At 43.6% G+C, this 144,179-nt stretch overlaps 2 protein-coding genes, 1 long non-coding RNA gene and 1 pseudogene across 3 annotated transcripts; 3 read left to right on the forward strand and 1 right to left on the reverse strand.

Moving 5' to 3' along the window:
* Window positions 1-7,809: 7,809 nt before the first annotated feature.
* LOC115506545 lies at window positions 7,810-8,600 on the forward strand (annotated as a pseudogene).
* A 12,873-nt stretch (window positions 8,601-21,473) lies between these two features.
* On the forward strand, window positions 21,474-72,671 carry ANXA13 (annexin A13). Its single transcript, XM_030303794.1, has 12 exons — window positions 21,474-21,540; window positions 22,900-23,022; window positions 45,221-45,296; window positions 53,156-53,250; window positions 57,034-57,204; window positions 59,525-59,558; window positions 59,664-59,743; window positions 60,347-60,415; window positions 61,066-61,167; window positions 65,807-65,882; window positions 69,216-69,328; window positions 72,191-72,671. The coding sequence occupies exons 1-12, from the start codon at window positions 21,526-21,528 to the stop codon at window positions 72,308-72,310; spliced, it is 1,074 nt and encodes a 357-aa protein (XP_030159654.1). The 5' UTR covers window positions 21,474-21,525; the 3' UTR covers window positions 72,311-72,671.
* LOC115505971 lies at window positions 54,015-110,156 on the reverse strand. The gene is made up of 3 exons (XR_003966192.1): window positions 110,045-110,156; window positions 73,025-73,172; window positions 54,015-55,188 (listed from the first exon to the last, which is right to left on the reverse strand). It is a non-coding gene; the product is annotated as an uncharacterized LOC115505971 (long non-coding RNA).
* On the forward strand, window positions 94,332-102,570 carry KLHL38 (kelch like family member 38). The gene is made up of 4 exons (XM_030303792.1): window positions 94,332-94,648; window positions 95,063-96,654; window positions 100,444-100,549; window positions 101,454-102,570. The coding sequence occupies exons 2-4, from the start codon at window positions 95,266-95,268 to the stop codon at window positions 101,741-101,743; spliced, it is 1,785 nt and encodes a 594-aa protein (XP_030159652.1). The 5' UTR covers window positions 94,332-94,648; window positions 95,063-95,265; the 3' UTR covers window positions 101,744-102,570.
* Window positions 110,157-144,179: the final 34,023 nt, after the last annotated feature.

Below are 144,179 nucleotides of genomic sequence, written 5' to 3' on the forward strand. Positions count from 1 at the left end.
TGCAAATCATACATCCAATAAAGGGTTAATGTCCAAAATATATAAAGAACTTATACAACTTCGTATTTTTTTAAAAATCTGATTAAAAAATGGGCAGAGGACTTGAATAGACGTTTTTCCAAAGAAGGCATACACATGGCCAACAGGCACATGAAAAAAGGCCCAGTACCACTAATCATCAGGGAAATGCAAATCAAAACCACAATGAGATATCAATGCACATCTATCAGATTGGCTTTTATCAAAAAGGCAATAACAAGTGTTAGTGAGGATGTGGAGGAAAAGGAGCCCTAGCTTGTGGGAATGTAAATTGTTGCGGCCACAGTGGAAAACAATATGGAGGTTCCTCAAAGAATTAAAAACGGAACTACCGTGCAATCCAGCAACTTCGGGGTATTTATCTGAAGAAAATAACAGCACTAATTCAAAGAGATACATACATCCCAATGTTCACTGCAGCATTATTTACAACAGCCCACATATGGAATATTACTCAGCCATAAAAAGAAGGAAATCTTACCATTTGTGACAACATGGATGGAGTTAGAGGGTACTGTAATTACCTAATAATAAGTTAGAGAAAGACAAATGCCATATGATTTCACTTGTATGTGAAATCTAAAAACAAAACAAATGAACAAATAAGACAAAACAGAATCAGACTCATAGGTCCAGGTAACTGTTGTTACCAGAAGGAGGAAGTTGGTGGGGGCAGGCAAATTAGATGAAGGAGATTAAAAGTTAGAAACTTACAGTCAGAAAATAAGTAAATCAGGGATATAATGCACAGCATATGGAATATTGTCAACAATATCGTAATAACTTTGTATTGTGACAATGGTAACTAGATTTATTATCATTTTGTAATGTATAAAAATATTGAATCACTATGTTGTACCCCTGAAACTCATAAGCTATTGTATGTCAATTATGCTTCAATAGAAAACATTTAATCTAATTATAATTACATTAAAACTTCTTAACTTTCTATTCTTACAGTCCACAACCATTGTTAGAAACATGCAAAATAAAGAGAGAGAGAGAGAGAGAGAGAGAAATTACCTACTCTTAAAGTCTTCTAAAATGTCCAGATTTCTTCATGCGCACATTATTGGGAACTCCTCATGGGTACGGCAAGTAATGCTAAACATAAATCCCCATATTCTTTAATTATGAAAATTAAATTATAACATAGCACATGTAATCAATATATTTAAATGCTATAAACTTTAGTTAAGTCTTCTGAGAAATTTGATCTCTTGCAATCAGTGGGAAAATATTTTAAGAAAGCAAGAGTTCAGAAATACAACATTTATTTTGAAACAAACCCAGATCTATTCCCTATTTTAAAATGCAAATGTGAAAAATCCCACAGCATCAGACCCCCTTCTCCCACCAGTCAGTGAAGCTGAGGACAGGTAATCTGGCTCAGAGGGAACATGGACTCTCCCATGGACCACACTCCTGACTCTTTCCTACCACCTCTGTCATGGAGACTATCAGTTGTGAAAATATCCCACTTGCACTGTATTTATTTTGGAGTGGAGAAATATTTCTGTATTATTATGTGTTGAAAGTTGAAAAGACAAGAAAAACACTGAAAGACTCAGCTGTCCATCCTCTCTTGCATTTTACACTTTAGAAACATGAAGACATTTGCCATTGCCTAAATATGCCAAATACGATAACCCCTCTCTTGTGTGCTTCCCCCTACTTTATTTACATTGAAAACTTCTCATCCTGACACTGTTAACAGAGTACTAAAGAATCAAGAGGCAAGGTTGGAGAAGCAGGAAGGGGCAAGAAAAATGTGGGACCATTTTTCTCTATGTTAGGGAGTTTCTAGGATTTTCCTCTGCAAATGTTGGACAGCAACTGGGAGTTACAAGTCTGTTTTAGAGAGAGGCAGAGTCATAGAGCCTGTGAACGATTTATATTCTATATTTATCTATAATATCGGAAATGACACATTTCTGCCATCTGAAGTCAGTCTGCGTTTTGAACATGTCTGGTGTGGAAATGAACATTCCACACAATTAAAACGCTGAACTATTGTAATAGTTAAAGTGCCCACTAGGGGCTGATCTCACACAACATTTCTATACCTAAAACCTGCAAATTCTTCACTTCCTTTTTTATTGACTTTTATCCAAACCAATCTCTCAGGCCTGAAAGTCCTTTAAGTTTTTCATTTACTGGAGCTTTTCTCCCATATCTGATAGCACCAAATGTTGTCAGTTCTTCCTTGGAAATTGATGCAGTGAGGACTGTGGGGCAGTGGTCCAACTGAGGTTTGCACAATCTCAAGGGCACCCCTGAGCCTCAAGTTTTCTGCTTCTTGGTAGGCCAGGGAGACAAGAAAATCCATCAGCTACAAAGCATGGTTTATCCTTAATTGAAAGTATTCTCATGGTATCCATGATGAGGAGTAAAATTACATTTTGAGTGAATGGGATTTGTGAATTCTACCATTGGTATTAAATTATTTTATTTATTTATTTATTTATTTATTTATCATCGATCTATTTTTGAGAGAAAGCACAAGCGCTTGTAAGCTTGGGGAGGGGGGGGCGGTCAGAGAAAGAGGGAGAGAGAGAATCCCAAGCAGGCTCCACGCTGTCAGTGCAGAGCCCAATGCAGGCGCAAACTCACAAACTGTGAGATCATGAGCCGAAATCAAGAGTCTGAGGCTTAACTGACTGAGCCACCCAGATGCCCCTCAACTGTATCTTTTTAAAAAGGTAGCACTCGCTGGAAAAATAAAGAGGTCAAAGGGAGGAAGTTATGAAAGCCTATGAAAGTGAGAAGCCATCTGGAGAGCTCTTCTCATTTTTTGTCCCCTTTACTTCATCAAATAAGTTCATTTATGTATGTGGGTAAGATATGGAATGAAAGTTTTTAATGCCAGATTTTGTGTTTTTTTCAATGAAGGGAAGGGAGTAGTCTTAGGAGCATGAGAATGACCTGAGAAGTGTTTAAAATTACCAATGTCCGGGCCTCACACCAGATCAATCCTATCAGAATTCCTCAGTTGGAGCCCAAATGATTCAACGTACAGCAAAGGTTGGTAACCACTTATCAGGGCTTTTCGGGCTTCGGGTAATCAATAAGCAATTTGTTGAATTTATAAAATGAGGAGATGAACAAAGATGACATCTAACGCGCATTCTAACTCTACAACACAATAATTCCATGACCAGCCAAAATAATTTACTTTGCATATGCAAAAAAAATTCTCCCAGTCTGCCCCAGGCTTTTTTGTAAACAAATACACACAAGCATCTGTTCCACATTCATATAGACTAAGGACATAATTTCTCTTGATAATGTTGGGAGAGCCCTGAGAGAAATAAAGAATTACACACTCTTGGACTAATGGAAATTATCTGGGTTTGTGTTACACCTGGGTCCATCTCAGATAGTTTTAGTTTATTTGGGTGTATTGTCACAGTGGCTTAGAACTTGGCTGAAATGAAGTATTTTTTGTTTCCTTTTACATTATGTCATCCAAATTTTATACCTTTAGCAACGTGTAATCTCTTGACTGTCTAACAAGAAATAAGAGTTTATGTACTAGTGTAAACTGTGATCAGGGATTAAATTCACATATAGCGGAACTGCTTCATGACCCCTATTAGTGAGATTTGAGTGAGAGATAGATACCTTCTTGGGTACATCTACAACTGATCCCAGAACAATGTAAATCATCTATTTCTTGGCCCAGGTCTTTGTAAACATTTGTTCTCTCACTTTGCAGAAATGTGGAATTCTCTTTTCTTTTAGAATTTGTGAAGATATAGTTAAATGTGGTTAGTGACATGTCTTCTTAGACTTGGTATAGATTTAATGCATAGTGATTTTCTTTTTCTTTCTTTCTCTCTCTTTTTTTTTAATAGGAAGCCAACTGAACCATGTACCCGGTAAAAGGTAAAAGGTAGGCCCAAGAAAGCAAACGTCAGGGAAAAAAATCAATTAAAAGGCCAACATCATCCATTTGCCTTTGAGAAGATAAGGATTACTACAAAGAAAGGGAAAGAGAGAGTCAAGGTTCACCATTGGAAATAAAAAGTAGGATTTTTGAGTGAGCAAGACAGTAGTAGTCTTGGAAGCTAGGCTTGGTTGAGAAAGGTTTTTTAAATTATTTTAGTTCCCACTGGCATATCTTGAGGAAAAACAGAAGGGGAAGATGAAATCTTCAAGGTAGAGTATTTCCGGAATAGTCACCCCACCCCCTCCCCCTCCCACCCCAGGGAGATGACTGGACTTCAACAGAAAGAGGTTGATTTAAGAGCATCTTAATTAGTAGATTTAAGGCCCCACTCCCCACCCCTAACACTACCCAGTGGGGTGAGGATGTGAAGATAATAAAATCCATCTTCAAAAATAAAACAGCTACGTTTTCGTTGTCTGTAAAGTCACATGTGAACATTTTCACCTCCCAAACACCTGCCAGCTTTAATCTGAGCCGTGATTTACTTTCTGCACATGGAGGATAAGAAGGAGCAAGGCTGAGCTGGAGGGATTGTCCCTCACTATCTGCCTTCCAAGATAGTATCAGTAGCCACATATTAGGATCCCAGGTAGTAAACAACAGCAGGGTTTGTCAAGAGGGGAAGTATGGCAGGTTCCATGGGCCACTGAGAAAGTGGGATGGCTAAGAAGGCCCAAACTGTGACTTACCAAGGGCCTGTATCTAAGGGAACTATGAGAGTCCTTTGAGGGATTAAGTTCCTGTGGCAGACAGGTTGTCCAGGCAGACAACCCTGACCGGGGCTAAAAGAGTATAGAGGGCAAGATTGCTTCATGGATCCGATCAACGAAATTAACATGAAAGACTGCAATTAATTCCCGAGTGTGAAAGAAACACAGAGCAAACAACAATTGGGACTAAAGAAAATCCCAGAGGAAAATCTCTCACTCTGTACATCAGGGAGAAAGATGGGAAGATTCTCCGCCTGGATCTCACCACCCTCCTGATTCTTGCAGCCCAACAACAGAAATAGAGTTAGTAATTGATTTTTGTCCCACTGCCAAATATTGATTTCCGATTCTGGAGAAGTATTAATTTAACAAAAGGATACATTCTTTCAAGAAAAATTTGCCAAGTGCTTTCTATGTGCGAAGAACTATGGTAACTATTTGGGAATAGAGATGAATAAAGCATGATCCTCTCCCTTAAGTGATTTACAGTTTCGTAGGGTTGAGAATCCAGGTTCTTAATTTGATGAAACCAAAGTAGAATACAATGATGAGTATAAGACAATAAAGGGTCTAGTGGAAGAAAGTGGCTCTTCTGATTAAGGATTCTGGAGGCAATCACAGAGGAGGTAGTGTTTTTGCCTGAAGAGATCCTAAGGGATTGGAGGGGAAGGTGTTTGGGCTGGCAAGAATTGGTATGGAAGATGCCATGGAGGCCAGAACACGCTAAAATAAAAAGGATTGAGTGATGCTCTTGTTACACCCTGGTGACCAGAAAACCTCACTTGAGGGAAGAGCTGTCTTTCTTTAGCTCTTCAGTGTTTTATGCTATATTAATATATCACGATCGTAATATTGATCTTTGTATTGAAAATACTAATAAACAAAAAAAACACAAAAACTCAATAAATAAATAAGTAAAATACTAATAAACAAATGGACCTAGTTTATAATCTGTCCTATTTTTACAGAGAACCCCCCCCCTCAAAGAATTTCTAACACCCAGTCGAAGAAAGAAATGTGTAAAGAGATTGAGATCACTTGTAGTTTCCTGCCAAGTATAATGCCATTGGATTCTAGAAAAATAAGAAGCTGGCTGTTCATTTTGAAGTAAAACACATAGGTTTATCACATACGGCATTAAAAGGATGATAACTGGTACAAGCTGGTACTGCATATTTCTGATATGGGAAGGTAGACACACCTGCAAATAACAAATAATGACATGATATCGTGCAACAACACCCAGGAGAACATACCAGAACTGCTTAGTCACCTCATTTCATCCTATGGGTATTATCTCCTCACTGGGATACCTCAGAATTCTCAAGACCAGAAGTTCTCAACCAGGGGGCAATTTTTGCCCCCAGGGAAGATCTGGCAATTTCTGGTTGTCACAACTGGAGAAGATGCTACTGACATTTGGTGGGTAGAATGCTGGAATGCTTTCCTAAAATCCATAGGTGAGCCCCTCCCCCATACACACACAGAAAGAATTATCTGGCCCCAAATGTCAATAATGTCAACATTGAGAACTGTCCCCTAGACTACAAACCACTTGGAACAAAAACGAGTACTCTAGCGGCACCTGGGTGGCAACGTTTTTTTGTGTTCCACATAAGATCATCTCGTGTGCTCCACTGGGAGACGTTCCATTCTTCGAGAGCCAACCCCTCTCTGGCAGACTTTTATCATTCATTTGACTGTTGAATGTCTAAACATTACGGATCTTACTTGGAGGCAGAGCCCGCCTCCCATCAGAGGAGCTATAAATGCCAAATATTCTCCTTCTCAGCTGCCTTTGCAGCTAAGGTGTGAGCATGAGCCTTCAGCTTCAACATTCAGCAAGTGAATGCCCAGAATTGCAGACTTAAATGCTAGAAGAACTTCAAGACGAATGTGGAAGAGAAACGTGAGCCCAGTCAGGGGGTAGTGAGGACCCTGTCAGCCTGAACATCTGCACTTCACCTAACGAAGGCACCTGCTGATCAGATCCATGTGGGGATACAAACCCTGTGCTATCTGGTCTGATTTTTCAAGGGAAACAGGAATTTAGAGTTTTGTGTGAATCTGATGGGCAACCCATTCAAATTAGACAATAACCCATGGTGTGGGCAATACTGATGGGGACATGCCTATCAGTCAGCTTCATTTGTCAGGCCACCGTATGCAAACTCCGGGATATTCCTAAATGCTCTCACCTCTTACTGTGTCCTCAGTGGAAGATTTAACTGAGAGAGCAGTTAAAGCAGCCTGTCTCTACTCCTGCAAAATTAGTAATAATACTATTAATTATAAACATTATTAAGTAGCAGTAACAATAATAAATAATCAATATTAGTAAGACTTCAGAACTTCCAGATTTTTTTGCTAGCCTTCCAAGGAGAAACTTTAGTCCCTGAATATAACACAATTCCATGTCTCTGTACTTTTGCTCGCGTTGTTTCATCCTCCTTTATTAACCCCACTTTGCCCGATGATACCCTACTTTTCCTTCTAAACTCTGTTCAAGGGTTACCTCCTTCTGGAGGCCTTCCCTGATTTCCTCTCCCTTTCCTTCCTCCCCTACTCGTTCACCTTAGGTTAGGTCCCCCCATAGCACCAAGGGATAGGATAATATTCCAGACCTTTAAAAGACAATGTCTTAGCCCCAATTCTATAGCAAACAGGTGAATACAGTGCATGCTAACACTTTATTGGGAGTACAATCCCAGGGCACTGAGAGTACAAGAGAAACAACATAAGGCAGGAAAGGCCAGAAAGCAAATATAAGGAACTGTGTTCCTTCAACAGGCCCACAGCTTCTCGAGGAAACACAGTGAGTTGCTTAGTCCTGTGTGATGCCTCTCAAGAAGCAATATGAAACGACTGTACCTCAAAACAGTTACTGTGGGGCAAAGCGGTGAAGAATCTGTTGGCTCCTTCCTGTCTTCAGCCTCCCATTGGTCAAAAGCGGAACCAGGAAATAGTGACTCTCCCAAGCCAGGAGTGTTGGAGCTTGCTGGGGCTGGGGCTGGGGCTGGGCGGGGCTGGGGCAGGGCCCGCCCAAGGGCACTGGGGCTGCAGTGAGTGCCTTGCGTGCTGTCCACTTCCTAGCAGGTTGCAGGCACCATGGGCCAGCACAACATCACCTCCTCCAAGACCATGCTGGTGTTTCTCAACCTCATCTTCTGGGGGGGGGGGGGGGGCAGCTGGCATTTTATGCTACACGGGAAGCTATGTCTTCATCACCTCCAAGGACTACAACCGGACCGTTTCTTTGAAGATGTGAACTCTCTCATCCCCGCCGTAGTGATCATAGCTGTAGGAGCCCTGCTCCTCATTATTGGGTTCATTGGCTCGCGGGTCACGATCCGAGAAAGCCATGCGGACTCGCCACGTTTGTCATCAACCTACTCTTGGTTTTGTCACAGAAGTTGTTGTAGTGGTTTGGGGATACGTTTACAGAGCAAAGGTGAAAAATGAGGTTGACTGCAGCATTCAGAAAGTGTATATAAGGCCTACAGTGGAACCAACCCCAGTGACACTAGCCGGGCTGCTGATCACGTACAGAGATAGCTGCACTCTTGTGGAATTCACAACTATTCAGACTGGGACAATCCAGACCGGTTCAAGGAAACCAAAAACCAGAGTGTCCCTCTTAGCTGTGCAGAGAGACCACCAGCAGCTCCAACGGTCTGGCCCACCGATCCGACCTTTACGCCGAGGGATGTGAGGCTCTAGTTGCGAAGGAGCTACGAGAAATCATGATGCGTATCATCTGGGTCGTGCGGGCATTTGCAGCTATTCAGCTGCTGGGCGTGCTGTGTGCATGCGTCAGATTGTGCAGGACGAGTAGAGATCCTGCTTCTGAGCTCCCCATCACCGGCAAAACCTCTGCCTGGTGCAAAGTGCAAGCCTGAGCTTTTAAGTCTTGTTGTTCTGATTTGGAAGGTGAATTGAGCAGGTCTACTGCTGTTGGCCTCCTGAGTTCATTTAGTTAAAGCTCACGCACACAGGTGTTGGACAGATCAGCATGGCTCTACATGTGCCCACCTACCCCCCCCACCACCACCTATGACTTTCTTTCCCCCTATTATAGCTGACTCTCCATGTCCCTAAGTTTTTTTGTTTTTTTTTTGTTTTTTTGCTTTTTTAACCTGAATTTTTTTTTATTATATGAAATTTATTGTCAAATTAGTTTCCATACAACACCCAGTGCTCATCCCAAAAGATGCCCTCTTCAATGCCCATCACCTCCCCTCCCCTCCCCCCCACCCCCCATCAACCCTCAGTTTTTTCTCAGTTTTTAAGAGTCTCTTATGGTTTGGCTCCCTCCCTCTCTAACCTTTTCTTTTTCCTTCCCCTCCCCCATGGTCTTCTGTTAAGTTTCTCAGGATCCACATAAGAGTGAAAACATATGGTATCTGTCTTTCTCTGTATGGCTTATTTCACTTAGCATCACACTCTCCAGTTCCATCCACGTTGCTACAAAGGACCATATTTCATTCTTTCTCATTGCCACATAGTACTCCATTGTGTATATAAACCACAATTTCTTTATCCATTCATCAGTTGATGGTCCATGTCCCAAAGTTTTTAAGTATGGCGGTATATGTTCCAATTTCAGAACCATGTGCAGGTTGCACGGTGTGGGAGAATCAAAGGAGGGCCCGGGCCTGCTTCTGTTACCACCATGCTACCAGAGTATCACTGGGCCCTTTCAGTCTTCACGACGACGGAGAACTCTCGGCCGAAGATTTTTGTGGAGAGGGGGCCCAAGCTGTGGTTGAAGTTAACACTGGATGGTGCCCCTAGTCTGTGTCCTTTTAAAAAAACATATACTGTAGTCCAAAAAGATAGCAACTGGACAAAATGGCTGAAATAGATTTTAGAATCATACAATGTGTATCTTGGTTCATCTTCAAAACCAGACTAATCTTTGAAACTAGAGGTTTTTCATCAAAGCTGGCCTTACAGGAGTATGTAATGTATGTACTACTGTTTTAAGATAATTAGTGAGTGAGTGTTTTTGTATGATTGAGCCCATTCATAGTAAGTCTAAACTCATTAGGATTAACGTACCCATGTAGACAAGCATGTAGATATTAGCTCAGTTGTGAATAGAAAATTCTAATTTGGGGCACCTGGGTGGCTCAGTCGGTTGAACGTCCGTCCGGACAACTTTTGATTTCAGATCAGGTCGTGATCCTAGGTTGCAGGATTGAGCCCCATGTCTGTCTCTGTGCTGAGTGTGGAGCCTGCTTAAGATTCTCTTTCTCTTTCCTTCTGCCCCTCTCTCCCACTCGTGCTCTCTCTCTCTCTCTCAAATAAAAAAAATAAGATTAAAACAAAGAAAAATCTAATTCAATAAACTTGGTGTCACCCCTCAAAAACAAAACAAAACAAAACAAGAATAATGTCCAGATGTACACAGGCCTCACAGCAGGACAGCCTCCACGTAGCACTTTCCACATCGTGTAAAATGATGCTTACGTGTCTCTTCAGCAATTGTGCAGTGACACCAGTAACGTCTTTATCACTTATATCTTTAGCATTTGCTCAGCATATAGTAGGGAGAGAGTTGGGTTTGGCAGACATTTATAAAACATCTTGTGTTGTCAAGTTGAATGAAGCCTAGGGGTGGGTGATAATACCTCTAATTACCAAAACCATGAGTCAACTCAGTACTGTGTGCTTTAACAAAACTCTCTGTAAGAGTTCTCCAGAAACCAAAACAAAACTTTTATTGAGAGTTCTCCAGAAAAACAGAATCAATAGAAAATATACATATCACTGACCTATACACACATACACACTATTATATTATATTATATTATATTATATTATATTAATTATATTAATTGGCTCACACAGTTATGGAGCCCAACATGTCCCACAAGTTGCCCTCTGCAAGCGAAGACTTAGGAAGCCAGTGGTGTAATTCAGGGCAAATCCAAAGGCCTGAGAACGGGGAGCACCACTGTCCAAGGGTGGAAGATGGACAGCCCAGCTCAAGAAAAAAGAGCAGAAATCGGCCCTTCCTTTGCCTTTTCTATGTGGTTGGGGGGGAGGAGGGGAAGCACTCAACTGATGGGATGATGCTGGTACTCACCTCAATGAGGGCAGATCTTTACTCAAGTCTACTGAGTCAAATGCTAATCTCTTCGGGAAACCCCCTTCCAGACCCACCCAGAAATAATGTTTTGCTAGCCATCTGGGCTTCCCTTAGCCCAGTCAAGTTAAAACATAAATTTAACCAGCATACTTTCCAACCCAAAGTACACTGACTTCTGGCCTTCCTCTCCATTCCAGTCCTCTCTGGCCTCGCAGGCACCTAGATTCTCTTCAGCTACCACAGTAGCTGGGGTGGTTGCTGTGGACAAAATTCCACCAAATTAAAAAAAAAATCTGCAACATATACAATATCTATAATTAGCCACCTGGGGTTTCACTATTGTTGACCTTGAGTGATGTCCACATGTGTATACAACGCGGTTGATTTTTCTACAAGGTTTTTGTGTATCTTTTCAGCCAAATAAAAATGTTCCTTTTAATAGTCTTTATTGTGGTAATTAGTTTTAAGCACTTGCCTCAGTAGGGCTCCCTCCAACCACCAGAATTCTCCTGATGACACTGAATCAACAACAAATGAATATTATTACATAGAAAAGAATTAGAAAAAATCCGTATGGGATTTTTATATTTGCTAGCAGGGCGGGGGGTAGGGGGGGCGGGTGCGGGGAGTGTCTTTTTCAATTCTTACCACCATTCATTTTGTGCATCTACTTAGCACATAATCACTTTGTCCATGTGTTGGTTTTCTCAGCTAGCTCTTAAACATCCTTGGGTGATTAGCATCTGGCTAGGTATCTTCCCTCACTGCTAATTTAAAAGGTTTCATGTTTTCTAGCCACTTACCATGCACCGCAGAAATGAAACACAAAATTTCAACTTGCTCTTCTCGGGGCGGGGCGGAGTGGGGGGTGGGGTGGCTGATAAATGTGAGTGGAATGAAAAGGGGGAATTTTAAAAATGAAATTGTGGAAAATAAAATACATCGTTGTACCTAATTACTAACTAAATTCCCCGTAACACTTGATTCCATTGTTACTCTGAGAATTCCATCTCTGTAAGTAGTCTTGACTCTCAGGAAAGGTTAGAAAGACTTAGTTATCCATTAAAAAGTGATGTGTAACCTTTATCACTTCACCCTTGGCAACTATGTTTTCTATGGCATATTGGTCAGCAGGTGATTTATTAGCTTCCTGTTCTATTAATTATTTATCCGCTATTACTACGCATAACTAATATCACAATGTTCTATAGGCTTTATTTAAAGATAGATCTGGAATATTCGAGAGATCTGAAATGCAGGCTGAAAACAATTTTTGTGGCACTGCAGTAGTCTACCTTTTGCCATGTGTACATCATCAAATAAAGTTTATAAAGCTCCTGAGGGGAGCCCACACATGTTGTGGTCCTTGAAAGAGCAAAGGGCCTCGGAACAAATAACTTTCAATATGTACCTTCTTTATAAAAAGTTCAGGTCTTGAAGTCAGCCAGGAAAACAGAGCCAAAATGTGGGTGGGTGGGGGGAGCAAAGACATCTTATCTCAGGTATCTTAGTCACTGTGTACCTTATAAAGCAAAATTTGATTTCTAACATGGAACAGGCTTTAAAAGATGGCATGAAAGTAATAGGAGTCTGCTCCTAATAGGCCACTGCTTGGCCCAGAATCACGAAATGAAAAGTCAGAAATAAAAATATTCTTTTGCACATTAACGCAGGCAACGCTAACAGATTAGCAAATCTTTGGAACAACACCAACAAAAGGTTTTTCATCGATGCTAGTACATTTCAGTAAGAAAGGACTAAATAAATTGTCCTACCTGAAATCTTATAATCAAAGTAGTCTTTGATTATAAGATAGAAGGAACCTTACAAGGTACTGGTCTAACCCCCTTGCTTTACAGTTACAAACACAAAAGGCCATAAAGACAAAAGCTTATTCCAGAGAAGCGACATGGTGCAGAGTGCCTTGAGGGTGAGGTGGCCGGGGACAACTATATGTCCTTCCATGATCTTGTGAGACATTATCTGCTCTACTTGAACCCAGTTAGACCGACTCTGACTGTAATCAAATCTCTTTACACAAATTAAAATAAATTTACTAATCTTTAAAAATTAAATTAATTCAATAAGAATCTATTTATTATTAATTAGTCATTAAAAACTAAAACTGAGGAAAAGATGGCTTCCAGTCAGGTGACAGGCATATTCCTGAAAACCTGTAAGGTGAATTTGTACAATTAAAACGTATTTTAGACACTTTGTTTGCTTCATATTTCTCTCAGGTGCGTTTAGCATCGTTAACTACTTTCCCTCTTGAGACATTCTTGCCTTTTGAGACATCACAGTCTTCCAACTTTGCTCTGCTCTTAGTCTCTGCTCCTTCTGTCTCTGTTCCTCTGATGAACCTTCTGACGTCTTCTCACCACCCTCCAAATGTGCTTCCCAAGTCCTGACCTCAGCTTTCTATTCTCTTTCTGCTTCCTTTGCCCACACACATCTCAAGACACTACCATCCCTCTGTGTGGATGGATCAAACGGCTCCATCCCTGACTTCTCAGCCAAATCCAGTGCTCTTCCTCCTCCTGCCTTCGAAACTCTTGTCTCTGCAGGCTGTCTGGTACCTGGGTGCCCACATTGCCTCCTAGAGCAGCTCCATCCTACACAGTTCCATAACTAAAGATGGCAGCACTGAACATCGGCAACTCGCACTTGAAATCTTGGATTTTCTTCCATAGCTTCCCCTTTGCAGGGAATTCAAGGGCAGGCATTCCCATCTAGATGAACTTCCCGAGCTCCTCAGCTTGCCCTTGCCCCTCAACACAGCCTACTCTGGCCACCTCCTGCTCATTCCCTACTCATTCACCACTGTCAATGCCATCCCCTCCATGCCCTTCCCCTCAAGGCCCTTCCAGCCCTGGCCACTCCACATTCCCAGAGTGAGGCCCATGACCCCATGAAAGCCTCCCTCATTCCTTTGGGTTGCCATTTCTTCTTCCCCAACTCCTGTAACCTACTAGTTACAGACTGGCCTGTATTAGTCTGTATTCGTCTATAAGAGTCTATAATACAGTCTGTAGTAGTCATTTCGTACATCAATGACATCCTGGTCTCCTACTATTTTTTTATATCTTATTCCCTACAGAAAGGTAATGTTAAGTTTTTGGAGGGAAAGCACCTTGTTTTCTACCTTCCTTTCTTCTGCCCCATGGAGCTTAGCACAGCGTTATAATTCTCCCAATGTAGCAAATGATACATGTGCTAATGAATGAAAGTGGAGTTCTGAAATTCTGCAGTGTAGGCCAAACGTGGTGGCTCATCTTCACGGAATGACGGACAGTGGAGCCCTGAAGCAAAACTCACAGGACAAAACCCACAGGAAGGATGGAGCCATTAGAGAGGGGGCATTGCACGGGTGCATGGGCAGCTGTTGAGCATGTCCCTAGCAGTGGCCAACCACAGGCAGGCTGCCCAAGAGGATGCATAAAAAGTTGTACCAGAAGTGACAGCTCCAAGGGAAGGGCACTTTGTTCCTCTTTTTTTTTTTTTTTTTAATTTTTTTTTTAATGTTTATTTATTTTTGAGACAGAGAGAGACAGAGCATGAACGGGGGAGGGGCAGAGAGAGAGGGAGACACAGAATCGGAAGCAGGCTCCAGGCTCTGAGCCGTCAGCCCAGAGCCCGACGCGGGGCTCGAATCCGCGGACCGCGAGATCGTGACCTGGCTGAAGTCGGACGCTTAACCGACTGAGCCACCTAGTCGCCCCTACTTTGTTCCTCTTTTGGAGGCTCCGGTGTCACATCTCAGCCTCTCACTGGGTTCAAAATACTCTGGGCTACTGTTTCCACCTCTCTTCCCATCCTCAGGATCTCTCCTGTTTCTCTTTCATTGTCTCCTCTTACTTCCCTGATGCTGCTCTGTTGGCCCTCTGCAATGGACATCTCTTGCTTTGAGCAGTCTACCATCCATTCACCCTTCTTTCATTAAGAGCACACAAGTTTTCTCTGAGTGCCCACCCCTTCTTCCACTCTCAGACCACATGGTTTAGGTGGGGTTGACTCCTCTCTCAGCTCTAGAGGTGACGTGAAATCCAGTCCTCACTACGTCCCCCCCAGCTATGGTGGCCAGCTCAGAGAGAGTATGAGTACTAATTGGCACCAGGGATTCACATCAGGATGTGTATTTGAATTTGGAGGAAAGGAAAGTTCTCATTTTCTTTTCACTGGATTTGGAATTGTGAGGAAGAAAATGTGGACCCACTGACAGCCATCTTGCCCTTGAGAAGGAGGATCCCTCTGAGAGGGAAGCAAGCAGAACTGAGAAGTGAAGAGAGACCATAGATCCTGGGGATATATATTGAGCAGCTGGATCCTGCTACACCTGAAGCTAACTAACTTTTCCAGTTGTGCGAGCCAATAAATTCCTTGTTTGTTAAGTTATTATGAGCCAAGTTTTGAGTCACTTGTAACCCAAAGAGTCCCAATAGGTCTTCCAAAATCCAAATCGTTCGTAGTATTTTAGGTCTGGAAGGAAATGTAGAGATGAGTTCAATCCTTACATTTATATAACAGTAACCGAAGAACCGGAGAGAGCGTGACTCTAATATGAGCACACTCCTAAGTTGTAACAGAGACCACCCTAGACCCAGGTCTTTGCTCTCCCAGTGCCATGGTGCTTCTGCCACAGAATGCTCTATCAAATCGAGGCATTTTTTTCTTCCATGGATGTTTTATTTCCCCTACTAGAACATAAGACCTATGTCCTACATTGTCCACATGTCCTTAGCTTAGCACAGTATCCTGCCCGTGGCAAATGCGCAAGTACAGGTTAGCCTGTCACTGAGTTAAGAAGGCTTTTTATACCTTGAGATGTTTGTTTTTATGCTTGCCGGACAATGTGTTACTTTCAGGGTCTTTTTTTTTTTAAGTTTTTTTTTTTTTAACATTTATTTATTTTTTGAGAGACAGAGAGAGAGCATGAGTAGGGGAGGGACAGAGAGAGAGAGAGAGGGAGGCACAGAATCCCAAGCAGGCTCCAGGCTCTGAGCTGTCAGCACAGAGCCCCATGTGGGGCTCAAACTCACCAACTGTGAGATCATGACCTGAGCCGAAGTCAGATGCTTAACCGATGGAGCCACCCAGGTGCCCTGCAGGGTCTTTAATACTAGAAAAGTAGAAAAGTGTGGAAATACAGATGTTGTCAGCAGCTGTAATCACTGCCTGCAGATGCCAGTGTTTTTGTCTCAGTCAAGTAGCCATTCTACACAGACAATGCAAAGACTTGTCAAGCAACAGGCCTGTCTCTGCACTTGAAAATGTATGAACTAATGTGGAGGGAAAAACAACTACAGACAAACACGCCAAAAAGACGAACATTTTTTGGCTTTTTTACGTAGAGGAAAATATCAGTCCAAAGATCAACAATAATGTTTGGGTTCTCTCTAAGTGACCAGACGTCCATAAAATACTGCTAATTATCCCTGTAGAAATGTGCCACTTGACTGCTATCTTTAGAAAAGTAGCATCTATGTGCTTTTGTTATTTTAATGAGCACGGTAAGCCTACAAAATAATCTGAAATACTTATGGTCTTTTGCTTACATAATATGAAATTCTCCCAAAGTCTTTCTAAACGGAAATTTTATAAAATACAAATTCTACAGCACAACGTGTTGCGGTAATCGCAGCAGCTGGTGAGTTTGGGTTTTGTTTTTGTTCTTTTGGAGGTTTTATTAGTTTCCCAAGTCTACTATAACGAAGTACCACAAATCGGGTGGCTTAAGATAACAAAAACTTACTGTCTCACAGTTCTGGAGGTTCGAAGTCCAAAATCAAGGGGCTGGTAGGGCCGTGCTCCCTCTGAAACCTGTAGAGAAGAATACTTCCCTGCCTCTTCCTGGCTCCTGATGGTGGCTGGCCGTCTTTGGCGTCCCTCACCTTACACCCTAAATCCCGCCAACCTCTGCCTCCATCATCACATGGCCTTCTCCCTGTGTGTCTGTGTCTTCACGTGGTACGGTCCTCTTCTTTTTTTTTTTTTATTTTTAACATTTATTAATTGAGAGACAGAGAGACATAGAGCATGAGCAGGGGAGGGGTAGAGAGAGGGTAGGGTAGAGAGAGGACACAGAATCTGAAGTAGACCCCAGGCTCTGAGCTGTCAGCACAGAGCCCCACACAGGGCTCGAACCCACAAACCGCGAGATCATGATGTGAGCCGAAGTCAGATGCTTAAAGGACAGAGCCACCCACGTGCCCCTATAAATGACCTTTTTTTAAAAAATGTTCATTTATTTATTTTGAGGGGGGAGGGCAGAGAGAGAGGGAGAGACAGAGAATCCCAAGCAGGCTCCGTCCATGCTGTCAGCATGGAGCCTCACGCGGGGCTCGATTTCATGAACTGTGAGATCATGACCTGAGCTGAAATCACGAGTCAGACACTCAACCGACTGAACCAGCCAGGTGTCCCATAAATGACATTGTTAAGAAGTGTTAGAAGCTTAACCTTGGTGGGTGATACAGAAGGAGAGACTTTCTTTGACAAGACTGATCTATGACTTGCTATGGAGACCCATAAGGTTAGAAGGAGATTAGAACTTTGGCTGACATCACCACTTAGAAAACCACCAAAGTTCGGGGCGCCTGGGTGGCTCAGTGGGTTAAGCGTCCGACTTCGGCTCAGGTCATGATCTCACAGTTCGTGAGTTCAAGCCCCGCGTCGGGCTCTGTGCTGACAGCTCAGAGCCTGGAGCCTGCTTCACATTCTGTGTCTCCCTCTCTCTCTGCCCCTTCCCTGCTCATGCTGTGTCTCTCTCTGTCTCAAAAATAAATAAACATTAAAAAAAAAAAAAAGAAAACCACCAAAGTTCAAGAGATGTCAATGAACAGACCTAGTAGAGGTCTAGTAGAGAAAAATATGAGGCACCTGTAATAATTTGGAATCACTAAATCTGTAAGATGATAGTAAAACAAACAAACAAACAAAAACCCTTCCCTCACTGTTCTGTGCCCTCTCTCCTAAAATGTCTGCTTACTCTTCTTTCCCAGGCAGATCCTCTCCTTTCCCGCTGGGCCCCCAACCATGACGACCTCCCAGAAATGACCTGGGGTCACAGGGAATTCCCTTTCCTTCCTCCTGCTGCTCTTGCTGGGAATTATTCCAGCCAACTTCCTGTGGGCCCATCCAGCTGGGGAAGCAGAAAGAAGATGACACTAGACCAGCTCTGTTCCAGTCAGATCCAAACTTGAGCATGGGCAAAGTGAAATTATCAAGAGGTGGCTATAGTGGTGGCATTCTAGAAAAATAAAAGGGTCTGTCGACTTCTCACTTGGCTTCTAAGCTTTCTATCTCACCTCCCTGGGGCCATAAACTATATCTCTACTGTACCAGTTCCTGTGAGCCCTAAACAGAACTTATCTCCACTTCGATCATTGCACATGAAATTGCCCTGTTCCTCCTGAACTTTGAGCTTTGACAGCCTGGGGTAAGGGAGGAAGGGAGCGAGTGAGACTTCACTGATCAAGCACTCTAGGAAGGGTTAGTGACGCAGAGGGTGGTTCCAAACCAGCAGAGAGACATGGAGCAAGACAACTTGTCCCTGAAAAGTCTGGGGCTGGGAGTCCCAATTTGGGCTACAGAGCCCAAATTAGACACTTCAAGGCCAAAATCATAGAGAATGGTCGAAGTCTAAGTTGCTAATTCATGTCTTCTTGTCATTTCCCTCCCCCCACATTCATTGCAAATTCCTGGAGGAGGGTTTTGTCTTGTTTGCCTCCTGCACCTGTCCTCCCACCTGGCGCATTGTAGAATCCAGCCTCACTCGCCATCTTTCTTTTCCTGCAATTAGCAAAGCTCTTTCTTATTTCTGATCCTCAGCGTAAACTACGAGCATCTGATTTAGAACACTCTCTTTTCAAATGATGGGTTCCTTCTCATCCTTTTGTTCACAGCTTAAATGTTATCTCCTTGAAGAGCCTTACCTCTTTTTAAAGTAAATTACACACACACACACACACACACACACACACACACTATCCTCTATCATAGCATCCTGTTGATTTTCTGCACAGGCTGTACAATATGTTGTAATGGTTTGTTTTTTGAATAGCTCCTCCATTGGACTATATTCTAGGAAGAGAAAATTCAAATCTATCTTGATCCCCGTTATAGTCCTACCAATTAGCACATCCAAGGCACTCAATAGATAAAGGTGAGAACAAAAGTATAAATATATACAATCAGAATTTAATAAACCTACCAGAATTTTTAACACTATATTATATGGGAGTTTAGCATAAAAAAATGGAATCTTGAAAAAAATAAATAAAGATGGAATCTTGGGCTAGATGAGGAACGATGAATTATTTAATAACTATCTAGGCTTTATTGAATAACCAAAACTAAATCTGAATCCATTCTTTCCTTATTCTACATCAAGTCAATTACAATGGATCAAAGATGTAAGCCTTTAAAAAAGAAGCCGTTAAAAAACTTGAAGAAAATGTACAAGAAGTTTTGATCATCTCAATGTAGAGATGTTTTTCTAAGCAAGTCAATACATCCATAAAAACTAACGCTTTTTGCACTCACACATATATACACAAAACACACTCAAACAGAAACAAAAGACGAACAACAAATTGGGGGGAAATAATTGTTACATTTGACAAAGGCCTAGATCTTATTATAAAATGTTGTTATAAATAAATAATGAAAAGACTTATAACTCAAAATAAAAATAAAGGACATAAGCAGACCACAGAAAAATTCATGCAAATGACTTTTAAGGGAAGTGATATATAATATCAAGAATATCAAAAGAATGTAAATGATCAGGGGCGCCTGGGTGGCGCAGTCGGTTAAGCGTCCGACTTCAGCCAGGTCACGATCTCGCGGTCCGGGAGTTCGAGCCCCGCGTCGGGCTCTGGGCTGATGGCTCGGAGCCTGGAGCCTGTTTCCGATTCTGTGTCTCCCTCTCTCTCTGCCCCTCCCCCGTTCGTGCCCTGTGTCTCTCTGTCCCAAAAATAAATAAACGTTGAAAAAAAAAATTTAAAAAAAAAAAAGAATGTAAATGATCAATGACTAAATTCTGCTCCTGAAAACAGTATTACACTATATGCTAGCTAACTAGAATTCAAATAAAAATTTACAGAAAAAAAATTAAAATGATGCTATATAGAAACAAAAAGAATATCAAAAGAAAGGAATGTACATTAAACACTGAGATAACCATTTTTTATCTTGGAAATTGGAAGAAATGAAAAACTCTCATAATATTTAGTGTGGCCAGTATGTAGAAAAATATGGACACAGGCATATTATTTTAGGGGGATATACATTTTGTCTTTAGAAAGTCAGTCTCTGGGGTGCCTGGGTGGCTCAGTCTGTTGAACGTCTGACTTCGGCTCAGGTCATGATCTCACAGCTGGTGAGTTCGAGCCCCGCATTGGGCTCCGTGCTGACAGCTCGGAGCCTGGAGCCTACTTCGGGTTCTGTGTCTCCCTCTCTCTCTGCCCCTAACCCATTCGCATTCTGTGTCTGTCTCTCTCAAAAATAAATAACCATTTAAAAAAAATAAAAATAAAAAAGTCAGTCTCACAAAATAATTAAATCAATTAATTTTAAAAAATGAAGTCAGGCTCATGGGTTAGCTGGACTTTGAGAGTAGTTCAATGTTTCAATACCTGTGCAGAGGACAGCTGGGCAAGATCCGTCAGAATTGTAAATGCATTCACTCTTTGTCCAGCAATTACATCTTTAGATTTTATTCTATAGATAAACACGCACACACAGGCAAAGATGTATAAATGAAAATACTCACACAAAAAACCCAAAATGACCTTGAAGAGTGGACTGATGATGTAAGGTTTGGTTCATATTCATAGTAAACTACTATGTGGTCACTGAAAAAGAAATGTGTCCGTGTCATATTACGTCTTTAGTATATGAAGCATACAAGGCATGGAAAAGAATGCATTGTATAGACCCACGTGTTGACAACAAAGCAAAACAAAACCAAACAAAAAAACACAGTCAAAAGAAAGAAAGAAAGAAAGAAAGAAAGAAAGAAAGAAAGAAAGAAAGAAAGAAAGGTAAATAGACAGGCAGACGTGGCTGTGTATGCAAACAATTTCTGGAAGGACTCAGAAGAAGCCACCGGGAGGAGGACCTGGGAAGTCAGTAGGTTTACTTTTCACAGTACCTTTTCACACTATTAGAAAAAAAACTACCATCTGCACATATTACTTTTTAATTCAAAAACCAGCTAGATTATAAAGATGATGTTAACATAACTCAATGTTGCCCTCAAAAAGATTCTGTGTAAAAGAGATTCTGTGTAATAATAATGGTGATATTAGTAAAACGGTAAGATTTTTCAGTCTTGTTCGGTTAATGCTTTTATTATTACAAGCTATAAAATTTTAAATAAACACCCAAAATAAACAAATTATGACCCTTTCAATAATCCAGAAGTGAAACAGGTTTAGCCCTTTAGTCGAAAAGCAGCTCTCTATTCAACTTAAAAAGCCCATACTTGATGTATTAATAAATATTTTATTTTAAAAAGATGGTCTACAAAGTAGCTTGGGAAGCTTAAGCTCATTTGTAGCTCTCACCACTCCCTACCCATCCCCAATAATGTATTCAAATTCAATGCCAAAAGTTACTTATTAAACACAAGAGATATTACGCCCTGGGAAAACTATTATAAACTTGGCCTGAAGGAGACCTGATCTCTTAATGAAATACAGAACAACTATCTTAGAAAAACGAAAATGGGCAATCGTCATGTAAGTATTGCCTTTGGGAATCAAACAAAGTTTTCATTTTAGTTAGCATGTGGAGAAATTTAAACTATGAAATCATGATTAATAATTTTGCACTATACCATTGTGATTACTCCTTACTGTTGGTTTTCACAACAGCATACCATGCTTTTAAAATGCATTTGGAATATATCTTTTTCTCCATTGGTCAAAAATCTCTTAGGAGAGGCTAAAGAGAAGTATTTAAAACAAGATAGTAAACAGTGCCCCACAGAGAGCAAATGGTTAATACGTGTTTGTGGAATGTATGATTAAAGCTGTTAGTTATAGCAAAGTTGCATAAAATCTGGTAGGCTCTGCCCATAAGGGTTTTGTGGGGAAGACAGGTTCATGTTACAAATATCCGTAAACCAAGGCAAAAGTACTCCTATGAGGCCAAGGCCATATAACTTGGACTGAAAAGTGAAAATATTATTTCTAAGCAGTATTAGTTCTAAGCAGCATCAAATAATCAGATATTTGCAGATATCCAAGGAATGGACTTAACATTTAGGTTTTTATTCTGAAATGTCTACGCTCATGTGAATACTGTGTCTATAAACTATTAATGACTAAAAATTTGAAACCAACGACACACAAGGCAGGTCTGAGTTAAGTTGTGATTTTTTTTTACATTGAAAAATGTATATCTAAAACTGTTGCAATAAAAATTTTAACAAGGTTTTACTGCACCAACTGTAGCTTCCCCTGGCAAGAAATGACTTATTGTATGTAAACTAGAAGCAAAGACAAAAAAAATTCAAAAATGTTCTGTAAACTATCGCTTTGTTTATGAAGGTTTTTTTCCCTTTGCTATAAACTAAATTTGCACTCAATGGTTGCAAGCCTACAAATATCTTCTTTGGGGAGGTGTTATATTTAAAATCTTCTGTAGATAACATTTTCTTGCCGGTCAAGATTATGAGCCTTACATTCAGTATATCTTCCAGAGAAACTGAAGCCTACTTTTTTTTAAGTTTATTTATTTATTTTGAGAGAGGCAAAGACAGCGTGAGTGGGAGAGAGGCAGAGAGAGGGAGACAGAATCCCAAGAAGGCTCTGCACTGTCAGCAGGAGCCCAATGCAGGGCTCGAACTCATGAAACCGTGAGATGGTGGCCTAAGCTGAAACTGGGAGTCGGGCGCTTAACCAACTGAGGTACCCAGCTGCCCCTGAAGCCTACTTTTAAGATGTTGCTGATAGCCACAGAGGGCCTCAGGAATAAGTGGTCCCTGCCATAGCAGTTCAGGAGGACATTTTCATCTTTTGAATGTCAACCCCATGGGGCCTCTGGCTTGTGTGAGTGGTCTAGCATTTTTATGTATCTCTTTTTTGAATCTTCAGAGCCAGTCTTACTCCCTCTCAGAAGGTAGTCAACATTTGCCCAAAGGGGACATCCAACCCTCGGCAGCCGTGAAGCCTCTCAGCCACGCACCAGGGAATGGAGAGCCAGAGGCCCAACAGCCTGTAAGCACTGATTTTCCCTCCAAATCATAGGTATGACTGGGCTCTCTCGTGGGCCCAGTATTATTCACCAATGACTTGTCACAGTGGATCCTCCACAATCCTCTGGCCTGAAAATGTCATCATCGGGCATTACTTCCAAGCAAAGAAATCTTTGCCCACACAAAGAAATGTCTGTTTCAATGTTTGTAGCTAATGTAAAAATGTAATCTAGGAGCTCAGTTTCCATTCCCATTGGTGTCCCCTTAACAGTGCCTTACAATGGAGAGCATGGCCAGTAGGACATTTTAGAAAATACTAATGGAATTTAACATTGCACAAGGAATGAATATGTTCTAAGACTGTGTTTCAAAATAAGTAAATGCAAAACCTTTTTGGACAGAAAACTGTCCTGGTAATGACTTGAATTACTCGTATTAGAAAGTTACTTGAACATGTACAAGCTTCAAACTATAATGCTGGTAGTTTTGAAGCAGTTACATAACCAAAACAAATATATAAAATTAAATACTAGTAAAATACAAGTTGCTAATGTGCAAATAAATGCATGTTATTGATTTAGCATAATAGACCATGTTATTTTGCCGGGATTAAATGACTACACTCAATGTTAAAATGGTCCTGATGGCTATAATGTGGTTTCTTCTGTGTTGCAGCATGTCTAAAATATGACGTGGTACATGATTTCTTAGTTCTACTATTATGTTTCTCTATCCAAAACTGAGCAACTTTTGTTTGTAAGACTCCCTATAAAACAATCGGGCCTTCTCTTGGCTAAAATGTGTGATTTTTGTATTAAACCTCCCTCTGTTCTTTGTTCTTTTATCATTCGCTTGCAACAATTAAAATATGGCTATTCAGCATATACACATTCATAAATAGAAACACAAATGCAGGCGTTGAAATCATGTGCTAGCCTTGGTCATCCTAATGACTCAATATGCTTTATATTTAGTTTTTAAGTTATTACCAGCAGTAAATACATATTTTAAAAGCCTACTAGGAAAGTTACAAAGTCCCAAGGATATGTCCACAGACCAGGATGCACAGACAGATGCTTGACAAACAATACTCCAAAGCCAGTAGGATATTGGCCAGGAAATTACATTTTCCAAGGTGCTGTGATACAGAGGGCTTCCTAGCCAATTCTGAGAATTGAAAATTTACTTTTTTGTTTTGCACTTCCCCCCAATCCCTTTGCCATCATTAATGATTCTTTTCAACTGAAGACATCGTGTTCGTGACTAACCTATTTGGAGCAGTAATAATCGCGATTACTATCATCTGCTAATCAAGCAATATTCAAAGAGTTTGCTTAGCCTAGAGGACATGACCTTGTGCTCAGTGAGCTTTGTGCATAGACAGAAAAATAAGATCCACAGGAAAATCTGCTCAGATTTAGCTAGATGACTCTTCTCTTGTGTGGGTTGTTTTCAGAAGAATCGTTATCTGGAGGAAAATAGAAAATTGAAATCAATAGTGAAATCCCTTCGCCATTGGAGTGTGGCTGTGGCGTATGGGCAGAGCAATAGGGAGGGAGCCATGGACAAACTCAAGAGGACAAATGATTTCTGGAAAATTATTTTCAAGGCACTAGGCACGACTTGCCTTGCTACTCCAAGTGTGGTCTCTGGACTAGTAGTAGCATCTACATGGCCTGGGTGCTTGTTAGAAATGCAGAAAACCAAAGCTCCTGAAGACCTACCGAATCAGATCTGCATTTTAGCAAGATCGTCAAGTGATTCTTACGCACAGTACAGTCTGAGAAGCACTAAACTGGGGAATGAGTGCTCACAGTTGGCCGCACATTGGAATCACCGGGGGAGTTTTAAAAAACACTGAATCCTGAGTTCTACCCCCAGAGAGTCTGAATTACTTGGTCTGGTGGTTGGTCTGGGCACTGGGATTTGCAAATGCTCCCCAGGTGGTTCCAAATGTGCAGCTGTGTTTGAGAAACGCGGAACTGGAGCACACACTATTCTTACAAGAACAGATCAGCATACCGCCAATGAAAGCAGGTGTCATTATAAATGTCCATAAGTGAAAACCGACTTGTAAATGTTAGAACATCTGCTCAGCGATCTGCCACGGTGTTTGTGAGAATGCCACATTTTATGACTTGCTTGTGCCAATATTTAGCCAATGTAAATATTGTCTAAAATGGAAAACAGTTTGGGACTTGGAGCAGATGAACAGGCAAGCTCCGAGGCAGGTGGATTAGGAACACCCAGGAGCCACACATGAGGTGGGAATGGGTCCAGATGCCTGGGAAAAGAAGGTAGGCTCTGGAGGGAAGTAAAAATGTGACTGGGAGTTTGGGATAAAGTAAGTATGGCTTTAACCGAGAGTGTGCATTGAAGTGTGATTCTCAAACCCTAAAGAAACCACGAAAGAAACTAAGACCACATAGTCCTATACCGTGGGTATAGAAGGAAACAAAAAGGGCCTCTGATGTCAAAACAGGACATGCACTAAAGCATACCTTCTTCCTTTAAAAACAAGCCTCCCACTCAAAGTTGGCTGCATTTGAGACACAATCACACACAATGTTGGCTTTAGGGGTTTCTTGTCTCTGGAAGATAAAAAGCAGTCATTTGAAAGTCATTTAAATTTTTTTTAACGTTTATTTATTTTTGAGACAGAGAGAGACAGAGCATGAATGGGGGAGGGGCAGAGAGAGAGGGAGACACAGAATCGGAAACAGGCTCCAGGCTCTGAGCTGTCAGCACAGAGCCCGATGCGGGGCTCGAACTCATGAACTGTGAGATCATGACCTGAGCGGAAGTCGGCCGCTTAACCGAACTGAGCCACCCAGGCGCCCCCATTTTAAAGTCATTTAAAGGTGGGGGGAAAGTTTGCCAAGGACAAATATACCAATGGAAGGAAGAACTTGCAAACTGAAAAACTGACACAAGAGCTTTAACGCTGTAGGAGCCTGGGTGGGGCGGTCGGCCACTTGGTGTAGGGGATGGAATCTGGCAGATGCTTGCCCTGCTGTACAGCACCCAGAACTCAAATTCCCAGTGATGGTGGGCATAACTGGAGGCTTCAAGGGGGCCTTCTGGAAGGATGATGAGGATAACTGACATTTCTCAAGTGCTTGCTAGACTGTGAGCTGCTCTGGGGGCCCGGACTGTGTGCATGAACTCTGAGCCCTTCACTCTACCAAGTCCCCCACGTACACGTGTCCTTTTGGTCCTTTGGTCCACACAACTCTGTGAGGGAGACAGGATTATTATCCCCTTTGCAATCTGGGGAAAGTGAAGCATGGAGAGATGAGGTAATTTGACCAAGGAGAGGTGAAGCATGCATTTGGATTTAGGTAGAAATTCTTCACATTATACCAACTAGATGCTAACCTACTGGGATTTCTAAATCTGTTGAAGTGGACCATTATCTCCTCTTTACCCCCGATCCTGAGCTTCCTCCTCTTCCCCTAGATCTGATGCTCCCCTTTAGTGTTTCCATGCTACTCTGTGTACAATGTCATCACTCCCCTCCCACAGGATTTTAGAACTAGCTGTTCACACATCCTCCCCAGACTGGACTGATGGCTCACTGGGGGTAGGACAGTGTCTTGTTCATCTCTGTATCCCCATTACTGACACAAACCCTGGCACATAGCCAATGCTCAATAAACGTGTGATCAACTCATCAGTTCATTATGTTTCACGGGAAAGTCTTACTCAAACCAATGTTTTACTCATTTGGAGTCCAAATCCCTATGACCAGTTACACCCCCCACCCCGACCAATGTGTGAGTAAGGTTCTCCTGTATCTGTACTTTTTAAAAACTCCACAACTAATTTCTAATGTACCCAAAGTTGAGAACCATGGGTCTTATGTCACGTGTTCCTCTAGTGCAGGGATGTGCCCAAATGTGGCCCCCAGGCCATCACTGGAATAACCTAGGATCCGTTAGGAATGCAAATTATTGGGCCCCACTCCAGATCTATGGAATCAGAACCTCTGGGGCGAAGGCCCAGCAACTGCACCTGAACAAGCCTTCCGGGTGATTCTGATGTACACTCAAGTTTGAAAATCAGTGTTGAGGGGCACCTGGGTGGCTCAATCAGTTAAGCATCTGACTCTTGATTTTGGCTCAGGTCATATCTCACAGCTCATGAGATCGAGCCCCACATTGGGCTCTGTGCTGATAGTGTGGGGCCTGCTTGGGACTCTCTCTCTCTCTCTCTCTCTCTCTGCCCCTCCCCCGCTCCTCGCTCCTTCTCAAAATAAATACATAAACTTTGGGGAAAAAAAGAAAGAAAGAAAATCAACTTTGAAGCAAAAGCCTCTCACAGGCATAGGCTGGAGCTGTGCCCCAGCTTTGACTGAACCATTCCCATCACTCAGCCTGCAGAGATGCCCGGATGATGGCTTTTAAAGCCTACTTAGTCCCACACCCTCCTCCAGGGCCTTTGACACCAAAAGCAGTCCAGGGAACTGCCCCATTCTGCCCCTTCCACTGACCCCAGGCTGCAGTCTCTCCCACAACTCATCCTAGCGCTGCATGGAGAAAAGTAAGCTCGAGTCCCTCTGCCAACAGGGGAAGGAAACCACTCTTCATCCTCGTTATCAGTTCAACACATTTTTTTTAAAGAAACTCCCATGAGCCAGGTGCTGTTTGAGGCACCACTGATAAAAAGAGGAATCAAAGAGCACAGTCCATGCCCTCTGAATGGCTCACAGTCTAGCAAGGGAGGCAAACAAGTAAACAATTACAATGATGTGCAATGAATGCACTAATAGAAACACGTCCAAAACTTAGGGGAGAGAGTGATTCTGTGTGGGAGGAAGGAGTGGGAGAGGCTTCCTAAGGTGCAGAAGGGCAATCTTTACGGTGCCAGAATACGTGCAAAGAGGTACAAGAAGGCTCTTGCCCTGCAGAGCACTGAATCCGTCAAACATCACCTGCCTGTGCAGCTGCTAGCCCCTCCCCCTGGCCGGGAGCTTCAGCAGGGCCCGCACTGCCACCGCTCATCACGGCTCCATCACTGGGGCTTGACACATAACAGGCGCACCACGCATATTTTTGATAGATCACTGATCAGGGAGCAGTGACTCCGGATGCACAGGGGTGTCCTAAAGGCCCTTGTTTGCTATGCAAAGTGTATTGGTATCCTAGGGCTAATATGCAAAGGACCACAAACTGGGTGGCTGAAAGCAATGGAAATGTATTCTTTCAACGTTCTGGTGTCTAGGGATTTAAAATCAAGGTGTTAGCAGGGCCACCGTTTCCTCTGAAGACTGTAGGGAAGAATTCTTTCTTGCCTCTTTCAGCCTCTGGTGGCCCCAGGCATTGCAGTCCTTGGCTCAGGGCAGGAGAGTCCCAATCTCATGTTCCCATGTTCCCATGGCCCTCCCCTCTATTTCTCTTCTTCTAAGGACCCCAGTCACTGGATTTAGGACCCATTCTAAATCCAGGATCATCTCACCCATGATTCTTAACTAATTACCTCAGCAAAAACTCTATTTCCAAGTAAGGTCACGTTCTGAGGTTCCAAGTAGACATGCATTCAGGGAGCATACTATTCAACCTACTACACCAAGGAAATTGGGTTTTTTTGCTTTAGGCCAGTAGTGTTTTCTAAACGACGTACATCAGCTTCCTTTGGAAGGTTTGTTTAAACAGAGAGCTGGGCCCTATCTGCAGAGTGTCTGATTCAGTAGAGCAGGGCCCCAAATTTTACATTTCTCACAAGTTACCTGATGATGCTAATGCCGCTGGTCCAGGGGCTACACTTTGAGAACTAGTATCTTAGGCAGTAGAGGAGCCATAACCAATCTCAGACAAGGGAATGACAAGGTCAGAGATGCACTTTGGATGGACCATGCTAGAAGCTAGTAGAGAAAGTTTTGGAGAGATTCCTGACCAAAGGCAAATAAAACACTTAGGAGGCAGTGGCCCTGGAGAAAGATGATGAGCCTGTGTTCCCAACTTAAACAGTGGCAGTGGGATCAGAGAGAAGAGGACTGATGGGAAGGTCAAATAGATGTAACTGGCTAAGTAGACAGGTAGGTGAGGGACAAGGAGGACCACAGAGTGATTCGGGTACCTGGCTTATGTACCCAGGTGAATGGGGTGCATCCTGGGGATAGAACAAACTGGAAGTTTGCTCAATGCGAGGATGAATTTGGCTTTGGGATCTGCTGAGTTTGAGATATCCATGGGACACCTGGGTTTAACACCTAGCAGGTAGCTGGATCTGAAACTCAAGAGAGAAGGCTGCACTTGAGGTAATTTGAGGAGTACAATTTCATAGTTGTTTTGTTTTCAAGTCAGTATGTGAGTACAAGTAGTAGACTACAAGACCAAGAGTGGCGTAAGTAACAAAGACATTTAATTATTAGCCTTCACACGAAGTCTGAAAGGAGGGGATTCCAGTGTTGGTTGAGTGGTTCAGTCACATCATTAAGGACCCCATGCCATGTCTACCTTTCCATTCTGCCACCCTTGATGTGTTCGCAGCAGCTCCCCCCATTGGGTACAAGATAGTGGTCTGTGTTTAAGTTCATGATCACACGTGATAGGATCACAAGTAAGAGGGAAGGGGACAGAGAAAAAAGTATGTTTCTTCTTACCACTCCCCTATCACTGAGAATAATCTTTTTGGAAAGCCCCCAAGCAGGCATCACATCCCATCTCATTAGTCAGAGTTGGTCAAAAGCCTGTCCCTAGACCAATCACTGGCCAAGGGGAAGAGGACAGCCATGAATCGTGATTCATCCCTGGGGCTGGAGATATCATCTTGTCAACTAGCACATTCTTCCTCAATCTCACTCTCTCGCTCTCTTTCCTTCTTTCTACATGTTGGGCTCATTCTCTCCCACTGAAAATGAACCTTTTCTTTTCCCCAGTGGTGTGGGAGGCAAAAGTTGTTGGTGAGAGGGAGGCATGGCCACAGATAGTTTGGGCACCACAGAGAGGGCCATGGCCTCATGTAGCTCCACGTTAACAACATCAAGGAAAAGAGGTTTTTTTCCCCCCTAAGTTTCTATCACATGTCAGGGAAAAATTCTGATTGACTTGGGTCATGTACCTAATCCTTGAACTGTCACTGTGGCAGAGGTTGGCTTTACCAATCCTTGGGGCTTGGGGATATTGCTTTATCATATTGCTTTCTTATAACTATGATTTTTATTAATATGACTACTGCTGTGTCTGCTGCCGTATTGGATGGACTGAAATAGGGAATGATGACTCAAAGATAAGATAGAAAGGCAGTCAAATAATTCACCCTTCCTGTAATGGGGGTTTGGATGGTTGTGGTGGAAATGAAAAGGAAGATTAAAATGTTTAAAAGAATTTTAAAGAAGTAATTAATAGGATTGGATCCAATGCATATTTAAACTCTTACCAGGGGAAAGAATAACATTCATTGTTTTGATTCTGATGGAGACAGAAATTTGCTCAAAGCAAATTTAGCTATTTTACCTTGTTTCCTTTTTAGCAAATCAAAACTTGTCCACGTACTGTTGGCTATGCCTTTTACACAGCACCATTCAATGCTGTAATGACCCAGCTCAGCCCCCAGTATTTTCTCTTTCCAATTCCGTCTACCCACTTATCATTGACTCTTGAGGACCCCAGAGTACACTTGCTTCTTTTTTTCCTGCAAGCAATGAATCCCAAGTTTATACTCTCATTGAATTGGCAGAAAAACGGCCTTTGGCAATAGAAGAAGGAAATGGATAGTTCTTTTCTAATGAGAAAAGTGCTTCATTTTTCATAACTCTTGAAGGCATGGTTCCTTTCATGGTTGAGGAATGACCATCATCTCCCCACAATCACCTTATCCTCCAAGTTCATTTTCATTGATGCAATACAGCAGTAATTGGATATCTGGAGTTTTAACACTCTTTAGAGATCTCTGACTCCCAAAACAATCTGTGGACAACCTCAAAGCAGTCACTTTCCCCCAGGATGCGATCTTGTTTCCATACAGGGCATGTAATTCCACCTCTAGTAGAAACTCTGAGCTGTCCAGCCCACCACAATACTAAAGGGCCCCTAAGAATGAGTCAGCTGAGGCTGCCTGATGAGGCCCCTGCCAGCTGAGGCTGTGAAGCCTACAACTGTGATGCAGACAAAGAACAGAGGATGATGACAGGATGATGACCAACTTTAAGTCAGATTCTTCCTCCTAGTTACCTAGTTACCTTTCAGATTTGTCATCGAGTTTCTTTGAAATAAAATTAAAGGAAGAAAGACATCATGGTCCACTTCTAATCCTCCCTTTTATGTAACCACAGCAATTTGCTCTTTGTCACTGGGGACCTTGCCTTCGTCAGTACCTATGTGCCATTTGCACCAGAAGCCCAGCCTTCTCAAGACCTTTTAAAGAAACATGTTTATAGCATTGTTGCAGTCATTAGGCCAGGGTGGTAGACACTCATCGTGTTAGATCTTGGCACTATTGATATTGGAACCAGAAAATTCTTCTGTGAGGGGATGTTCTGTGCCTTATATGATGGTTTAGAGGAATCGCTGATCTCTAGGATTAGAGATAAGTAGCACTCCCTTACTTATGACTACAAAAAATGTCTCTAGATACTGCCAAATGTCCCCAGAGAGACAGAATTGCTTCTGAGACACAGACCTTAGGGAAAGCAAGGCAATAGGGCAGGAGATGACCCCATAATGTCTTTATCTGACTGAACTTCTACCAGCAACCATGTATTCCTGCCCCTCTGGCCTAGATATTCCCTCACACTGATTGCCTTTCTTATCACAGGGTAGAGCCAATCCATCTTCAAGATTGACCCTTGTCCTCCTGATAGTGACAACAGCAGGCGAGAGGCAGCGGTTTCCCCCCAAAAGACTGTTAATCCATGAGTAACTCTGATGGCCAGAGTGAGAAAGGCTTCTCTACAGAAATATCCAGCACTGAGGCCGTTGAGCTGAGCTAAGTTTTCCTGCCCAGATGAGCAGTGCTCAATGGAAAGTCACTGATTGAAACAATCATGAGTCCATTTGTTCACCTCTTCTCTGAGTGTAGCCCCTGAAAGGACTGCCCCATATAGTCTCCCTATATCAGAGCTCAGTGCATGGTGGGCCAGTCACATTGTTTGTACTTCTGAATATATTGTCAGTACCTTCAGAAATGATGGTGCCCACCACCTTAGGGCGCTAGATGTTGGAGAGTCTTAAGGTCAGATCTCCTTAAGGTCAGGTCCCCACCTTCTAGTCACCTTTTGATAGGTGACCAACTCAATGTATCACACCAACTCAATGCATAATGCCAACTCAACTCACACCAACTCAATGTATAACGCAGAAAGCATAGCCTGAGAAAGTTTGTCTTTCTGGAAAATGATCTAACAATATCAATCTTCATTAAAAGTGGTCTCAAAATGCCAACATATAGATAATCCCACGTTTAGAAGACAGGTCATTTATTTTAACCTGAAAAGTTTCACTCATTTTTCAAGAATACACAGTCAGCATACATATGTAAATCATATCAAGATCTGATTCAAGTGGATGTTTTTTCTATTTTCAGACTTATTTGCCAAATGATTCAAATATTCCTATCCATTTAGAATGACGGCCAAACACATATTTCATACATGTCACTTTTTAAAAAATTTTTTTAAATGTTTATTTATTTTGAGAGAAAGACAGACAGCGTGAACAGAGGAGGGATAGAGAGACACACAAAATCCAAAGCAGGCTCCAGGCGCTGAGCTGTCAACACAGCCCTGATGTGGGGCTTGAACCCACAAACTATGAGATTATGACCTGAGTTGAAGTCAGACGCTTAACTGACTGAGCCACCAAGGTGCCCCTCGTATGTGTCACTTTAAAATTGCATCTCTGAAAGGATAGATCAATAGTGTAACAGTTCTATGTGTTCTTATCACCTTTTAAGGTTAGCTAGAACTCTCAGGCTTCTTACACACTGACTGGCTATCCTGTCGACCTCCTTGATTAACAGATCTCTGAAAGGGTCCAAGTGGGCAGACGATCTAAGAATGGAGGAATCAGCTTTGCTATGACCATGGAGAATGATAATAGAACAATAAGTACATGGTGAAATACCAAATACTCTTATACGATTGAAACTGTGTTTAAATAGACCCCACAGAGTACAGTGCAATATATATATATATATATATATTTTTTTTTTTCTAATTAGAAGTCTTTTTGCTCTATAAGCATTTAAGTAGATTTTGATTTAAAACAACAAAAAAAGCAAGACTTAAAAAAAAAAGTCAAATGTATTGTTCCAAGGAAACCATGCCTAAGAAACAATCAACTTAATGAAACAATATGCCACTATCACCCAAGATTCATGTTTAAAGATGTGAATGGCCCCTCTGTTGTGTTTCAAATTGCCCATCAATGTCTACTAAACATGCCCATGGAAATGTTGCCAGAATCTTTCTGTTTCTGAATTCATGAATAGTACAATACTTTGCATTCATGCTAATTAGTTTCAAAGTACAAATGAGTAACCAGTGAGAGGTAAAAGAACATTGTCCTGAGAGGGAGGGCTCCAGATTTTTCCATAAGCAAGTAAGTGACCCTGTGCAGATGACTCAACAATTAGGCCTCAGTTTACCTGTAAAATGAGGGGACTGGATATACATTCAATGTTTCCCAAACTTCAGATTTAAATATGACTTTCATGAATGTTGCCAAACACATATGCTGTCTATGCTGCTAATAGCTCTATTATCTCTTTTCTTTAAATTCACTCATTTTTTGACATAAAAATTAATCTTAAAAAGAAACTTTATGTTAGTATCATAAATGGAAAATCAATTATCAGTTGATATAAATGTGGATAACTAAATGAAGGCAAAAAGACTATATTAAATTCTAACTAAATACTACTGCCAGCTGAAGGCTCAGATTCTGTCATCTGTTTTCTGATTAAAAAAATCTATTTGCATAAAGAAGAGAAGGGGTTGGGAAAATAATTATCTCAGCCTTTGTGTGCCACACAACCTCTGTTACAACTATTCAACTCTGCCACTGAAGTGTGAAAGCAGCCTTTGACTAAATGTATATGAGTAGGTTGGCTATGTTCCAGTAAAACTTTATTTATAAAAACAGATGATGGGCCAGAATTTGACCATAGCCCATAGTTTGCCAATCTCTGGGTTGAAAGAGTGTGAAAGACATACTATCACGAGGCAAAGAATGACTCAATATGATGAACTGAGAGAGAATTTTAAAAAGAATTCCTTTTTCAGTTGAAAGTCCGACAGGCTTTAATACATTCAGTGTTCCATGTCACCCATTTCGAAAACCCTGGGTTGAATTTCTACCCTCAGAATCTATGATAAACCTCTTCCCTTTATCTTTTGCTCCTTTAATAAAGTCTAGGATTTCTTATTTGTGTAAAGCCTCAGCACATTTTTAAGTTGTCTTTCTGATTCATTGGGATGTCAATGGGAAAGTTTCTAATTTCTGTCAGACCAGTGGGTCTTAACCCTGGCTTCACGTTGGAATTACCTGGTAAGTTTTGCAAATACTTATATCAGAGATTCTGATTTAATAGGATCAGGTTGGGACTCAGTCATTTGTCTATTTTAAAACATCTCAGGGCGCCTGGGTAGCTCAGTCTGTTGAGTGTCTGACTCTTGATTTCAGCTCAGGTTATGATCCTAGGGTCATGGAATTGAACCCCACATCAGGTTCCACACTGAACATGGAACCTGCTTAAGATTCTCTCTCTCTCTCTCTCTCTCTCTCTCTCTCTGCCCCCTCCCCTGCTTTCTCTCTCTCTCTCAAATAATTAAAAAAAAAAAAAAACTATCTCAAATGATTCTGATGTGTATCCAGGGTTGAAAAGCTATCCATCTGTGTTCAGGGCATCTTCCTCAGAGTCCACTATTTCCTCCATAGGTCTTTTTTTTTTTTTTAATTTTTTTTTTCAACGTTTATTTATTTTTGGGACAGAGAGAGACAGAGCATGAACGGGGGAGGGGCAGAGAGAGAGGGAGACACAGAATCGGAAACAGGCTCCAGGCTCTGAGCCATCAGCCCAGAGCCCGACGCGGGGCTCGAACTCACGGACCGCGAGATCGTGACCTGGCTGAAGTCGGACGCTTAACCGACTGCGCCACCCAGGCGCCCCTCCTCCATAGGTCTTAAGTCTAAGAGCATCAAATTCTATTTAGCTCAAACTATTCCAGACCTAAAAGCGTTAGGCATTCACTTTCATTTGTGTTTCTTGTTAAGCCTCCAAGTGAGGTCCAGTTGAGCTCTCCCAGGTGTCCTGATTAAGTTTACTGTTCCTTTTATCATACTCTCTGCTTCATTACCCTAGGAGGCTTGACATCATTATCAGTTCAAGATGTCTAACTGGATAACTCCACTCTCCCCTTCTTCTGTCTCCACTCTTGCCACTGACCCCACATTGATACAAACTAGAGTAAGGCCAGGATGCAAAGGAAAAGAGATGTGGCATATTCTGTAACATACAAAGGAAGAAGATTCTTCTGCCTCTAGAAGGGAAGAGAAATACCCTATAGCTGCAGAGAATTCAAATGAACTTCTATCAATATGTAAACACTTACCAAGTGCCTATAATGTGCCAGGCATTATGATAGGTGCTGGATATGACAAGGAATATGACATGGTTCTTGCTTCCAAGAGGTTTACAATCTAGGGAGGGAGATAAATTAGTGAATAAATATAATAATGTATCTTAAGAAGATCTGATAGAAGTCTCTAGAATGGAGTATAAGCACAAAAAAGAAACTGGTGTGCCAGAAAATGTTTCACAACCAGCTCTTGGGGCGGGGGAGGACAAAAACCCAATTTGTGCCATGAGCCAATTTCCATAGTATAAATATGAAATCACAGCTGATTTCAAGTTACCAACATGGCCTCACTGAACACAGAGTTGGGAAGAGATGCACACAATTGTCTCTTGAAAGCTTGCAAAGTCAGCTCCAGCTTGGGTGACCAACCATCCTGATTAGCCTGGAAACATCACAGTCTTAGCACTGAAAATCTCACATCCTAGGAAACCCTGAGTCTTGGGCAATCAGTTGGCCACCTTGGGCCCAACTGGCAGAAAGTCCTCAATCCTTCCCAAGAGGGTCATAAGTGGTTTCAGAGAGGAGATACAGCTTCAGCAAATTCCCTTAAGTAGATACATTCTCCACTGTTGCCAGTGGACTCAACAGTGGGCAAGCAGGTGTTCAAGAAATGGAGGAACATGAGGCCCGTGCTGTCAACCCCCAAACCCCTTGGCCCTCTGAGGACTCGGGAAGTTACAGTGAGGAGCCTGCTTGTAGTACCCCTCCTCTTCCTCCCCCACTGAACATTCATGGACCCTTCCTAATAAGGTAAATCTGCAGTCAGTTTGCCCAGATTCCGGCAGGTAGGGAGAAATGAAATTTTACCTATGAAAACATGTGACAGTTTATCAGGCTGGAAAGCAGTCACCCCTAAGAATAAACATGCCGGAAACCTTGATCATCCTTCTGGCCTCATGCTTTTCTGTCTTCAGACTGCCTCTGCTAAATTTCAACCCCTTGGCACACCACAGTCCCTTAGCTATGATCTCTCCACTACTCAAAGGGCAAGATGTTTTAGTAAACAGGGAACAGGAAGGTTTGAGGTAAGATGGGGAAGGAGGAGGAAAAGGGGGAGGTGTCCTGACAGCCTGCTAGAGAAGGGCAGAAAAGCCAATTTCTCCCCTGCCAGCTCTGGATCATCATAATGAAATCTCCCTGCCCAGAACCCTCACAATATCTTTTCATATGGCTTTGTTGAGATATAATTGACATACAACATCACATAAATATAAGGTAAACAGTGTGTTGATGTGAGACACTTATATATTGCAAAATGATTACCACTATAACCTTAGCTAACGCCTGCATTATGCATAACTACCATTTCTTTTTGCGGTAAGAACATTTAAGATCTACTCTCTTAGTAATTTTCAAGTATATAGTACAGTATTATTACTATAATCACTATGCTGTACATTAGGCTCCCAGAATGTATTCATTTTATAACTGGAAATTTGTACACTTTGATCAACATCTCCCCTCTCCCCCACCCCCATTCTAGTCTCTGTTTCTGTAAGTTGGCTTGATATTCATTTTGTGTGTAAGTGTGTGTGTGTGTGTGTGTGTGTGCGCACGCGCGCACCATGTCTTCTTTATCCATTCATCTGTTGATGGACACTTAGGTTATTTCCCTGTATTGGCTATTGTGAATAATGCTGTAATGAATCACATTGTCTTATTTCATCTTCCCAAGATTTTGCTACATAGGTATTAGTCTTAGTTCACAGACGAAAAGCAGAACACATGATTCCATTTGACTCAAAAAGATACTGAGAGCAGAATTTGACAACAGTGCCTTTCCTGCACATATGCTCTGCTCACAGGGAGAGGCTATCCATTTTGCCTTGCAAATAGTGGTAGCTGGCCTTCATTTTCCACTTCACTTCCTATTGTCTTATCAAGAACATTTCCTGATCTCACAGCTATGCAAGGGGTCCTTGGCTTCCCTGATCAGTGGACAAATCACAGGTCTTAGCCAGTGTATCTATAAAATACTAGCATTCTGAGGGTTGGACTGAGATTTCCTACCATTAAATTTAAAAATAATAATTTTGAAAGAGACAAAAAAATTAGTTAATGAGAAGCCAATGGTGGAATTTCTGGATCCAGATTGTGTAGGTTTGAATTCCATCAGTTAGTAACTGTGTGATTCAGATAACTTATTAACCTTTCTGTTTCTTGGTTTTCTCAACTGCAAAATAGGAGGTAATAATACTTACCTCATAGGGTTTTTGTGAGGATTAAGTTGTTTGGGCCAGTGCCTGGCACATAGTAAGTGCTTTGTATTTTGCTGTCATTCTCAATTTTAAGTGTTAATCCCTTAAATTTCTCTTCAACGCTTGGCCCAGCTTACTACTTATCTGTTAAGTACAAAATGGTTTCTGATTTAGGACAAAATTGTGTAATCAGTTATTTTAATTTTTTTTTTCAACGTTTTATTTTATTTTTGGGACAGAGAGAGACAGAGCATGAACGGGGGAGGGGCAGAGAGAGAGGGAGACACAGAATCGGAAACAGGCTCCAGGCTCCGAGCCGTCAGCCCAGAGCCCGACGCGGGGCTCGAACTCACGGACCGCGAGATCGTGACCTGGCTGAAGTCGGACGCTTAACCGACTGCGCCACCCAGGCGCCCCGTGTAATCAGTTATTTTAAAGGTGCCACACAAAGCAACATGTCAGGGGCTCATTCAACACTCCATAGGAATCAGGTCAAGATGGAAGGAAGTAATAAAAATAACACTGAACACTCACCATGTGCCCAGCTTCCTGCCAAGTATGTTTGATGCATATCCTTGTAACAACCCCCAAGACCTTGTTATCTTTCAGATGGAAAAGAGACGCTTAGAAAGGGTAAGGAGAGAAAAATAGCATCATGCCAGGTTCAAGGGTAGACATCTTTGGGGGGATGGATACCAACGTGACCATGAAGAAGTCTCTTTCCCGAACTGGACCTCAGTTTCCCTAACTCTCTAATGACTAAAATCTATGCAGGTTTAGCCCAAATCACCAGCACTGGCTCAAGGTACCATTAACTAGCAGGGGCAACGGTCACTGCTTATGTTGGGGAGAATTCAGGCATGTCTGAGGCTCTCCCTGGCACAACCCTTGCCTGCCTCCACCTTGCTCCTGTTTAAAATGCCCAGGCCACCACCTGGTTCTAATCCTGGCTCTCATTTTTAATCTCCTCAGCCTCCTCCTGATTTCATGTTGGCTCCAAAAGCAACACCATTGAGATCAGTGTAACAATGAGCCCTCTGCTCTCCAGCGCTTCCTGAGAGCTCTCCTGTCTCAGAGCCTGGATACCAAGCAACCACTTTCAAATATTTACCGAGCAAATTGCAGCAAGCCAGGGCTTTTGGGGAACTGCACTGGAAAGAGCAAACAAAATGCCACTCCCGTTACATTTTGATAATACTTCAGGGCTTACAAATGACCCCTACACCCTTACGTCACTGAGCACCTCCTACGTGCCACCAACCAAGTGCTCACTGTAACCTGGCACTACATCCCCAACACGACTGCATCCAAACCTCACGCTGCCCATGCACAGGTGCACCTCGACTTTAAACCTGAGACAACAAAGGCTCAGAGAGATGGGTCAGCTTGCCTGGGGTGGGGGCCGTACAACCAGTAAGGAGCAAAGCATAACTGAACGCTGTAGGTCCCACTCCCAAGTCCACATTACATCGTTGTGTATTGTTTAGATCAATCATGTCATTCTGCAGTAGTTCAGTGGCAGGTCACCCCTCCTTATTTGTGTACGTATGTATGTACGTATATATGTGTGTATGTACATACGTATGTATTATGCTTGCCTAACTCATATTTCATAAACGAGCACAGATGTCAACCTCTCCCTAAAAATTCCCCTTCTTCCTCTCAGCGATTTGCACCCAACATCCATGCCCCATTATAAACGGAATTGTCATTGATCTGCTTGCATGTTTACTTCCCTGGGGACAAGACCTGCGCTTCATTGATCAAGTCCCCCTCACCAGGGCAGTGCTGGCCCCACAGCAGACCCTCACTACTTGTCTGTTGAAGGAAGGGGAGGGAGGAAAAAAAGAGGAGGAAAGAAGAAGGAAGCGGGCAGAGAAGAGGAACCATTCAGAGGAGATTCTAATTTGCCTGTGGCGTATTGCTTTTTAATTAATTCCCATGTCTCTCATGAGAAGTATATTCTTATTTCCCAGTCTTGATGCTCTCCAAATACATCAGGTCACCAGGACTGATGAGTGGGAGTGGCCTTAAATAGGAGTGCGCTTAAGGCTGGGTCCTGGAACATCCTGGTTACCACATAATACATAGCAACAGTCTGCCAATCATATCCCTCAGCTAAATTTGCACAAACTCCATCCCCAGAGTTTGCTGCAAGCTGGAGGAAGATTTTCTTAAAATGTTCCCTTTGATCCCAAGAGTTAAGCTTTCCTTGACCTGGACCGGGAGAGAAGCCTTTGGTCAGCTGTCTGTGTCACCACTCTGGCCCTTGTGGCTGGTGGGGCAGGGTAGGGGATGTGGTATCTGAATTGGTACAACAGCCAACCTCCCTCCTAGGCACTCGATGTGCTGAAGTTGGCCTGTCTCTGAGTCATTTCACAGAGTGGGTGTTTTCGGCATTCATTCTGCTTCCAGGCTCATAGCATCTCAGTTCATTTTGTATAACTCCTCCTTCCAGAAAAACGGATCATTCATTTCCTTGTTTAAGATGCAGGAACATGGAGACACAGAGAAGTGACGTGTAGACATGCTGGAAGGAAGGAAGGAAGCAAAAACAAGACTGAAAGTCCCCAGCTCATTTTTGCACCAGGCAGTGCCTCTTGTAGAGTTCATGGTATTCGCTCCCGTTGTGAGCCTGACTGGTACATTGGCAAGTGACCCACCCGGGCTGCATCTCAGTGACATCCTCACACTCCATGAGGTGCCAATTATCACACTAATCAAATGAGGCAGTTAATAAAATGTGGTGTTGGGTGTCATCCCAGGTCACCTGACTCCGTGCAGCCTGAATTGTGAACCACTTCACTGCCTGGTGTGAAATATGTGTCTGGAGCTTTAGATCCAAACTGCAGGTGATCAATGAAAAACCGATCCTTAGAGTGCCATTTACAAGGTAGAAACCCTGTGAGCAGGAGACGGTTTCAAATATTCTAGAAGGTTCTTTGCTGATCTGCCTTCCATTATTAATCCTTTACATTTTTTTAAGCACATGCTCTCTGCTAGGCTTCATTTAGATGTTTGGTATGAATGACTTCATTTAAATTCTCGTAAGAGACCTATGAGTGGACACTATTATTGGCCACATTTTGCCATGACAAAACCACAGCACAGAGGGGCTCCCAAACTTGCCGAAGGTCACATGAGTAATAGCAATTATTCTGGGATTTAAATACAGTTTGGAGCACTGGAGATAGATCTACCTCTTACAATTTCAAGTTTGGAAGACATCTCTCAGATATAGATAGATAGATAGATAGATAGATGATAGATAGATAGATAGATGTAAATCTTTCAAACTTGTCAAGTGGAAATATGCAGAATTGAAAACCTAACCTCACTGTAAGGCAAAAAAAAACAAGAGATGGCCCAAAGAAGCAGAGGGAAAAATTAGCAGTTCTGTGGCTCCTTATCTATCTGGCCTTTGAAATGTTATCTCGCATAAGCCTCAAATCTTACAAGGCAGACATTGTCCCCATTTCACAGGTGAGGAAATGATCACTTAGAGGTTATTGGCTCAAGTTCACATGGCTGCTAAGGGATAGAACCACATTCAAACTTGGATTCATGTGGGCTCAAAGCCCAGACTTCTATAATCATTTTTATTAACATCTGACATCTTGTCTTTTTAATGTGTCCCTTGAGTGTCAGTGTAAATGCTGTTAAACAACAAATCAAAAGAAAACAAAAAAGGAATGTTGTTCTGCCTCTATTTTGCTTAAAGTTGAAAGCAAGTGGAACATTGTGTATTTGCTCAAATCATCACAGTCCTATCTGTCCTCATACTGGAGTCCCCTGTACCCCCACTTTGTGCCTGACTCATATTCCTGCAGACCTGCTTTATGTGGAAGTTCTGCTCCGTGGCCTCAGGTTTCAAAAATGAAATCTGAGGGGCAAATGGGCCTGAGGTCCCAAAGTCAGCTGCCTGGATCGCTAACAATGAACAATGAACGGTGGAATGTCCGCTCCGTATACATTCCAGAGAAGATGGTTACCCAGCTCATTAGAACAAGCCAAGGACACCCCTTGCATCAACACTGGGTGGCACTGATGAATAATATGTCCTTTGTGGAGGCAGTCCCAGCCACGCAGAGGGGGAAATTCCTAACAGCCTATTTTCTTGCCTCCCTCCCTGCCTTTAAATAAGTCCCATCATGTGATCTCTTTATTCTGACATCAAATAGCCTGCTGTTATGAGGAACAAGACTCTTTGGATTAGGAAAGATAACCAACATGGCTAAGAGTGGTCCTTAGAAGGAACCTGGGAACTCCTAACTTCCACCTGCCTTGATGGCAGATTGAAGTGTGTCGGATGCAAACTTGTACACTGAATTTTTTAAAGATGACATAAACGTATTGTCTTATAGTTCTATAGGTTGGAAGTCCAACAGGGTCTCACTAGCTCAATGCTGCGTGTTCAGTTAAGCAAAAAAGAAAAAGTTGTCTCCACGTCATCTTTGCACCTAACGTGTAGTTCAACATTCTCCCACTGCCCTCCCCACCCCCACCCCCACCCCCCGATATCACTGTTACTTGGGGACTAAATGACACTTCATCTTTTGGCCTTGGATAAACTAGATATGTTCAGAGGGTCCCCCCCCCTTTATTTTTGGCTCCTTTAACTCTATTTTTGTATCAAGGACCCACCTCACTAAAATAGTAAGGGGACGAAGGACGGAAGTGTCTCTTCATACTTGACAGAACGAGTCTACCCCTGGCTCCCCCGCAGCCATCACCTGGCCAGGGGATCTTAAGCAAGTCTCCACAGGGCTTCTGCAAGTCCTGGCTGCATCTCTGTGCAACTGAGGAAAAAATGTGTCTCTCTGGGGGAGAAGCAGCCCTGCTGGCTTAGCAAATGTAATCCCAGCTGGACTCCAGCCCCCCTGCCCCTCAGCCAGGGCACAACCTCCCTAGCTATTCACAGAGCCCTGTGCCTCTGTTTCAATTTATGTGAGGTGGGGCAAATATAAGTGTCCCACCAGATTCTTTGCCCTGATGAGGCTCAAATGACATCAGAACGGTTTATGAACAGCTTATTAAGAGGAGATGTGTGCTGCTCTGGTCCAATGGCACCTCACTCCCCGAACCTTCCACAAAATCCTTCTAATGAAAAGCAAAGACCCCATTCACTCTTCTGAGATTGCCATTTGCCACTCTCCCACACTCAGAGAACTTGATCAACAGGAAGGACGGGCTCCATAGTGTCAGCCTGTGCAGGTGCACAGACCCAGCACTCAGAAAGGCCTCGAGCTTGCTTTAACGCTCTGATGTCACCATCTTGAAGTTCTAAATCCATTTGGAACAAGGACCCTACATTTTTATTTTGCATTGAGCCCTGAAAATTCTGTCGATGGTCCTGCCAGCAAGCCTTCAGCGGCACCAGATAGCTTTCTCACACCACACAAGAGATTTGGAAAGAAAAAAATGCTGAACATAAAGGCCCCCATCCTACTTAGAGCACGAGGCAGGATGGTGCATGGGACTGAGAGCATGGGCTTTAGGAGGCAAACCATGCTGGGCTTGCCTGTATCCGCAAGTGTTCAGACACCTTCCTTACTTAACCTGCCTGATGTCCTTCTCTGTAAGTTTAGACTCCTAATGGCTACTCTTCTGGGTTAATAATGAAGAAAGGTCTGTAAACGAAGAAATTGTCTGGCATGTGGCAGGTGCTCAAGAGATGTAAGTCCCCTTCCCAGCATGCTTCAGAAAGAGATACTTCAAGATGGGCTGTGTAATGGAGGGATCCCAGAAGGCAGAGAGATAGATGACTGGCGGCCCTAGAAGATCCCTTTGGCTCTAGGATTACATGAATCTCTATTAAGAAAGGGCTAGAAGTCAGCCCTCCTCTATTCTGTGGATATTACTCAGAACACTTTTGGTTGCAAGGGCAGAAACCCAACTTACTAACTTCGAGAAAGTCGTAGTCTATTAATGAAAATGGGAAGAGCTAGGAAACAGGCATTGCTGCGTCCGAGGATTTATACAGTGGCATTCAGTCTCTCTTTCTCTCTCCATATTTCCACTCTTTTTGTCTCTGCCTTGCTTCACTCTAAACTCATGTCCCTTCATGCAGAGGATAAAATGGCAACCAGCAGGCCTAGACTCACTCTTTCAGCTGAACAAGCCCAGTCAGAAGACATCTCTTTCTCTATCTCAATATCAACCAAAGAAAAGACTCTGATACTGCTTGGATTATACTCCTACTCCTGAACCAGTCACAGTTGCCAGAGTGGCAGGGTTTGTGCCCACCCAAGGGCGGGGCAAGGAGGCTCAAGCCTCATGACTGACAGCCCCCATGAAAACATATAAAATGGGGGAAAGGGAAGCCCCCCACCAAAGGAATAGCAATGCCAGACATTGTGCATAAGTGCAATATGTCTACTGTGCTTTATGTGGTTTATTATGCCTTCCCAATGGGGGCCAAGGAAAACGAAAGGCGGGAGAGGGGAATTGGGTAGGTGGTGTAGACAGTAGCATGATCACTCCTTCATTGAAGGGTGGGAAATAAGTGACACGTGTCATCAAAGATAATCTCTGTGAGGAAAGGCAAAGAATTGCAAAAACACAGGGTAGGTTCAAAGCTAATAGTTGTGTCACTGCAATTAACCTCACATCTTTAAATTTTTAATAGTGATGCATTTATTTTGATGTTGCTTTTGTTTAGGCAACGAATATTGTTTTTCCATTTTAGTGCTAATAGAAAATTTCCTTTTAAAAATAACTTTAAGTAAAACCCAGCTAAGTCAGCTGAAAGGAAAAATTGTAAGCAGATAATAATAACATAGACTTAGGTAGCTGTGGACAAATTAGTGCATCTATTATACCAATGACTGAAGTAAAAGGAGAAGCCCTAACTTAGTATACGAACAGAACTTTCTCTCCCCGAGGAACAGTAAAAACCAGTAACTCTGCTATTTCTGGTCGGTAGGTGTCTCTGGCAAACTAAATGTTATGTCTCTCGTTGTGTGGATGGCAAAGCTTTAGCCCAGGTCACCAAATGGATGGATCTGTCATAAAATCTTAGAACCCTCAGCTTCTGCCTGGCAACACTTACTCCCTAGACACACTTGTGTCTCATGACAAGAGGGTAGAACCAGCATTCCAGGACATTGGCCCACTGTATTATTCTCTGTTTCAGGGGCAGTCACACAAAGGTAGGCTTGATGTCAAAATGTCTCAACCCAGAGATGGCCAGGCTGATTGTCCTTACGAACAGAGAGGCCCATTCTCAGTGGTCATCCAAGGCCGGCTGGCTCCAAGGAGTACCAGTCGTCTCTCTGGGGCCAGAGTTTCCCAAGCTGATTTCCGCAGGTACCTATGTATAAAGTGGCAGCTGGTCCCTCATTTGGATGACTTCTTCAACTTCTAAATAGCTGCCGACATCAGCCAGAGATAATTCAAGAATGCCCATATTGTCCGCTCACCTTTTCAATTATTTTCTCCAGGCCAAAGCGAGAAGTCATCAAGGTTTTGATGTGAATCAGGATGCCAAAATGCTGAACGAAGCCTGCAAAGGAATGGGTATGGAATCTATTTTGTTTTTAAATTTACTTTTGAAGTTGATTGTATTTGATCTCTTGTCCAACTTCCCCATGATCTTAGGACGATGACCTCCCACTGGTCTTGTACATTCCGAACTAACCCAAGTTAATTACCTCTAGGGTTCTCTTTGTAAAAGATACCCAAACTATAATCAGATCCTAACGCTTTTCAAGGTCCAATAGGATACTTAAAAACTGGATACTATGACATTGCATCTGACCTTAAGGTGGAAGAAACTTCATGAGAAGTGTAGTTATGCAATCCTAATGTCATCCAAGTCTCTCTGGTCCCTCTCATGAGAGGTGGTAGGGAATTAGGTCTGATGAAAGCTGGATTAGGGATCTGGAATGGCATCTAGAAGTAGATCGAGTAAACATAAAACAGTGGCCGAGGTCAAGAATCAAGGGTCAAGGCCAGGGAAACTATTTACATCAATGCCTCAGGTAAGTGCATAGCCAAGAACAGGAGACTGAGAAAGAGATCAGGAATAAGGTAACCCCAGTAACAAGGTAAGATGAAGGGAAGAGCATCTAGGAATAAGACCATGAAGAGAGGCCCTGAGACCCAAGGAGATGACTGATGAAAAATTTCCTAGTCCCAGAAATCTGGGCTTTAGTATATTCACAGGATCGATAAAAATCATTATTACTTCCAGAACATTTTCACTGCCCCCAAACGAAACCCTATTTCTATTAGCATCCACTCCCCACTCCCCCCTCCCTTCAGGCCCAGGCAATCATAATCTACTTTCTGTCTCTATGGATTTGCCTATTCTGGACATTTCATCTAAAGGGAATCATGCAGTATGTGACCTTCTGTGTCTGGCTTCTTTCACTTGGCATATTGTTTTGCAAAAACAAGTGCTAGATTTTTACTTAGAAGTAAATCAGTGAAGATTTACTTTCCTAAGAATGGGTACTTGTGGTAGAACAAATATGACCATAAATTCTTTGAGACTCCACAGAAAGAACTAAGTTCTAAGAAGACATATTTCGCTTCAACATAAGGAGCTATCTGAATATAGAATAGTCTGTCTTGCCCAAGAAATGTTGGAGAAGTCCCAAGGGAGCTGGGGCTGGAGACGACCCTGTAGGAGAGTGGTAAAAGGGATTTCTATATAGTAAGTGTTTTGGAATAAATCAGAGGGAGAGGGAGCTGGAAATGAAGGATGACAACTAGCTTGCTTGGTTTGGGGGGACATCAGAGAAAAGCTCAGCAGAGAGAAGCTGCTTCTTGCTCATATCCTGACCTGGCTCATGTTGTATTTGGACAACAGCTGCCGGGAGCCATGTTTGCCTGGAAGTGGCAGGATGTTTATAGTTCTGAGTTTTACTGAGTGGCTGAGCCAGCCTCACAGGTGCTTCCCTGCTGCCTCTCAAGTGAGGTCCTGACACCTGGATGTGGGTTGGAGACAGGAGCAAAGCGGGTGTGGGAATAACTCAGCTGCAGTTAATGATACATCCCTGTGCTTTCAGCCACTCAGTGCATTCAACATAGAGTACCTACTGAATGCCAAAGCCACCCAGTGTTTTCTTCTCCCTTTTGGATGTGGCTTGAAGGTGGGACCACTGTTGTGCTGATTACTGCTGTAGAGCACCTTCTATGTGCCAAGTGCTAAGCTGGGCACTGCATACACATCACCTCGTGTAACCCTTTCAACAACCCTATAAAGTTGTATTGTAACAACTTAACAGAGAGAATGCTGAAGCTCAGAGGTTATTCTCTGAAGAGAATGCCTTACACCTGACAGCGTATGGACCCAACACCCATTATCCTTTCTGAAATGTAAAAGGATGCTTGTCATTCTCCCTCATAGAAACACAGAAACAGTCTCTCTGAAGGAAAAGTTGCCATGAAGATTACCTCAGTTCTAGTTCATGACTTCCTAAAATGTAGCGTGCTTTTGAGTCTCCAGGATGTTAACACGCAGATTCTCACTGGTAGCTCCGAGTGGTTTCTGAGATCCTACATTTCCAGTAAGCTCCCAGGTGATGCTGATGCTGTAGATCCTGAGACCATGCTTTGGGTGCAAGGTCTAGTCCATCTGAGAGCACAGAGGTTAATGCTTCTCAAGCCACACCGGAGTGGAACCAGACCTAGAACTGGGATCTGGTAACCCTGAGCCCAGTTCCCTTTCCCCTCACCAGGCATGGGAATGAACTTCAGACCTGGGTTTGAGCCCCTGCTCTGCTACCTACTGGTGCCCCATTTCAAATGCAGAATGGGCTAATTAATGCCTCCTTGCAGACAGGTGCTGAGGCAGAAGGCAGCACTGTCTCAGCACGACTCTGGCCCTCATTACACGCTAATCTGCTCCTTTTAAAGGATAAGCTCAGATCCAAAATCCCCACAAAGCCAATTTAGATCAGTATGGGCAGCAAAGAGCACCCCCACCCCCGGAGTGGCCTTTGCTCTTTATTACTGAGAGTGTACCAGGGTGAATGGTGCTCCCCCCAAAGATATATCCACCCAGAACCTGTGAATGTGACCTTAACTGAGAAAAGGATCTTGGCAGATGTAATTAAGTCAAGGACTTGAGAAAGGATGAAGCTGGATTACCTGGGTGGGCCCTAAATCCATTGACTAATGTCCTTAAAGGAGACAGGAGAGGGGCACCTGGCTGGCTCAGTCAGTGGAGCCCGAGACTCTTGATCTCGGGGTTCTGAGTTCAAGCCCCACACAGGGTACAGAGATTACTTAAATAAATAAATAAAAATTTTAAAAGGAGAGAGAGCAAGAGAGGCAGAAGCAAACACTCAGGAAGAGGCCGCGTGAAGCAGAAGCAGAGAGTGGAGCAATGTTCCAGACGCCGAGCAAAGGACTGTCTGCAGCCTCCGGATGTTAGAACAGGCAAGGCACAGATTTGACCCCGGAGCCTCTGGTGGGAGTGTGGCTGACATGATTTCACACGTTTGGCCTCCGAATTGTGAGGGAGTATATTGCTGTTTTAAGTCACAGGGTTTGTGGTAATTATTATAGGAGCCTCAGGAAACACAGTAGACAAGTACCCTCCTTGCCACGCAAGATTCTCCCCCACTCGTTGCTTCCCCTGCCTTCCCTGCACTCCCATTTTCAAAGGAGACACTGAGGGACTGGGAAGCCCACAGCCTGCCCCCCTCCTCAGCTCAGCCAGGCCCCTGGGGCTGGCATGAGGGGCCTGTGGGGAAAGCGGAGACCCCCACCGCCGCCCGCACACCACTCAGATCACTCATGTGGCACATGGGCCCCCGGTGTGAAGCGGAGGGCGTTTCACACCCAGCGGCCTCCATCCTGCTGAAACTCAGCTCTGTCTCCTCCCAGAAAATTGCTGGGAGAGCAAAAGCGAGGAGGCCCTCTGGCACCCCCAAGGCTAATTATCACCCTGGGCCTGACCTCTACTGTATAATTACTCTGCAGTGTCCAATGTACAGTTGGGGCAGAGGTTCCTTCTTGTTTTCTAAAAAGTCTTTCCCAGAACTACTGGGGACTGGCCCCAGTGTCTCAAACCATTGTAAGTGTTTACAGGAAACCATTCAGCAGCACAGACTGCTTATATGACACACATATTGTGAAATGTAAAATGAGGTCATTGTTCAGTAAATCGCTTCTTGGTCGGGTAGTGGGAAAGGCTCCCAGCATAAACCTGAGACCAGATTCAAAGAGCTTGAGGGAAATCTAGTCATTTCCAGGCTCTCCCCCCAACCTCCAGGGTGATGCTAAGCCATCCCAGGACGGCGTTGGTCTCCGGTCTCACTTTCTAATGCATTCCAGGAAGGAAAATCTAAAAAACATTATTTTTAAAATTTTAATTCAATTTTCCTGAATTATCCTGCTATGGGTTGACTCTGGCATCAGAGTAGATTTCCTATTGGTCCGAGCAGCAAGCGCAGCTTACACGAATGCAGAGACAAGGTTCCGTCATGATGCTATGCAAACGTCTCCACTCATTCACATTTATATGCATGGATTTAAATATCCATTCATTCAACAAGTCATCTGATGAATTTTGAGAGGCTTCTATGTGGATACAGCGGTGATCAAATCCCCCCTCTGTCCCATGGGACTTGCAGTGTGGCATGGCAGAAATGGGACGGAGAACAGACCATGTGAGGGACATAGAAGGTGGAGTGACTCCTCCGTTCCAGAAAAGTCCAGTGAGTTGAGTCCTGAACGAGGAATGGAGTGAAGGTGAGGATCAAAGATAAAGGTGTTCCAGGTAGAAGGAAGAGCCAGAGGTGAGAAAGAAAAGTGTTGCCTGTTCTATGAGCTGCACGTGCTTTATGGAGAACCCAAAAGAGCATGAGTGGGAGGGACATGACTTTGAGAGGCAAGTAGGAGCTACTCTAAAAGGCCTCATACGCCCCACTGAAGAGTTGAGACTCTATTCTGGATTTGTAGGGCCCTTTATTACAAGCTTTGATACAGGTGAGCTGCCCATAAGCAAGCACATTCTAGGGACAGTGCATGCCGGCTGGAAAGGTGTGTATAATGCAGGAACCCCATTTGGGTATCAGTAGTTCTGCTGAGCAATGTGACAGAGGTGAGGGTGGAGAGAAAAGGGTGGATATGAGAGATATCAAGGAAGTAGAATAGTGAGGTCTTAGTGGTAACTAATTGGAGTGGGGTGAGGGGAAAGAGCGAGCCAGGGATGAGCCCCAGATTCTGGCTGGCACAATATAGCGAATGGGCCACCTGGGAAGCAGGAAGGCTCCTTTTAGGGATGACACCTGTAAGAATCCAGACCTGAGATGCAGAGGCCCTGCAGAGATGCAGGAGCAGCCCTCACAGAAAGAAAGGGACCGATTCAAGAGATTTTTGCCAGAAAAAGAAACCCCTTCTGAGGTGAGATTTCTGGCACTCAAAAGTTTAAAAAAAAAAAATGTCACAGAGGAAGTAATTGGATACCCCTTGTAAAGCTGAAACAGCAGGAAAAAATTAAGAGGAACAACATAAATAACAGTGCTGGAAATGAACCAGAACGAGGCAGGCAATTAATCACTGCTGTTCTTATAGGTGAGCTCATCCTAGAATTTTCTATTTCTCCATTTGGAATCAAACAGCTAGGTCTTCCCAGAATTATAAAGGTGGAACTAATCCCTGAGACTAAGTGAATAGTCTGAGGACACAAAGTTCATGGCTGTGCCAGGACAAGCACGCAGCTCTCTTATCCCTGTCTCCCCAAATACTGCCGTGAGGACTGATACCAGGGTCGAGGCAGGGGTAGAACACCTCAAGCCTTCACCAGCAAAGAAATAAGGGGAGTCTCTTTGTTCCCGTCCCTCTGTCTGTAGTTATGTCCCCCTTCCACAGTTTCCCCACACCCATGACCCAGATTTTTCTTCCTCCCAACTCTTCTATGAAATGCATCTACCATCTCTTGTTTCTTGGGGATTCTGAGCTCTCAGCTGGGTAGGAGCGATCACGCAAGTTCAACTAAGTCAGTTCCAATCAAAAATGACCAAGCACATGCTAGTTAGTCACAGGGAGCGGCCATTAGGAGTAGGGCTGGGAAAAGGCCAATGCAGGATTCTCCAGACTTGGGCTGTGAAGACCTTCTTGAAGTCTTGAGACACTGCTGAGGATAATGGGTACATTAGTTTCCTAGGGCTGCCGTAATGAAGTACCACATACCAGGTGGCTAAAAACAGCAGAAATTTATTGTCTCCCAGTTCTGAAAGCCAGAGTTTCAAGTCAAGAAGTCAGTAGGCTATACTCCCCCCTGAAGGCACTAGGAAGGACCTGTTCCAGGCTTCTACCCTGCTTCTGGTGGCCTCAGGAGTTCCTTGGTTTATGGATGCATCTCTCCAGTCCTCCGCCCTCACATGGCACTCTCCCTGTGCCTTTGTTGCCAAAGGTCTACATTCTGTAGCAGGCTTTCAAACCCCAATCATTCAGCTACCACCTTCCATGATTTTTGTCAACCTGAGCACTACTGAGTTAATCTATTCATTCAACCCCTGTCCTTTACAAAATATCAGCAAAATCATGGGTTTAATGACTCAGTGATATCTATATATAGTTGACCTTTGAACAAAACAGGTTTGACCCTTGAACAACACAGGTCCACTTATATGCAGAATTTTACAGTACAGTACTGTAAATGTATTTTCCTTATGATTTTCTCAGTAACACTTGCTTTTCTCTAGTTTACTATAATAATATATGATACACAAAACATACAAATATGTGTTAATTGACTTTATGTTATCACTAAGGCTTCTGGTTAATAGTAGACTATTACTTGAGTACTAAAGTTCTGGGGGACTCAAAAGTTATACATGAATATTCTACTTCAAGGAGACTTGGCACCCCAATCCTTGTATTATTCAAGGGTCAATGGTATATACAGTCAATGCCATATAGTCCATAAGGGTAGAAGAATTACTTGAATCCAGGCTGAAGAATCGAATTCAGGGTTTGCTGGCTAAGTAGACTTTCTCATTCCCACACCTGCAATCCCTGAATCAGCTTTCCAATCCTGTCTCCATGTTCTTAAAAAGGATATTCTCCCCTTATTTCTTATTCATTATAGTTTTTGATACTGATCAAATTGCCTACAATGAGCATGTGGTACTTTTGGAACATCAGAGGAAAAACTTTTTAGAAAGAGTGTAATCTAAAAATGTAAGAGTCAGGGAGCACCTGGGTGGCTCAGTTGGTTGAGTGTCTGACTTTGGCTCAGGTCATGATCTTGTGGTTCATGGGTTCGAGTCTTACATGGGGCTCTGTGCTGATGATGTGGAGTCTGCTTCAGATTCTCTCTCTCTCTCTCTCTCTCTCTCTCTCTCTCTTTCTCTCTCTCTCTCTCTCTCTCTCTCTCTCTCCCCCTCTCTCCCCACCTCTGTTCATGCTCTCTCTCTCTCAAAAATAAATAAATATAAAAAAAATTTTAATGTAACAGTCAGGAGCTTAAAGAGACAATTACCCATCATGGTCCCAATTTGGACTTCTCTCTTGACATTGACAAGTTTAAGGGTGGGCTTCATATTGTAGCAATGTGGGCCTATATTTTATTCTCTTCTACTCAGCTTTAAGTACCTGGAGGCCAAGGAACAGACCATACTTTTTTTTTTCAGATTTTTTCAGTTTTATTGAGGTGTAAATTCACATCCCATACAATTCACCCATTTAAAATGTACAATTCAATGGTTTTTAATATACTCACAGATACGCAAAATCATCATTGCAGTCAACTTTGAACATTTTCATCACCTCAAAAAAGAAACCTCCTACTCTTTAGCTGTCACCTCCCTACCCAGCCCATCCCCAGACACTAATCTCCTTTCTATCTTTATAGATTTCCCTATTCTTGACTTTCATATGAATGGAATAATATATATATGTGTTCTTCTGTGACTGGATTCTTTCACTTAGCATAATGTTTCAAGGTTCATTCAAACTGTAGCATGTATCAGGACTTCATTCATTTTTCTGGCCAAGTAATAGTCCATTGTATGGATATACCACATTTGTTTATCTGTTTGTTCACTGATGGACATTCAGGTTGTTAGAAACCTTTCAGCTATTATGAATTATGAAGCAACAAACATTTGTGTGCAAGTTTTGTGTGGCCATTGTTTTCATTTCTCTTGAATACTGGGAGTGAAATTAAGGCCATACTCGTTTCTCTTTCCACTGCAATGTCTAGCACTGTGCTTCATGCCATGTGAGGCCTCCATGGATATTTGTCAAGTGAGTGAAAAGAACACACTTCTCCATGAGATATTAAAGCTAAGGGATGCATCTAGGCTCCACTGAAGCCTCTAACCAATGCCCCAGCTTCCTTGGAATTGAGTAAAATCAACCTCCATCTTCTTTATTGTTCACTCTTGGCCTTGTCTCTTTCTCCTGCACTTTAGGAACCGATGAAGCAGCCATCATTGAAATCTTATCAAGCAGGACATCGGATGAGAGGCAACAAATAAAGCAAAAGTACAAGGCAACGTATGGCAAGGTGATTCCAAGCGTCCCTGAAAACGGGCACACAGCCTTGGCCTTGGAGGTCTCTGCTTTCTCTACCTTCCCAAGGCAGCAGAGAATATCTTTAAAGCTTTAATCAGTTAGCTCAAGAGCAAACAAAAGTAAACTACTCTTTACAATTTTAATTGATTTCAGAAAAACTGAAATTGCCTTGTTAACTTCATAGCCTATATAATCAATATTCTTTAACTCCTTTTGAAAACTGACTTCCTTTTCCTAGTAATCCCTCTGTCATTTTCCCATTGATAATTCTACATACTAACTTACAGATAGGCCAATAACTTGAAAATCAGTTTTCACAGGTGGGTCTTTATATAAGAATTTTTCATTTATCCATCTGTCTTCAAGAATGATATGTTCTTCATAAGTGATTGTTATAGAACACTGAAAAAACCCTCCATTTCGTTAAGCATGACCACTTTTTTCTTTCTTTATGTGTCTTTTCTTTCATTTGTTTTGTTGTTGTTGATGTTGTTATGTATTGATTTTTTTTAAGTATGCAGTAGGCTTTCTATTTTCTTTATTAATATAAGATGAATACAATTTAACCTTTTCTTTTTTTTTTTAGGTTTTTTTTTTTTTTTTTTTTTGAGACACAGAGAGAGGGAGAGAGAGCAGGGGAGGGGCAGAAAGAGAGGGAGAGAGAGATCCCAAGCAGGCTCTGCACTGTCAGCACAGAGCCTGATGGGAGGCTTGAACTCATGAACTGTGAGATCATGACCTGAGCTGAAATCAAGAGTCAGATGCTTAACCGACTGAGCCACCCAGGTGCCCCTACAATTTAACCACTTTTTACTGTCATTAGAATTATCAGCGTGCAAAATGAATATTAATTATCATGCTGTATTTTAATACATGTTTATAAAACCTTTACAGTTTCAATCCCTCCATGTATAAATAGATATAGAGATGGGTTTTCTTACTTATTTGACGTTGGGCAGACAATAATCTCTTTAGGCCTTGGTGTCCTCACATACAGAATGAAATGTAATTCTCAGGTTGCTGAGAGAATCAAACAGGCTAACAGCAGCACGTATCAGTAAAGGGAAGCTATCCTAGGTACGATTGTTTCCATTTTATAGAGAAGAAACCTGGAGCTCCTCTGTTTCCGTGACTCAAGCAAAATCACACACTTAGTAAGAAAAAGAACCGACACTCCCATCCCAGTCTTCTGACTCCAGGGCCAATGTCCACTCCTGAAGAACTCATTGCCACGAGAGGAGCTATTTATTTCTACACTAAATGGCCCACAAGGCTACACTTTTATAGTTTTTCTGCTTCTCTCTTCAGAATCAGGCTTGTCAGTGTCATTCCTTGATGACATTGATGAAAGTCCGTGAATCTTCAGCTCAGCTGCATGGAATTGAATTGAATGACGTTGAACTTTTATGCTTGTCGGCACGCCTAACTGTAGCAGCCTCTCAAGTGCTATGTGTACCCCCACCCTACTGACATGGAAAGTCAGATACAGGCTTCTTAAACTTGAGTGTAAAGCAGAGTAAATGAGTTCGAGGTGAGGACTTAGGCGCTCTGCTAAAGATAAAGTAGGCATGCTCTAGCACCAAACTTTGCAATACCAACACGTGCCAATCTTTGCTTACTTTCCAGTTCGTGGCTGTTTCAGACAGTTGAGACTGCCAAGGAGGTGGTCTAGAATCACATCTGAAGCTCAAAGATGTTAGAAACAGACAAATCAAAGTCCCCATGGCAACCAAGCTCCAAAGAGAACTCGCATCCCAAGGTGACACCGCAAGTGAGCCGGAAAACCAGGATTAGAGCTGAGATATCCTGAGCCGGCTTCCGTGTCCAAACAGAATGTAAACACACAAGGATCTGTTTTCATGCTTGTGGCTTGTAAGAGTAGGCAGCTGGGGTTTCTCTTCTCTGAAGTTCTACGCAATGCCCATCTGACCTGAAAAAAAAAAACATTTCCAGTCTTTGGATGGGTCCACACTGTAGAGTACTGACCAAAGGCCTGCCTTTAGAGGATGCAGCGTTAGATGGAGCAGCTGCCTGAAGACAGAGGCAGTGATACCACGGCCCCCACATAAGACTGCAAACCCCACTCATTAGGCAAAATCTTCCGGGTTTTTTCCCCAGGCTCAGAGCTCAGAGGTTCATAAAAGAAACAGTTGATTAGCCTTCTCTTAGAAAGTTCCTTTCAGGGTGGAATAATAGTAATACCCACTTACTGAACATTTAAAGTGTTCCAGGCTTGGGCTTTACGTGGATGGTCTCAGTTAATTCTCCCAACAACCCTGAGTTGAGTCTATTGGGGGTGCCGGGGTGGCTCAGTCGGTTGAGCGTTGGACTTCCCCTCAGGTCATGATCTCACGGTTTGTCAGTTGAAGCCCAGAGTTGGGCTCTGTGCTGACAGCTCAGAGCCTGGAGCCTGCTTGGGATTCTGTGTCTCCCTCTCTCTCTGCCTCTCCTCTGCTGGTTCTCTCTCTCTCTCTCTCTCTCTCTCTCAAAAACTAAACATTAAAAAAAAAAGAGGTGAGTCTCATCAGACCCCCATTTTTCAGAGAAGGAAACTGACAATTGGTTAAAGTACATTTCCAAGGTCACACGGCTGCTGTGATCGTGTCATTAGCCATCATGCCACATTGCTGAGTGGCCACACCTACTCCGTGATGTAATTTGAGTTCCTAAGCTGCTAACCGCTCCACGAGTTCCCAGTCTGATCCACACCCGGACACGAGGTTCCCTCTTCAAGGTCCTTCACTAAAGTTGGGACGTTGGCGACACTAGTTAGACTGAACACCAATTTTTGTCCCTTTTGTCACGAACCCATCATGTCAGAGATACACAGGTAGGAGCAGGCAGTTCACCTATAAGACCGCACCTCCCAAAAAACATCCTTGAAGATGGACACTTGCTAAAAACAGACGCCAGTGGGCATTTCATATACTTCATTTCTTCCTTAATGTATTTCATTTCTTCTCCCTACCTGAGTGCTTTCCCACGTGTGTCCCTGTCCAGATTTAACAAGTTAACCAAAGTGACTACACATCTGGTGTGCCCAGGGTGGCCCTCATTTATTCGTGTTATGCCGTTGTAATTACCGCTAGCTTATTATTTCCCCCATTCACTCTCAAAACCACCTCAGGGGGGCCTGGGTGGCTCAGTCAGTTGAACGTCTCACTCTTGATTTTGGCTCGGGTCATGATCCCAGGGTGTGGGATCAAGCCCTACGTTGGGCTCCATGCTGAGCGTGGAGCCTGCTTGAGATTCTCCTTCTGCCCCTCTCCTCCACTCACTCTCTCTCTAAAACAAAACAAGAACCATTTAAATTTGGATGACAAATGATCTGATCCCCCAGAGACAACAAACTCATGTTTCAGGCCTTTCTAGTCATGCAAGTGTTTGCGGGGAAGTCCTTCATTTTTTTGAGGTCAGTAAATAGAAATGATGCCAATACCTCTCCCCTCTCCTGCCAGGGCTATTCTGGAGATCAGCGAGAAGGCTCTCTGAACCCTAAACTATCCAGCAAATGCCGTTTGTTATTGTGATTCATCTTTGGGGTCTCCAGCCCCGAGCAAGGGATCTTCTCTGCCTCTCTGCCAGTCCCAGAGGAAGTCACAGTGACGACTGTCCTCCACAGCAGGTCACTCGTGTCACTAGAGCTCTGCCCAGCTCACTCTCCTTCCCCATGTGTCCTTGGCAATCTTCCTGTTGACCCTGAGGCCATGCAGCGGGAAGCCTGTCCTCTGCTTTGGGCCATTTCCCAGTCAGAGCTCCTGCTATCTTCCTCCAGGACCTGGAGGAGGTGTTCAAGAGCGAAATGAGTGGAAGCTTTGAGAAGACAGCCTTGGCCCTCCTGGACCGCCCCAGTGAGTACGATGCCCGCCAGCTGCAAAAGGCCATGAAGGGTCTGGGCACAGATGAGGCAGTGATCATCGAGGTCCTGTGCACAAGAACCAATAAGGTGAGTGCCAGCCAAGCCCTCAGCCCCAGCCCCTGAAGGAGCGTCCAGATGCCCATCAGAGAGGGTGGCAGCAGCCAGAAGGAAACCTACACCTCACATTCCATTCGTGAGGTGAGCAAGTGTCTGGACAGAAACATGTCCGTTTGGCACGTGCAGGAGAGATCCCTCTTCCAATCTTCCAGCTGTCAGTCTTCGTGTTTCCGCCTCTGGCTTGACAGAAGAGATCCTTCCAGAACAGCTGTGTCAACGCAGGTTTTGTATTTCTGAGAGGAATGCATAGTTTTATATGCAGGAGGCAAGATTCTGCTTTCCTCCACCCAGCCTGGCTTTGCAGGTCTTCGGCACAAATAATGCAATAAATGGGCTAAGCGTGTTTGTGCAGCTGCCTTGTCCATGGCTGTCATCTAGCATAGAGTACAAAAAGGACCATAAAGAGGCAGGGAAGCAGTTGGTGCAGAGGGGATCCCCGTGAACACCTCTCGTGGCTGCCAGCACCTTCCTGGAGGTTTCCATCTACTTCTATCAGCAGACCTCTCCCCCTGTCCCTGGGCACATGCTGCCATTTCAGGAGCTGAAAAGAGCCTTTGTTAAGGCTTTAGTCGAAGCTCATTCATCTTTGGTTCCAGAAGCCACGAGGGCCAAGGAATTCATCACGAGTAGAGAGGGTCCACAAATCATTATTTGGAGACCCCCACTCTCTGCTGCAACCACTCATCATGTAGAATGGGGGAAGTCCAGCAAGGAAAAAGCCAGAAAGTCCCCAACATCCTTGAGGCCTCCAGGTAGGAAACAGAAGCAGTGTTTGGAGCCAACAGCAAGGAAAAACTTCAACAGATCTCTGATGCTAAAACAATACTTTAAAAGACTTGCATGTAGATGACCTTGGGTTGGTTCCTTCTGCTCAGTCTGTGGGGTCCAGCACATTTCTCCAAACCCCTGAACCCCTTTCCTCAGCATCCCTGGACTTCTTTTCTTTCCACAAGATAATAAAAACCCTCCATTTCAAGGAGTTTTTGTTCAGGAAGGGTCAGCGAAGGAGGATGGTATCAGTCTGGTCCTGCAGTTATACGGTGTTCCCGGTCGAGGTCCCCCACCTTCCAGAAGCTCCACAGTCCCAGCCAGGAGGCGTCCAATATTAGGGTAATCGGCAGGCTGCCTTGGCAAGAAGGTTCTGATCATTATTTTTCTAATCTCACTTGACCACATGTGGTTCCCCCTCAGCCTAGTTTCTTGCAAGCCCTGCTCTCGAACAACAAACAAGCTCTTTTTCTCCCCCACAATCAAATCGATCTGACAATAAAAAGAAAAGTAGGGAGAGAGCAGGTCTTGGGTTCAGGCACATCCTGGAAGTGGGTTAGAAGGAGAAGAAAAGAAAGAGCTTCATGGACACAAGTGATCAGCTCCCACCAACTCTCACATCCTCCGGCCCCCCAGGCTCCCCCCGTCCCACTGTCCCCACTGCCTTTTCCCTGGCCTGCTGCTAACTCTTAAACAGTTTGCCAGTGAACATCTGGGGAATGCCTGCTCCTAGACACTGCTGGCCTAAATGTAAACTGAGGCAGCTCCTGACGGGGCCACTTAGCCTGAGTCATTGAAACACAAAGCACATCTTCCCAGTACACACCCCAGAGAGAAACTTGCAGCCCTGCACGCAGCACATTGTTTACTGCATGAAGCCTTGTGTCCAGTAGGGAAAAAATTGGAAGCAACCTGAATGTACATCCATCCGAGGCTCGCTAAATAAACCGTGGCTTGCTGTAGGCCGAGACGTTTTGTATCCACCTAAAAAACACTAGGTGACTACGGACAAGCGTAGCTGGATCCCCAAGACACATTACTGGGTGAAAAAATAAGTCCAAGAACAACACATACAGTATTCCACTTTGGAAACACATACACAAAACAATTCTATATGTTTTCAGTAGCACACCTATCTGTATACAAATGCAAGGACAAATGCTTGGGAAGATACCCACTGTGTGACACTAGCCACCTGAGTAGAGATGGGAGCGTGAGACGGAGTGAGGAGGCAGCAAAGTAAGACATTAGCTTAGCTGGGGTAGTTTTGCTTTTAACTAAGGAGAATGTATGCATGTGTTTGGTGTGTGGTTTGAGATGTTTGCACCCAGGGGCTTCTTCACACCTCCAGGGACCCGCCCCAGGCCTAGGCCCTGAGCCATAGGATGGCTCTCTTTGGAGGAAGTCATGGAGGCATCCTGTGCCTGGAGACAGGTTCTGGCCATTTCCTTGTGTATCTCTGTGTCTCCTACTGATCAACCCCACCTTGGAGTATTGATTTTTGTTTTATTACCCTTCCTAGGAGATCATGGCCATTAAAGAAGCCTACCAAAGGTGTAAGTGACCTTTTGTTCTGACTTTGGATAAAGAATGTTCCTTTCAAAATACTTCTGGGAAATGAAATCATCTGCTTTCTCTCCTCCCTTTTTCTTCTTCGAAAGTGTTTGACAGGAGCCTTGAATCAGATGTCAAAGCTGATACAAGTGGAACCCTAAAGAAAATTCTGGTGTCCCTGCTACAGGTAAGATCAGGCCCACCAAGGGGAATATCTCCTTTGATCAACGCAACTAATTACAGACCTTAATTGCACCGGTAAAATCTCCTTTTTATATTAACATAACATCGTGGGAGTGACAGCTTATATTCACAGGTCTTAGCCGCACTCAAGGGAAGGGGGTCATATAAGGGTTGGACCACTCAGGATTCCGCTGGCCACACAGGGCTCAGGTTAGAATTCAGAACCTTCCATGACCAAGTTTCAGGGTTCTTCAGCACTGGGAACCCCCAAGAGGTGAAGTAAGATATTTTGAAAGGATCACTATTAGCTTTCCAATGGAGTCACTCCAGGGAACATCACGAGGTTGCTTTCAGCCTGCTTAGAGGTCAGTGGGGTTTGTGAGCCACCCTGGTTTCTACGAGAAAAACTCAAGTGTTGTTTCAGAAGCTAGCCTGCTTATCAGTTGTGCCTAAAGATGGCAGCAAAGAGCAACACTGCCACTTTGCCAGGTTCCATCTCCTCCAGACCACCCTTCTGCAATCACCCCCAGCTTTCCAGGACTTTCTCTTTTTGTTTTCTGTGGTCAAGTGGGAACTCAAGTTAATAACAACGTGTCAATTTTTCTAGGCTAATCGTGATGAAGGAGATGAAGTGGACAGAGATCTAGCTGGTCGGGATGCCAAGGATCTGTATGATGTAAGTGTGCAGATGCACCAGTCCCCGCCAATTCTTTGTCCTTTTTAAAGTTTCTTAGCACTATTTTCAACAAATATTCCTCTGTTTCATGCAAATGGGAGTTTCTTGAGAAATAAGTATGATCTTTAAAATATTTTCAATATATACAGTCTTTGTGAACCTGTAAGAATTGTTCCTATTCTTGGGGCGCCTGGGTGGCTCAGTCGGTTAAGTGTCCAACTTCGGCTCAGGTCATGATCTCACGGTTTGTGGGTTCGAGCCCCGCGTCGGGCTCTGTGCTGACAGCTCAGAGCCTGGAGCCTGCTCCGGGTTCTGTCTACCTCTCTCTCTGCCCCTCCCTGGCTCACAGTCTGTCTCTCTCTCTCCCTCTCTCTCTCTCAAAAATAAATAAAAATTAAAGAAAAAAAAAGAATTGTTCCTATTCTTGCGTTTCAGAGTTAACTGCTTCAGGTCCATTTTGGAACAAGGAAGGTATAAATATTATAAATAGATGTGTGAAGTAAACTCTCAGGTATAGTGCTTAGTTGATCAATTTGACTTCTATTCAGTGCATATTTTCTAACTGCCTGTAAGCAAGGCCTGGTCATAGAACAGTATATTCAGTCTTTTACGCAAAAGGCTTTTCCAAAATGTTTGCATTTGTCCTGCAGGCAGGGGAGGACCGCTGGGGCACTGATGAGCTTGCCTTCAATGAAGTCTTGGCCAAGAGGAGCCACAAGCAATTACGGGCCACCTTTCAAGCCTACCAGATTGTAAGTAAACAAGCACCAGGGCAATGGAGTTCACACCAAAACTACTATTTCCAAAAGAAGTCCAGATCAGGGATAAGGAACTGTGGGGGTGTTTTACAATAGCAGCTCTTAATCAGAGATGATTTTGCTTCTTCCCCACCTCAAGGAATAATTGGTAATGTCTGGAAACATTTGGGTTGTCACCTTGGGTGTTGGGGAGGCAACGCTAAGAGCATCTAGTAGGTCAAGGCTATTATACATCCTACAATGCACAGGACAGCCCCACAACAAAGGCTTATCCAGCTCCAAATGTAGTGCCAAGGTTGGGAACCCCTGCTTAACAGCAGAGGCTAGGAAAGCAGAGGAGTGTCAAGCTGAAGAGCAAAGCCCTAGAGTCAACATCCAGGTTCAAATCCATGTCCTATCACTGGCAGACTCTCTGTCCTCATTTGTAAAATGGGACAATAATCTTCATCGTCACACCCTCTTGGGCTTCTTTCAAGAGTTAAATAATATAGAGGAGCCCCAATGGCTCAGTCGGTTAAGCGTCTGACTTGAGCTCAGGTCATGATTTCACTGTTCATGATGAGTTCGGGGCCCCGCGTCGGGCTCTGTGCTGACAGCTCAGAGACTGGAGCCTGCTTAGGATTCTGTGTCTCCCTCTCTCTCCGCCCCTCCCCTACTCATGCTCTGTCTCTCTCTGTCTTTCTCTCAAAAATAAACATTAAAAAAAAGTTAAATAATAAATGTAAAAGGCTCAGAATAGTACCTGGCGTGTGGTAAGCACACAAATGTTCTCTCTTACTATTATTCCAGTTTATAGTTGGGTTAACAGAGTGCCTACCACTCCCAAGACAGATGAGATATACCTCAGAGATACTCCTGAAAAGACGTGTATAAATTGCTGTTTACAATTATTTTTTATCTGATGATAATCTTAAGCCAACAAGATGAGTTAGTTACTTCAAAGCATTTAGTGCTGAGTCCTTCCTTGAAAATCAGTCTTTCATTGCAAGAAGCCTTTTGTGGAGTATCAGATTTTTTTGGTCTCCTATTTTATATTTGTAGAGTGCTTTTAACTATTCAAAGCACTTCTGTGCCCTGTATCTCATTCCAATTTCACAACAATCCTGTAACGGTAATGTCGGCTAAGCAGCCATTGTTACCTACAACTGCTGGACAAGGAAAGTCTGTTATGAGTAAGGCGCCATCTGTAACTTATCAGGACCACACAGCAAGCCGGTAGCAGAAAGTGGATGAGAACAGCAAGATTCCCCAGCCCGAGCTTCTACCTCGGCGGGAGCTGGCCACTCCTCACTCGAAATAGCATTTCCTATGTGTTGCCAGCAGATGAAAAGACAATAAAGCTTGGGAATTTTATCATTACTGTATATAAGCCTGGAGGGCCTTTTGCTTTCAAATCATGCCCAGAGTCATGATCAAAGCCAGCTGACCCTGCGTTCCTCTGGCCTCTGCTCCTGGAACGGGGTAGACTCTGAGCTGGAAGACTTCTCCATGACCTACACCCTCTTTCCACGTGGCTGGGGCCATGGATGGAGTTTCTGGGGATGGCTGCCATTGGTGATCACCGTGGAAACACACATACATGTTAGCGTGCATGTGTGCGTGTGTGTGTGTGTGTATACATGAACTGCTAACGACCTACAAGGATATTCTCCAGGCCAGTTGTTCTCAAAATTAATCCCCAAATAGCATCAGTATCACTTGCGAACATGTTAAAAATGAGAATTCTCTTATTTTAAGAGAGAGAGAGAGAGAGAGAGAGGCACCTGGGTGGTTCAGTTGGTTAAGAATCCAACTCTTGATTTCGGCTCAGGTCATGATATCACAGTTGGTAGGTTCGACCCCTGCATTAGGCTCCATGCTAACAGTGCAGAGTCTGTTTGGGATTCTCTCTTTCAGCCTCTCATTCTGCCCCTCCCCTGCTGTCTCTCCCTCAAAATAAATAAACTTAAAAAAAAAGAGAGAGGGAATTCTCAGCCCCCCACCCTGGACCTACTGAATCAGAGGGAGTCCTAGAGTGTATGTTTCAACAAGTCTTTCCGGTGATTCTGGTGCCTGTTAAAATCACAAAGGTCTGCTCTAGAGCGATAGCTCTATGAGCCAGAGCAAGTCATTAAGGATTCCGGACCTCAGTTTCCCCAACTGTCAAACAGGGATAACGATGGTACTGACTTCATAGGGTTAGTAAAGATTAATGAATTAATAGAAATAAAGTGCTAAAAATAAAGTGCTGGCATGCCATAGGCGTTCAGTAAACACCAGCAACTGTTAGTTGTCTCCTTATGTGAACCAACAAAGCCCAAATGGACAATAAAATAATTTACTGATTTAGTGATTCTTTACATGAAACTAGCTCTAAAATGCTACCTGTTCCTCTATTCCCAAAACTTCCCCAGAACACCATCTGTTTTGATTCTTATCACTGATTTTTGTGAGTTCACCCTGATCTCATGACCCTAGTTCATAAGTTTTCACAAGGGTCTCTGGCTAAAAGCAATAAACCGCTAGCATGAGATCATGGGAGTCTATTACGTTGCGTAGCTTGCCCTGGCATAGAGATGAATTTTTATTTTTGGCATGAAAACGTTAGGGTTTTGCCCTCTAAGCTTGAGTCTTAACTACTAACGCTCCCAGAAATCCTCACCAAGAAACTGCGTTTGCGGCCCTGCTACACCAGGCAGGAATATCACCGTCCCGAAGGTGACCAAACATGAAAGGCTTGTGCAGCTATAAAGCTGAAGGAAGTTCCCTACGCAGGCCTTAGTATGAATTGTAGGTACACATACCCACAGCGCGGGCACACTGCGTCCCCACCGCATCAGTCACCACTTCTCTCCTGTCCTCGATGTGTTCCTGAGCTTGTTCCAGAGCCTCTAGTCCTGTACCTTCTGTGGCCAAACCCAGAGGGCATAGGATTCTGCTATGAGAATGTTGTCACTATGGGTGAATAGGTTTTGAAAGAAAGAAATGTCTCCCCTATTCTTCTAGTAATCTCCCTATGGTCAACACTACCTGGTAACGAGAGGCCTTTGAGGCTTGTGTGGAATCTACCCCAGTGATGTTTTTTGTACTAAGATCAGAAAACCTGATCTGTCTAAAGAGCCCCCTAAGAATTAAGTGTTCCGGGAAATGAAGTGAAAAGCCTGCCATTTTCAAAGGAGATTCACTTGGGCCAGTTGATTGTTTTCCATTTGTGTTCTCTGGAGCCCCTGGAGGTGCCTTGGTAGCTACCAGGAGGGGAATGTGGGCAGGAGGTTGATAGAGAAGAGGGGGCAATGTGAACAGTGCCCCCTGGAGTTGTGTGGCAAAAAGACTGAGAAAGCAGAAACCTGGCAATGCTGTCCCAGCACTAACAATAGAAACAGAAAGCGGTTTAAAGTGAGGATTATTTTTTTAGTAAATGCAGACCCGTGTGAACAAGATGTCCTCTTGAAATGCAATCTCAGCCTACAGAACAAGAACGCTGTTCATGGGAAAGTGGTACCAGTCCCTTTCGAAACACCAGCTCCCACATCAAACCCAAGAGACGCCAGGAGCAACTAAGGAAGGGACAGAACTGAAAGCCCCCAGCCAATCCCCACCGTCTACGTCCCTTACCCACACCAGACCTCTAGGTGTCAAACCACGACAAGGAGACCGAGAAACCTCATTACATCTCGACCTCTCCCCCCCCCCCCCCGCCACATCAATTGTGTGTGCATCACAAAGGCTATTTTGTTTACTAGTGTTTTCAGAATAAACTACATACACTCTGACTGGTGTGTCCTCAAAGGCCCCAACTATTTATGGAACCACCGTTGTGTCATAGCCTCAAAAAATAACTTCTAAGAAAGAAGTTTCTGTATTCTTAATGCTTAACTGCACTTCCCCAAACCCAACAAAGAGTTCTCCTTTCTTTTATTTGTCTGCCCTGAGTTTGGCCCAGGTGGTACTTGCATTAAGCATTGTCACAATACACTCTGAACTTCAGCTTCTGTAAATATTTGGAAAGAAACCCAGCGTGTAATGCTGTGCAGAGTGATATGTGAGCCGGTGGTGAACATAGGATCATTTAGAATCACCCCCAGAGTGAAGGAAAGTGACGTTTTGACATGGTCAGCCCCCTGGCTTCCAGCCCACGCAGCCCCGTTCTATCAAAAACGTTGGACCAAGTCCTTACTGTGAACTTCACAGCCTGTACTACTTATGTCACCCAAACTGTGGGTGGCTGAGTCCCCAGTCCCAGGACGTGGGAGATAAGAAAAGTGTGGGTAAGATGATTAATAACCACAACCTCCTAGAGAATTGGAAATGAAAAGAATTTTAAGAACATATTGGAAACTAAACTATTATAGAGATGTAAAGAATTATTTTACAATATATATTCATTGTTCTTCCACTCCCAATTTTACAGGTGAGGAAACTGAGGCCAAGGGAATTGTCCTGATCCAAGGAAGGGATCAAATCCATTAGGGGTCAAAAGTCATCAGCCATAAGAGCCCCCACTCAAATGTAAGGCACGGAGCAGGATAGGTTCCTTTAAATCACGTGACCAAATCTGGAAGAGTTTAGTGCTTTTTGTAGAGAAATGACCCCAGGAGTGCCAAAGCCAAGAGCAAGACCTGTGATAATGGCTGGCCTTTGATTGTCCTTCCAGCTCATCAACAAAGACATCGAAGAGGCCATTGAAGCAGAAACGTCGGGAGACGTGCAGAAGGCCTACTTAACTCTTGGTAAAGTAAACCTAGCAGAGTCCCTGACTTAGGGTGGGCTCCCTGGAATCAGGCTCGGAGTCGGAGGTTTGCATGTGGGAAGACTTTAGGGAATAGTTCGGGAACAACACACCTCAGCAGCATTGGGTAAGGGAGAGAGTAAGCATGATGCAGCTGTAACGGGGGGCGGGGGCTTTGCTGGTCCCCCATGGAGCCCTGGAGCCAGGAGGCAAGGGGGCAAGGTGTTTAAACCACACACCAAGCAACCGGTGGATGCTGGCCGCAACCCCGGAGCATTTGCAATGGTGGGTAAGGCAGGGCCTTGGAGGGCCATTCCTGGGGAGGGACTCAGCTGTGAGCAGCCAGTAGGCCGCAGATGGAATGAGTGCATTGGTCCCAAAGAGGGCCTCTGGGCGATGCATCATGGCATCCACTACAGTCTCATTAAGATCGTGGGTCGACGAGAAGAGCATCTGTCAACAGGCTGCAGCATTGTCTAGTCTCAGGGAGCCATATGTGGTTCAGCCAGGTTTCCAACCTATGAACAAGTTTTTGCATATGCCTGATGGCTCGAGGGTGTTCTTTTCCACTTGGTTCCCTTCAACATTTAGAATGAATGAGGTCTCTTGAGAAAGAGTGGGGAGGGAGACCAGATCTTTATTGTGCCAAGCGAGCACACCAGCACCTTCTCTCCAGGTGTTGCCCATAGGCAGGAAAGAGCGGAGAGACGGGCATGGGGCTGTGTCTGGCAGGCTCCTTTCTTCCTTTCTGCAAGCCCTGGAATGAAGCCATTGTCCATTGTCCATACTCTCCTGTGGCGAGGAGTCGAGGGCACCATCTCAAATAGCACAAGAAACGGAAAGACGGATCCCCGGAAGAGGAAGAATTGAAAAAGTAGTCCTGGAAGTTAAAAAATGTGCTCTATCTGCCAAACTTTTTGTTTTGCTTTTTGTGGGGGCTTTAAAAAATTTTTTTAAACAATGTCAGCAATTGATTTTTTTTAGTCCGTCCTCATTTTGCATTCAAATTAGCAGGGCCTCTACTAATTTGACCTCTACCATGATGTACAGAGGCCTAAACATCCCTAGTGTCACTCCTGACCCCAACTGGACATACATGAACGACTGTGCTTGGGGCTTAAAAGATGAGTCTCTTAAGTAAATGGAGGGATCCACCAACAGCCTGATTCAAAGGCTCCAAATTCTTCCTTTCTGTGCTGGCAGTGCAAAGAATCAGGAAAATACCAGAATTCAGTCAGATTATACCAATGATGATAAACCACTATCAATATTATTAACAGTAACAAAACCATTCAATTGTTTAACATTTAGTTAGCACCTACCCGGGCCGGGGGTTGCGCTTGGTGAGGGGATCAGAGGTAAATAGGTCCAGTTCTTGCTCTTAGGAAGTTTCAAGTACATGGTGGAAACAAACAAATCAGCAGATTAGGTTACAGTAAAGATAAAAACAAAAACAACCAGAGTGAGGAGGGTACAGAGGAAGGAAGGGCCACATCCCTGGAGACGGGGAACATAAAATGCAGGACTTAGGTATGCTCCGGTGGTAGGAAACTTCAAAGTGATTAGAAACGACCTTAAGTATAAACCACACAAGCTGTAGAGCATGACTTTACAGTTGTATTTTCGAGGCACTTCCCACCCCCACTCATACCTGACTCATAAAGATGCCGGTTTACGGTTAAATTTGAGACCAAATGACTCCTACCACTTGGATGCTCTGGGGCAGCACTTTTCCAGTGGGCTCCAGGGCCCACCTGCACCAGAATCACCTATAGAGAGGTGTGTGAAAATACAGATTCCTGGGCCCCATCTCAGGCTCCCTATTAGAATCTCCAAGAATGAGCCCAGAAGCCGCACTTTTACAAGCTCCCCAAGGGATTGTCTTCTCCTCATGATGGCTGGCTATCCTGCCTTCCAGATACCACAGGGTATATGCCCACATTTTCCCTGGCTAGCCCCATCCAGACTCTTGAGGGATTCCTTCGGCAGCTAACAACAGACCTTATTCACCAGGCATAGATTGCATACAATAGAAAAGCTGAGAATTCTCTTCCCAGGACATCAGGAAGAAGGAATGTCAGGGGAGAAGACACCTATGAAGGGTTGGAACACACGGACATTAGGCATTTCAGCATCAATGTGTCCTGCCTTGGAGGGGGTCTTAAGTGAGTCTCAAGTATGCCACTCCCCAAATTGACAGGCTCCCCCCACCAACCACCACCAATCCAGCAGCTTTTTTGGATTGTTCTCAGGATAAAGAGGTCAGACACCTGGGGCTGGGCTTTTCTGTTCTCCTGAAACTCTGGTGGCTTCCACATGGCCTATAAAAGAGACAGACCCCCAACCTAGATGCTACTTCCCTAATTCTGTTCCCTTCCAATTCTCGGAAGCATCAATCATATAGGCAATTACATAGAAAACAAGAGTTCCCATCCCAGGACATATCAAGGATGCACCTCCCACACTTACGCTCAATGTATTACTTGCTATCAATCACTAACATCAAAAATGTTAAGTGTTCTAGGTAAATGCCAACACCTAAAGAGTAAGTGGTTCGTTTCCCCAAAGTGTTTGTCCTGATGGCCCCCCCTAAGCATGGGAGGAGGGGAGAGGAACAACGATTTCTCCCCAGGAGTAGAGAGGCACTGTGCTTCACTAATCTGTGGATTAGATCAAAGCTGGCAGGCAAGGGGAGGACCAGAAAAGAGCAGCTAGCAAGAACACAGGAAGGTGGCCTGTAGACAGCATCAAACATTTCATGAGGCCGCATCCCAGATGGAGAGCTCAGACTGTGGGGCACTTGGAAAAGATTCCAAGATGAAACTCACCGAGCAAACCCAGTGAGGAAAAACAAAGGGCGGGAAAGATGTTTAGCACATCCTGGCGGCAGTCCAGCTGAGTGAGTCTTCGAGATTCTGAAGTTTTATTACAGCAGAGTCCCCAGCCAATCTGTATTTCCCCTCTGAACCCAACGCCAGCATCAGAGATTTCATTCAGATAAGAAAAGTTACTCCTGCTGGTAAGAACCATGAACTTGGCAGGGAAAGCCTGAGGGTGGCCGCAGCGTTCCTCCTCCCCTGAAGGGTCTTCAGGGACCAGCAGAGGGGTTTTGACTCAGTTCTTGGTTGAAGAGCCCAGGTGCCCTGACCCGGGGGAATCTTCCAGATCCCACTAGAGTGTGAAGTCTGCTCCTTTCAAACACCTGTCTCACAACTGAGTCAGCTCCAAGGACAGCCAGGTGATACGGGGGGCCAGCTCTGTTCCTTCGGAGGGTCTCCATGTTCTTCAACAACATGTAAAAGCCTCACCTTCTCTTGTCCCTCGTCCTGCCCAGTGAGGTGTGCCCGGGACCAGGAGGGCTATTTTGCTGACCGTCTGTACAAGTCCATGAAGGGTGCAGGCACCGATGAGGAGACACTAATTCACATCATCGTGACCAGGGCTGAGGTAAGACACACTCCACTCCCAGCACGTGGGCCACCACTTCTCTTTTGGCCACCGCTGATGTCATCAACAAAGTTTTTCTTAAGGGTTTATTTACAGACAAAGTGAAACAGAGACAGCCCTCGCCTTCCCAGACTTTGTGGAAGACCTTGTGCCATGCTTCAATCTGTTTCTTTTTATAAAAATACAATAATGATAGTTGCTTCTATTTTTGCCATGTGTGGCTCCAGAGAGCTCGGGGCCTGTGCACGGGGACCTGGGGGAGTGCAGCCCACGCTCGGCTCCACTGTAAGGAAGACGAACCAGAGACACTGAAAGGATGGGGACGGACGAGGTCACCCAGCAGCAGAGACAATGAGCAAATGACTGCCTCGCTCCCCAGCCAGGCCTTTAATTAAACACACCACAGAAGCACAGCTTTGCACAAAAGACACATCAGTACAAGACAGTATTTCTCAACCTTTTTAAAAAATTTTTTTAATGTTTATTTACTTTTGAGAGAGAGAGACAAAGCACGAGCAGGGGAGGGGCAGAGAGAGAGAGAGAGAGAGAGAGAGAGAGATCCTGAAACAGGCCTCAGGTTCCGAGCTGTCAGCACAGAGCCCGATGCGGGGCTCAAACTCAGGAATCGCAACATCACGACCTGAGCGGAAGTCTGACGCTTAACCGACTGAGCCACCCAGGCGTCCCTCAACCTTTTTTAAAATTATTAGTAGTAATCGTCCCACTAAGGAGCCTTTTGGGGCCCAGTTTTTTCCTAATTGCCACTCCCCCAAAACATGAACACCACAGAGGGACTTTGTATCTGTTTATGTTCCGTTTACACATATTCTGTATGTATATATTGTGTTCTGTAAACACATCTATAGATTCTGTTCTGTATGTATGTGCGCGCGCGTGCGCGCGCGTGTGTGTGTGTGCACGCGCGCGCTTTGACATAAAAAGATTAAGGTTCTTTTCACCCTCTAAGAATGCATTTTTGCCCTGTTGGGAGCGATATCGCCCACCTTTGCGAATGCATGACTGTAAGAAAGAGGGAGATGAGCACCCACGGCCTGTGAGCAGCTGTTGAGATTCAGCACCGATGCTCTGGCACACGGGTCACAGAGGGAAGGAGGGACAAGTGAAGGGGAAATGGCATCTCGACCGCAGTGGGAGAAGCCTTGGAGAATGAAGTGTAACTGAGCACTTGAAAAACCACAGACATCTTCCCTCAAAAAAAAAAAAAAATTGTTAAATGAAGGGGGACAGATCCCAACCCAAATCCTGGCCCATGGCTTTGACAAATAATACTTAACATCTGACACCATTTTTAAATATAACTTAGCAACAAGACCGTTCTTTCGTTTTTATTTCTATTCCAGGAATTTCTCCTCCCCCTCCACTGTTCATAGTTTTCTTCTGGCTTACTGTCTGTTTCTCTTGCTCTCCCTTCCTTCCCTTCCCCATCTCTCTGCCACTCTCCTGAGTTCTCTCCTCCACTGTCTCTCCAGATCTCCACGGTCTCTGTCTCTCTGTCTCTTAGCAAACCATCCCCATCCCCCCATGCTCCTGCCAAAGTCTCAAGAGATTCTGAGGCTCATAGAAGCATGTGCAACACGGAGCAGGGTGGGGATTCTGAAAGACCCCAGAGGGTTGGAACATTCTGGAGGGCCCACCAGAGCTCTGTCCCATCTTAGTATTGGCCACATGTCCTGGGATAGTTTAGGAGACTCTAAGCATCTCCTTGGAATGCTTCAGGCCCAGCCAGATATATTGGCCATACCCTAATCTCCCCAAAGCCCCATAATACTAGAACAGAACCCCGGTGTGCCCCATCCCACCCCCGCACTGACCCACACCGTCCTGCCCCCTCCCCCAGCCAAGTAGCGGACAAGTCGGGGGACGGGGAGGGGGCACAGGCAACATCCTGCCGGAGTCTCCCTCCTGCTCAGCATCCGCTTGGCACAATCCTTCATTCCCCTGCCTTCTGCTCTCATCTTCTTTCTTAGTTCATCCCTCCAACTGGGGCAGGAGGAAAAAGAACCAGAAGGCTGAATGACGGGTTGTGGATCTGTCTGGAATGCACGATAGAGTCTAAAGTTTTAAAAATTATAAAAAGAACACAACTCCTGGTTAAAGAGAGCTCTCTGCTTCTTTTACGAGACACACTGTGTTCTCTCTGTACTTACATCTTTTCTGTTGCCAGTATTGTCTCCCTCACTAGGTTCTAAGAATATCTGGAGCGGAACAATCTTCTTATTTGTTTTTCTTCTGAGTCCTCTGCCCATTTCCAGCACCCAGGTTTTTCAAGCTTTCAATGAATTAGGTTGAAAATAAGTCCTACAAATTGGTATTGATTTGAATTGTATTGATTGGCATTAATGGTCTTGCTGATCAGGGTACAAGAAGGAAAAAAAAAGCTTCATTTCAGATCTCTGTGTTGATAATTTTCTTAACCCTATACCAAGAGTCAGCAAATTGTGACCTGCAGGCGGGCCTGTTTTTACATAGGCTTGCTACCTAAGAATGATTCGTTTTTAAATGACTGTATAAAACTCAAGGGAAAAATATTTTGTAATACATAAAAATCATCTGAAACTCAAGTTTTTGTGTCCATAAATAAATTTATACTGGGATATATATATATATATATATATATATATATATTTATTTATTCACCTCTGTAACCGGAGCTGGACTCGGTTTTCCTTTTCCCATCCATAAAATAATAGTAATAATAGTGATAGCCCCTACCTCCAAGGGTTGTGTTGAGGCATACATGAGCAAATGAGTGTAATGTATTCAGAACAGTGCCCACCTGCATTCATAGTGAACACCCTATAGATGTCCTTGTCCTCACTGCTGTCGTCATTTCTCCTACAGGTGGACCTTCAGGGGATAAAGGCAAAGTTCCAAGAGAAGTATCAGAAGTCTCTGTCTGACATGGTTTGCTCAGACACGTCTGGGGACTTCCAGAAACTGCTGGTGGCCCTCTTGCACTGAAGCGAGCCAGAGCAGTGGAAGGACAGGGAGGAGCCACCTTTGTCAAGAGCCCATTTCAAACCAGATTTGCAAATGTGACTCCAGCACAAAAACTACTGAAGAGTTCTGGCTTATTTTCTTGCCAGCTTGAATACTGTAGCCAGGCCAAGCTGTTTAGGTGAAGGGCAGCAGCCTCAAGACACTTGTGCAGGTCACCCTGAATGCTGGCTTAGCAAGTATCTGAGCTGCCTTTCAGCTTTCCTTTAGCGTGGCAACCTAAATGCTTTCTGAGCACAAATTCGCAGTTGATGAAAACACTATACTTGTAATAAAACATTCAGAAGAGTATGTATCAAATAGAGACGGGTAAAGACTGAATGGTTAAGGTACAGGGAAGACAAAATTAACCAATTCATCAGTGTTCCTTCTGTGCGTTCAATCTCAAATGCTCAATGTTAATTAAAGTGGATTATGCCCCCATCAGCTGCTTTTCCAAAGACTGGGTTGATTGGTTTTGGCTCTTGTCCTGGAAGTATAGGACTTGTGAAATTCAAACATATGTGGGAAAGGCATATAACAACTTTAATTAATAACCACCAAAGATAACAATCAAGGCTAGCAGTAAGGAAACAATTGAGGTGCCCGTGTGGAATGTAACTAGGGGTAAGATTCACGGCTACCTTGTATAAATGGTTCTTCTTATTTCTCTAGACATTTGACCCACTTGAGCCTTACCTCTGATCTTCAAATACAATTAGGCTGGGCATGGTGCCAACAGGATCAAGGTCAATGGTCTGACTCTCAAATGGATTGGTTCCACACCAATAGAATCTCTGTTCAAGATGTTTGTCTCACAGCCATGAGTTACTAGACGTAGAGGGGTCTGTCAAGAGAACATGGACACTTTGATCCAATAATTACAGTTATCATTCATTGGGCGATTATTTGTGTCTGGCACTGCTCAGTAGCACACTTTCATGTCTAATCCTCTCAACAGCCCTATAAGGTTACTATTACTCCCATGTATCAGTTGAAGAAACTGGAGAGTTCATTCCCAGGCCAGTAATGTAGACCGATGCCTCTGTATTCAACAGAATGCTGTAAGTAAGTTAATATAGGCAGGCAAAGCTCTCTTCCCATTAGCAAAAAGACGGTACACACAGGTCTGCCTGAAGGAATTGGGAAATAATTCACAGAGATGTATTTATGCTGGATGTTGAAGAATGTGGAAGAATGTTCTCCAAAGAAACAAAATGAGAAGGGTAAAAGCAGAGGCTCAGAAGCATGAGGGAGCAGGATATGCTCAGGAAGTGGTGAAATCCATTCTCCTGGGCATAGATGCGGTGAAGGGAGGGAGAGGGTTGGGGAGGCAGGCCATGAAGCTGCTGAAAAGTTTGTTTGGATCACATTAGCAATGGTTTTGCCTGCCAAGCGTGGGCCCGGTCCTTTGGGCAATGGGGGGTCACTGGAGATGTTTAAGGAGTGAGAAACATGATCAGTTTGGGGCCTTAGCCATTGACTTGGTGTGCAATCAACATATAGCAAATAGCCCAAACTCTCAGTATAAAAGTATATATCATGGTGTGCCTTTCTAGTGGCTATAAAATGGTGACTGACACATTAAGAAGTTATGATAACATCTGTGTCCTCCACATGCTGCTTTATCAGTCTAGCAGTCATTGTTGTCATTATGAGCTTTAACACATAAAAAGGTTTTCTAGAGCCAAGCTCAGTGATAGAACATACTCATGTTTACTTATTTGTTGCCAAAGCTGCTTTTAAAAACAGAAACAAGACAACCAGTTCTTGGGTTCTGAACTCACGGTAAGGATAGAAAAACAAACCAACAGAGTGAAAGGAGATCTATTAAAAACAGCCACTGTTGGAGATTGTTGAAGGCCATCACTCACACACAAAGGAGAGGAAGGTATTTCACAGGCGAGGAAACAGGCTGAGCAAGGCTGAGGGGAAATGTCGTTTACTTGCTTAAGTTCTCGCACAGGAAATGCCGGAATTCAAACCTGCGTTCTTCTGACTCTAATGCCTGAGCCCTTTGCCACACTAGCTCAGGTCCACAAGTGCTCTCTCCAAAATTTTGCTGAGCAAGGCACTGGGTACCTCTTTCTGTAGCTGCTGAAAGCTGCTCACTGTTCACAGCAGAAGACCATTTCTGTGTGCTTGCTGGGGGCTGCCTCAGGAGAAGTCTGAGCTGGTCTGTCCCAAGAATGCCCCACCCCATGGCAGACCAGGAATTTCCTGCTTCTCCTCTCCACACACCCTTGCCCTGCACAAGTCCCACCTCACCGTTACCCAAGACCCCTGTTCCCAGAGCTGTCAGAAGGCAGGGCTTGCCTGTGGAGGGGGTTCAGGGGAGAAAGAAAGGACAAAGTTAGGAGAGAGAGAGGGTGAGAGCAACATTACCTGGTCACCCTCCCACTGAGTGACACTGTCCCCCACCCGTCATCCTTCTCCTGAGCCACAGCTCCTCCCCAGATATTTGGATAGATGGGGAGGAGTCTGAACACCACCTGTGGAGCTGCATCAGAAGGGAGCAGGTCCCATGGGTTCTTGTGGTAACCTGCCACACTTTTCCCCATGAAATTCTGTTCCAGTCCCCATTGGGCTCCATAACACTGCTCACCCAGCCTGAGTCACCCGGACATGGTAACATAGACCTTGGGGGCGCTTGCTTGAGTGAACCACTGCAGAAGCTAATGTTCCTTTGAGGAGCAAAGGAAGTCCCCGACCAACCAACATGGGAGATCCAGCCTCCCAGTTCCTCTCAGGATCTCTGGGAGTCCCAAGTGGTTCTCGTCCTGTAGGCCCACCCCTAACATTTGTGGGTCCCAGCCCATCTCCCTGCTTTTCCCTTTTCTGGGGGAGTGGGAGCTGATTTGCTTTTTTTTGTGGCCACCACGGTCAATTTCAAGCTATTGACATGATGTCACTGAACAGAGTCAGGAGATGAGTGGTAGCACACCAGTATGTACTATCTCCACCATACAGATACGATAGATGTAAATAACTTCAAGAGCATAGATGATAGTAAAATATAGCAAATAATTAGGAAGTAATAAATTTTGGGTTTTCACTACATTTGTATCAATATAATTTAATTGTAAGTTTGTATACTTTAATTTTTAATAATCACTAGGCTTAATAACTAACTCATAAAACTCCTGAAAAGTTAATAATTAAACCTCATGAACCAATAGGAGCCAAGTCCAGCACTCCACTTGGCATGGGTCTTAACCCCTTTCTTCCAGAGGACTCCCAAGACAATTTGAACCCTGATTCCAGGTACTCACATAAGAAGTGGTTATCCTGAACACTCTTCCCTGCAATGGATTATTACCTACCATACATTCAGGGTCATAATGAATAGTTGTTTATGTTGTCTACTGCACAAGGCTGACTGGCTGAGGAGACGTTTGGGACCTGAAATCCAGTCCTAATTTCCCCATCAGATTTTGCCTGCAGGGCTGAAACTAGAGAGGTAGCTAGCTGCTGCCTAGAGAGGGTACTTCCTGCTAATTTGCAGAGCTACCATATGGAGTGGTCCTGGAATGGTAGGTAACCCCTTTTACCTAAGGGGACATTCAAGAGATCTTCCCTAGACAGAATGCCTTGTTATCAGCTTCTAATTCTAAACACTTTAAGTTCTGCCCCTCTTGGTACCTTATACCGCCATATAATCAATCCTCGCAAATCTATTCTTTTTTTAAATATTTTTTAAACATTTTTTTATGTTTATTTTTGAGAGAGAGGGAGACAGAGTGTGAGCAGGCGAGGAGCAGAGAGAGAGGGAGACACAGAATCGAAGCAGGCTCCAGGCTCTGAGCTGTCAGCACACAGCCCGACACGGGGCTTGAACCCACAAACTGTGAGATCACGACCTGAGTCGGACACGCAACCAACTGAGTCACCCAGGCGCCCCATCGCAAATCTATTCTTAGGAGAATACTTGAAAGCAAAGATTAAGAGGAAAAAGGAGATGGGAATAATGCTCCAGAAGATGAAACAGAGGTTTTATCACATTCAAGGAGATAGATGGTGAAGAAGCACAAGGAAGCAGAAGAGGGCTACCCAGGCTGCCTTCAGAAAGATGTCGGCGTCATCAGAATTAGATGTGACAGCCCCGGAAGATTCTGCCATCCTCACGTGGAGGGCAATGTGTCCCTGACCTAGGAATGCAGTCTGTCTCCTCCAGCAGCAAGAGACAACGCACAAGTCTCCACTAAGCTGCAAACAAACTATTTCTCAGACATATTATAGCCAATAAAAATGCCTCAGATAAGCCCCGAGAAACTAGATAAGCCAAGAAACAAGGGTGCTGGAAAACCAGAAGTGGTATTCAACTCTTCATGCCAACAAGCAAGAGCTACCACATTGAATTCAGAGAGATGTGAAGGCTGCCTGTTAGTGTCACTGCAATTTATTGCATGACCAAGGCACAGGATGCAGACTAATATGTTGGTAAACATAGGGTCAGGAGAAAAGAAGTGGCAACAGGGGTTGGGGCGATTTCTCAAAATAAACTTTTTATTTTATTTTTATTTCTGTACATTTTAGACTTACAGAAAAAGGTATGAGTATATTACAGAGTTCCCATATACCCCACTCCCAGTGTCTCATAGTGCTAACATTAATATGGAACATTTGTCATGACTGATGAACTAACATGGATACATTATAATTGAATGAAGCTTTATTCACATTTCTGTAGTTTTTACCTAATGTCATTTTTCTGTACTAGATTGCCATGAGACTATCACATTGCATTTAGTCTTCATGCCCCTTAAGCTCCTCTAGACTGCGACAGTTCCCCAGACTTCCCTTGTTTTTGTTGAGCTTGACAGTTTAGGGGGAGTACTGGGCAGGCAGAATGTTCCTCAGTTTCGGTTTGTCTGGGTTTTTTTTCTCATGAATAGACTGGGAATTTGGGGAGGAAGATCACAGAGGGAAAGTGCCATTCCTACCACATCATATCAAAGGTACATGCTATCAACATGACTTATCACTGTTGACGTTGACGTTGACCATCTGGCTCAGGCAGTTTGTCAGGTATCTCCACTGTGCTCATTAAAAGAAAGTCTCTGTGATGGCCCACACTTAAGGGGTAGGAAATTATGCTCCACCTCTTTGAGTGAGAAGTATCTACATAAATTATTTGGGATTCTTCTGTTCAGGAGGTTTGTCTGTTCTCTCCCTTTATTTATTTATTCAATAATTTATTTATATCAGTATAGGCTTAGGAATATTTATTTTGTACCTTGGGTACAAATCCAATACTATATTATTTATTTTGTTACTCAAAATGTTCCAGCGTTTTCTATTGGGAGTTGTTTCAGTTGGTTCCTGTGTCCCTTTGACATACCCCTCACTTTGCCTTTTTAGTACTTCTTGAACTTTTGGCACTGCTAGGTGCTCCACATTCACCTTGCATATTCCCTTTCCCAGCCCTAGAATCTGCTATTTCTCCAAGGAGCTCTGGTTCTGTTTGTGGGAGAATGGTTTTAGAAACCAAGATCTGAGCACTAGGTGTGCTCATTGCTACTGGGGTGTCATTACTTCTAAGCCCGCTCAGTGGACAGAGCTAGGAAATATAAATGTGTATACACACATATCTATATTTGTACCATATATGTAGACATATGACATAGATATAGATTTAGATACAGACATAGATCCATCTGTATCTATACTAAATTACACACAAGTTCATACTGTGTCAATTTTCATCCATGACCATATAGTTCATACTAAAAAAGGGGATTTTGACACCTTAAAAACAGCACAAGGAGGCAAGATAGTGGGAGGGAAGCTCCTAGAGAAAGGATCCATGGGGAGAATCAAAGCAAACCATACAGTGCCCCTGCATGTGCCGCTGGTTGTATCTCCATTCTGAATGGCCAAGTTTGGCCCAGGTCTGGGAAGAAAGGGTAGACCATGGCTGAGTGGTCCTCTGACCTCCTCCACTACCAGGCACCCATGGAATTGTCCTTAGGTTTTGAAGAGAATGCTCCGTGACTCTTTTGTGACTAAGTCAGAAATACCGATGTGTTCTGTTCCTAAGGTAACAAACTTTCAATGAATCCAAAATGTGTTCAACCAATACTGATACCATGAAGGGGAAATGGAGAGCAAGACAACCACCTTCAGTGTCAAAATCAAGAAATAGCGGGTTCTTATGCCATTCTCTTCCTGTTAATGATTTTTGGTCCCCAATAAGTGTCACTTCAGGATTGCTTAGAACAAGGATGTCTTACGACAAAAAAGGCCTGAGGCATTTTTAGACTCTTAGCTAGAAGACAAAAAGCACTGATTCTGAATCATTCCTCACTGTAATGTGGGCCAGGATAATATGACTCACAAACCAAAATGGACACACGAATTGACTGAACTCTGAACCCAAGTATTGATTTTTTTTTTTTATTGAACTGAAAACAAAATCAAAGGTATTGTTTTTGAAATCCTACTGGACCAGTTGAAACTGGAACCAGTCTTTGCAAAAGGTTGAGCCAGAAGATAAAAGAAAAGCATAATCACTTCCATAAAAGTATTTCATTCACATGTCTGCACAAAAAATATGCACTGTATATGTATTTCTACCAGTAGCAGCTCTTTTAACTGAATCTCATTTAAACTATTTGCCAGATTAACCAACGTGCCCCATGCTCTCTATGGAATTTATTTTGTGGATGTCCTGGAGACTCTGAAGGCTGGTGGCTGGCACAGGATTGAGTAGGAAGTCCTTTGTCTTATGGTAGATCATGCATTTGGCAAGAGTGCCCTGTATTTGTTCCCAAATTTGTTCATATCTATTGTTCTCACTATGGTAATTACATAATTTAATTAGATAGTAAAAAAAAAAAGGACTTCTTGTTTCTATAAACATTAAATTGAAAGCTTTGGAAAGACTAAATAAAGGTGTGTTGCGATTAAAATAAAAAGAATCAATGACAACTCTGAAGGTCCATCTTGCAAAAGGTGCACACATCTTTTCCTCCTTCTGAAACACTGATTTGTCTATGATAATCACACAGGCTTTTTTTTTAGGTCAAAGACCTCTAAGTCACTGTCATCACCTCCCACATATCCCAATACCTAACCCTCCACACAGTGATTAATAGGAGAAGGAAAGACCAGGGAGAGGCTTCAGGCAGCTCCACTCATAGGCCGTGTCACTTTGGAAAACCACTTTGCTCTCCTGAGACCCAGCTTCTTCATCTTTAAATGGGCATGGTGATAGTTCAGAAGCTCCCACACTTAAGGACCAAAAGCAAAAAAGCCTTCATACATGAGAACAATACCACCTCCAGGACAAACAGGGAAGCTCTCCCTGCTAACAAGAGATGTTTTTAGAGGTCACTTATTCAGTCATTTTGAGCTTATGAAAAACAACAGCATGATAACTACATTAACAAATAAGTGGAGGAGCCATACCTACCTTATAGGATCTTGGTGCACATTAAATGAAATAAAGTATCAGAAGCCCTTAGCACAGACATGAACCCATGCCAAGAGCTCCCTACACTCCTGCTGTTTGGTTGTCTAACCAAGTCACCCCATCTGTGCTGGGGTAGCCAACCCTGAAATGGAATCACGAAGCAGTCTCTTGCACGATGAGGCAAATCCAAGGTGTGGATGCCAAATAGATTCATGCCTCCCACCCTTTCCCACCTGGACTAACATGACAGACACCCCCCACTACCTCCCATCACATCCTCCTCCGGGCTATTTCCCACCCCACAGCTGGCACTGCTTTCCCTAACGATAGCTCTCTCCCACACTGTCCCCAGTGAAGGTTTGGCCACTCAGACCACAAGCCTTTATCAGGGCTGCTTCTCCTCCACTGGGATGTCCAATTAGCATCTAAGACTAAATGCATCCAAAGAAAAATCTTCATTTCCCCCACAAAACCAGTTCCTTTCTTGCATTTCCCTCAGTAACCACCCCCAGCCAGTCAGCTGGTCAAACCACAGTCATCTTTGATTCCTTCTATTCCTCAATCCTCAAGGACCATTTATCAGAAGTTCTGCTAGCTCTCTGTCTCCAAATGTCTTAAAGTTTCCATGACTCACCACCTCTATAGATGTCAATCCAGGTCAAGCCTCCATCCTCTCCAGCCTAGACCCCTACAATATAGCTTCATAACTGGTCTCCTACTTCCCCAGTTGCTTCACCTCTGAGTCCTTCAGGCATACACCTCCCTCCCCACTTACCAGTCACTGACTGTGCTGGGCTTTTTCTGTTCCTCAAACTTGTCACCCTTATTCCAGACTCAAGACTTCTGCACCATAGTTCCCTCTGCCTAGAACTCCCCTTCTCCCAGACCACTCCATGATCCAACATCATCACACATGTCACTCCCTCAGGAGGCTTACACTGGTCAACCTATCAAGCCCCATCTCCACCACACCCCTCAGAACATGCCCCAAATCTCCCTTTAACTTTATCCTGTATTATCTTCATAGCAATTGTCACCATCTGAAAGTATCTTATCTCTTTACTTATTCATTGTCTACCCCCACTGCCCCCACCATCAGAAGATAAATTCTAGGGCATCAGGGACTGTCTATCTGTTGTTTACCATGTAATCCCAGCACCTAGAACAATGCCTGACACATAGTAGATGCTCAATAAAAGTGGTTGAATTGGTGAACTACCAACACAATTTCCTTCCTCCCTTTCTCCAGTCTATTTTCTCTTTCAGCTGTGGCTCAAGCATCACCCCTTGCCCTGCTTGCCCCTCTCCCCATGCAGTTAGCTACTCTCTCCAAGCTCTCCCTTTCACACAGTTCCATCAGAGCACATTCTGCATTATTCTTTATCATTCTCTTTACCCATATCTCCAGCTGAGACCAAGGGCCACATCTTACCTAGTTTTCCAGTCCAACACACATAGTAATTCTCTATACCTCTAACCACCTTGCCTGCCCTGACCACTAAATGTGAAATAGTCTTTCCCTTCTCAGTCATGTTGCCACCTTTATAGCACTTATCGTTATCTCAAATCATCTCATCTCTATTGACTTATTTGTTCTGCATTATCTATTGTCTGCCTTCTACCTATAACCTTAGTGACTAGAACAGTGGTTGACACATAGTAGGTGCTTAATAAAGATTTGTTTACAAATGACTCATTTGACATGTTTATTAAATGAAGGCCTAATTAATGTATTAGCCACCACAAGCACTATAAATCTCAGGGTACTCAAATGTAGGGAGATGCAATGCTATGTTTACAGCAGTTACTCATAGTTTCCAAAACAAGACACATGGATGTGATTCATGAAAATTATATCACACTAGGAAGCAAATGTTGAAGAGGAGAGGGGAAAGAGGGCAACAGAGATTTGGCTAATGAGGAAAATGGGTCTTGAACGGCCCGAGGCATCCACCATCCGAATTACTACTTGGTTGCTTCTTTTGTTTGGCATTTAGAGGTCCAGACAGGAGCAGCGGGTCTCTCTGCAGCTCTAGTAATTCTATTCCAATTAGTCCAATTAGAAACACGTCCAGAGATAATTGCCCAGATGTTTGATTTCATCAGAGGTTGCATTGCATATGGAGCCCAAGAAGATTATCGTAGATACTGGCATACAGAGATGGGGGAAGAGATGACACCCAGCAAAACAGGTCTCAAATGCAAGTTCCAAAAGTAAACGAGTTTCACAAGTCCCTTTCCAAGAGGAAGACCTTCTACAGGCCCTTGACCTGGGCCAGCTGGGGAGCAGGAGCATGAGACTTGCTGGTGACGTCAGCTTGGCATCTCCGTGTGACATGTAAATAATACCAACCACGTTAAGTCACTGTAGGTCCACAGGATTGCTGAGGACATGGGTGATGTGACAACCATAAGGGCAGTGAAAGTGGATGCTGGGAATGAGCCTGCTGATGGGGCCAGCAGAACAGAGGCCAGCTCAGGCCTGCCAACAACCAACCCCGAAATAAGGTTTCATCAGGATGGCATGGAGATCTGCCCAGAACTGGTCCACCCCAGTGCAGGGAAATGTCTGGCTAATTCCAAACAGGTCATCAAATATAGAAATGCACCCAAGAACTCAGCTGGCTGCACTTTACCATGAGGCAGGGTGCCTCTGAGGAAGAAAAGCTATTGATTCCTACTTTATTTTCACTATGAATAAGATACGCCAGTTAATCACGTCTGAAGTCCATAAGAGATGTGAGCATTGTCTGGCATAGTGGTTCCCACCCTTGGCTGTGCAGTGGAATCTGGCAAGCTTACAGAATCCCGATGCCTGGACTCCACCCCTGAAGATTTGGATTTTATTGGACTTAGGCTGGGGTGCAGCCTGGGAATTGGGCACTTAAAAATTTTCCCAGGGACTCTAATGTGAAGCCAAGTGAGCACCACTGCCTAACACAGGTTGAGGAAGCTCTGAAACCCAGCCTCCATTTTCATCCACGGACACTCCTAGACACGCCCATCACCCTCTGGACTCCTTTTAAGCAAAGAGGAAAGAGAAGAACCATTCACTGATTCTTGTCACAAAAGGGTCCTTCCGGGACATACAGAATACTGCTATAGGTTTTATTGAACCTCATCATTTTCTATGAAATTCTAATTCCTAAGGTTAGCACTCTGAGGTCTCCATCTACCTGCTCATATATTCCTCCAACAAATACTTATTGGGCACCTTCTACACAGGCCCAATGTTCTTGTTGTCATGACGCTTTCATTCTGTTAAGGGAGACAGAGAATAAACAATGAAACATTACAAATAGAATAACTCCATAAAGCAAAAAGTGTAATAAAACAAATAAAACAGGGTGATGACCTAGAGAGACAGGTAAGGAAATGCAGGCTACTTCAGGTGGTCAGAGAAGGGTCTGGAATAATATCCAAGCCGGATCCTGGACGTTGAGCAGCCAGCACAATACTTGAGGGAAAAATATTCCAGCAGAGGGAACAGCAAGTACAAAGGCCCCAGCCCCAGTCTCCTGGTAGCTCCAATTCAGCTCCACTGCTGTCCTGCTGGGTGTCACCATCTCCTCTGCCTCTGCCCTTTGGATTTGTGCCATCAGAGATGCCATCTTTCCACCCAAACCTATTACTTCTTCAAGAAGCTCCTCCTCCTAGAAGGTTCCTGCACCCATCCCCTCCTCATTCTGGCCAGTCTTCAGCTCACCTCAAATGTCTGTAAATGCCCTTGATAAACTGAAGTCAGTATAAAAGCACAAGACATTACTGGTGCTATTCATGCCTCCTTAGCATCCAGCCTGAATCTGCACTGAATCATCACACCCTTGATTTTATTGTCTTGTTGTTTCACCTGGGTACAACTGGTCTCCTCCTATGGGATCACTGGCTCTTCGGGGCATCAATCCGGTTTTCTGCAACTATCCTTCATTGCTCTTAGAACAGAGCTAGGCATTCATTCATAGCCCTTAATCAGAATTGTTGATACGAGGAGTTGACTAGGTGGTCAATTAAGTGTTCGTGTGAATGAAAGAATTAATCAGTAATCCTTGCCTCAAAACCACACAGCCTTAATTCTGTTTTGCACTAGCATTATCTCCAATTTATAGATGAGGAAACCAAGGCACACAGAGATCTAGCTGCTTACCCCAGGTCACACAGCTAGTAAGTGGCAGAGCTGGGATTTAAACCCAGGCCTATCTGGTATCAGATGCTGTATGACATGTCCTGAAGAATGACGGTCGGCAGTCCCAATCTCAATTTTCAATAAGGAAACTAAAACTCACAAAAGAATTGACAGAGGTGGTCTGGTTCATAAGCTGAGTCTGTGCCAAAGCCAGGGCAGGTATTCACAGCCTTGGATGCCAAGGCCTCTGGGCTCTCTGCTCTGCCCTGCCCCTTTCACAAAGGTCAAATTTCTGGTCAGGATTCAGCCAAAGTATCAGATCATCACTGTGCCCTCTACTGAATTTAGTGCTGCCGGGGAGCTTCTGATAAGAGCTGAAAATGTCTAATGGAATGGCAAATGGGCAGAAAGCCGGAGTATATTCATTCACTTTAAATAATATTTTCTTTCTTTCCTCTTCCTCTTTCAACTGCTTGAATAGTGGAGATAGGAAAGGACAGGAGCAAGAAGTTAACACTTATCAAAGCACCCTGAGCAGGTCACATAACCTTACCTGTAGTGTGTAATGGAGGGTTGCCAGCTTTAGCAAATAAAAAATACAGGATCCAGGGGCGCCTGGGTGGCTCAGTCGGTTAAGAGTCCGACTTCAACTCAGGTCGAGATCTCACGGTTCACGGGTTCAAGCCCTGCATTGGGCTCTGTGCTGACAGCTCAGAACCTGGAGCCTGCTTCAGATTCTGTGTCTCCCTCTCTTTCTGCCCTTCCCCAGTTTATTCTCTCTCTCTCCCTCTCTCAAAAATAAATAAACATTAAAAAATTGTAATAAAAAATACAGGATGCATTAAAAACAGAAACAAAAATAAGAAGCAACAAAAAGATAAATAGAAATATAGGATACATACTTAAATTTGAATTTCATAGAACAAGAAAATATTTTAGCACAAGTATGTCTTTTGAATATTTGGGCCATACCCGTGCTGAAAATTTGGCTTGATGAAACCCGCCTCACAGGATTATCCTGAGGGTTAATAACACACCAAATGAAAAGTGCTCATAGGTCCCTAACTCGAGAGTTGGCAGCACTTGGTTGAAGGGGTAGTGCTAGGTCTGTTCAAAGACTGCTTTTCTCCCTTTATCTAACAGCCAAAAAGAAACAATTCTGCCCCCTTACACAGGTTAGAAAAATGGCCATGGTGGATTACTGACTCAGTTCCATAAGAAAATGGGCCCAGAAAAACCATACCCCCCGCGCAGCATATGGGGCTCTCTGCTCTCTCCTTGTCCCCAAAGAAAGAAAGGAGACAGGCTGGAATCTGGTGGCTAAACCAGTGAAGTCCAGATACATTTCTCATGAGCTATGACAACAGAAGAGATAACAAGATAGTGGTTTTGCAAACAAAAATGACTCCGCTGAACAATAGGAGAAAATGAGATGTGGAGATAGTGAGGGGGAAAGTTGAGGGAAATAGGGCCTTTGGAAACCACATGAAGACAGCTTGTGGGAAAACGCCAAGTGGGAAAGGTCTGTTCCTCCTATATCAGAACATCTGAGCACCTTGCATGATGCACGGGCGGGAGGACCTTTTCAAAGTTTCTCGAATAACCTCAGGCACAGCCGGGAAGCAAACAAGTTCCCTCTGTCCTTTCAGTGTTTAACCCCAAGTCTGAGTAGCTCTCTGTCAAGAAATCCCCCAACATCTCAGAAACATCATTCCAAGGAAAGCACCACCTTAATACATCACCATATCCCATGTCTGTCACTGTTCTATTTACCTGTCCAAGGTGCCCCTTCTCAGACCCCAACCCGCTTATCTGACAAACTAATCACAGGACTGGAACATTCTTTCTAGGGATAATTCAAATTTCGATAACACCTTCCAGAACAACCTTTTTTTCTTCTCCCCTTCATTTTCCTTCTAATTGTTGTCTCATGAGAGGGAATGTTTTTCAAGCAGAAGAGAGGGCAAGTGTATGGTCTGGTAAAAATGAGATCTTTGTGTGTCTCTCCAAATGCATTCCATGAGCAGGGGATACAGTAGGTGTGTAGTAGGTGTTCAATAGTTTTGTGTTGGAATGAAAGAATCAATTAGCATGCCCTGGTAGCTCTCCTGATATCAGAAAAGGTCATCCTTAGTGCTGTTCTTACACAAGCATTTCTGGAGGAACATCCATAACAATTGGGAATCTCAGTCACGTCACCAGTTACCGTCCCCCACATCCATTGTATGATCTACTTTGGGAGCCACAAGGAGAGAAAGTTCCCCTTCCGGCATTTGTGTTGAAGAGAATTCTGGAGAGGACAATAGGAATAATGTGCACATCTCCCAAGTGGAATGGCAGGTTTCTGATTGCTATTATTACTACCAATATTGTGCAATGTTTTTGGACAACTGACAATGCACTAGGTGTTATAAGGAGTTTAAATAGCCGACTCCCCAACCTCCAACTCATGTCTGAGACTCCATGGCCTGTGCTGGCCTGCCCATTGGAATGGAAAACACAAGATACTCTCTACTTCCTTACTCAAAGCCTTGGGGACATGGGCAAGCTTTCCTAGGAATGGGGGTTGCCAAATCAACCATGTTTGTCTTTGCCTACACTTTTTTTCTACCATTTGATTATTCAGGTGTAGAAGAAAGTAAAGAGGTGACAGGGAAGCCTCTACTTCAGGGGCTCCCGAACCTCTGGTAGGCTCTGAGGACTGAAACCTCAAGAACAATGTATAAAGTTAATAGAAAACGGTATCTCTCCTATAGCCTCTGTTTCCCATCAAAAATGATTTACAAGGAATGGTGAACATTTACCACATCTTGGAAGACTAGGATTGCTTACAACCCAGTATTAGAACCAACCTGATATCAGAAGCAGGTGCAGTTGACTTGAGAGAAATAGTGATTGATCTATTCATGCTTTATCCTGTGGAAGAGAAGAAACCTAATTCTCTGAAAGTCAGCAAGAAGATATTTCTTCCACATTCCTGCTCCTTGACTCATAGACACTGAGACATACATTGATCTAAAACTCTCTTCTAGTTTTAAAACTAGCTGGTTATCCTCTACTGTTGGGGTGATATTTTTTTTTTACAACAGCCAGTGTACAGTTTTATACACACATGTGCATTTGTTTGTGCACACACACACACACCACAAAATCTTTCCATATCTGTACACAGATGGCAACTCTCAAACAAGCAACAGGGTAAGAGGTGGAAAATGGTGGGGAGTGTCCTTGCCAGAAGTCCCTTTGGATCCTGAAGGTGGAATGGAGTCAGTATAAATAAAGTTTTAAAAGCTGTGGGGATGACTGGAAGAGCCTACTGCAGATATTTTTTAGACAGTTGAGGGTTACAGTTTCTCATACAGTAGAGATATAAAATCACACCCCAATCCAGCAGTGCCAAACTACATGGATGCCACTAGATTCTTCAGAATGGAGTGAGGGAGTGGGAAGAACAATCAGCCATCCCTCCAACTGGTAGTATAAGAAGGATATTCTGGTAGCACCCAAAGGGATGGATAGTGGTTCCAGGAGCAAGCTACATATAGCCTGTTGGTTGGCCATCACTGAGTCTGGATAAATCTTCTCGTTCAAAGATGAATTAGTAGGTAAAACTCCTTACTTCTAAACACCAAGTAATTGAAACCTATTTGTATTTTCCCATAGTACATGAAAATAATATTAACACTTACTTTTTGAAGTAAAACTTAATCTTTGGGAATATACGATGTAAATAGGATTTAAGAGTAATATGGGGCGCCTGGGTGGCGCAGTCGGTAAAGCATCCGACTTTAGCCAGGTCACGATCTCGCGGTCCGTGAGTTCGAGCCCCGTGTCAGGCTCTGGGCTGATGGTTCAGAGCCTGGAGCCTGGTTCCGATTCTGTGCACAATAGCCATCATTTCCATTGTATTACCACATTGATCATGTGCCTTGATAAAATGGCTGACTAGACAAGATGTTGATTTGCCTATAAAATATGGCCATTGGTTTGTATACTTTGGCCATCACTCAGCCCAGGAAATTTTTCTTCAATTGTTCTTCAAGCGGCATTCTTCAATTCCCCTTTCTAGTCTTCCATTTATGTAATGTTAATTTCTTTTATTGCAATATAAAATAAAAGAATTATGTCTTTTTAACTAAAAAAAAATGAATAAATAAAGAAAAGAGGCAAACTATGGAAAAACACTGCAGAACAAAGGAAAACAACACCATTCTGAAGACCCAAGTATATATCCAGAAGAAGTGTTTTCAAAAACTTCAGCATCAATAGAAAGAAAAATGACATTCTTCTGTAAAATAGGCAGAAATCCATAAAGATCAAAGTTAACCACAAAGAAAGCTAGAAGAGCCATGAGATTATTTTGGAGCAATAAAAATGCAATAACATATTTCAAATCTGCATTAGGACGAGTAAAGAGAAAAAGTAACCCTGTGAAAAGCACACCAACAGTACAAAGGGTAAATCTGGGATGTGTTCTAGAATGTAAGGGAAAAGAACAAGCAAGTAAATATTTAAAGAGATACAAATTTACATGAGGAAGCCACGTTTAAAAATATATAGGTACATGAAGAAACCAAAATGCAATTGAAGTAATAATCAATGATATAATTAAAGAAAATTTTCCTATGCTGAGTGAAGGCCAAAGTATACAAATCAATGCCTATGATTTATAGGCAAATCAACAGCTATATTTTATATGCTTTAAAAAGGACATATACCTGGGCACATCCCGGCAACATTTTTTAACTAAAAGGATGAAGAAAAGAGTTTAAAAAACAAAAAAAGATATAAATTAGTCAATTATCAAGTTTCTACTCCCTAGCTCTGTAGCCTTCCCAGAATAAAATGGGTGGTTTTCAGAAATTTTTGAAGAAAAAAATATTTGATCCTAAACTATGATACACCTAGCCAAGTTGTTGCTTGTAGATGATAGGAAATGAAAAGAGAATCTTTGATAAGGAAGGATTTGGAAAAATGCACCTCTCTCATATTCTCTCTAAAAAACTATTGCAAGTTAATGAACTCAAGTTGATCAAAATATGAGTCAGAATTAAACATTTAAAAATGGGGAAACTGGCAGTGAAAATGTAAACCAGCCAAACACAGAGCTAAGTCTAAATAATTGTTATAAATAGGATGCAAAAGCAAATAGTAAAGCCATTCATAAAAAATAAGATATAGAATATAAAGTAATTTGGTGATAATAATCAGGGCCTTAAATTCCAGGTCATCTTTACAAAAACCAGGAAGAAAGAAGTAAATGGGTTTCAGATTCTTTTTCCTACCTAGCAGGGAGTCAACAAGCATTATTTTGTTTTTACTTATGATCACCAGAAAAACATATGTTAAAAAATGTTTTTGGAAAAAATTAAAAGAAAGCCACTAGTAAAAATATAAATAGTCTGAAAAAGTCAAAAGTAAGCAAAAAGTCTCCAGCGTCAGTCTCTGTCAACCAATTCCATTATACTTCTCTACCTTTCCTAAAAAGCAGGCAGGGAGTTAAGACTTATCCTTGCCCCCGAGGAGGTACAGGAGAGAGATGGAAACCCATTTTGCCTGATATGAGAGCTTTTCAAAGATATATGTTTAATTTCTCCATTTATGGGGTCTTAGAATTCATGGTGGGTGGTGCGTGAGGTGGGAAGGAGGAAGGCTGGGTAAGGCTTTCCTTCAGAACACTTAGAACATTTAAATTACTTATTCATCTGTCTTCTATACTGACTCAAGCTCCACAAAGGCAGGGACTTGTTTGTCTCCCTAGTGTCTTACTAGATAGATTGTTGGATGGATGGATGTTGGATGGATTGATGGATTTTGGATGGATGGATGGATGGATGGATGGATAAATGGACAGACAGATGGATGGATAAATGGACAGACAGATAGATGAATGGACCTTCAGTTAATTAGACCCTTACCTTGCTCAATTTACATTTCCCTTAGGGATCCTAATTAATCCTACCTCTAAGGGAATAAAGTTCACCCTCCCTCTGCAGGTCACCCACCTTCTTCTATACCACAGCAGCAAATCAAAACCGTGGCTGAGGAGCCTGGAGGGAGTAATGTTCCTGCCTAAATGCCTCTCTTACCATCAGGGGGCACCTGCCCTGGGGAGCAGAGAGGCCAAGGCAGTGTATTATTCTTTGTGACTCACAGTGCTAAAATGGGAGAGTAAGAATGCATCCTTGATCACATTTCTTTCTTCCCAATTTGACTTAGAGCCCAGAAAGCTGATCTGTGGCATAAATGTTGTGTGAGGTCAGACTTTAGTTTGTGGGGAAAAGGCAGGGTAGACAGTTGGGTTATATACCAATAAGCCACCAACAGCCCTGACTTCGTCTCTGCCCTCCCAGGGGGAAAAAAGATATTTTCTGGTGGTAGGGCAGGGTGGAGGAAGAGTTGTGGATGCAGTCATTTGCACTGCTGGCCTAGTAAAAGTAGTGTTGCACTTGTAGCTCTCAAAGGGCAGTCGTCATGGCAACCTTGGGATCAGGGAGCAGATCCTCTTCTGACCATTGTCTGGAGTACAAAGTCCCTGTTCAGCTTTCCACAAGCTGGTTTAAAAAAACACATCCAGCCAGATAGATACAGACACTGATAGACAGGCACTCACATTCACAGAAAAGTTTTTAATCATATAGCAAGAGTCAAGTTCCTTCCTACAGCTTTTAATGATCCAGTTCACCGAAACCTCATTTTGCTCTTCATCTGCAGACTGTGGCAACAGGAAATATTCTGGTGCCAGCAAAGACAGCCTTCCAGTCACCAAGAAGCTGTCACAAAGCCTTTAAATGCACGTTTGTGCATTCTTGCAGCCCAGCTCCTGGGCACTGCCACAGCGAGTGTTTGCTGGTAAAAGTGATGCCCGACCCCAGAGGGTGTTAGGAGGCCTGGGCATGATGGAGCACATTTTGTGGCCTCCTAGACTGTAGTTGTCAGATCTGTGGCTGACTCGAATCAGCCTGCCTCTCCACAGGAATCCGGGCCCAGGGCACCCAGACAGGAGAGAGGCCTCCTGAGGCGAAGCGCCCTGTATTGTCAATGCAAAACTCTATGAGGAAACTGAAGGCTTTATGAATTTACTTAAAAAGGCAAAATAATAAAGAATACCAGCTGGCAGCCCGACTGGCGTTGAGGCCAGAGCTTCTGGCTTCAGGCCAGAGATGTACGGAAGCTCAGAGGAGGTCTCTTTGCTGAGGCACAGCCTCTAACAGTTTCTTCTCTGGCAACATCAGGACACAAACCACAGGGTGAACTGGAAAAGGCAGGGTTCAGATGTCACCTGGCCCATACCGTCAGAGCCAGGTGAGAAAGTAAGTACAGAGAGGTTAAGTGACTTGTCCAAAGACACACAGTCAGTTCATGCCAGAACCTGGACTGGAACAAATCCAGGATTCCTGAAGGCTGAGTAGATAATGAGGAGCATAGCAAACTGTTCAAGGCAAAGGAAAGAGGTAGAGTGAAAGGAGATCAAATTAGATGTTGAAAAATAGGCACCAAGACCTATAGGAATCTAATGAGATTATTTTCTGAGTAACAATATAATACTAAGCATAATTTACTGTGAACCTACACACTATGCCAGCCACTTTACTGGATGCTTCCCATACATTATTTCTTTGTGACAAGGTTGGTTATCCCCATTTAACAGATGATAAACTAAGGCTGGAAGACTATAAATCACTTGCCCAAGACCATACGGATGCTGAGAAGAAATGTTGATTCTCCTGAGTCTTTCTGCCCCCAAAGCCTGCATCTTGACTCGTTATGGTACTGACTTCCATCAAAAGGAGGGGCAAGGAGCTGAATGTCCTCATTTATTTTAGGTTTCCATATGTTCAGACCCTAAACTAAGATGTGTTCCAGAGGAAGTCAAGACACAAAGTTAAGACAAAAAGTATAGAACTCTCAGAGACAAATAGACTCATGAATTGAAAGTGGGTTGGTTGGGGTTACATGCGGGTGGTAGATATGCTTTTTGGATTGGACTTGGGTTATTTGTGTGTGTTTGCTATGAGGTTAATACCAAGACTCAATCTGACTTTTCCAGACGTTTAATGCAGAGTCAGAATTCTCTTAGTAGGCCAGGGCAATGGAATGGGCCTATTTTTTTCTAAACCTTAGGATCCAAAGGATTTATTAAAGTTGGTCAGACCTTGATTCGGCACACCAGGGCTCATTTGAACTCTTGACAGGGCTGGATTCCAGAAATTCTAATTAATTAGGGAACATAGAGGAAGCTCCAAGATGCTTGCCATGGATGGCGCCGTATTTGTTCACTCCCAGAAATCCCTACCTATTGCCCTCACAACAAACCCTTGGCTTGATCACTAGCTGGAAGAGAAATAATGCAGGTATTTCAGAGCAATAAAAAGTTATTTTTCCCTTGTGCTGACTCTGAGGCCAAGGACTAAAGCACTAGCACGGGGTTGGGAAGATCAGCTCCCAACCTTGAGCTTCATAATTCTTGCTCTGTGGTATAAAGCAGTTATTTTATTTTTCTCTTTATCAAGTTATTGGATTTTATTGAAATGAGGGACATCCAGATGGCTCCAGAGCACTGTTTACATTGCCGTCTAATGGACATGTGCCAAGCTGCACGTGGAAGGCCCTGCTACACCTGTATGGTGAGGGGGGAGGGGTATGAAGCCCACCTAACAGTGCTCCCCCTCTTTCCCTAGTCTCCATTCTGCTATGCTCAATTCAAGAACTATACATAAGTTACCCACTATGTGTCAGCCACCGTGCTAGGCACTAGGGATAGAGAGACGACTGAGACAAGGTTCTTGCTGTCCAGACACTGCCACTCTAAGACGGGGGGCACAGTCAGGTAAACGTGACTGCACTGAGGAAATGAGGCATGTAATGTTAGAAGTATGCAATAGGAATGGAAATAACACAGAAGGCTGGGGAATTAATGATGTGAGAGGGTCAAGGAAGACTTTCAGAGAGGCTGATCTACAAATCAAATTTTGAAGGATGACTAGGAGTTCAGAGGTGAAAGTGGAAGAGATGGCAAAGGGAAGAGCAAGCAAAGGCACAGAAGCACAAAACAGAGGGGACTCGGACCTTTTAAGGAATTTGGCTACTCGCCTGTCATATTGCCAGCTTGGCTCAGAAGTGCAGAAATAATCACCAGCTCTGATAGCTATTAAACCACTCTTCTCTACGGCTCCCTGCATGTACCCTGATGGGTCTCTGACCCCCTTGGCTCAGGTGTTCTTCTCCTAGTTCTGGCCTCTGGGCGTCTGGCCCTAATGACATGTTATGGTTTTACTTGCCTGACCTTGATATTCTAGACTCTTTGGGGTAGGATCCACTCTGTGATCTGCAACTAACAAGGAGAGATACCTCTCCTTCCACCATGCTCTGTGGTACCCTAAAGGCCAGGCCCGCCCAGCCTCCCCAACAGAGACCGGGCACATATAAAGATCTGCACTTCGTCTACTAGAGCTAGAATAAAAAATGTACGTGGGAGAGAGACGCAGCAGGAGATGGTTCTCCAGGGAGGCAGGAGACCAATCTGATTCCTGCTAAAGTCTGGGCTTCATCCTGCCAACACGGGGAGCCACTGAAAGGCATGATGCAGGGGACTGGCAGATTCCAGTTTGCCTTCCTCGGGGTTACTCTGCTGGTTATTCAAGGTGATTCAAGAGAGACTGGGAGCAAAGGAAAAAGTCAATATGGAGAGGCTGTTGCCACAGTGTGAGCAAGACTGAGAAAACCAGGCTCCCCTGCCACTCACTGCTGGTGCAGTCAAATCAGCATCTCCCTGGGGGCAGAGGCAGGACAGAGCTGGCATCAACCTTGTGGTTCCTTAGCTGTCCATTGTAGCTCTGATTCTTACATTTGGGGGCTGCCTCCTCCTCTCTTTCTTTTTTCTTCTCCCTCCCTCCCTTTCTCCCCCTTCTCTGCCTCCTTCCTTCTCTTCTTGCTTATTCCTTTTCCTCCCTCCTCCCTTCCCCTCCCTCTCTGGCACATCCTGGAGAGATGTGCCTTGCCTCCTGCGTCCAGCTCAAGACTCCCTGATGGGAGAAAACAGAAAACCAACAAAGTTTTGTGTTTTCCAGAGTCTGGAGACTCTGGGGTGCCCCACAAATATTAAAAATAACTTTTGTCACAGATTCCATCACCTCAGAGCCTGCAGGAGGAAATCATAGCCCTCTCCAACAATCCTGCTAACAGACAATGGGAAATAAGAAACCCACCGACCAGTACTCTTGGGCCCATGTTCCAGCTTCCTTAAGGCCATCCACCACCTTCAGCTTGCCCCAGACTATCTCCAGTGACTCTCCCCAGGTCACAGCAACCTGTTTACAAACATCTAGAATTCCCAGGCACTTTTAGGACAAGGGACTCAGGATGTGTCCAAGTGGGCAGCAAAGTCTTCTCTAAGAGAAGCTGTTCCTCCAGATCTATTTATGACGACGTAAACACTTGCCAAGGAAACAAGGCATGTGGGCATGCGCCGGCCCCACAGTCCCTCGGGTTGCTGCAAAAGGCAACTGAAAAGTCACATGTCATAACAGTGGAAAGTACATATGCAACTATTCTTAGCCCTGGAATGTATACACTGTCTCCCTGCCCAGTGCTTCTTTCCCGAAGTTCTAGAAAACTGTGAAAGTACCGTTAGCATAAACAAATCCAGAACTCTCCCAGGACAAATCATCTGCCAACTGAAGGAAAGGCTTGGGTTTATGGTCTCACTTGGATCCAGAGGTGGAAGCTCTCCGGAGGGACCAGCCGGACCAGGCATCATCAGTGGATGTCACTGCAGCAAATGAAGGTAAATATCTCTAATGTTTAATTCTTCTGTGGGTAGACTGCCAGATGTCATCCAGTAAACCCTGCCCAGGGTACTGTTTGGTCTCTGCTTTCTGTTTATCACATGTTTAAAACAAAACCCCAAAGACTGTGTGAAATCATGTTTTAAAAAATAAGTTGCAAAGGCCCATTTTCATCCTTTAGTACTGTCTAGTTACCCAAGGGCCACGCCCCCAGAATGACATCCTTGGGGAATGACTAACACCCAGAAAGATGCTTAGATGGGTTTACTAAATAACACATATGCTGAGAAGCTCACAGAATTCGGCTGGTCAAATGCATGGACTGTCACTTTGCTTCAGGCTCACATTTAATTAAGCCCCTGACAATCAAGTAACTTCCAACAACATTGGTGGTTCTTTTTCATTTTTCTCAGATTATCTGAAGATGCTATTTGCCTATTACCTTTGAGAGTAATCACAACCAAAAAGAGAGGTGTTGGCTGTGAGGTCTTGGGTGTAGGTGGCCTCTCTTTCCAATCTTCACTAAGCAACATTCTTGGCGTTATCCACAAGCATCTTGGTGAATAGACATAGATGCTATAAGTCTTGGAGCCAACACAGTTAAACACTTCAGCACATGCTTCCCCTTGGGACCTCTTCCCCACCTTGTAGAATGGATGAGGAGTTGCCAGATGAGTTGCTCTTCAAAGACCATGACTTCTCCTCTGACTTACTGAGGCAGCTCAATGGCTTAAGGCAAAACAGGATGCTGACTGATGTGAGCATCTGTACTGGGACCTGGGAGGTCCCCTGCCACCGAAGTGTGCTGGCCTCCAGCAGCCCCTACTTCAGGGCCATGTTCTGCAGCAACTTCCGGGAGAGAAGTGAGCCCAAAGTCCAGCTGAGGGGCATCGACCCCCCAACTCTGGACCAGATCATCTCGTATGTGTACACTGGGGAGGTGCACATCACGGCTGAGAACGTCCTGCCCTTGATGGAGGCAGCCTCCATGCTACAGTATCCCAAGCTTCTGGAGGCCTGCTCCTCCTACCTCCAGAGCCAGCTGACCCCCGGCAACTGCCTGGGCATGATCAGACTCTCTGAAATCTTAAGTTGTGAGAGCCTCAAGAAGAAAGCCAGGGAGGTGGCCCTGACGTGTTTTCCAGAGGTGGCTGCATCGGCAGACCTGAAGGAGCTCTGTGTCTTGGAATTGAGAGACTATCTGGGGGACGACGGGCTCTGTGCAGAGGAGGAAAAGGTGTTTGAGGCCCTCATGGTTTGGGTCAAGCATGACCTCCAGGCCCGGAAACGACACGTGCAGGAGCTGTTCAAGCAAGTCAGGCTTCAGTACATCCACCCGGCCTTCTTCCACCATTTCATCGCCAACAATGCCCTCCTTCAGTCCTTGCCCTCATGTCAGACCATCCTGGAGACAGCCAAGAGGCAGATGTTTGCTTTGCACAGTGCCACCAGTGCCCCAGACCTCCAACCTCCATGGCATGTCCCCCCAAGAACCTCTTACCAAGATTTCCTCATCCTCTTGGGTGGAAGGAAGGACAGCCAGCAGACCACCAGGGACGTTCTGCTGTACAACAGACAGACCGGCCAGTGGCAGAACCTTGCCAAACTCCCGACCCGGCTGTACAAGGCCTCAGCTGTCACTTTGCACCGCAGCATCTATGTGCTGGGAGGCATGGCTGTCGGCACAGGGAAGAACATGCCCAGCCACAACGTCTACATCTACTCCCTGAAGCTCAATCAGTGGAGGCTGGGGCAGCCCATGCTGGTCGCCCGCTACTCGCATAAAAGCACTACCCATAAGAACTTCATCTTTTCCATTGGGGGGATTGGAGAAGGGCAGGAGGTCATGGGCTCCATGGAGAGATACAACAGCATCTTGAACATCTGGGAGAGTATGGCCAGCATGCCAGTGGGGGTTCTCCACCCTGCAGTCGCTGTGAAAGACCAAAGACTCTACCTTTTTGGGGGAGAGGACATCATGCAGAATCCTGTGCGCCTTATCCAGGTAAATGACTGGTCCTTCCCATCATGTAAGTGCATGAGTGTATACCCACACATACACACAAGTGCATGCACACACATACTTATACACATATGCATATATACGCATACATACACACATGTATATACATGCATGCATATACACGTGTGTATACATGCATGCATGAGTACATGCATGCATACATATAATACATATATACACACTATCATTTGCAGGGGAAGCGTAAAGGAGGGAGGAAAGGAAGGATGGAAGGGAGGAAGGAAAGAAGAAAGTTTAAATTCAGCAAGATTTCATCCATTTATGAATTCTTGTTGTATAAGATTAACACATACAAAGGAACATCAAATACAATCCCTGTACACAAAGAGTTTATCTTCATTGGAGGAAAAGTCCAAGCTAGAACACACTGAATGTCTGATAGTGAAATTCTATAGGAATTTTGCAGACGCTTCTAACAATTCAGCAAGGCCCTGTAAGATTCCCAAGCATTGGTCCACAGTCCATTACCAAATCCCTGGGAACCCAACCTCAAATCGGCGGAATCAAAATCTCTTTGTGTGGGGTCCTGACATTTACACATCAGAGACATCTCCAGGAGATTCTCAGTTGCAGCCACGTTGGGGAACCTTGCCTTAAATGATAAGTAGATGTTAATATCACTAGCAAGCTCTCTTAGAAGTATTATTAACAGAGGCCAAAATGTCAGAATATGAAGTGTTTCATGCAAGTTCTAATCTCTGCAGTTTACCTAATGATATGAAAAACTTGAATAATGAGCCTATCTTTAAAGATACGGAAATTCCTAGTATTTATTTTATTCAAGAGCTATATTGAGCCCCAGCCATGGTAAGAGCCCTGGGGATGTGGGCATGAGGAATAAAGTGCACTTACACTCCAGGAGCTTGCTGGACAATTGCAATTCAGGTGCAAAATGGAGGGGTGCTTTAAGAGCATGGGGAGTGCCTTAAACCAGTCTAGAAGGAATCGGGGATGGTGTGACTTTCGAGGTTGGTCTGCTGACTTGAACAGAGAGGCAAGAGAGAAGGGGAGTAAATGAAGAGGGAGAACCACTGGGTGGATAGAAGGATCTGACATGGAGGGAGACGGGAAGCTTCTCTAAGCAGAGGCAGAGTCCTCTTTTGAGGGCAAGGTGGTGAAGCTGGGCAAGGGAGCAGCTGCTCAAAGGCCCTGAAGCAGAAAGGGGCACAGCCCATGGCCTGGAGACACTGAAAGCCTGAGAATGTAGCTGCAACACAGAGCAGGAGGAGAAAGGTGGTATGCCAGGCAGGGCTGGGGGGTTAGTCCCCATGTGCTCTCCACCCAGACTGCTGCCCCTGAGCCCCTACTATAGAAATTCTGGAACATTCTTAGGGGATAGGTGTTTGTGCAGATGAGGCTGACCTGGCCAGCTTTCTGGACCTTGTCAAGGAATTGGGGTTGTAGCCTGAGAGTAACAGTGTGGCTGAAGTAATCAAATTTACATTTTTAGAAGTTCCCTTTAGATGGCTTGGGGAGACAGGACTGGTCTAAGTGGACAACAGCAGGAGAGCTGGAGACTGTTCTAGAGGTCCAGGCCAGGGTGACTGGTGGCTTGGGCTAAGTTGCTGCAGTGGAGATGGAGAAAAGGGAAAAGCTCCAATTTAATTTCTGTTTTTTCTTGCCTTCACTTCTCCAGCCCATATTTTCAGCTCCTCCCTGACCATCTAGGCAGATTCTGAGTCTGTTCCAAATCCCAATGATTTATTTGAGCCAGGAGAGACATGTTTTGCTCTCCACCAAGCTCTGGCCACACAATTCAGATGTAACAAAGTGCTTCTATGTAAAGCTAGAGCCCCTCCCTCTTTTAAAAAATATTTTTCAAAATAAAGTCAACAACTATGCTAAGTATTTCACATTGCAAAATTGTTATTGATTTCCTAAGAATAAATACAAGGCTCAGAAAAGCTTTTAAGCTGGCACGTCAAAAAATGCATAGTACCATCAAGCAAGACTCTTGCAAAGGCAGAAAAAAATCCACTAACAAATGAGTGATCCTTTTATACTGCAGTAGTGAGAAGGGGGAAAGGGGAAAAGTATTCATGGAAACCTTTATTGTCTACCTAGCATTAACTTTGATACGAAATTTTTATTCATTCAAATAGAGTGTAAAACCAATGCTGGGGGTTGCTTGATGGAATAGGTTGGATTTTCTGGCACAGGTTCAGAGTTTTCTTTAATGGATGGTTCTTCTGCGGGCATGCATTCTTTGAGGAACTATACCGCAATGGGGTTACTGTGCACTTTGTGTGTGTATGTGAACCTTTCTCCCTGGCCTTCTTTCTACCTCTGTTTCTGGAGGGCATTAAGCAAATCCTTCACCATAACATCACTTCCTCCACAGGTCAAAGACCATCTTTTGTTATCCTTGCCCCAGCCTCTCTAGGGGTATTATGAGGATTATGAGCAACTGTTTAATCTATCTTTGAAACCATACCCCAAGCTGACAGAGAACAGAAAGTCAGGAGGCAATTACTCATTCAGTGTTTGCTTTTGCTCCAAGGATCCTACTTTCCAAAGTGTCACCTACGTATTTTCAGATGAAACCATGAGGCTTAACAGCCATCAAGACTGCCTCTGTCTTTAGCACATGGCCTCCTCTATGCTTCACCAACTTCAAGAACCGACAGAGACCTTAAGAGGTCTCCAGTCTCAAAGGCTCCATCAAGAAAGGCAACACTTACATGGCCCCAGGCAGAGCCATGAGTGTGGTGGTTAAGAACATGGACTCCGGGTGGGGTCAACCAGACCAGCTGTTCGACTCACTCTAGCTGTGTGACTTTGGACATGTCACTTAACCCCTCTAAGCCTCAATCTAATCTGAAAAAAATGGAGGCAAGTAATGATACCTACTTCACAGGATGATTGTGAAGACCAAATTTGGTAAACTAACAAAACATAGAGTCTTTCATATGGTGGCAATTATATTTTATATAGAAAGAATTGCCAGCAAAGAATTATACTTCATATAGAAAGCATTGCCATTTTCTTCTGTAGGTAAATGTTTTGCTTCTTTTCTTATATGAGTCCATCCTAAATCTCTTGTGTTAAATTTTGCTAACATTGAATTAATTTATATTTGATATTTGAACTTTATTTAAACTGAGGGGAACATGTTCTGGAAATCATGATTTGTGACTCTATTTCAGAGCATGGCCAAGGAGTCCTGCCCCACCTCTATGCTCTTTTTTTCTTTTCTCATACTTCCTCTCTGATTCTAAGGACTTTCAGGCACAAACTGTTCGAAAGCCTTCCTCTCCTAGCCCCAAATGTATTCTTGGCTCTAAGGCCCTCTCTGATACACTGGAACATTTAGAAACCTAAACATGAGCCGGAAATAGAAATGACTGAAAAATCATTGGTTTTATGAATACCCAAGTTGCTTCATTTCCCATTAAAAGAAAAAAAATGTTCCAAGCAAGGTAAGAAAACACATACTACAATGCCTAACTCTTGGTCCACTCTATAGACACATAGCCAAGGATCTCATGGGCTCACATAAAGACCAATTTCTAGTAATATATTCTTTCTGTTATTTAATTATATCTTATTGATAGCAATATATCAGTATTGCTTAGTATATACCAATATATCAATATTGCTTGGTATAATAGGTATTATACCTACCTATATTTCAAAAACTAGGAAAAAGTGAAAAAAAATCACTCCTATTTCACTCTCTTAACTACTACTTCTATCTTTTTAAAAATATATATCCCTTTACAATGCAGCACCATGATTATATTTCTCCCTCAGGTTTACCACATTTCCAGAAACACATGGTTCAAAATGGAGACAAGAATGATCAAGAATGTGTGCGCCCCTGCAGTGGTGCTGGGGGAACGTATTGTCATCGTGGGAGGTGAGTTTGAACAGAGGATCGTGAGGCTGGACACAAACTTGGCATCTCCCGTGGAAAACGGGTCACTAATAGACAGATGTTGTTCTACAAAACAGTGCTGTTAAAAGCATATCCATCCAACTAGGGGAGTGTGGACGACTTGGCAAAGTTTTTTTCTCATCCAGAAGTTTTTCCCTGTCTTTATCTATAAACAGGGAATGAAATAATACCTATTTCACAGAATTGTTGTGATAATAAAATGTGTTCATATATCTAAAGCACTTAGCACTCTCCCGGGTACATGGCAAATACTAAAATAATGTTTGCTACTGTTCATAATATCAGCCATTAAGAGATAATTTCTCTGCAATTGCAGTATAGTGTCTTGGTTAAGACGACTGGTTTTAGGGTCAGACCTGGGTTCAAATCCTGACTCTGCCACTGGCTGTATACTCTCTGGCAATTTATTAATCTTTTTTTTTCTGTACCTCCATTTGCACATCTGTAAAATGGGGATCTTAAAAGTGGGGACTGGTAGGGACCAGGTAGGGCTGTCATGGAAATCATTCCTGAATTCCCAAAGGCTCCTTCTCTGGATTGTTAAGGCTCTTGGGGAAGGTGGGGAGTGTGTAAAAGAAACGAAAATGACACTGAGGCTGAGAAAGCCACTGGAATCAGGAGGCTGCTTCTAATATAATGCTGCCTTAACTTGAGGCTAAGGATTCAGGGGCCAGAATCAGACAGATTGGAGTCCAAACCCCAGCTGTGCCCACACCTTGGGCAGGTTACCAAAGCATACTACACCTTAGTTCAGAGTGCAGCCTTGATAGTGGGCAATGGCAGAGATCAGCCATGTTTCCCGACTGCAGCCTTCCATTCCCAACTGAGCAACACTGAGCTTGCCGATATGCCATTTGGTTTTCAGGTTACACGAGGAGGATTCTTGCTTATGACCCTCAATCCAACAAATTTGTCAAGTGTGCGGACATGAAAGACCGCAGGATGCACCATGGGGCCACGGTGATGGGGAACAAGATCTATGTAACGGGTGGGCGGCGGCTGACCACAGATTGCAACATCGAGGACTTGGCCTCCTTTGACTGCTACGACCCTGAGACAGATACCTGGACATCCCAGGGACAGCTTCCTCACAAACTCTTTGATCACGCCTGCCTCACTCTCCAGTGCGTACCCCACACTCCCACCTTCTCATGAAGTCGGCGAGAAACTATTGGTCTTAGTCAAGATGCTTTCTGTTGCAAGGGACAGAAACCCAATTCCAAGGAGCTTAACCCTAAAAGGATGCAGGAAGTGCCCACAGGACTGAAAGTTCCAGAGCCCGGAGGCCTGAAACCAGACATATTGTTGCCAGAACTCTCTGTCCACACCACAACTCTCTCTCTCTCTCTCTCTCTCTCTCTCTCTCCCCCTTTCTCTTTCTCCTCACTTTCCCTCCTTCTCTACCTCATCTCTACTAGATTTCATTCTACAAACAAGTTTCTTGATCCACAAATTATGAAGACAATGGCAACTGATAAACTCAGACTCACATTTTCTAACTTTGCATCTTCAAGACAGAACTTGACCATCATCCATATATTAATCCTGAAAATAATCCTAATTGGACGTTTTTTAATTCCATGGCTTCCTCTTGAGTCAATCACTGTTTCCAGGGCTTGTGCTACTGTGTAATCCCAGATCATGTCCCTACAGGCTGAGGTCATGTTAACTGTTATCACTGACAGTCTATCCACTGCACATGATGAGATAGAGGCAGTTTCCCCAAAGGAAGAACTGCTGGGCTGACCAAAACCACATCTGCCCAGATCATCATGGAAATCCAGAACTAAAGGGCTGAGAGACCTGGAAGAGTCCCTAGAAGCAGGTGGTCCAGGTGGCAGTGTGAGACATTGACCGTGACCCTGTTTCTTTGCATTCTATGGATGTAGTACAATGGGATTCCAGGGAAATATGTCAATTCAGTTTCTAGGGTTTGCAAAATTATCTATGCTGCCAGAATAAAGTTTGTTTCTAGTGCCAAAGGATGTTTTCCTCCAGCCTCTGGGGAGCTATAAACCTGCAGAATTAATCAGGATTTTCATTTTGGTAAATGTTATGAGAATTGCTCTTCCGAGGCAAGCCAACAAATTCCTTCACAGATTCCAGCAATTATTGCCCTCTCCATGCCAGGGCTGAATATCCCCTAGCCCTCTTTATCTCAAAGTTCTTCCCAAGCTGGCTCAATCCCAAGCTCAAGAATAAACTGAAGATGGTGACACATTATAATCACCTGGGAAGCTGTTTGAAAATGGGGCTGAGCCGCATTCCGGAGGGACAGACAGGGATTCTCAGGTGGAGCCTAGATCATTGAAATGTGCAGTCAGGATTAAGAACCACCATCCTGGGCACTTGGGTGGCTTAGTCCGTGAAGTGACCAACTCTTGGTTTCGGCTCAGGTCATGATCTCACAGTTTGTGGGATCGAGCCCCTTGTCAGGCTCTGTGCTGACAGTGTGGAGCCTGCTTGGGATTCTCTCTCTCTGCCCCTCCCCTGCTCTCTCTCGCTTTCTCTCTCTTAAAAATAAATAAATAAATAAATAAATAAATAAATAAATAAATAAATAAATAAGCAAGCTTTTTAAAAATTAAACAAATAAAAAAACAAGAAACACTGTCCTGCTCGGCTGCAGGTACTGAAACATTCGTGTGCTGACCCGCTTCCCAGCATGTTCTGGCCAGCCCTGTCGCCACCCAATAGCATAAGTAAAGTCTTCTCTCTAGCAATGGAAGCATCTGGAATGGGTCTCACTGCCCTGAACCTGGCACCAGAGTGACCCCAAGCTGGAGCCTTCCTCCTACCCTGCTCTTCAGGCTCATGTTCTGGACTTACCCTTTCTTCATAATTTGTATTTTTTGCCCTTCAGTTTCTCCTGCTGGGGTCTGAAGCTCTGCTCTGCTCTGCTCCCCAGACCACTTGGCTGTGGTCCAGACACCTGGCCCAGATTATCAGCCCCTACTCTTGATCATGATCACTGTCACCTTAGCAGTTGGCTGGCCTCTTACTATAACCTATTCTCTTTGAACCTCTCTATTCAGGCTCTCAATCCCACCTCTTCCAGTGATGCCTCCAGTGCCTAAATGGAGGTCCATTTTGATTTCTCATCTGACTTGACCATTCAACACAGATGACTCTCTCTCCATCTAGAAATGTCTTCCTCACTCCACCTCTGGGACACCATTCACTGTCTCTTCCTACTGCGTGCAGTTCATTCTTCTCTCTTTCTTTCCCAACTAATAAATGGAGGTGCACTCCAGTGCTCAGCCCTTACACCTTTTGTGCATCTACCCTCACTCCCAAGGTAAGAGACATCCCCCCCCCCGCCCCAGTGTAGGGCTTATCATTCCAGCTATGTGCTGCTGACTTCCCAGTGTTCTCCAGTTCCAGACTCTACAGCTTGCTCCATGTTTCCACTTGGATGTTAAATACCTCAATGTAAACATGTTCAAGAACACTTTTTCCTCCCGTGATAGGCTTCCCCATCCTGGGAGAGGGAAACACCTGCGTCCCAGTTTCTCAGGCCCAAAGCCTTGGATGCTACTCTTGGCTCTTGTCTCTCACACCCAACTCCATCTGTTTCAGGTGTGACAGAGCCCAGTCGCCTCAGCAGCCACAGCTCTTACTATGGTCCAAGCTGCCATCTTCTCTCATCTGAACTCATCACTGGTGTCTCTGCTTCCACCTTTGCCCCCAAATCTCCCTCAACCCATCAGCTTGGAGCATCTTTCACAAATTTATAAGTAAGAATAGATCCTTCCCTTGTTTAAAATTCTGCAAAGCTTATACTGGAATTAAAGTAGAAAAGTTGGGGCACCTGGGTGGCTCAGTTGGTTAAGCATCCGACTTTGGCTCAGGTCATGGTCTCATGGCTCGTGAGTTCAATCCCCTATGCTATTGGGTGGCATCAGGTCCCGCATCAGGCTCTGTGCTGACAGCTCAGAGCTTGGAGCCTGCTTTGGGTTCTGGGTCTCCCTCTCTCTCTGCTCCTCCCCCACTAGCACTCTGTCTCTCTCTGTCTCTCAACAATAAATAAAAGTTAGAAAAAAATTTTAAGTAGAAAACTTAATTTAAAAAATGTCTTTAATTAAAAAAAAAAACAACCTCTCCAAAGCCGTCCCAGCTTTCTCAGACAACTTTCAGACACCTGCAAGATTGCTCTGCGACCCCACACTGCTGCCCCCCTACTCTCACTCTGCACCGTGTCCCCCAACTCAGCATCAGCCACACTGGCCTCCAGGCTCACACATCGTTTCCACTGTCTGTGTTCACACTTGCTGTGCTCTCCACCCAAACACGCTTGGCCCAGATACCACACCCACAGGGTCCCCTCCAAACAACAGCCAGGTTAATCTTTTAAAAACACAAACTGTTCATGTTCCTCTCCTGCTTAAATGACTTTACAGCTTCCCAGAGACCTTTGAACAGAGCCCCCCATCCTTTATCTAGCCTCTAGGGCTTTCTGCTGCCCAGCACCCATCCATGTCTCTGACCTTGCCTTTTGCTGCTCCCCACGGTGCCCACCACTGCCTCTGCCTTTATTATTCCCCCTCCTCTCTCTTGCCTCTGGGTCTTTGCTCTGGTCTAATACACACCTCTCTCACCTCTTCACCTGACATAATTTCAAGTCATACCTTACCAGCCAGATTAAAATTCACTGCATCAGAGGACTTCCATGTACCCCACCCTTGCCTGGGTCAGCTCTCTCTCCTATTAAATGTCTCCATTGTCTCTATACATCCTCTTTGAGACCCTCATCCTACTTGTAATTACTTGATCACTATCTTCCCCTCCAGGCTCATATCTGTCTAATCTCTTCCGCATTTCCAGGGCTGGGCTTGGCATTGCCTACATGTATTGTAGGTCCTCAATAAATATAGCATGAATGGATAAAAGAATGAGGCTGCTGAATCTACACTGTCTCTAAAATCCATCTCAAACTCAGAGGTCAGTGTGGATAGGCCCTAGTTCAAGCATCTCAGATCCTCTGCTAAGGGATCACTGTGTCCTTCCTTTATCCTCTTTCTCTCTCCCACCCCGGGGAAGATGTAGCATGGCCTACCTATGTCAGGCCTAGAGGATGAGAGCTTCTCCTAGAGGGTCCTGTTTGTCTGGAATTGGAAGTGAGAGTCTTGCCATCTGTAAACTCCTGCAGCCTCCAAAATTCCTTCTGTCAGAGACTTGCTAATGCCTCAGCTTTCTCTCCCTTCATCTTAATCCAAAATTTAATAAGCTGCTGGCATCTGTGGCTACTTGGAGCTTGTATGAGTCTCACTGGGGCACAGAAGCACTAAGTAAGTTGTCCCCTGGAATGTATAAAGAAAGATGGCACCAGGGCCAAACACATTGGGACACACACGGCAGGCCGCTTTGTGCGTCCAGTAAGAGGTCTCTGTGGCAGGTGCATTTACATACCTGGGGGTCCGCCTGGCCAAACCCCATATCTGAGCTGAGTTAGGAAATGCCCTTCTGCCATAAGGGACCCTTTGCAATCTGCTAAGGAAATCACAGTCCAAAAAGAAAGAGGTTTTAGCATGAGGCTTGTGCATCTCACTGGCTAAGGAGAGAGTCACAATCCAGAGCTGAAGTCAAAATGTATTTAGCCAGCAGCAGTTAAACTAAAACATTGTAAGTAAAAAATGTCAGATAGCCTGACTAATCACTGCAACAGGCAACAAGGGAGGGGGATGGAAATGAAGTGGACAGAACAAGGGCCATGCAAGAAAACGCTAACAAAAATATCAAACACCCTGTCCCAACATAAATCAGTGAGCTGGAGAGGAGCCAGCAGAGAAAACAGTGTTGGCAGGAAGAAAGTGGCTGAATTTACCTTCGCCACCTATAACAAAAATCTGCGATGTCCCAGAGGACAAGGACTATGACTGGTTTTACTCCCTTTATCCTTCTCAGGATGTCTGACACAATGCTGCCCCCCTCCAACATGCCATGCTTGTCCATGTCTCTGTGCCTCTGCACACGTCATTCCCTCTGCCATGACGCCTTCCCCTGCCCTGCCTCGTGAACTCTTACTCAGCCTTCACCTCCTCTGTGGAGCCTTCTCCAGCCTTTCTACCCACCTCTGCACTCCCCCTCCCTTTATTCCAGCTCCTTCTACATCATAGCACCGTAGAGACTTGTTAAAGGAACTGGAAGGAAAGCTCTTCATAGGAGCAGACAGAGTCTTGGTCCCTATGAACCTCTAGGTTCAGGCAGTACTTGGCACACAAACAGTGATGACATGCCTGCAGAATGAATGAGCAGGTGCACAAGTGACAGGGCCCTAAACATCACTGGAGTATATGGGCTGCTCTGGGTGGAAAGAAGGGGTTAATTATCAGGCAAACTGCCATTCCCTAGTTTTTAGCCGCATTGCACCCCAGTCTCTGCTTCCAGCATCACATGGCTTCCTTCTGTGTAAGTCCTCCTCTGTCTCTTATTGGATTTAGGGCGCACTCTAAACTAGTTTGATCTCATCTTGATCCCTTCCTTCATTACATCTTGAAAGACCCTATTTCCAAATAAGGTCACGTTCTGGGTTCCAGGTGGTCATGCATTTGTGGGGAGACACAATTCAGCCTGTTTCAGATACCATCTCCCACAAGAAGGCATCCTTGATGAGCCCTCACCACCACCACCCCCTCACCCCAGGTGGAGCCATGTGGCACGGACTCCTCCTCTCCCCATCTCATCAGAAGCACCTCCTGGGAAGGGACTGTGTCTTTCATCTCTCTATCCCCCACTCCAGCCCCACAGGGCCTGGCACTGCAAAGACACTCAGTGAACATGCATAAGCTAAATCCAACCATTTCCCAGGGACTAGCAAACATTGTATGGACTCTGAGACTAATGTGCACAAGACACAGCTTCTGAGCAGCTTCCCAAGAGTACAGGGTGAACAATACCTGCCAAATGCCAATCAAGAAGGAATTGGTTGATTGGGGTGGGGGAGGGGGGGTTGCAGGGGAGCTCAGTCAGCTAAGCAGCCAATTCTTGATTTCGGCACAGGTCCTGATCTCACGATTCATGAGATCAAGCCCCACATCAAGTTCCACACTGACAGCACAGAGCCTGTTTGGGATTCTCCAGCCTTTCTACCCCTTTCTGCTCCTCTTCTGCTCTCCCTCTCAAAATAAATAAGTAAACAGTAAAAGAAAAAAGAAGGAATTAGGGTCGGGCATAAGAAGTTATCTGAGAGAACTAATCTGTTAGCACAGTGTCACCCATAATGTCCTATTTTTGATCTTGCCAACATAAGCCTTTGGGGTGATGTCATGAGAGTGAATCCGATGCTAAGGATGCTGGGGAGAAGGAAGTCTGTTTTCTGAAATGTCAGCTTTCACGCAATCTTATAGGAATTCTAGGCTCCTGTTCAAATGCCACGTTATTCTCTTCATGTGGGGAATTTGGTTTTTTGCTTTCCCTAAAGACATCCAGGAGTCTCTCTTCCTCCTGATTTCACTTATTTGATTTAATTAGAATTCCAGGGCATGCAATCCAGAATTCCCCAGTAATGCTCCCATAACAAGCCAGCTGTCCAGGAAAATGGTGCTTTGAGGACACAGACAGGGATTCAATAATGTGAGGTGTTTCTAAGTTAGAAAGATACAGACAGGAAATTCTGTCCTATTCAGAATCAGAGGCTGTCTTTGTAGTTTCCCCAACAGTCCCATTAGCACTGCGCACATTCAGAGACAAGAGGGCCACCTCAGGACAACTGCAAAATCAGAACCTTCCAAAAGGGGTTGGGAGGGAAGCAATGCAGAGACATCTATGCTCAAGATAAGACCAAGGAGAAAAATAGCAGAATTCATTAGCAGAGTCTCTGAGACATTTATCTTTTGTCGAGTATTTGAGAAAAAAAGAAAAAACAGAATTAATCCCCACTTGGAGTATAGATTGATTTGGCTTACTTATCTGAAGAGTAAACTAAAGCTGTTAATGGATTTGCCCATTTACTAAGCACTGAACCTGCATTACCCAGCTCAGTTAACACAAGAAGCTTCTCGCACCTCCTCAGCACCCTTCCTGACCACCCTAACCTAGCCCCCATCCCACCCACTGCATTGTCCTCTTGCACTCCTTATTTCTTCCCTTCACACCTTTTAATCATAATTATTTATTGTCTTACTTGCTTTCCTGAGTTTATTTAGTTGACATCCCCACCCAAATGGAAGATCCCTGAGAATGGAGAATGGCTGCCCTGTTCACATCTGTTTCCCTGTACCTGACACAGAGAAGGCAATCAACAAAGATTTGTTGAATGAATGAATGAATGAATGAATGAATGAATTGAATGAATGGCAATCCAGGCATTTAGGATGAGCGTAAAAGATAGAGAAGGTAAGTTTGGGGAATGACACAGGAGAAGGGGAGAAATATGGGGAAGTGGTTGACTGGCATGGGAGGGCACAGTGGTCTTTATCCAGGTGAGTGTTGTAAGAAGATCACTCTGCTGGCAACCAGTGGAAGCATGGAGAAGTCCAGAAAGTTTAGATGGCAGGCTATTCCCATCGCCAGGAAGGATGATGAGGTATGGCGACTAATGTAACAGTTTACAAGTCTTCACATGTCTGTGCCCGTCACAGAGGACAGTGGGCATTTGCCCGTAACCCATCTCCTCCCTGGACATAATGATGAGACACAAAATCCTAAGCGGTCACCCTCTAAATCCTCCCACGTGAAAGAAGACCCCAGGCAAACCACTTACCCCACTAGGACACAGTTGCCAAATTATATTTTAGGCATTATGATATTTTCCTCATTCTCAGGGCTTGATGAGGGGGAAGCACCTGAGATGACCTTATAAATGTCTAAAGCAACAGTAGCCACTATGAACGCTGGGGGTAATAACAGATGTAGAAGTAAAGTGTACAGTGACATTTTGAATGTCAGTGACACTTAAAATTTAAATTTACAATGACATTGTAAATAACAATGGTAGCAGAAAGGATGGGGGGGGGGAAGGTGGCAAAGCTTTAAGGGTGTATTGCATAGGGATACAATGATCTCTCACCAGACTATACAACAGGCCCCCTAACCACTCTTCCTGGCTCCAAAGTCTCCTCTTCTAGCTCCCCGTCCCCTGCTAGGGGCAATCCTAGCGGGCTTGGGGAAAATCAATAGATCCATTTGTCTTTCTGAAAGATAAACCTGGCCAGATCTCTTTCTTGCTTAAACCCCTTCAATGGTCTCCCACCTCAAAAAATTCAAGCTTCACTTCCATACCTATGAGGTCCTTGTATGTGGAAGAATAAATAGCCTCCACCAGAATAGGTAACAAATAAAATGATAGTGGAGGACCCACCCAATAGGCACTCAGTAAGTGCTATTCTCCTTGCTGCCCCACAGTCCCAGTTCAACTGGCCAAAAAGAAAACTCTTACTTGCCTATTAACAAAGAATGTTTACCTATTAGCTATAGCTGTAGATACATAGAAAAAGAGACTAAATAGATCTCAGATACCTGGCCACCAGCTCCTCATCCAATGGGGACACCGTGACCTGCTCTTCCATGCCAAAGGCACAGTACACTTATCCCAGAAGGGCTCAGTCCTGATGAATGTGGTCAAGGCCTTAGTTTCTCAAAATGTCTTCAGGGAAATATTTTTTTGCCCTCAAAATTGCCTCCTTTTCATCTAGAATGATGATTCATTTCATTATTCAGTGACTGAAAATTCATGAAATTTTGTGGTTAAAGCAAAAATGTGTCACACACAATTCCATATGTCCGTGCAGTGGGGCTGAGAAAATCTAATGATGAAAACCATCATTTCTTCCCCCAAAGTTTAACAGATCTCTCCACCTCTTTTTTTTTAACTTATAATATTTTTATCTCCTTAATTAAAAACATTGCTTTGAAAAATAATTAGATATAAGACTCCATAAATAAACATAATGGTCGAAGCACTGTACTTTCTTAGATTAGTTTCAAGATTCAAATTCTCAAATGCAAATGTAACATTTCTGAGTCAGAGAGTTGGAAGGAGGCCTGGGTGACCAGTTGGTCCAATCCAGAGAGACAACATGGAGAAACAGAAACAGCAGTGGGCTTCATGAAAAAACATCTGAGGACCTGGATTTGAGGTTTGGCTCTCCCTGTAGAGAGATGGATTCCTCAGGCAGGTCAATAAGCTACAATGTCCTTGCCTGTAAAATGAATGAATCTCATCTGCCAAACACTCTTGAGAAAATCACAACTGTTGGGGCATCGGGGTGGCTCTGTCAATTAAGTATCTGACTCTTGATTTCAGCTCAGTCATGATCTAACTGTGAGATTGAGCCTCGTGTTGGATTCTACACTGACAGCCCAGAAGGTGCTTGGGATTCTCTCTTCCTCTCCCCCTACTTGATTGATCGCACACTAGCACTCTCTCTCTCAAAATAAATAAATAAACATTTTTTAAAAAGAAGAAAATCACATCGGGGCACCTGGGTGTCCGACTTCCACTGAGGTCATGATCTCACAGTTTGTGGGTTCAAGCCCCATGTCGGGCTCTGTGCTGACAGCTCAGAGCATGGAGCCTGCTTTGGATTCTGTGTGTGTGTCTCTCTCTCTGCCCCTCCCCACCCCCCCTCTCATGTGCACACTCTCTCTCTCTCTCAAAAATAAATAAACATTAAAAAAATTAATAAAAAAAAATCACAGGGCACCTGGGTGGCTCAGTCGGTTGAGTGTCCAACTTCAGCTCAGGTCATGATCTCACAGCTGATGAGTTCGACCCCTCATTGGGCTCTATGCTGACAGCTCAGAGCCTGAAGCCTGCTTCAGATTCTGTGTCTACCTCTCTGCCCCTCCCCTGCTCGCACTCTGTCTCTGTCTCTCAAAAATAAACATTTAAAAAAAATAATAAGAAGAAAATCGCAACTGTAAAGGGAAAAGAAGACATTGCTCTATGATGGCCAGCAAAAAAATACCCTCCCACATTCTTCACTCCACCCCTCTAGGCTCAACATCCTTTTAGTCTGGGGAAGCAAGAATAAAGGGATGACTAGAGAAAGCCACCAAACATACTCATATAACCAGCTTCCAGGTCAGGAAACAGGACATTACAGCACCCCAAAAGGCCCCTTCACAACTCTATCAGTCATTAGACTCTCCAAAAAGAACTACTATTTGGACTTCTAACACAGATTAATTGTGCCTGTTTAAGAAGTTTATATAAATGGGAATAGATAGTTTGAACTCTTCAGTACAGCTTCTTTTGCTCAACATTAACTTTGTGATATTCATCCATGTGGTTATGTGTAGTTATAGCTTGTTCATTCTTGTTGCTTATAGTACTCGACCATACAACGATATTACAATTCACGTTTCTGTTTTACTCTTGATGGGCATTTATGTAGTTTCCCATTTGAAGCTATTATAAACTTTCTTGTACATACCTTTTGGTGAACATATGTTTACCTACCTGTTGAGTATGTAACTAGGAATGAAATTGCTGGGTCATGGGGTGTACATATGTTCAGCTTTATAGATATGGCCAGCTTCCAAACTTGTCATACCAGTCTCTGCTTCCACCAGCAGGGTATGAGAATTCCAGCTGCTACACATCTTTAACAATACTTGATATTGTCTTTTTCATGTTAGCCATTCTGGTGGGTGGGAACTGGTATCACATTGCAGAATGATATTTTTAAAGTGTAAATCAGGTTATGTCACTCTGCCAATGGTTCCCTTAGCATTCAGAATAAAACCTTCAAGACCCTGGTTACCTTGGCTTTCTTGCTGACTTCATAGTGACACTCTACTCACTATGTTTCAGCCCCACCTCTTTCTTTCTAGTCTTCAAATATGCCAAGGTCATTCTCAACTCAGGATGTTTACCATTGACTGTTTCCTCTGCCTGGAACGTTTTTCCTCCAAATATTCCCATGACTATCTCCTTCTTGTTCATTCATACATTCAACAAATACTATCGAGTGATAATCAGGTTCCTTCTCAAATCTCAGCTCCCTCTAAGAATCCTTCCCTGACCACTGCCTAGTGTAGTCATGGGTACTCCCTCACACCACACCACGTTCACTCTCTAGTCTCTTGCTTTATTTTACTTGTAGCACTTATCACAACCTCTACTTTTTCTTTTAAGATTTATGTGTTTTCTGCCTTATCATATTAGGATATAAATTAGCAGCCGAGACAGTATATCTTCAATGCCTAGAATAAAACATACCATAAGTATTTAGCAAATATTTGTGGGATGAATGGAGAGTTCACATAAGGGATTCACACATAGATTCCCAAAGATAATTGTAGAATATTAAAGTTAATAGAGCCCCTTCCTTTTCCCCCCTACTTGATTGATAAAAATGAAGCTCAGGAAGATAAAATGACTTGGCCAAGTTCATGGTCAGCAGCAGAAATGGGGTTTGAACCCAAGCTCATGACTTCTAGTTCTAGTACATTATTCTACCTATGAGAACTAGGGAATAAGTCTTAATTGAATGAGTCTCTAATTATTGAATGTTGGACATTAGGAATTGATTCAGCACAGTGAAGTCCTCCTCCAATACCACTCATAGACGTGTTTTGAAGACAACACTTCAAGAAGATATGACAAGGGAATTGTTTCTGGTTCTCCAAAATCACCCCTGGCCTTGCCTCAGAGAAAGAGGACGATGTTGAGAGGGTTAAAATGGACAGGGCTGACTCTCAGTCCATCTTCCATTCTCTACAGAGAGGAAAGAGAACTATCTTGGCAGGAACAATCTCCCTGGACTCCCAGGGCCTGGGATCTACCAGGAAATCATGCCCTACCAGGTGAGGGCCCTGTCTCATGCTTAGTTTGGGTGAGAATCAGGTTGTACCACAATGTGAGCCTCAGGACTAGTTACATAATTGGATGTGTAATCAGTACCTTCCAGATCTTCAGCCAAAAGCACTCCTGATACCACTTCAATCTTGCTGAATCATCTCTAAACCCCATGACTGGATGATTCACTGATCTCCTCTGGGGTCATGACTATCAGGTGTTCACCCAGAAATGAGAACTAAATTCATAAGGGGAGAGATGCTCTTGTTGGAACTCTGGTTTTTCCAGTGCTTCAACCTACCACCCTTTGTATTTCCAAAGAGTGATGGAAGCCACCTTGGTCTCTTCCTCATTAATCTAAATAAATGGGTGAAAAATAACCAGAGACCAACTATGTAAGATAGGGAGCTAGTGTTTGGAAAGAAATCAACCTAGATGATAAAAAACATAGAAATCCACAGTCTGCTACCACATTCCTGAAATCCAAAAAGCTCTGAAAACCAATTCTGCTTCTTTGTTCTTTTTTGTATATTGGCAGTGAATTCATTTGGCAGCAAATCCTGACAGGAAAAACTGACATGAGACTATTTTTAGTCTTTATTTCTCCATTTCAGGTGCATACTCATACATTTTCATGCCAGAATATCACTGTTGGATTATGAGGTGTTGAATCAGACCCCAATAGGTTGTTTCAGAATATAGTATATAATGCATCTTGGGGTGCCTGGGTAGCTCAGTCGGTTGAGTGACTGACTTTGGCTCAGGTCATGACCTTGCAGTTTGTGGGTTCGAGCCCCGTATGGGGCTCTGTGCTGACAGCTCAGAGCCTGGAGCCTGCTTCAGATTCTGTGTCTCCCTCTCTCTCTGCCCCTCCCCCACACATGTGTGGGTGTGCTCTCTCTCTGTCTCAGAAATAAACATTAAAAAAAATTTAAAAATAATGCATCTTATCACTTTAATAAAAGCTGAAAAATTCTTAATACCCAAACATATCTTGTTCCTAAGATTTCAGATAATAATGGTAGACCTGTAATTCTTCACTAATCATATTTGTTCTGCACAAAAAGCTAGGACAGGCAGTATTGTCCCCATTTATCAAATGAATTAACTGAGGCTCGGGGAAGTTAAATGACCTGTTATTTATTGCTGTATAACAAATTGCTCCAAAACTTAGTAGCTTGGAACAACAATAAACGTTTGTTACTTCACAGCCAGGGATTTGAGAGTAGCTCAGTTGAGTGGTTCTGGCTAGAGGTCTCTTGTGAAATTGCCATCAAGATGTCAACCAGTTATCCGGCATGTTTTATCTGAAGGTTTCATCAAGACTGAAGGATCCACTTCCAAGATGGCTCACTCACATGGCTTTTGGCAGGAGGCCTCAGTTCCTTGTCACACGGACCTTTCCAGAGGTCTGCTTAAGTGCCCTCCCAACATGGCAACTCAATTTCTCCAGAGCAAGTAATCCAAAACAGAGCAAGATGGAAGCCACATGTCTTTTATGGCCTGGACTCAGAAACCATATTCTGTCATTTTCACAATACCTTACTGGTTACACAGGTCAGCCTCTCCAATGTGAGAAGGAACTACGGAAGGACATGAATACCAGGAAGCAGTTATCAACGGGGACCATCTTGGAAGGCTGGCAACCACAATTAGATAAAATCATTTGTTTACATTTTACAGATAAAAATCTAAGCAATTGGTCCAAGGTTGCACAGCTGGTCAGATGCAGAATAGGACTTAAATCCAGGTTGACCAACTCCAGAGTCCATACTTTTTAAATTATTACATAATATCACCTCCTTCATTTACTTAACCATCCTCCTAATATATTGAATTTAAGTAAATTCCTATTTCTTGTTACTATAAACAACACTGAACACTTTCTACATAAATCTGTACCTTCATATCTTGTTCTTTTATTGGCACAAGTGCCTAGAGGCAGAATTGCCAGGTCAAAAGACATGAACTTTTTCAATTCTCTTGACACATATTATAAAAAAATAATTGCCAGAAAGGAAACACCAATTAACAATCTCAGAGAAAGTTTGCATGAACATGTATCTCACTACATCCTTGATACAATTGTTTGAATCTCTGTTAATTTTATAGGCTATAAAGACTTATTTCGATTTGCATTTATTGGAACATTTCTTTTTCTCATATGATTTTTATTATTTGTCTATTTGTATCATTTAGGGTCTTTGGTTGTAAGAAACAGAATTTGACTAATTTTAATTAGACAGGGAAGTGTTGAAAGAATACAGGTGGTTCACAGAATTAAAGGAAAGCTTGGTAAATCTGGCAGGGACCAGAGCATCCCCAGAACCCTAGGCAACAGAAAGAGAAGGATGTCTTGTAGGCCACCATTACTAGCATGCATCAATTTCAACATTCTGTTCATCTTTGGGTCAAAGAGCCCTAGCTTGAGTCATATATCTAACTTTGGGTAGGGTAAGGTGAGGTACTTTGATTCAACCAAGACAGCACTTAGTGGAAAGAGATAATTACCCAGAAGTCAATAAGTTGCTATTGGGGTGCCTGGGTGGCTCAGTTGGTTAAGCATCCAACTTCAGCCTAGGTCATGATCTCGCCATTCCTGAGGTCAAGCCCTGCGTCAGGCTCTGCGCTGACAGCTCAGAGCCTGAAGCCTGCTTCGGATTCTGTGTCTCCCTCTCTCTCTCTCTGCCCCTCCCTCTCTCTCTTTTTCTCTCTCAAAAATAAATAAACTCTAAAAAAAAATAAAAATAAAAAAAATAAGTTGCTATTACCCAAAGAAAGGAGAAATGCAACCTAGACAACCAAAGAACAATAAATGTCTATTACAGGGTTTAATTGGATGGGTCCCAAACCCATTCTCTTAAGTTAAAAGTCTTCTGCTCCTTATGCTGGTTTATGATCTACCCTTATTAATTGTCCAAGTAAAGCAATTTTTTAAAATCCCATTACTTTGTTTTTACCTAAAAGTTCAGCATTACTAGAGACCCCACCATGGACAAGCTGGAGAAGAGTTCTTTTTGGCTGGGAAAAAAAAAGTCTGGAAATGTGAAATGTGGAGATAAGACTCCTTCAAAGTTGCCAAGTAAAATAACCAAAATCAAAGGGTCATGAAGAGCCCTAGAATGGTCTGAATGTTTGTCCCCACCCCCACCTGCAAAATTTACATGTTGAAATCCTAATGCCCAATGTGATAATATTAGAAGGTGAGGCATTTGGGAGGTAATTAGGTCCTAAGGGTGGAGCCCTTATGAATGGGATTGTCTTATAAAAGAGACCCCATATCACTGCCTAGCCCAGTTTTCATCTTATGTGGATACAGTAAGAATCTACGACCTGGAAGACAGCCCTAAACCAACTACACTGTCACCCTAATCTCAGACTTCCAGCCTCCAGAAAGTGAAAAATAAATGTTTGTTGCTTATTAGTCACCCAGTTTATGGCATTTTTCTCATGACACCAAATGGAGTAAAACAAGCCCTGATCAGAGGTTAGCAAACTTTTTCTGTGAAAGGCCAGATAGTAAATATTTTAGGCTTTGAGAGAATACATAGTTTGCCACAACTACTCAACTCTTCTGCTGAAGCACAAAAGTAGTCATAGACAATAAGGAAACAAATGGGCATGGCTGTATTTCAATAAAACTTTACTTACAAAAGCAAGTGGCAAGCAGGATTTGGCCCAGGGTGGGTGGGGGGTACAGTTTGCTGACTTTCCTTTAAATTAAACAACAACAAAGCACATAATGCTTTTGTTTATGGCTGTTTCAACCCTGGCTCCAAAATGATAAGTTTTTCCCTATGATTTTAAAGAATTTAGCTTCAGTTGCCAATATTTAGGACGGTGTTCACTTGATTTATCACCTACATTTTAACCATAAATTACTTCAGATGATTTTTGCTTAAAAAAAATATGGGAGCAATAATGAACTATTAGATAGGAACTCAATATCCACATCAAACTCAAACTCAACTCTGTCTATGTAGATGGGGAAAGTAAATGTTTTTATTCATTCAAGAACATTCAACATGCATATACTTAGCACTTACTGTATTCCAGGGACTGAGGCTGTATATATAAAATACACAGGCCCAGGCCTTAAAGAGTTTAAGCCTGATGGAGAAACTTGCAGTCTAAAAAAACAATCCACAGTTGAGTGTTATTCTAATGGATAATAGATGGGTATTACAGAGAACCAGAATCAGGTTTAAATAGCTATAACTGTCTGAAAATGGAACAGGGTGCCTTATGGAAAGGATAGCCAATGCCTAAGGGCAGTTCCTAATTTGAGTAAATGCTCAAGCTAGATAATCTATAAGATTCTATAATCATCAGACATCCCTTAGAGTGCCTGTTTTAATGGGTGCCCTCCTCAGTATGCCAGGTTGAGCCCCCAGTGACTAAATCTGTATCATGTCCCCATCCCTGTGTCCATGATTGATTGGTGCAGGAGCCAACAACTGAGCCAAGCAAGGTATAGTAGAAAAATCTTCAAAGATGCGCACCCTTGATTTCTTTCCTCTCTCTATGCACATGCTATTCTTCACATCATCGTGGGGGAGGTGTGTTTCATTCTATGCTTGAATCTGGGCTGGGAGTAGTTAATTTCTTGACTTACAGTATATGGTAGAGTGACGCTGTCTGACATCTAACACTATGTCAGAAGAAGCTGGCAGCTTCCATCTTAGTCCCTCAAAGCATTTGCTCTTAGAACCCAGCGACTGTATTGTGGGGAAGCCAAACAGCCCCATGGAGAGACCCATATGAAAGAGACTGAGGTCTCTCCATTGGTGATCTGGCTGAAAGCCCAGCTAACAAGTAGGAACAACCTGCTGGTCATGGGAATGCACTGTCTGGAAGTGGATCCTTCAGCCTGCTATCAGCCCCACCAGCTGAGCCCTGCCTAAATTCCTTACCCATACATCATGAGATAGAATTGTTTTTTAAACAATTTGGGGGTAATTTGTTGTTCAGCAAAAGATCATTGGAACATGAAACCAATCATGGTTTTTCTCTCCCAAGAATTTGAAATTTAGGTTGTAAACAGGTATTAAAATTTTTAGGAGTTGGATCTTATAAAAGCAACCCTTGATGTGCGTTAGATTCACATGGAGAAATTATATAAAAAGTAAAGTTCCAGGCTGTCACCTTTCCCCCAAATTTCTGAACCAGTCAGATTGGGTACAGCCTGGTAATATTTTAAGCAAACATTTTAAGCAAGCATCCAGGTGATTCTGATATCATGGACTAAAACGATGATTTGGATACACAACTCAGAGAGCTAACAGACATATATACTTAGACTTTCCCTCACCCTGTGTCCCCAAACTGGCCTTGACTTGAGCCCCTGACAATCCAGTGTTAGCTATTTGTAGCCTGAAGTCTGGTTGGACCCCAAGGTTAAGAAAAGCCCACATCAATAAAAAACCCGGTAGAGGAGATGGTACTTGAATCCTCACTAACCCCCAGTTCACTTCTAAATTGAGCTTGAAGACAATCACCTGCCTAATTTTAGAAACCTGAAATATCTAGGGCTGCAAGACTAAAGACGTCTTTAAACTACAATGTTAAATGCAATATAGTCCTTGTTATATTTTTTTCCTCCAAAAGGCAAATCTCATCAGCCACCTTGGGGATTCTTCTGGATTATATCGCAGCCAACACGATTCTCTCAATAAGACAGGCCGGCTGTAACTGCCATTATCTGCAGACAGAATTTCAAAGGGCTGGTCGGTGTGTGTGAAGTCCGGCATGAGGCGACTGCCTTGGGGAAGATTTTCTTTGAGGAGTTCAGAGAGGGAAGCTGATTTATAGGCACTGGACTCCCACAGTCCTGCTTTGGTGAGACATGAATCGGGTCAAGGTCTGTGTGTTCTTTCTTGCTTGAAGGTTTATTTGGGAACAAGGAAAAGAGGGAAAAATCTCTGCAAGTTAAGTTGGTGTACTATTCATCTCTTCCCACCGCCAGCCCCCAAAACAAATACTATGGAAGGGGGCATTTGACGGGTCTCAGAGGGAGGAGCCTGGAGCTTTCAACCATGGAGGCAATGCCAGCAAACTCAGGAAGTGGGTGAAATTCACTTTGGCTGCCTTCTCTCAACTTTGTTCTTAGTAAGACCTCTCTCTTCCTTGGCCTTTGTTCTTCATACTGCCCTTCCATTCCTCGCTTGTTCCGCAAACTAAGGTTCCCCACCCACAAGTGGCTTATTCAGGAAATAACTTAAGTTCTAGAAGTGTTTTCTCCTTTCCCTTCTTTCTTTTTTTAACCAACCCATCCCTTCCATCAAAACCTACCCTTCCCATCTCCCATGCCCTAGGGACCCTTCCCACTGCCTCACCACTGCACTAATAGGTGATGATTTTATTATTAGCCTTCAGCAAAGATGCAATCCCTTGGGGCACCAAGTGATTGAAGCTTTAGGCTCACTGGCAGTGAGTTGAGAGGGTTTAAAGCAATGCATGGCCCCCTCTCGGTGCCAGGCACACATAGAGGCTCAGAGGAGTCACAGGTACCACAGTGGAGCCCCTGAGAAAAACTTAGTTACTGGGGAGGGGAGATTTCATTCTTAATGAGGGTGTAATTCAATATGTCTAGATTTTGGAATAAAAATGACCTTTCCGGTAACTTAGAATCTATTTATTTTTCCCTGTGCAAATGAATAAAAGTTGTTTTCTTTTTTAATCCAGAAAATAAAACCACCTCAAAAATTAAATTAAAAAATGGAAGTCTGACACTCATCCCTCCAAGCTGTTACTGGCTGATTCTTGGCAAAGTTTTGGTGGGTGGTTCAAGTTCAAGGCACATCACAGCCCTTGGCCCTCGCTCATCAAGAAGGAGGTACTACATCAGCCCAGCTGACCAAAGTTCTTTTCCCAGCTCACCTACCTTGGAACCAAAGATTCCCATAGTGACTCTGTTCTCGCAGGAAGAAATCTGGACTAGAAATCAGAAAACCTGACTTCTGACCCACATTCTGCTGTTAACTGTGGGGTCTTGACCTTCACAGGAAAATGAGGAGTACAAACCTGGAGAAGTCTCTAATCCTAAAATAACTAGGAACCCAAGATTAAAGGCCTCTGTTTAAAATACAAGTAAATACCCTGAAAACAAAATCAACATATTAATCAACAATTACCCACTACCGTTTAGCTCAAATGAGCCTCGTGGCTTAGCTTACCCATTTTCTCATAGGTCCTAGAGGATACTGCAAAAGACCAGTAATTTAAGTAGGGTGATAAGAAGGGAATGATCTAGGAGATGGGGGTTTCTTAAGGAAGGAGAGGAATCTGGTGGGAGGCCCCTGCTGGACCAAAGGAAAGCATAAGACTCCAGACCCCCAGGCTGGAGGCACCACAAGGAAAGAAAGTCAGGAACAAGGCACAAAAAACTAATTTTCCCCATTTCCCGTTATTTCCCTTGGCTGGGCCTAAAGAAAAACTGCAAGACGTTGGTCCTGGTGAGAGCCTTTTAGACCCCCGTAGACGCTTATTAAGTGGTAAATAACTCCAATAATGATGAACCTAAGGAATTCTAGCCCGGTCACTACCCTGACACAAGTCAAAATAGCTGTTCTCCTTCCTGTTTGAGAAATGAGACTCAGCTGATGTGGGGGCTGTGGGGAGAGGAAGGAAGAAAATAACAAGCAATTACCTTTATTAAGCATCCACTCTGCACTAAGCACTGCGCTGGGTTCTCTTGTTAGATATGACCTATTTGCAAGGAAGACATTATTCCTATTCCATATGGGAGACACTGAGACTCAGAGAAGTGTCACTTGCCCAAGGTCATCTAGCCAGTGATGGGCACAGCCAGGATTTAAATCCATACCTCAGTGACAGCAAAACATTCTTTCCACAATGGCCATGGAAAATAAGTTTTAGCAAATGGGTTTTAACTTTCCACTTAAGTGATAAGCAAAGTAATGATAACAATTAACGTTTGACGAGGGCCTATTATTTGCCAACCACTGTGCTAAATGCCATCGTTTATCATGACATTTAATCCTTACTGTGACACTGTGAAAGAACTAATATCACCCAATTTCACTTCTAAGGAACCTGAAGTTAAGCAGTTGGTTCAGGGACACATGGTGAGATGTCAAAGAAAAGAGTTAAGCCAGACAATCAAACACCAAAGACCATAATCTTACGGCTACACAGAGCACACTTATTTTAGTCCAATTCCCTATAAATAAAAGCTTGTTATTGCTCAATGTATTAGCAGGGATGAAGATAGAGGGAATTTTAACTACCATCCAGGCTGTTGACAGATCCAGAAATCACTCTTTGACAGCAGCTGGGAGTGACTGAGGGGTGAATGTTTTCAGAGTGGCAGGCCTGCCCTCAAAGCTATTCAGGCCCTAAACAAGACCTTCTCTGTGTCCCTGATGTTCTTCAAACACACACACACACACACACACACACACACACACACGCACGCGCGTGCGCACCAATTTCAACTGTCCTGGGACAAATGGCTGCCACTGTACCCCATCCTGCAGGAACAGCACCCTGACCTTCTCCCCTGAGGGTCTGGAAAATGTTTCTGGCATCTTTGCAGAGATGGGAAATCGGAGCGAGGAGGAGACGGAGGGGAGAGGTTAGAAGAGGGGGAAAACCCAGTGTCTATGTATGCAAAGTGCAGAGGGAGGCTGAGCTAGTGAAAGAACATATTTCCGCAAACGGAACCAAAACATATTTCACAAACGCTGTTGGCCTTGCAAAGGATTAGCTGCTAAAGGACATGACCGTGGGTACCAATCTCTGTTTACAAGCTTCTCCTCTGCCCTGCCTGGAGACGTGACTTTCCATGTCCTCGATAAAGGGCTCATTAGCTGGTTACCTCAGCTGCAGAAACCCAAGCAATTCCTGGAGTCTCCAGGACAGGACTAAGGAGCAAGACCTGGAGGGCCTCTGGCCGTGGACACATTTTCACCGTCAGCAGGGACACGTGTGTCTTCAAGGGTCTCCCCACCACAAACAACTGCCTGTATACTTCTAAAAAGTCAGTGTTGTGAAAGATAAAAAAAAGAGCTGAGGAGCTCTTCCAGATTAGAGAGGATTAAAGAGGCATGACCACTAAATGCAACGCATCATCTTCTGTTGCATTTTGGACTAGGAGGGGAAATCGCCAGTAAGGATATGACTAGGGCAACTGAGAAAATTTGAATACGGAGTGTATTCTACTTTTCATCTCTTGGTAGTATTTTTCTTGACCTTTATGTTAAAGGATAACATATATACAGAAAACATGGCAACGCATACATACTGATCATCAACGTACAACTTAATGAAATTTCATCAAGTGAATGATACTTTTGTTAATCAGCATGCTGATTAAGAAATTGAACATCGAGATTTCCCATGAAAACTCCATAATTCTCCCTTCTTGTCACCATTTACTTCCAATTCCACTCTTGCCATCCAAGATAACAATCACCCTGAATTTTAGCATTCAATGTTCACATTGAATTTTAGATTCAATTTGCCTGGTTATGCCTGTACGTGTACATGTGCCTGTGTAATTCTTACTTTGATATAATTTTAAACTTACAAAAAGTTGTAAGAAAAGTAGAAAGAACTCCCGTGCACTCTTTATCCAGATTCACTTTTGATTACATTTTGATGTATTATCAGCTTTCTCTCATGCTGTCCTATCTGAACCATTCATGACTTAATTGAGATGTCAGGCCCCTCCACCTGTAAACACTTCATTGTGTACATCCAAAATGTCCAAAAAACAGGACATTCCCTTATGGAATTACTTTCTATTATCTAATTACACTACAGTTATCAGAATGAAGAAATTCTACAGTATCTTGTAGATTTTGCTTTATTTTAAAATATGCTAGGTATGAATATTTGTTAATGGATTAAACACAGATTTACAACTAAATGGCCATAATTAGGACCACTCTTTCTTTGTGGAACTTATTGGCATATTGGAGTGTATTCTAGATAACAGTGTTTTACCCAAAGTTAAATCTGAAGCTAATCATTATATTGTGAGATTGAATATACAAATGGACAGTGTCCAGACTGTATGTAAAAATAGAACTCCGAGGGGCGCCTGGGTGGCTCAGTTGGTTAAGCGTCCGACTTCAGCTCAGGTCATGATCTCGCGGTTCGTGAGTTCAAGCCCCGCGTCGGGCTCTGTGCTGACAGCTCAGAGCCTGGAGCCTGTTTCAGATTCTGTGTCTCCCTCTCTCTCTCTGACCCTCCCCCGTTCATGCTCTGTCTCTCTGTGTCTCAAAAATAAATAAACGTTAAAAAATAAAAAAAATAATAAAAACAGAACTCCGATTGACAACCTGCAGCCACCTGCCTGGGAAACCAGCCCCTTATCTTCAGCAAACAGCCCTAGAAGCCAGACTTGCAGGAAGCCAGATTGCCATCTCCAGTGACAATCCAGAAAACCCAACAATAACTTCTGTAACCATTGGCCCCCAAAGGGTGAGGACTTGATTCATACCTGACAGCTTCCCTGATTTTTGTCCCTGCTTCCAACGTAGGACCAAGCAGGGAAAGTCAAACATGCACCGCTGACCAACCACACGGATCCTGCACGTCTCGTTAGCCCATCTCCACCTTCCTCGTGCCCACACCCTCCAGTCAGGGCACACCTGAAGCCTTCTGCTGTGTCTCCGATAAAGCTTTCCCATTCCTCTGCCTACCTTTGAGTCTCTGCCAAAATTCAAGTGATGGTGGCCAACTCCCTTGCTATAGCCAGAATAAAGAGCCTTTGCTTTTCTCATTTGGTGGGTCTTCCTTTATTTCCACAGTTCTGTGGTTATAATGAGAAAATGTCCTTGTTCGTAGGAAACATGTGCTGAAGTGTTTAGGGGCAAAGGTTCAGAAAAATATGTGTGCATCTAGACAGAGAGGGGGAGTGATAAAGTAAATGTGGTTATAAGTTAACAAGCAGTGAATCTGAGCTGAAGGTCGGGGGTGGGGGGTGGTTCTTTAGAGGAGAATCTTGCAACTCTTTTGTACCTTTGAAATTATGTCAAAATAAAACATCTTTTAAAAGTGTCCCTGGGTGATTGCTTACATCCTGACCAAACGGACTATACCTGTTCACTAGGGCCTTGGATGATAGACTTGTGCCTTGTCTGTGTCCCTTGATCCGTCTGCCAGTGCTCTCTCAGCCATACCCTCCCCACCCCACAGCACTTTCCCAACCCTCTGACAGTTATCCATTTGGGTGACTGGCTGCATAAAGAATCAGAATGATCTTGAAGTCCCCTCGCCCCTCTCCCCAGGGCCAAGGGGCACAGAAGAAGTGAGGTGTTGCTCTCATCATCAGCCGTCACATGTACCCCAGGCCTCGTGATGCAAATGACTCGTGACCTGGGGGTTGCAAGGATGGTTGGAGATGGGCCATCAGTTTCTTAAGACTAAGCTGAGTTCTTGGAGCTGGCTGGACTTAACTATTACATTCCAAAGCTGCAGTATGTGACTATTCTCTAACCTTGACTTCTTACTCTTCTTTCTTCCTTGCAACTCACAGGGGCACCCTCTTATTCGTTAAACCTCTCTTATCCCTTCACACAGTGCTTCTTAACCCTGGCTGTACATTGAAATCATCTGAGGCTTTAAAAAAATATTGATGTCAGCTCCTATGTCCCAGAAACCCTTATTCAATTATTCCAGGGTACAGCCTGGGGTTTGGGCTTTTTGTTGTCTTTGTTTTTGCTTTTAAACCCCCTGGAAGATTCTGACATACGGCCAAGATTGAGGACAACTGCCTTCATGCATTGTCAAAGACATTGACAAAGCTCTTCTCTCCCAGCTCTTCCATCTTTCTCATTGCTCTGGGAGGATTTCTGACCATTCCCTCAGACCTCACTGAAGCTGCCACATAGGGAATTTTCTCTAAAGTAGTTAGAATTTACTTGACCTTTACAAAAGTGATTTATTTGAAAGTCTTGTCCCAACAACAAATTAAGGACAGATGAGATACATGAAAACCTTCTCTGGCCAATAACAATCAAAGGTAATCTTCGTAATTTCCTATAAATAAACTCACCCGGTCTATATTTACAGGGCAAAAGCCCCAGCACACATCCCCTTGTGACTGCACAAGCTGCTACAAGGCAGAAAACAACAGATTATCCATCCAGATGTAGTTATGAGATACTGAAAATACATGGGGCAAAGAGATGATGAAATTGCACCAGATTTACAGCAACAGGTGGTGGCCTCTCCTTGTAGGCACACACGTGGTCATCTGACCTCGCAGTCACACGAAAGGGAGAACAAGGAGGCCCAGCACCAAGAAGTCTGTTGAAAGATCTGTGGCTTGGATTCAAAGCAGGGAGAGCCCAGGAGATGCTAAGAAGCATGCATTTGCCCACTTCTCAGTCCAGATATTCATCAGAATCTCAAAGGAGACGTCTAGAAACTACTGGTCTATCTCCAATCCCCCACTTGGCCCAATTAAATCAGTCTCTTCAGGCAGGGCCCAGGCATTGGTATTTTTAAAAGTTCCCAAGATATTCTAGTGTGCTGCCACTTGACTTTGAACATCACCATCGCTCATAGAATCCTCTTATCTCACCATCCAGGCAGGACACTGAGTTCCCTGTGCCCTCTGAACCAGGTGCTAGAGCCACATCACTTCCCCTCCCCCATAGTGCTGCCTTCTCTTCCCGCACCCTTTCTCCCATTACACACACACGTGCACACTCACACATAGCCTCACACACATGGGCCCACAGAACAAAACTCCCAGCAATCCCATGTGAGTTATTACAGTTTCTTGCAAATGAGTTATTTCCTTAATTACCCTGTATCTGAGAGAAAGTAATTCTTCGTACCCTGTGGGGGCCCCACCGCATGTAGCAGAGCCTCAGGATCGATTAAATGTAAGTGTCAAATGGCTGAAAGTTCAGTTGACCCATTCAGCCAGAACTATCAGGAGGGAGTTGACCTCGCTGAGCCCAAGACTTGGTATCCTGCAGGAGAGTCAAACAGCTACTAAACATTATGTACCATGGGCTGGATTTAAATTCTCACTCCAATATCTATGAGCTGTGTGACCTTAAACAAGTGACTCAATGTTTTCTCCAAACCTCAGTTCCTATATCAACCAAATGAGAAAATATCAATATCCAGCTCCTAGCATTGTTAGGTAACACATGTGAAGCACTTTCCAACTGCATAGTGGCTGACAGTGAACAATAAATGGTCATAGCTAATTTCTTTTTTTTTTTTAATTTTTTTTCAACATTTATTTATTTTTGGGACAGAGAGAGACAGAGCATGAACGGGGGAGGGGCAGAGAGAGAGGGAGACACAGAATCGGAAACAGGCTCCAGGCTCTGAGCCATCAGCCCAGAGCCTGACGCGGGGCTCGAACTCACGGACCGCGAGATCATGACCTGGCTGAAGTCGGATGCTTAACCGACTGCGCCACCCAGGCGCCCCTGGTCATAGCTAATTTCAATAGCCACATTCTTCTGGGCTCCATAGCACCTGGTGTTTATCTATTATAGTTTTTTATAACCATATATGTAATAGGCACAGACTTTTTTTTATTCAGATAGTAACTTCTTTCTTTCACACTGCTGTGCCACAGCTAACCCTACACATTTACCTTCTCCTGAGAATGGGTTTGTGTCTCAACCTCTTGCTGCTCCCAAAGACAAACCCACAGCTTCACTAAGCAACAGACAACAATACAGATAATCTTCTAAAATATACAAAATTTCACCCAATTTTGACTCCTCCTTGGGATAGTCCCTGAAAGTCCCTGGAAACTCTGGATCTCTGTTTTCATTCCTGAGGGTGGTGTTCACCAAACCTCCCCATCTCCTGAGCTCCTCCTTTGGGTGGGCCTGGTGTTCCCTTCCCACATGAAAGCCCCTCTTCTCAGTCAGAGAGCATTGGGGTCAGACCATTGGTGTGTATTACTGGCCTCCAGTTGGTGCCCAACTGTCTCAAGTGAGTGACTTATATCTTTGAGGAGCACAGGCTAAGGAAACACTCACCTCTTTGGGCCCTGGCCTCTGGGGACTTTCCCTTACGTGAAAGGGTAATGGGCAGTGAGTCAACAATATTACCAAACATCCAGACTCCAACATGCATGTCACTCATATTTGCCCAGCCAATCTGCCTTGAGAGTGCAACAGGGTTCCAATGACGACAACAGTAACACAAAATTTGGGGGGGAAATTTGTGACTCCTTGAAACTGCCACCTCCACCCAGCTCTTTCCCAGACTGCCCTCAAGAACGTGCTCATGTGAGCTAGAGAACATTGTCTTCTGGGCTCTCCTATGGGGTCTGTCTCCTGACAAAGTAATGGCCCTGAAACTCCTTCTCCATCCAGATGCAGGCTGGTCTGGCCCTCTGTTCAGGCCACTCTCCTCCTGTTGATTCTCAGATGCATAGCGTCCTCTCACCCACACCACTTCCGTGCCCCACTGAGTTCTGCTTCACAGTCTTTGTGCTCACTGCTTTTCACGGGGTCAGATTCTGACTCTGTCATATAACAATCTCCCTCCCCCTGGTCAAAGAGCCAGGAGAGAGAGAAAGCTCTTGAACCACATACTTCCTGCTGAGCTCAGAAGCCTCCTTCCTTCCAACACCAACCCGTGGCCTTTGAGTCAACTGTTAGGCCACCTCCACCTCCCTCTCTCTCATTCCCAAAGGGCCCCTCAATCCCTCCTATTCACCGACCCATGGAAGATGGGCCTTACTGGCCTCTGGACAAGCCTAGACATGCCTGCAGTCAACAGAAGACATGCTTAACCTTCAAGTTAGGACCACCAACAGCCAGAGTTTTCTGAGAGACACAGGGAAATAATAGATCATGCAAGATATAGTCCTTGGTGGGTTTAAAACCTAAAACCTAAAGAAGTACCACAGAATTGTAAGATGACAACGTTAGGGGAAACTGAAACTGGGTAAGAGGTACATGGGGATTCTCTGTACTATCTTTGCAACTTTCCTATAAATCTAAAATTATGCCAAAATAAAAGGTCTGTTTGAAATAAATAATTGAAGGAAGGAAGAAAAGAAGGGAGAGAAGAAAGTAAGAAAGGAGGGAGGGAGGGAAAGCTGAAAATATTGTGTAAGTTCAGATGAGGAACGGCCATGATGAGGAAATTGAAGTCAGGTGTATTGTTTAGCATTGGTACAAAAATATAACATAGTAAGAAACTGTAAAATCTTTAAAAAGTAAAAATTAAAAAAGGAGACAAGCCTCCCTTTCCCCTCACATACACTTGCGCACTGTATCTTCTCGACACACACAAACCTTCCACCATTACCACCCCACCAACAGAGAAGGAATTTCAGGCCCATGATCCTACCCTCTTGTAATCCAGGGTAAACATTAGTGCTGCTTACTGGATATTTTTGGCTCTCCACCTTCTGGGTTCATGAGGAATGTACTTCCTGGCCCCCTTGTGGGCAGTAGAGTCATTTGACCAGTTCCAGACAAGCAGTTGCAACATGAAGTGACATATTCCAGGAGACATTACCAGATGACACTCTCCAAAGTTCACTTTCCTTCTGCCTCATTGATTACCTACACCCAAATTGGTGACTTCTCTGGCATCCTGAGTTGACAGGATGCCAAGCCTCCAAGTGATCCACAGTAGATATACATATAATATGGGTGAGAAATAAACCTTTGTTATTATAAGCCACTAAGATTTGGGGTTGTTTGTTACTACAGCATAACTTAGCCTATCTTGACTGATACACCCTCTTTTCCTGACAGATATTCCAGTCTTTCTCCCAACTGGTCTATTAGTTATCTGGTTACAGCATTCTGCCACCTGCCTTTCATTCTTCCTAGATACACTTTAAATACCTCTGAATAATAATATCTTCACGTCTTTGCTTGGCCATTTTCTTGCCTGAAATGCCTTTCCTCACCACATGTTGAAATTAGGTTCATCCTATAATGCCCTATTCAAAATAACCCTGGAGGCTTCCATAAGTCCCAGGTGGAAATAAATTGCCCCTGTTGTATTCCATAATATTTAATTTGATTTATTACTATAGATCTTATCATACTTTAGTAGGGAGAGTCTGTGTCAAGAAGAACTAAAGCTTGTTCACCTCTCTATTCTCCGTAGGACCTACAAGCACCCGGCACACAGGTGGCACACTCCTGTTATTCTCCCCAGCCTTAAAATGCATTGGCTTTAAATCTGCAAAAATCAAGCTAACATTTATTAATTACTCTTAGTCCTACAAACATTTATTTAGTGCCTACTGAGGGGCAAGAACCATACTGGGTGCTGGGATTCAGAGATGTAAATGACATGATTCCTGCCTTCCCAAAGTCTTAGCCTAGTGGAGGAAGAAGACACCGATGCAGGTAATTATAAATATGTACATCTCTATTCAGTACAACTTGCTTCATCAACTTAGGGTTGTGAAATGCTCGCATGTACTTTTGTTTTCCCAGTTAGTAACTCAGCCCCCACATGCCAATATTGGCAGAAAATGTGGTATCTCCTTCAGGACATGACTTAGTCTAAAGAGGTTGGGGGGAAGAGGCAGAATCTTGCAGGCAGAATCCATCCTTTTCCATATCAAGCAGAGAAGAACTGAAGCCATCCCTCCACTTCCCACTCCTTCCGGTGTTGCTGTGGACCACGGAGCCCACACAGCTGAACAGATGGTGCTTGTCTGCTGTCACAGTACTGCACTCATGGATCCTGCCCACCCCACAGGGCTGCCCTCTGAGCAGGTGCCTCTCTATGGTTTCCATACCTCTGCTAAGCCACTATTCTCCAAAGCCTAGGCCCAGGGCTAGCCCAGGTTGCTTGGTCTAGAGAACCTGCCAGCATCAGCTGGAAGACAGTGCTGGTCCACCTCTCCCACACCAACCCTCAGATCCTGCATGTAGCTGGAGGCCCAGCCTAGATGCCCCCTTGCTTGAGGTAATTTTATTTTAAGAGCTACATTGCCCCTTCCATTTTCTGTTGCAAGCTTTGATCAGAGCAATCCCAGTCTATTCTGTGAGAGCTCCCTAACTTCCAGTCTCAAGACTTCAGAAGTTGAGATATCAGCCCCTTCCCTCCCTGAAGGTCCCACTCATTACTCAAGTGGGTGTCTCACCTCTTCCCCCAGAACTTTGTGTCTTAGGAAAAAGACGGCTTTTGCTAAAGCATCCTCCTACACTCTGCTCTTTGGACCCAGGGTGTCCACTAGCTTTACATTCACATAAATTAGAGGACAACTTTCATGATTCTTCACGAAACAAAAAAGGGGGCAGTCATTCCAAATTTAAAAAATGAATCAGTCACGGAGATGTAACATAAAGCATGGCGACTATCGTTAACAATACTGTGTCGCATATTTGAAAGTTGCTAACAGAGTGGAGCTTAGAAGTTCTCATCACAAGGGAAAAAAAAAAACTGTGTAACTATTATGTAAGGTGATAGATGTTAACTACATTTATTGTGGTGATCATTTCACAATGTATACAAATATCGAATCATTATGCTGTACACCTAAACTAATACAATGTTATATATCAGTTACTATCTGAATAAAAAAAAGTCTGTGCCTATTACATATATGGTTATAAAACACTATAATAGATAAGCACCAGGTGCTATGGAGCCCAGAAAAAAAAATATCTGATCCAGACTGGTTTCATGGAAAAACAAAGAAGGAAGTCAGGGAAGGCTTCCTGTATCATGTATCTGCATTATGATGTCCCAGGTCATGTTCATCCTATATCCTGAGTGTCTGCAGCCAAAGGGGGCTTGTCTGTATGAACTCAAGTCCTCAGGTTAATGGCAGCTCAAGAACAGAGTCTCCGCAGAAGTGAAGCATATATACCAGAGTAGAGGAGGAGATGGGGGGTCACAGTCAGGCCAAGATATGACCAGACAGGATTTTAGGGAGTCAGGCATCTGAGTCCCAGCATCAGCAATCAGAGATACGCACACAAAGGTTTCAAATATGGAACAAACTCTTACTGTCCAGGCCACATTTTAGGAGCTGGGAATGTCACGATGAATAAGACAGACACAGGAGTACAGGCCAAATCATTCAACTTCCTAAAGACTCCAATCCAGGAATGAGCAAGAAGAGAAGTATCCTCTGCCTGACAGTCAGGGAAGGCTCAGTGAAGGGGGACAATGTCGGAGGTCAATCTATAGGGCCTCAGCTGGTCTGAACAAATTTGGGAAAGGGAGACAAATTAGAAAAGAGGCTCCTACTTATGGGTTGACACAGAGTCAACTCTTGGTGAGAGGAACATGGGCCAGATTTCAGGCGCCACTCACCCTCTGGGCCAGGTGCCTTGGCAGAGTGTGCAAAAAGCAAATGCATTTGGCCTTAAAGGATGAATAGGAGAGCACCTCCAAATAGGGGAAAGACACTCTAGGCAGAGGAACAACATGGACAAAGGCCAAGGGCTACATTAAGGCTTGAGCCTAGAGAATCTTTTAAACCTCCTGTTGAGGCAGGAAGTGGTCCCAGAATACAGGTGACCTGGGATGCAAAATACAGATAATCTGGGGTTCGGGGTACAGCTGACCTGGGATTAAGAGTACAGGCAACCTGGGGTTCAGGGTGCAGGTGATCTGGGATTCATAGGTGTGAATTTTAAAACAAACACCCCCAGTCAGAGAGCAAAGAAAAAATAATTGCTACTGGAGATCAGTTCCAAATCTAAGGAAGGTAAGGAAGCCTCTAAACTAAAATGACAGGGTGGCTCTGTCAGCAGCAGAGAAATTATTTAGTGAGTTTCAAAAATGTGGAAAACACCTGGGACCAATTCAGTCTTTAAAAATAAATAAATAAGGGATTTCTCTTCCTTGTGAACTAGGATTCAGAGACTGGTTCTCCTGAAATAATTGTCCCTAGCTTTTCATTTCCCTTTGTGAGTTTGGAAAGGAACAAATACATCTGACTTGGCTGGATTTGACCTTCCCCATGGTAGACATATCATTCCCCCCCACCCCCCCCCCCCCCACCAACCAAGACTGAATCACTAGGAAGAACATTTCGATCAGACCACCACCATCCACAGACAATTCAAGGGGATAAAACACATGTGAGTATGGACTTTAAAAGCCAATTTTTAAATAAAATAAAATGGGCTATTTGCTTATGCTAAGTTCTCCCAGAATTAGCCTGATGAAAAGGTGGGGGAGGCCACCCTACCATAACAAATGGTGTGAGCTGAAGGAGACAAAACGTATTCCGACTTCAAAATAGCTCTTCCCCAAGTTCAGCAAGTGCTGTGAAAATTACTCCCTTGGAATATGGCACTGCCTCCTGAAGGTCCTATGAGGACCTTAAGAGGACTCATCTACACAGTAGCCATGTTCCCCTTCCCTGAACACAGTAGCTGATTTCCAGGTATCTGCCCCCAGATGGCCAGGGGCGGGGGGCAGGCCCAAGCTAGGAGTCAGGATTGGTCCAAGCATGTCAGGGGGATCTTACTGCCCTTGCCAGTCTTGGTTTAGCCATGGGCACATGCCATAATTCTGACCAATGAGATATAGGGAGAAGTAACTTATGGAAAAAAATATCTTAGCTCCTAGAAAGACACACTGGAAGGAAGAGAAGAGGAAGAGACACTGGATTTCTGATTCTGACTATTGGTGTATATGGATGTGTTTTCTGAAAGTGGTGTCTATCTTGTAACGTGGCTGTCAGTCGGATTGAGTGATATGCACTAAGGGTAGCAAAGCCAAAAGACAGGCAAAATCTGGGTCAACAATAATAATATGGAGCCATAGAATTAACCAATCCAGAAATGGCCCCTTTTTTAGGACTTTTGTTATAGGAGTTAATAAGTATCCCTAATTTTTAAAGGCACTTTAAGTAAGGTTCTCCTGATACAGACATTTTGATGTCTTCCTTACCTTGATACCCATTTACCCCTAAACACACTGCAGTTTGGATTGTGCATGCCCCAAATGCCACTGAATCCATTCTTTCTTCAATCCCCAGTGTCCCCCTAAAAAAGAGATCCACTGGTAAATCTTTAGACCTTAGCTGACTCAACTTCCCTCTCATATTTGACTCGTGCTCATAGCCTCCTCCTAGAAACTCTCCATTCCCTTAATTTTAATGACACTAAAATCTCCTGGTTCTCCTCCTACCTGTCTGACCACTTCTTCTCTGTCTCCTTCTTCCAATCATTTCAAAGAGGTCCTTGGCCAACAGATACATTTTGTTTGACCTGGGTAGTGTTTTTAAAATTTTGTAAATTCATTTCCAACATTAAAAATTGAGAAATTTCACTCAAATATAAGGCTTCTAGCTTCCTGGAATAATTGGAAGACTGGACAATACTAGCCTGGCATTCCCACGTGAGACTTTACAGGTTGGGAGCAGGACATTAGTCCAGCAAATAGGCAAAAGAATCATCCAGAGTCCAGGTGAAGGATGTGTTTGTGTCAAAAGCTGCTAATAGGTCAAGATGAAGACTCAGAATAGATTTGGCAATGTGGAGGCAGCTGGTGACCCTGAAAAGAGTGTTTTAAGATTGAAAATACTCTAGGGGCACTTGGGTGGCTCAGTTGGTTAAGCTACCAATTCTTGATTTCAGCTCAGGTCACAATCTCGTGGTTGTGAGATGGAGGCCTGCATGGTACTCCATGCTTGGGATTCTCTCTCTCTCTCTCTCTCTCTCTCTCTCTCTCTCACCCTCCCCCACTCATGCTTGCTCTCTCTCTCAAAATAAATAAATAAACATTTAAAAAAAGATAGAAAATACTCTTAAAAGAGTAGTTTCAAGACAGAAAGAATGGGGGAAAGTTGGCACTACTAGCTAAGCTGTGGATTCTCATAACACATAATCCAGCAATTTCATTTCTAAGATCTACCACAGAGGAAATGTAGTACACATGTACCACAAAACATATATAAGAATGTTCATAATGGCCCCAAACTGAAAACAACCCAGTGTTCATCAATAGTAGAATAGATAACAGACTGGAGTATATTGATACAATGGGATAATGGGCAGCAATGAAAATGAATAGACTATCAGAGACAACATGGAAAAACACCATGATCATAATGCTAAACATTTAAAATAAATAAGATACAGGGGTGCCTGAGTGACTCAGTTGGTTAAGTGTCTGACTTCGGCTCGGGTCATGATCTCATGGCTTGTGAGTTTGAGCCCCACATTGGGCTCTGTGCTGATAGCTCAGAGCCTGGAGCCTGCTTGGGATTCTGTGTCTCCCTCTCTCTCTGCCCATCCCCTGTTCATGCTCTGTCTCTCTCTCCTTCAAAAAAAAATAAACATTAAAAAAACAAAATAAAATAAAAATAAATGAGATAAAAAGAATGCAACTCAACTCATAGAAAGTTTTAAAACAGGAAAAACCGAACTGTATTGTTTAAAGTGTTCATGACTAAGTGATATAACTCAGAAAGAAAATCAAGGAAGTTATTATATATATAAAAAAAAAAAACAAAAACAGATAGTTATCAGCCCTAGAAGGGAAGGAGTATATTGCAAGTGTATGGGGTGACTCAGAGATGCTGGCAATGTCTTATTTTTTTACCTGGCCTTTGGTTACATAAAGGGTGGCTTTATATTATTATTATTTGAATTGTGTGTGCATGTGTGTGTATGTCGTATATAGATTTTAAGGACTCATGCATGCTATTCTTACCATTTAAAAAAGAAATGAGGAAGAGCAATTAAAAACCCTTCTTAAGCATGGTTATGACTGGCCACACATCCTATGCCGTCACTGGCTGGGACACAGTCAGAAGTCACTGCCTCATGAGACCTCTGGAACCACTCAGGCTAAACTAGCCCAAGTTCATCACTTCTATTCCTCTGTAGTTTTTCTCACTATATTAAAGCATCATGATCATTCACCTTTTACTTGGCAATAGCCTGTCTTCCCCATGGAGGAAAAAGGAGAATGGGAAGAGCAGAAATGGAGCCAGTGGAGGTAAACACCTATTCCCATGATTTTTGTTCAGGGAAGAATAGAAACGTAGCAGGAGACAGATGATGAGTCAAGGGAGATAGTTTTTTTCTTTTTTAAGATGGTATATGTTATGGTGTATATATGTGGTGAAGGAAATCATCTGGAAGGGAGAGGGAAATGTGGTGATCTAGCAGGAAGAGAAAATGATTGGAAAGGCTACATTCTGGAGAAGGTGATGGGAGCAGGTGTCAATGCATGACTGCAAGGCTGCACCTGGGCCAAGAAGCAAGGACCATAGGGAGCAAAGGCAGAGCACATGGGGACAATGGCCAGGAGGTCATAGGTTTGGTAATGGAAGGAAGAGGAAGTTCTCTTGCAATTGTTCTATTTTCTCAGAGAGTGAGAAAGGGGGTGTTTGAGATTGGAGGGGGAAGTGGCAAAATAGCCCTCTGGGTGAATGGGATGGAAAGTGACCAGAGAAATACAGTAGAATGGCTATGGATGCCTGAGGGGCCCCTTAAAAATTAGGGTCCCCAATTTAAGTTGAGGTTGGTCAACATACTGAGTGCTTTCCTCCAGGCTTGTTCAGCTATTTGATGCAGGTAAAGAACCAGAGGAGAGCTGGAGCTTAATCAGCTGAATTTAACAGGGGGTGAAGGTGCAAGGGGGTGGCCGCCACAGCAGACCATGGGCTCTGAGCTGTGCAAGGAGGGGAGCACAGAGAGTAGCAACCTTCACATTCACTGTTATCACCATTTTCAACTACCAATGCAATTATTCTTTTCATTTGTGTTTTAAGGCATAGCAATAGAGTTTGCCTCAATAAGGCATAGTATTTTATCTTCTTTTGAATATATTTTCTAATGTCTATAAAGATATGAAAGTCCTTGGGGAAACTGGACTTTTTGGATCTGTCATGATAGGCTCCTGGTGTTTGACAGAATAACTGATAAGACATAGGAACGCCTGGGAACCACTATCTTATGCGATCCTTATCCATGTAAGGGTCCATTTCAGAGAACCACGTGTGCTGCTGATTAACAATACAGCCATGACAAGAAATCTGGCATCAAACCCCATCTCCATCACCAACTGACTTTGGCTAGTTTTCTTGGCCTCTTTTAACCTCCGTCTTCTCATCTATAAAATATCTATAACAATAGTATCTACTTCTTGGAATCCTGTAAAGAATCAAGTGAGAAAGTTCATGCATAGCACGGTGCCCAGCACAAAATAAATATTCAGTAAAAGACAGAGTTACTTAGAATAAGTACTCAATAACTGTTGGCTGATTTGGTTGGTGTTGGTGGTTGCTGAATAATGGGTTAAATGTTTAAGTTCTTGGGTAATAAGGAGATCTCAATCTCATTGACATTCTATTCTATACTTGGACAACCTTAATTTGATCCAGATCTTTCTGCTGCCAACATCTATGCTTTTTGCCCAATAAAATACTCTTCTTCTTGAAAAGTTGGTTCTCATTCTGATTTATTCTAATTCTCTTCTCAGGAAGGACCCAGAGGAAGTCAACTCCTCTACTGCAGGACAGTTTCCCTCAAATGAAACAGAGACTCTCCAGAGTTGTGGATCACACCAGGAAATTGTACCCGTCACACCATGGGGACCATTGGGGAAGTCAGCAGCAGCAAATACAGAATGGCCTCAGGATCTAGGAGCCTCTCTCAGAGCCTCTGTGTATGGTCAGAAACCCCTTCCCAAGGAAGGTCCTTATCTAGTTATTTCTCTGAAGTCCAGGGGATCTTCCTCAAGGGAAGCAACTTCTCTCTCCAGTGAAACAAAAGTCTGATGATCCCATATTCCCAGTATATGATCCTAATACATGACCCTCTAATTTAAGTGGATGTGCCATCATTTCATTATTCAACCAGCAAGCTTTGAGTGAGTGCTTGCCGAGCTACATAGTCACTAAGAGGAGTGCAGAGGAAGTATAGAGGCTGGCCCTGAAGGACATGAAGACACCCCATAAGGACATCCTGATATCCTGTATGACCTCAGACAAATCATCACCTTCTAACTCTCAGCTTCCTTGAGCAACCTTGTGGTGAAATGGGGATAGCAATAATCACCAATACAAAGATTATTGTGAGGATTTAATGAGATGATTCTAACTATTATTATGGAAGATATCTCCACACAGACATTCCCCTTCCTTGTGGGGAACAAAACCCCAGTTTTGTTCAAGAAAGCACTGTGCTTGCCCCAGGCTATGAATTAAAATTGATCTGATATGATCATGATGATCCTAATCCTCTCTTCCAGATTCACCTTCCCAGACCCTCTTGCGCCTGGGAATGTTCATCTGACCAATGGCCAAATTCTGGCCAATGAGAAATTAAAAGAAGTCATCTGGGAGCTTCCGGAAAATTTTTTGCTTTCCTATAAGGGGACAGCAATAAGATAATACATATAAGTGCTCCCACCCCACACATGTAAACACATACTCTATCTCTCATCCTTCTTTCTTGAATTCAGATGTCATGCCTGGAGCTGTGGTAGCCATCTTGTGACCATGAAGTGGCAAGCATGAAGGCAATGTTCAAAAGCTAAAGATAGAGAAGCAAAATGTTAAATGACCCTAGATTCTTGATGAGACCCTAGAGCTGATAAACCAACCTCAGAATGCCTTCCTCCAGAGTCCTTAAGTGAGATAATAAATGCTTGAGTATTTCATCCACTGTTGCTCAAATACCACTCACAACCCAAAGCATCCCTAATTGAGTCAACAATATTAATTATTGTTACATTTACTCCAAGCTCCTGTGATTGTTCTTTCCATGACTTGGAGCAGGGAGCCACATCTCTGGGTACTTTATGAGTGTATTACTTTGGATTAGGACATACACAGTAAAGTTGAGTCCCTCTACTATTTTCCAGAAAGTCTCTTCTACAAAAGATGCCAACACAATTCACAAATGAAGGGCCTTTAGCCCAGCATGGCTCAGAAAATGCTTCTCATAGATTCCTCCAGTTCAACACCATATTTACAGCCCCCCTTGGCCAACCCATGATTCATATCTCTAATATGTTGTATTAAGACCATTTTGGGTTGTGTCCTGGGCATTCTGCTCTGCTTCAGTGAAAAAACTTCTCCTGATTCTGAGAACCCACTTTCACAATTGCCCATAAAGGCAAAGGAGAGATTGGAACCTGTGAACATATAAATAGAAAATACTTAGCACAGTGGCTGATACCTATTAGTTCCTCAATGAAAGGTGGCTATTATTATCATTATATGACACAGTTGTTGTTGCTTCTAAGTTCAGCTCTTCCACAAGGGCATAGACAGACCCTGTACTTCTCAGTCCACTCACCTTCAATGACTTAGGGACTACACTCCTTCTGGCTTGGTATGCTCCCAGAGTGGGAGGGGAATGGTAGGTTCTAGTAAAGAAGCAGGTGTCTGGTAGGTTACATGGAGAAAGAGGCAGAACTTAGATTCACCATTCAGAAGATGAGTCAGGACTGTGGTAGAGAATCACACCCTGTCTTCCCAACTTGGGCTGAAAGTCAAGACTGATTTTACATTATTCATCACCCAACAGGTATGTATCAAGGTATATGGCTCAAAACTGTACTGTAAAATTCCCCTTGAAAATAAGGGAGACAATGGGATATACACTGCAGAGGCGATTTATGGCTTGATTAAAAGCATTCATTTCAGAAAAATACTCTCAGGTTTCAGTTACTTAATTTCCTGGAATTTGGACTGAGGTACCAAGGTGACGGATCCCGAAAGACACACACTGAGCTTTCCAAAGAGCTCTCCTGTAAAACACACGCTGCAACTCTATAAACAAGCCAGTCTAACACGTTTGAATAACGCTGTGGTGAGACTTCCTTTATTTGGTGCCGAAGCAACAAGCAATCTCCTTGTTATTTCCCCTCAGCCCCAGTGGGGAGATGTCCCAGTGAATGGTGCTGTACGGGCGTGCAAGACTGCAGCCAGGGGGCCTGCATTTCCATGCTGCCCCCTCCACTGAATCGCTGCATGACTCCAAGCACATCACTGGACCTCCCTGATCCCTGTTTCCCCACCCATTAGGTGAGGGGGCTGGACTCAATGATTCCTATGATGGTTAATTTCATGTGTCAACTTGGCTGGTCACACTGCCCAGGTATGTGGTGAAACATTCTTCTGGATGTTTCTGTAAGGGGATTTTGGACATTTAATCTGTGGGCTTTAAATAAAACAGATTGCCCTCCACCATGTAGATGGGCCTCATCCAATCCACTGAAGGCCTGAATAGACAAAGATTGACTTACCCTGGGCAAGAGGGAATTCTGCCAACAGACAACCTTTGGACTTGAACTGCACCTCATCTCTGGGTCTCCTGCCTGCAGCCGAACCTACCCTGCAGATTCATTTTGGACTTACCAGGCCTCCACAATTGCAGGAGACAATTACTTTAAAAAAAAAAAAAGTGTGTGTGTGTGTGTGTGTGTGTGCACATCCTATTGGTTCTATTTCTCTGGAGAGCCTTGACTAATACAACCCCCAAACACCTTTCCAATTTTAAGATGCCAGAAGTCTGAATGGTAGCAGAGGGGAAGGTTAGGTCCATTTTCAGTCTGCAGCTCCCCAGGGCAGGGATGTCAAAGTGATCAGGACAATGTCCTCTTTCAGGAGAACTTATGCAATGGGACTCCTCAGCACAGCAATAAATACCAGTAGTTCCAGAACTGGTACACCAAGTACTCTGGGGGTATGGAGAGAGATAAGTTGATATGAATGCAGCCAAGAGGAAATCCAAAATGGGAGGTTATAAAGACAGCTTCACATTCCACGAGTTTTGCCATCTTCTGTTGGGACCTCCCCAGCTACTTGCCACATTATAAAACTGTGATCCCTGAGGCAGGAAGTGGGTTTTTGCTCATGATTGATGAGGTGTTGCTAAAGATCAGATCATCTGCTGCTGAAGAGATGAGGAGACTATCTCTGCAAAACACAGTTTGGGGGAAAGGAGGAGGGAAGGAGAGTGGGAACAGGCTGATATTGAAATCCATGCAAGGACCACAGCAACTCACAAGAGTCTGCCCCACACCATCTATTGTCCAGAAGCACCAGGACCCTTGCACGTCTCTCCTTTAAGATATTTCAAGCAGATCCCAGCCACAGCTTTCAGAACTAGAGAGGCCACAGATGGAAGATGGTGGCTCCTTCTCATACTCCTTTGTTGTTTCTTCGTCCTCCCTAAGTCCTACGTGTCCCATGTTCTGTCCAAGGCCCTCTTCCCTTCCGTTCTACATCCTACATTCTACATTATACATGGATGGTTGTCCCATTCATGCCCAACGTGTCCATTACCACCCCTGTGTGGATGAACCCCAAATCTAGACATCCAGCTCTTCTGTTCTCCTGTGCTGCTGACCTGAGCTCCCCCAAAACATAAGCTCTGTGGAGCAAGAATGGTTACCTCTTGTTCTCTGCTGCATTTCCAGTACCTGAAATAGTGACTGGAACATAACGGTGATTAATAAATATCTGTTGAATCAATAAATAAACCTGCCTCCAGCGGCCTTTAGACATTTTCACTTGGGCTTTCTTGGACTCAGAAAGTATAAAACCAAACACTCAATCTTCCCCTCAAAACCTGTGTTCTCCAGTTTGCTGATTCACTCCACCGTCCATTGCCTTACTTAGTCCCAAAATCTGGGTATCATATCTATTTTCCTTTGCTCTCCATTGCTTCCCACTTTCAATGAATCTCCAAGTCCTATCTCCTTATTATCTCTTACCTGTTCAGTTTTCTCTTTCCCCACCTGGATTGAGGAATGTGACACCCGTCATTCCTGTTGTATTACAGTGATCGATTTACTTTTCTGCTTCTCCAACTAAACAACAAGTCATATGATGGCAAAGACCTGAGATATTGACACCTATCTGTGTGTGTGTGTGGAGGGAGAAGAAGGAGGTAATTTCCAGAATCTGAATACTCCCTTGTTATTTTGGGAAGATCCTCCATTGAGTGAGAATTTGTGAAAGGCAGGGCCTTTGACTCCCCCTGCAAAAGCCGAGAGAGCCAGACAGACCCTCCCTTGAAGTTATAACCACATGAGCCGGCCTTACCCAATCAGAGGGAGGAAAACAAAGGCGCAGGCTCACTCAGAGTTTATTCACGCTCCAGACATTGGTGTCAGCTGCCCAGCAGAGTGGTGCTGGCAGTGAGTCTTAACCAGCAGACTGTCCCTGGTGAGCCCTTGGCTGTGTTCTTAGCAGCCTGGCTTCCTTGGTCCCTGCCTGGTGCCCAACCCTGCTCTCCAGCTCCCCATCAACTCTGAGAAGTGACCAGTATCCTTCTGACACATCCCTTTTATAAATAAGTTTAGCTCAAGTCAGATTCTGGGCTATAACTAGGAACTCTGAGTGACATCTGTTCTCATCTGTCTCTTAACCTCAGCATCCAGCAGGGTACGCAGCATCTAATAGATAATCAGTGTGTGAATGAATAAATGAAAAAAGGAAGGAAAAGAAGGAAGGAGGGAGGGAAAGAAGTATGGAAGGGAGGAAAGACAGCATTCTCATTCTTTTGTGACCTTTGACTACTTCTCAGATGAACTTGAAAGTAAGGAGAGAAAGTTTGCAAAATTAGGACAACTATATGTATACAAGCTTCAGGGTTTTGTGAATTTGTTGTTACTGTTGTTTTAGCATGAGAACCCTCCCTCCTTCTTCACTGGCTGCATCTGGAGGTCCTTAGGGAATGTGAGAAAATATACCATAATCCCAAGCTTTAAGAAATCAGTAGGAGCCAAGCTTTATGTTGTAGGAGGACAATGACTCCGAAATGTCTCCCAGGCAGGGCAGGGAAAGCAAGGGAACAAAGGAGCAGGGTTTGAGTGATTTTGGAAGGAGAGATGCAGTTGGGAGCTGAGAATCTGAGGAGACACATAAATAGAGCCTGTAAAATTCCCATGCTTTATAAAAACCAGCTGAGAGCACAAATTGGTATAAGTTTTCTGAAAATTACTCTGGATTCCCTTTGACCCAGTAATTCCACTCTAAGCATCTTTTAAGCAAGCAATGGGAAATAGGGACAACAATTTATGTATAAAAATATCCATGTTAATGTTATTTATAACCAGGAAAAAAATTGGAAGCAACTTGAGGTTCAACACTAAGGAAATAACTGAGTAAAACATGTCTCATTGATACGATGGAATATTAGGCAGCCATTAAAAATAATGTTTACAAAGAGATCATAAAGCTATAGGAAAATGTAGTGACATAATGTTATGCAAAAAAAGTGATCACAAACAGATAAAAAATATTTATATTAGAACAGAAGCTGGAAACAAACTATCAGAGAGTTTGCAAGGCTTGTCTACATGATAAGGTTATAAATTTTTTCCTTTTAGTAACTTTTCTATAGTTTTCTATAATGAGTCAACTTTAATTTGATGATCAATAAAAAGGAAAAACAACAGTAAAATGTAAGAGCAAAAATTTAGATTATCTGATGCCAACTTGTATAGGAACTGTCATATCTTAGTTTTGAGTTCACAGGTTTTCTGGTTACTTCCGAGTCTAAAGAAACCTTACTTTCTGCTCCAATCATTTTACATTCCACCCGCCTCCTTCCTCCTCAGATGAGATTAAAAATAAAGGTCCCAGGAATGCTATCTCCTTCTTCTCTCCCACCCCTCCCCAGTTCTAGTTCCTTTCTCTTACTCCAACTCCCCCCACCCACCTCTGCCAACCTCTCCACAGAGTCCTAGGCTGGATCCATCACACCTGACCCATGGGTGATGCTTCTACAGAGCTACTCTCTCAGGTGGGTATGTATCTGAAAGAATGTGACAAAGTAATTCATGTTCAATGAATAGGATATATGGGATGTGTTTGGGTCATCCACCACTTGAAAAGTTTGGGATGACAATCCATGACTTTCCAAGACTCATTAATTCCACTTAGACTCTCTGAGTTCTGAGTAGTCACTATAGGTGCATTTGTTAATACATCCAGCATCTTGACACCTCTAACACTGAGAAATAGGGATGTGCATCCTATCTCTGAATTAATACACTTTCTAACCAAATATAGAGCTGCTGTCCATTCATGGAATAATGCATCCTTTTTATTAATCTCAGCTTCTTCTTGCAACAATATAATAAATGTTAGAACAAAGCTCAGAGAAGTAACTTAAATACCCTATCACTATACTACTATACAGCCAAGTTCAACTAATTCTCGGGTCTAGTCCAGCCTGTTCTGAATCTTACGTAAAATAGACTGTTGGTGTTAATTGCCTCAAAGGTAATAAGAACAATAACAATATTAATAAACATAGCAGCTTATTTTGTGCCAAGCACTGTTGTTAAACTCATTATTTCCTTTATATTTACAAGGACGCACACGGAACCAAGGCACAGAAAGGCTGAATAACCTGCCCCAAATCACTCAGCTAATAATGGTAGAGCTTGCTCAGAGCACCCTGCATACGCCCTTTGCTATACCTATGGCTCTGTCTCATAGCTCCGGCTGTTCGTCAAAGGAGAAATGATTCTTAATAACCCCTAACAAATAACCACTTTGGAACATCTGTCAGCATCTTTAAATTCTGTCTTGTGATCCAAAATTAACTGCTCTAAAACTTTATGCCTTCATGTCTCTGACCGTGGTGCTTTTATCTATTCAACTTGAGTATCTGTAGAATCTACTTTTTAAAAAAATTTTAATGTTTATTTCATCTTTGAGAGAGAGAGAGAGAGAGAGAGAGAGAGAGAGTGAGCGGGGGAGGGTCAGAGAGAGAGGGAGACACAGAACCCGAAGCAGGCTCCAGGCTCTGAGTTGTCAGCGCAGAGCCCGACGTGGGGCTCGAACTCATGAACCATGAGATCATGTCCTATGCCGAAGTCGGACCCTTAACTGACTGAGGCACCCAGCTGTCCCTCTAATGTGATTCTTGATCAGTACTTTTAGGTTGCTTTTTTTTTTTTTTTTTTAGAAAC

Source organism: Lynx canadensis, chromosome F2, assembly GCF_007474595.2.
Source record: "Lynx canadensis isolate LIC74 chromosome F2, mLynCan4.pri.v2, whole genome shotgun sequence".
Lineage (NCBI taxonomy): Eukaryota > Metazoa > Chordata > Mammalia > Carnivora > Felidae > Lynx > Lynx canadensis.

Excerpts from the sequence above, each read along its gene's own strand:
- KLHL38 (XM_030303792.1), top strand. The coding sequence starts at position 95,266 with ATGCTTCCCCTTGGGACCTCTTCCCCACCTTGTAGAATGGATGAGGAG. Across the intron at positions 96,655-100,443 it reads ATCCTGTGCGCCTTATCCAG|GTTTACCACATTTCCAGAAA; the intron begins GTAAATGACTGG and ends TTTCTCCCTCAG. Across the intron at positions 100,550-101,453 it reads ACGTATTGTCATCGTGGGAG|GTTACACGAGGAGGATTCTT; the intron begins GTGAGTTTGAAC and ends TTTGGTTTTCAG.
- ANXA13 (XM_030303794.1), top strand. Across the intron at positions 60,416-61,065 it reads ATGCCAAGGATCTGTATGAT|GCAGGGGAGGACCGCTGGGG; the intron begins GTAAGTGTGCAG and ends TTTGTCCTGCAG. Across the intron at positions 65,883-69,215 it reads GAAGGCCTACTTAACTCTTG|TGAGGTGTGCCCGGGACCAG; the intron begins GTAAAGTAAACC and ends CGTCCTGCCCAG.